The sequence below is a fragment of the Balaenoptera borealis genome (genome assembly GCF_965194805.1).
Source record: "Balaenoptera borealis genome assembly, chromosome: 12".
Lineage (NCBI taxonomy): Eukaryota > Metazoa > Chordata > Mammalia > Artiodactyla > Balaenopteridae > Balaenoptera > Balaenoptera borealis.
In genome coordinates, this window is record NC_138869.1 from 88207882 (window position 1) to 88314341 (window position 106460).

Sequence of the window (106460 nt, forward strand, 5' to 3'; positions counted from 1 at the left end):
GTCAGCCATTGCCAGTTAAGGAATGGGGAGGTGTAAAATCATTTATTCTCTTAATCATGCAACAAATATTATTAGTGGACCCCTCTAGGTGCAGTGATTCAAGAGTGAATAAAACCTCAAACTTTCCTCCCTTATAGAGCTACATCCCAGTTAAGAGGCGTGGGAGACACAGACAAGACGCAAATAAGAAAACTGCATAATAAGCTAGGTGAGGAGATGTCTGCCGTGGGGTAATCATTAGGCCGTAGTGGGGCTGGGAGAGTGGAGGTTCAGCTTTCAGGGAAGAGTCAGGAAAGTTGTCACCTTGAGATACGTTTTAGTCTCTTCTTCCTTCTTGCTTGCTGAAATCCTTGCGCCCCAATTTTTCTAACACTGTCAGTAGAGTCAGTTTTACCTGTCCAGGCAAGCGGGGGTTACAAGAGCTTTTTGCACATAAGGCAGGTGGGCTTCGCTGGATAAATAGTGGTACCCGATACATCCATCACATGTTTCTTCACATGGAAAATGAGACCTCCAGAATTCTCTAGGTGGTTCACAGCAACTGGTGCAGGGTCAGAACAATAGGAAATGATTAGCAAGCATTAGCTACTGCTTTTGCCTGTGGAGTGCTGCCCTTACTCACTGAGTTTGTACTATGGACGCCCATTAGAGGCTTGAAGAATGGATTTACAGATTGAGATTAGAACCCACTAGGGTTCTGTTCTTGGAAAGAACAGGCTAAGGTTTCCCTTAGTCCCTGGGTAAGGAAAGAGCCCTAAATGAGTTTGAAAAAATGAATGTTCCCTGGGAAAAGCAGGAAGCTCTTCAGTCTGATCACATACTGGGTCTCAGTATACTGGTGACTGCTCAGGATGTCAGGATGCTTAAGCAGCCAATCTGAGCAGAATGTCCAAGGTGGAGAGAATCAATCTTGGTTTCATATCCACAACTTGAAAGGCAAATGCAACAGAGTTGTTGTCTACTGACCTTAGGAATGAAACAAATAAAAGAAACTTTGTTTCTTTCATGATGAAAAAAAACAAAATCAAAACCCAAAATCTTTACCATTATATCTGACTAAAATTGTGACTAGAAAACTCAAAATATCTGACAGATATTTAGGATGAGAAGGGATTCTGACCTGTGGAGCATTAGTGTTTTTGTTGAACTTTTCTTGTTTGATCAGTTTTTTCTTGATTTTGTGTTGATATTTCCTGACCATTCCTTCATTTCTTTAAAATTAAAGACTCACTAAAAACCCTGATGTCCAGTTTCCAATGTTCTCTTGAAAGTTCTTCCTCTTCCCTCTGCTACCTCATCCTTGTCCAGGATCCCAGTGTCTTACTATGCCAATCCTATCTTTCTCTGGAAGACAGGAGGAGGGATGAAGCCCTACCCCGCAACCTGGGCCACGTTGGGAGGGCTTAACTGTGCAGGTGAGAGGGCTGCAGAAGCCGCCTCTCCTCCTCCTCCTCCTCCTCCTCCTCCTCCTCCTCCTCCCCCTCCCCCTCCCCTCCCCCTCCCCCTCCTCCTCCTCCTCCTCCTCCGCCATATTTCCAAAATCTCTAACAATCACAACTCTGTTTTATAGAGAAATACATGACATATGAGACAGCCCCCCGCAATTCCACCTGGGCACCCCACCCAGCTGGGACCTTTACTCGCTTTCTGGCAATTCAAAAGAGTGAAATGGTTTCAGAGCTAGATCATTCCCATGATGAAATACTATAGATCTCACTTCCCCCCGACTCCTTAATAGAAACAGTAGTTTTTCATTGTGCTTTTGCTGAAGTCATATTTCTGATGTTCTGCTCTCTCAGGTCCTCTTTGGTGGCAATGAAATAACCTTGTGGCACTGGGTTAGACCCATACAACTGATTAGGGCACATGTCTAGAATGACCCCAGGTCAAAAAGAGGGTTAGAGCATGGGAATTAGGTTGAAAGTTACAAAGCCTTCTTGGCACTGGGAGCTAGTGAGAAAGATATCTATTTTCCCCAGTTTTGCTCCTTCATTCCTTCTCCACAGGCACCTGAATCCTCAGAGCTTCTCTCCTGAACCCAATTCCAGGAAATATTGGATTGCCTTTAAAAATGACAATTTATACATTTATATTTCACACAGAAGACAGCACAGACTCAGTCTTTAGCCAATACTCTTTGTCATTGTACTACAACAAGGAAGGAAAACCTGCTGTGGAGGGAGTGAACATGATCTGTACTGGACTGTGCTGGCCTTTCCATCTCAACATTCATGGTTTTGGGCTAGTGGGAGGGTGGACCTCCCACCCCTGTTTTCCAAACAGAGAGATCCTGGTGAAAAGAAGGCCTTTCCACTATTTGTAATTGACCTTTATGGGGTCTATTGACCTGGGGGAAGAGGGAATGCTGTTGAGGGACACCTAGAGAGACAAGATGTACAACAGAATTTGTGGGTGTGAGGTCTGAGCTTCCTGGGTCTGGGAGGGGATGAAAAAGACCCAGATTGTCAAAAACAAAAAACAAAACAAAAAAGAAAATATGAAATTAGGGGAATTCTTAGAGAAAACTCATAAAGAAGAATAGGAGTAGGATCTTTGGGTAGTTCTTCCTTAAGGAGGTTCCTTACCCACCTATCTCAACCCAAACATCGTAGTACCTGCAATGACAGTTCAAATCAACATCTTCAGAAATATCTCTCAAATTATGAAACAATCAGGTGGTATTTACTTTCCACACATAGAATCCAAAATAGATTTTTCCTCTTTGCACAGGCAGCTGAAATATGATTTAAAATGGGGGTGGGGGGATCCCAGCAGGTAATGCAGGAAATATATTTATCAACATTAGTGATCAGAACCAGATGAGGTCCAAAGACAGGAAGGAAAGATAAAGAGGGTCATGATTCTGCCATGCTGAGCTGTGAACAGCCCTTGCACTTTGCTTTTCACTGAAAGACTTCCCTCACCTTCACCTTGATCTTAAACATCTTCAGGCACAAAGAATCCTATGGATGATGCTCTTGGAGACTCCGTGAATGGGTGCTCCTTCAGCACACCCAATATTTGCTTAGGCCAGAGTCACACAGTCTTCAAATGAGATGGAAAATTTCTCACATTTTGGCTCTGCTGTGGGTATTTGGTAACCGGGCTCTGTCTGGGCTAGTTTCCCAGTTGTCCACAGAGGGCCTTTCTTCACCTCTCAGCTCCTGACTAATACGTCTTCTCATTTTGAATCAGACCTGGTAAGGTGCATACTTCTTGGCATTCAGCCCCTAAATCAAATGTTACTTTGCTACTGAGACCACCCCCCCCCATAGCTAATGCCTCTTATCGTGATTTCAGTCTATCACATCAATTTATGTCACCTTCCTCACAAACACTCTCTGTTTCAGAAAGTGTCTTATGAAGTTTTTCTTTTTAAATTTCCTGTCTCTCCTCTAGAATATAAGGATCTTTAGGCTCAAATCACTGTTTTGCCCTCACCGTGTCTGAAGTTAAGGCATAAATACGGCTTCTGTCTTGAAATGAAAGTATTAGGTAAGGCTAAGGAATAGGCAGATCAAATATTGAACAGTTAATAATTTAATAAATGATTTCATTAACTTCCAAAATGTTAATATCTGCATCTGTCGATTTATTTTACTCTTTCTTTATGCCTCATTCGATGTTTTGAATTTTATTGATGAATGACAACTTATTTATAGTGTATAATTTAGAATTTTCCCAGACAGAATCTTCTACTTTCTAATTAGTGAATAACAAATAAAGATGTAATGGAACACAAATGTTTAGGACTCCCGTTATAAAACAGTCACAACTGATAACAGTTTAAAGTTGGGTGAAAACTAGAACAGAGTTAAAACCCTATTTCCTTTTGCATGTATTTTCTTCTAACCATTTTCTTCTACACAGGTTCTTAATTTCCAGTTTCTCTTCAACAGTGAAGTCCAAAAGTGTTCCCTCTGTCTCTTCTTCTTTATCCCACAGCCACTCTCTCCTCTCTTCCTTAGCAGAGGAATAGGAACCAATCATGCTCTTGCCTCAGGGCATCTTTGAGTAGATGTGCCCTGAGTCCAGTCCTGGTTTCACAATAAGGACCTTGAAATCTGAAGTTTGGGGCACCCGGAAGAGTGAATAATGAAGTGGAGACATTACTCTAAAACACTTGAGGAAAGGATCTAAAGGTGTAAGTGGGGGATTAGCTCAAGTGGTAGAGTGCTCGCTTAGCATGTGAGAGGTAGTGGGGTCGATGCCCACATTCTCCAACTTTTACCCTTTCAACCACGGAGCTCCAGCTGACAACTGCAAATCTTCCAACCTGTAGAAAAAAATGAGAAAATTAGACACTTTGGATCCTTCTCTGGGCAAGGACAAGACAGGACAGGGTTGGCTCTACTGGCCTTTTTTATGTACCTCTACTATCAACCTATAATTTATTTTCTGTTTCTTCAGAATAGCTGGTCATCTCAAGGGATATGCCCAATTCCTCTTTTTATTCCTGTTTCTTCCTGCTACTTGGCAGCAAGGCGGCAGAGTCCTGAGAAGCGCAGGGCAGAGCGGGGTCAATAAAGCCCCAGCTTTCCTGTCGCTGATTGAAACCAGGAACCTCAAGTAACCAGAAAATATCAGGAAAGACACTGTGGAAAGCAAACACATGAAGTTATTAGTGAACTTCTGGATGCACCTGTGAGTTGTGAATAAATGGCTCTGATCCTAAACAACATACCATAGACTTTGAGAACTAGCTAAGCAAGGTTTGGTTGGGGTCTGCAATGGTTACATAGTTACAAGGGGGAACCTTGAGACCAGAAAGTTGCATAAAGTTGGTTATGTTGTTCTCAACAGGGCAAATGGCATCCTTGGGTTTGGCAAAGTTCAAAGAAAATTCAAGTTCTCACTGATGTAAGGAGGTGTCTGAGACCAGATTCTCAATGGCAGACGTCTCCATTTTTATATGCCTGAACTATGATGACTCCATTCTCATCAGAACAATAGCAGAGAAGGAAATATCTGGGTGAATAGGATAGACTATTATGTTTCTCTTGAGTTCTTTGAAGTATGTTTAATGTTTGAAAGTGAAAAGTACAGCATTGTCTCATGGAGTTTTCATTGTATCTACATGTACTATATACATGACATAAAATGATTAAGGTAAAGGGACTAAATGGCAGTGAGTTTTCTAAATTCAACTTGAATAGTAATTTATTGATTCTAAATATACTGTGAAGTATTAAGGATGTATAGAGTAATCACTAGAGCACCTACGGACAATGTTTAAATAAGCTGAAAGAAGGTAGGAGAAGAAACAAAGAACAAAAAATAAGGGAACAAACCATTAATAAACTATTAAATAGTAAATCTATATGCAAATTTATCACTAATAACATTAAATATACATTATCTAGACACATCCATAAAAATCAGAGATTGTCAGAATATACTAAAAATAAATATGCTGACCTTAAGAAACTCTTTTCAAAGGTGTTAATATGCGAGATTAAATGTCATAAACAAGATTAAAGTTACACAGGAGATTGATAGTAAAGAACGGGAAAAGAGACACCACGCAAGCATTAATCAAAAAGAGCCAAAGTGGATATATTAATATCAGACAAAGTGGATTTCAAATTTCCAGTTATTAAGTGAGAAGTTACATAATGATAAGGTGTCAGCTCACCAACAAAATAAACTATCCTAAGTGTTTATGCCCCTGACCACCAAGCTTCAAAATTCATAAACCAAAGCTGATAAACTTGAAAAGAAAAATAGAGAACTCCACAGTTATCATTGTAGATGTCAACACTTCTCTCTCATTAATGTCAGATCTAGTAGTTAACTAAACAATACCATCCACCAATGGATCTAACTGACCTTATAGAGCAAAATCGCAATGTAGGTAGAAAGAAGGGCCAAAGAGTTGAGAGAAAAGCAAGATCATTTCAAAACTAAGAAATCAAGAATGGTCAGAGTGAAGCCGAGGGACGTTATGAACGTAAATATTTTTAAAAGCGTTATCTAGCTGTAAATGCCAGGGAGACTGAAAGTGTGAAACCGGAAGTGGATTGTCCCTTGTCTCTATATATCCTTCTAGCTCCAGATGTCTGGGTGGTCAGATTCCTTCTGAATCACCTGAGCCTACTGCCCTGCACAGAGCAGCTCCCCAGTGAATATGTACTGACTGAATGGAAAGGAAGGGATAGATTCAAGAGAGCTTCACGAAATAATGTTCAGATTTGTTAATAATGTTCAAGGGATGTGGGTTTTGAAGGAAGAGAATGGGCCAAAGTTGACTTGGAAGGCTAAGCCCAAAAGGCCAGCACAGTGGAGGCTGGGAATTAGATAGTTAGGGAATACATGAATGGGCTACTGTGGAGAAGAACAGGCAGAGAGATCATGAGATGGAGCAGAAAAATAAGATCACAATTTGGAATCTAATAATCTGTTTCTCAATTCAGGCTTTACTGCTTAGAAGAAATATTACTTAACTTCTCTGAGCTGCCAACATATCTGGAAAATGCAAATTATGATACATAGTTGTTGTCAAAATTCAACTGGAATACACAAAATAATCTCCATAAATCTCTTAGTCTAATTAATGGCACAAAAGGCTGGGAAAAAAAAAAAAAAAAAAAAAACGGAGGTTTTTTGTTAAGTTCAGTTTGTAATTTTTGTAAAGAGAATGTCTCCAGTTGTATCAATGCAAGCGGAGATGTAGAATGAGACAGAAGTATGAACTGTAGACAAATTTGAGGAGTATTCATTCACTCAGTCAGTGAACTAATATTAACTGGGTACCTCCTAAGTTTCTTTTTAACATAAGGTACCAAGGAAAGTGTTAAGAGGGGTTGGGATCTCTGAGTGAGGGAAGAGGCAGATCTCTGGAACACAAGAGGGGAAAAGAGCAGCAAAAGACAGGTATGATTGTTCCTGGTCTTGCTGTCCAGAGTGTCCAAGACCTCTGGGTCTACGCTGGAAAGGTGCGGACTCCTCCGTTTCAGAATGTAGAATCCATCAGGTGCTTAGGTGCTTATAAGGAATGATTTTCAAAGAACATTGATTACATTCTTTAAAAGCTGGAAACTGATAGACATGCCTGGAAAATGTTATTTCATATTTTAAGTAGAATGTGGGAATTTAAGCTTGTGTTCCTTCTTAGCACAGTTGGCAGTGCGTCAGTGTTATAATATGAAGGTCCGGAGTTCGAGCCTCCGAGAGGGCAAAGCAGTTCACCTGTCTTATGTTGCTAAAAAGAAAAGGTATGTAGACTGTACCAAAACAAACAAACAAAAAAACAAAGTAAAATGATCAAATGCTGCCAGCTAAGCTTTGATAAATTATCCAATTTTTGCTCAGGAGGGTGAAACCAGATTTCAGGTTTGTTGCACTTCCCCGTAACTTCTGTAAAATCATTGGTGAAGTAATTTAGATCACACCAGAAAATACAAGCTATATCATATTTTTGTGTTTTCTTCTCCCTCTGATGGAAGAAGCCAGGGAAATTTCTCTTCCAAATTGGTGCTGTGAAGGTCGCCTAACAGCAGTTAAGCAGTGAGGATGTGTAAAATTATTTATTCTTTTAATCATGCAACCAATAATTCTTGTTAGTGGACTCTTCTGGGTGCAGTGATTCAAGAGTGAATAAAACCCCCTAATTCCCTTCCTCATGGAGCTATACCCCTCCATCTTCTGCTTCTTCTAGAGTGGCAGGATCCAAGGAGCTTGAGGATTTGATTAATGAGGTTTGTGAGGGTTCTTACACTAGGTAAACTATAACTCTTTGACATTCTGTGAGCTTGGAAGCTGGAGGGAGAAAGCGGAGACAGTGGTCACATCTGGAATGCTGACAGTGTAGACAGTGTAGTAGCCTTTTCAGGATAATAAAATATCTTGAAACCACTTTATTCTTTGCGGAACCAGTGACAGTATGGTGACATATATGATTATGGGTTGTAGGATTCCAACTTTGCCCAGTTGATTTTCTTTTAAAATGTGAAAGAGAAGTGATGTTCTGTTTTACTTCTTATACACATGTTACCAAAATGATACCCAGAGATGGATTTCTGAAGGTTAGCTTGTCTAGAGCTTGCTTCCTAAAGATCAGACCGTGCTGTTTCTTCCCCTTAAGGGCTCAAGGAAGGGAGGCATCTTCAGGCTGGAGAAAGCACCGCAGTGGTTACGAGGGGATTACCTCTTTCCATCTGCTGCCTCTCTGAGCCTTTGAGAGAAGGATGACCACCACTGGGGACTTGGAATACAGGCTACGAAAGAATGAAAAAAAAATCCTTTTTCAGCACCATATGCTAAAAATTGTACTAAATGTTTATTAATTTTATGGAAGTTGTTTGATTTAGGCTTTGCAGTTCATCCAAATATCATTATTCCCATTTTACAGATAAAATTGAAGCTCAGAGTACTTGAACCATTTTTTTCTCAGTTCGAATGGCTGTATGGAGCAAAACCGGAAGTGGAAAACTGATTTTTTTTTTTCCTATATTAAAATGTAGGCTTTTCCTTTAGCCCTGTGCATAGTCTTATCACTTTTTCTCCAGACCAATTCATTCATTAATTCATTATTAAAACAAATACTTATAAATGAGTGGATTTAGTCTTCCACGCATCAGATATTAATTCAAAATCACTTGTGTCTACCACCCAGGTTCAAGTATTCTATACATGGCTTTGACACTTTCTTCTCCCTCAAAATCTCTACATCCAGTGTCTTGACACATACTCAAATACTGTAGATCCTTCCTGGATAACCTCTCCAGAATCTTTCTTTTTCCTCTCACGCATCTATGCCTTTATCCATTCTATGTTTATGGAGAATGTATTCTGTACCAGACAGTGTACTGGGCTGGAGATGCAGAAAGACTCATGCTACTGCTAATCTCAGGAGCTAAAAGAATAAACCTCGATTCTTTAATATCTTATAACTTCTTTTTCTCTCTCTCTAATTCTAGTTTCTCTGTTTCCTGCCTATTTGGCATTCAAAATAAAAGCGTTTCATAAAATGTTTTGATTTTAAAGCCATGTGCCTGGATTTTTTTTCAAAGGTTCTTAAGCCTCCACAATTTTCTCCCTAGTGTATCTTCATGTGTCCAGGCTTTTCAATCACTGTTTCCCTCCATGTCTATTTTACACACACACACGCACACACACACTCCACTCCACTCCAACTAAACAGGTAATTGCTGAACACAGGAATTCCTACCTCCATGCCTGTTCCTTCCACCCTGTTCACTCTTCATCTTCACCCCTCAATGTCCCTATTTTATATCTTCTCTCTGATATGATCTCGCTTCCTATTTCCGATGGGTCTTGCTTGTAATAGTTTGTAGTTTGGGGTTATTCTCTCACACGGTGTAGATGTGAAACCTTTCATGACCCACCTCAGCAAGAATTGAATAAATACGCCGGGAAAGAAGCGCAGCATGAGTTTCCGTAGTGTAGTGGTTATCACGCTCGCCTAACACGCGAGAGGTCCTCGGTTCGAAACCGAGCGGAAACAACTGGTGTTTCTTTTGCCTTCCACCATCTGGGAAAAAATCAGTGTACCACCTGCCCTAAAAGGGACAAGTGATCATCCAACTTCTTTTGGTTTGTTGTTTCGGTCTCGTTTTCAAGACACAGATAATCATCCTGAGATAGTCTTGTCGCATTAGCCAACTGTTCTGGGTGACTCCTCCCAAGTGAGACGTGTTCTCTTCCGTCCCAGAAAATCTGAAACGTGAACTTCTGGGGTATCAAACTTTTCCCATGGCTACTTTCTTTTCTTAGCGGAGGAATAGGTACCAACCGCGCTCTTGCTTTGGGGCATCTTTGAGAAGATGTGCCTTTAGTCTAAATTCTGGTTTCGCATTAATGGCCTTGACATTTCCTGAAGTTTGGGCCTACCAAAAGAGCGAATAATGAAGTACTCTGAAAAACTGAAGGAGGAAGGGGAGGGGGGGAGGGGGGGAAAAAAAAAAAAGAGAGTGAACTTGCTGTAGGGGAATTAGCTCAAGTGGTAGAGCGCTCGCTTAGCATGTGAGAGGTAGTGGGATCGATGCCTACATTCTCCAAATTTTACTCTTTCTACCGAGGAGTGCCAATCTTCCAGCCTGTAGTAAGAAATGAGAAAATTAGACACTTTGGACTCTTCCTTGGGCAAGTTCAAGGCAGGGCAGCGCTGGCTCTACTGGCCTTCGGTATTACAGATACTTTCAGCCTATAATTTGTTTTGTTTCTTCAGAATAGCTGGTCATCTAAAGGGATATGCCCAATTCGTCCTTTTATTCCTGTTTCTTCCTGCAACTTGGCCACAAGGAGGCACAGTCCTGAGAAGCTCAGGACAGAGCGGGGTTCAATAAAGCCGCAGCTTTCTTATCAGGGACTGAAACCGAGTGCCCCAAGTAACCAGAAGATATCGAGAAAGACACTGTGGAAAGCAAACACGTGAAGTTATTAGTGAATTTCTGGATGAACCCATGATCTATGTATAAGTGACTCAGGTCCTAAACAACATAAACTTTGAGAACTGAAGTGATAGCGCACTGCCCAAGTCCACACTGGTCACTGGATTGCACACACTCCAGAGATCTCCAAATAGCATCAGAAAGGCTTTGGAAATAGATTGGACTATGAAACCACAACACACAGAAGGCTGGTTGGTACTTGGAACTTGAACACAAGGCAGTCAACTGACTGCAAAAACAAAAGTAGCAATATTCTCCATAAAATCTGAACAAGACACAAAGTCTGATGCAAAAATGGCCAGGTTATAATCCAACATTATTCAGCAAATGAAGAATCAAGAAAATTGGTTAACTGACTTGGAAAAGAGAATCAACAGATATCAATACTGAGATGACACAGATGTTGAAATCTTCTAATAAATACTTTGAAGTAGTGATTATTCAGTGCTCTGAGAATTAGGGGTGAGAACTGTTTGAAATGAATTGAATGTTAGAAAGTCTTAGCAAAAAAATGGGACATATAAGTCCAAATTGAAACTTCAGAACTGAAAATGTATTAACCAAAATTATAAACAACAATGCCTCAATGGATTGTCCTAATAGCAGACAATGACTGAGAAAAAGTCAGTGAATGTGAAGATAGACAATAGTAACTATCCAGTCTAAATGACAGAGTGAAAAGTATATTTTAAAGGATGGCTGGTGCTTCAGGGACAAATTGGAAAATAACAAAGATCTTATATTCACATCATTGGAGACACAAAACAAGAGGAGAGAGAGGACCTTGACAAAAGGGGAAATTTTTTTTGAATTTCCAAATTTGAAAACTTTCCAAATTTGGCAAAAGACCTAAACCAGATTCAAAACGTTCAGTAAACTTGAAGCAGGATATACTCCTATAAATCCACACCCAGACATGTTACTATTAAACTGCTGAAAACCAAAGGAAAAAAATAAAAATTTCTTGAAAGCAACCTGAGGAAAACTAAAGGCAAACTGCGATCTGAATGGTTTTGGAGTTCTCATCAGAAACCACAGAGGCCATAAAGAAATGACATGACTTTCTTAAATGTTGAAAGAATAGACCAGAATGCTGATATAGCAAAAATATCATTCAGACAAAGAGCTGAAAAATACATTTTGATTTGAAGGTAAACTGAGATAATCCATTGCCAGCAGAAGTGCTAGAAAAAAGTAAAGTGTGAGACAAGAAAAATGATACCAGAAGGACACTTGGAACAGCATGATTGAACAATAGCAGAGCTAGGAAAGATCTGGGTAAAAATGACAGACTGTTATTCTCTTGAGTTCTTTAAAGTATGTTTGATGATTGAAAGTGAAAATTACAACACTGTCTCATAGAGTTTCATTATATCTACATGTACTTTATACATAACATAAAGGGCTTATGGCAAAGATACATAATTGTGGTATAGGTTTCTATACTCAACTTGAAAGGTAATTTATTGATTCTAAGTATGCTGTGAGATGTTAAGGATGTATAGGGTAATCACTAGACCACCTACTAACAATGCTTAAATAAGTCAAATGAAGGTAGGAAGGAAGAGGAACAAAGAAATATGAAAAACAAAGGGAACAAACCCTTAATAAATTATTAAATAGTAAATCTGTATTCAAACTTATTAGTAACTATATTACATGAGTTTCTTATAGTCAGTATATTTATTTTTTACTAGTTATCCATTTTATACATATTAGTGTATATATATCAGTCCCAATCTCCCAATTCATCCCACCACCACCCCCAGTATGTTTATTTTTTAATAATTCTGACAATCTAGACATGTCAGACTGTACTAAAAATAAATATGCTGACGGAATTGCTTCTCAGCATTTTCTGCTGTGAAGTTTTTGCATATCTCTGTCTATCTCCAGGAACCTCTAAAACAAAAGAGGAAAAACTATCCAAGTTTTGTGTGTAGCACATGAGAATGGCCTCTTTGTTTCCTTTTATGATTTTGAAGGGTTTCTAAAGTTATTGCTCAGGACCGGCATTACAGTTGAAATACAGAGGCAGGGACGGTAATCATGGGGTCCTAGTCAGATGGGTAAGCATCTCGTTAAGGACAGACTTCCCAACACTCTCTTTCTTCCCCCTCTTCCTGCGTGAATTCATTTTCTATAAATTCCACTGGGCGTCAGAACCTTCCTTTGCCCGACTCTCTGGCTCTTTGTCATCCCCTCCCCGACCGGCATCTACTAGGAGACCTTAGACCCGCAAGTCCCCTCGTAATCTAGCTTCTCTAGGTCCCCGTCATTGGCCATTTAATTAACTTTTCACCAGTAAAATTAACTTATCTCGGCTTCTATAACAAGGGGTTGAGGACCCACCCGACATACAGCACCGCGCATTGCTGTGATGGAAAATGACCAGCCCAGCCTTGCACAGACCTTCTTCCTCTTTGAGCATCTATCTCTGCCTGCTCCGAGATCCCCCATCTCTCTTCCACTGTTTTCCTCCACCGGCTACAAAGTTGGAGTGTCAGTTAAGACATCGCCAGCCCTGTCATGTGTGGAACCATACGAGGAAAAAAATCAGAAAGATTCGATTTATTACACTTCCAATATTTCAATGTCCAATATTTCCCTGTCTTCTACGGGCTCATAAAAAACTTTTTTAAGACACCCGCCCCCCCCCCAAAAAAGTCAATGTTTTCTATATCTGTATTGAGCTGTAGTCAACTAGGAAGTTGCTGTTACCGACCAAGAGGGCAAGGAGATGCACAGCCGAAGACCACGGGCGTAGACCCTGCAGGCACCAGCCAGAGAAGTTAGTGAAGTACAACTTCTGCCCTATTGGCTATTTTGAGCACGTGGTTATTTCGGCACTAGAAGTTTTATGCCCCGCGTGCTTTTTCAGGACTAGTCTGGAGTCCCAAGCGTCACCGCCCTCAAGGCAGAGCTTCTCCAGAACCCCTCGGGAAACAGCCGTTGTGCGGAGCGGCGAGCGCGTGTCTACTGGGGACCCTAACGGTTATTGTAGGAAAACTCTGGCTCCGATACCATCTCACTTCTTGATACTTAAGAGCAGAAGAAACTACGTCCCAGAGGTAAATAAGTGCAAAAACAAAGAAAACGAACAAGCCGAAGAAGAAAAAGCATGCCTTCTCTGAGGCTCGAACTCAGGACCTTCAGATTATGAGACTGACGCGCTGCCCACTGCGCTAAGAAGGCGCTGGGACATTTTATTTCGCGAGACTGTAAAGGAATTATCTAATTTCTTTCCCTCGAAACGGACTACTTTCTGGATTTTCAGTTTTCTTGGTCCAGAGTTACTGGCTATCCAAGATATTTCCAAATATCTAGATTCCTTTCTAGCCCCGCGCTCAAAAGAGCTTCATACCTGGAAACTAGTGTATCCACTGAACAATTGTGCCTGACCTCTGGTTGGTGCTGTCCTTATTTTCTAATCATCTGGATTGTCGTTCCCTCAGTTATCATTCGATTTTTTACCATCCATAGTCTCCTCTGTTGGAATAGTAGACTCTCACCAAATAGTAGTTGGATGAATGCATAACTCCCAAACATATCTGCAGTCTACACTTACGTGTCTTCATTTAAATCTACATTTCCACCTATGTTGCCTGAGATATTCCACTCAGTATATCACAAACTGATTTTGTAAGTCTGCATGTTTTCTTCACTTCTATGTACCAAAAATCCTATTAAAGATTCTATTCACTCAATTTCATTTAGTCCAATTTAATTTTTTGCCATAAATCTATATATCATTATCCACATTTTACTGATGAAACTGAGGCTCAGTAGAATCAGATTCATAGCTGCTAAATGGCAAAGCCAGATGTTGAAAGCAGATTTTGCTGATTACAAAAAGTGTGCTTTCTTCACTCTAGATTATGTTCTTTCCACCATTCTTCCCCACATCACCACATTCACTCGTTACACAAATATTTATAGAATTATGAGTTCTTCAGTCCATTCAACAGACATTAATTCACAACCTGCCATGTGCCTGGCACCTGAGTTCAAAACTTGCAAGACAGCCTTGACCTTTTGTCCCTCAAATCCTGACAAATACCTTAGACTATCAGTGCTCAAAGTGTGGTGTCCAGACCCATGGGGGTTCTGAGACACTTTCAGGGTATCTGTGAGGCCAACAATTTTTTCATAATTATCAAGGCTTTATTTGCTATGAAAAAAAAATCCGATGGTGCAAAAACGGCAGCGCATAAAGCTTCTGGTGCCTGCTATGGATCGAGGCAGTGACATCAAGCTGTGCTAGCCGCCACTGTGTCTATCTGCCACACACTCAGAAAAAACAAAACAAAACGTATTTTACTTAAGAATATCCTTGATGGAGCAGTAAAAAATATTTACTAACTCTCACCCTTAAGTACATGTCTTTTTAATAATTTGTGTGAATAAATGAGAAGTGCAGAAAAAGCCCTTCAGCTGTGCACCACAGTAGAATGATTATCTCTAAGAAAAGCATTTGGGTGACTTTTGCATTGTGAACTGTTCTAGTTATAGGTTTTGTTTTGTTTTTTTTTCATGAACACCACTTTTATTTGAAAGAAGTAACAGACAAAACTATGACATATTCAGGCATTTTCTCAAGAATAAAAAAATTCAGCCTGTCACTTCAAAGAAAATACCTGACAGAATTTGTTTGCAATGATAAAATATTAGCCTTCAAGTGAAAATTAGCATTTAGGAAACTTCATGAATTTACAGCTTTCCAATATTTAGAGATGTTTCTGATGAGATTGGTGATGGTATCAATGAATGTTCTTTTCTGTTTGTTTGATATTGTATACTGAAACGTTTCAACATTTGGAAGAACTATATATCTCAGTGGACCAATATAACCAAGTTGTTACCAAATCACACATGGGTAAAAGATCCATTCAAAGTTAGCAATAAGGCATCAGATTCTACTTTACAACCAACCATAAAGAAGGTACTGCCTGTCAAGTATTGGTGTAAAATCAAAGAAGGATGTCCACAATTACCTGAAAAGGCTATTAAAATACCCTTTCCTTTTCTAACAGCATATCTGTATGAAGCCAAACTTTCTTCATATGCTTGAAACAAAACATTATATATCAAGATTTTTTTGAATGTGGAAGCAGATATAAAAATCTGTCTTCTATTAAACCAGTCATTAAAGAGAGTTTAAAATTATATAGTTATTTTCCATAAAATTATATTACTTATGATAACATCTAGTAGGTTGATCATGTTATTTTAAAAATCAAATAAACATTTTAAATCTTAACATAATAAGTATTGACAGATAAAATTCACAAAGATCTTTGGGTTTCATTATAAAGTTTTTAAGAGCGTGATGAGTCCTGACACCAGAAAGCTTGAGAAGTACTACACTAGATTATTTTTTACAGAACCTCTCTTGAATCTCCCTCTTCCTTTTCATTCCATCATTCATTCTACTCATAATTATTGAGGACGTGTTCTGTGCCAGGCATGGGGAGTCAGAGGCAATTGGGCAACCCCGACCTCAGGAGCTGACAGGATAAACAAAGGCCCCGTTCCCATACGCTCAAACTTCCTCATTCTCTCAGCTAAAAACAGCCTCTTAAATATATCATTTTGATAATGTAAGCCTTCTGCTCTGTATTAATTTGCTAGAGATGCCATAACAAAATACCACAGACTGGGTGGCTTAAACAACAGAAATTTTTCTCACAGTTCGGGAGGCTACAAGTTCAAAATCAAGGTGTCGGCAGGTCTGGTTTCTTCTCAGGCCCCTTGACTTGCAGATGGCCACCTTCTTGCTGTGTCCTCATATGGTCTTTCCTCTGGGCACATGTCCGGTATCTCTCTCTTTGTGTCCTAATTGTCCCTTCTTTTAAGGACACCAGTCAGTTTGGATTAGGGCCCACTCTAATGACCTCATTGTAACCTAACCACCTCCTTAAAGGCCCTGTCTCCAAATACAGTCATGTTCTGAGATACCACGTGCTAGGCTTTCAACATATGAATTTGGAGGGACAAAATTCAGCCCATAACATGCTCAGATTTTTTATATTTTCAACTCCAAATTTTCACCCTTTGCTGTCACTACTTCCCTTCATGAGTATTTTAAAGCCCCCTCAATTAGAAAGGCCATACACTTTTTCTCATAGAGGAGTTCCCACTTCCATGCCTGGTTCACACATCCATGATTTCTCCTCATCTTCATTCTCTAAGGCCCATTCTTGACACTTCCATTCTTATATGATCTTGACTATTTTTTCTGGAATCCATGACTCCTTTTCAGTAACCATCTTACGGTTTTTGCTGTTACAGTATTCAGTATGGATGTGCCCCATCTTTCATTAATATCTTCCATCTAGCAGTCACTGTATCCATAAGGAAGTGCCGCCAGTGGAGCTACACTCCAAAACCTTACATATACATAGACTAATTATTGAGTTGGCCAAAAATTTCCTTCGGTCTTTAAGTAAAAATAAAAGACACATTTTTCATTTTCACCAAGAACTTTATTGAACAACGTATTCACCGTTTTGTTCCACTACCTTCTGCCATTTTCCAGGCAACTTCATAATTCCATCTTCCCAAAATGTTTTATCTTTTTGAGCAAAGAACTGTTCCAGGTGCCTTTTACAGTTGTCCAGGGAATTGAAATTTTTTCCCTTAAGAAAATTTTGTAAAGGAATAAATGGAAATCCAAAGGTGTAATGTCTGGTGAATATGAGGATGAATCAGAACTTCCCAGCCAAGCTGTAACAGTTTTTGCCTGGTCATCAAAGGAACATGCAGTCTTGTGTTATCCTGATGGAAGATTACGCATTTTCTGTTGACTAATACTGGATGCTTTTCATCAAATGCCTCTTTCAGTTGGTCTAACTGGGAGCAGTACTTGTTGGAATTAATCGTTTGGTTTTCCAGAAGGAGCTCATAATAGAGGACTCCCTTCCAATCCCACCATATACACAGCATTACCTTCTTTGGATGAAGACTGGCCTTCGGTGTGGTTGGTGGTGGTTCATTTCGCTTGCCCCACGATCTCTTCTGTTCCACATTATTGTACAGTATCCACTTTTCATCACCCGTGACAATTTGTTTTAAAAATGGAACGTTTTTGTTATGTTTAAGTAGAGACTTGCATGCGGAAATATGGTCAAGAAGGTTTTTTTTGCTTAACTTCTGTGGAACCCAAACATCAAAGCGATGGACATAACCAAGCTGGTGCAAATGATTTTCAGTGCTTGATTTGGATATTTTGAGTATGTCAGCTATCTCCTGCGTCGTATAACATTGATTGTTCTCAATTAATGTCTCAATTTGACTGCTATCAACTTCAACTGGTCTACCCGACTGTGGAGCAACATCCAGTGAGAAATCTCCAGCACGAAACTTCTCAAACCACTTTTGACATGCTCAATCAGTCACAGCACCTTCTCCATACACTGCACAAATCTTTTTTTTGTGTGTTTCAGTTGCGTTTTTACCTTTCTTGAAATAATAAAGCATAATATGTCAAAAATGTTCCTTTTTTCTTCCATCTTCAATATTAAAATGGCTACACAAAAATTCACCAGTTTTGATAAGTTTTTCTTTAAATGCACGCTGATAAGACAGCTGTCACAATACAATCTAACAAAATTGCTTCGAATGAAGTTAAAGGCAACTAAGCGCTACTAGAGACATCTTACAGAAAACCAAATGAACTTTTTGGCCAACCCAATATTTATATTGCCTAAAGAAATTCCTGACTCTGAGTCCTGATTCTGAAGGTAGCCATTTGTTATCTTCTTATTCACTCAGGTTCTTGCCAAGCTTACAGGATCCAATGCAGGTCCCAGGAAAAGAGGGAGGAAGGTAATGCAACCCTGCTTCTGTTTCTACCTACCTGGTTCCTTTAGCTGGAAGCTCTGTAGCATCCATGTCATGGGATGATTTATGCCATAGTCTCAGGAGTTTTTCTAATGTTAAGAGTATCTTTTCTAATGAACTCTTTCGTTGGTGAACTCTTGTCATTTGTCTTGGTCAATGCCAGTAACAGGTCTGCATGTCAAAATGTTTGTAGGTACTTGGGATGTTCTTCTCTTCCTCCATATTTGGGTGAATCATTTTCTCTTAATTAGGGAAGTTCTTTCACTCTTGTTTCAAAGTCTAGTCCAATATGCTTCTTTTACAAAACCTCTTCCTCCATGCTACATTTCTCTTCAGATTCTTTTCAGACCCTCTTAGATCTTTGGGGTGATGGCTGTGGGGATCCTGGCTATAACTACTTTCTACATTGCTACACATCTCTATTTAAATTTGAATAGGGACATAAAATGAGAAAAAAATACACATTCGTATCTCAAAATATATAGCACAAATGCAAATAGGGAACAGCTGACAATAGACCAGGAATTATCTACTTTCTGCTCTGGTTTTAAACAGTTTTTATGTTGTGGCATGTTAAAGACAAATAAATGGGAGTTATTGGCTAGAACAAGATATTATTCCAAAAGTGCAAGTAACTGGGACACATGAAATTCATGGCTTTTTATTTTATTTGCCATCTCTAAACAGAAATTATATTTACACCAATACTCAGAAATTGAAAATGTCAAGTAGATTTACATTATAAACATTGTTGTATCTGCCATGTGTTTGGAATAACCCAAATGGAGCACTGCCTCTTAGATATCTGAGATGTCATTTTTTGGTATGATAGTAATAATAACAAAACTGATTAACAGATAGCCATATAACTTTATCAATTGGACCTCTCCAAATTCTGTGACATGAAAATGACCAATCTCTGGGATAGAATAATACAGAAGATATATTTAGGTCTTCCATTATCATTTTATTTTTATTCACTGGATGCATTCTTTTCCTACCTCCATATGAAGTTTTATGACTTATCCTGACTCATACCATCTCAGTCTCAAAAATTAAAGTGCTAAGCTCCATGTAACACTCTAAAATGCAAACTTGACCTAAAGATAAAACTTCTCCCTTCACCCACTGGGGATTTTGAGTCATGGCTACTTGGATAACGGCTAGGGAAAATATTTCATCTCTCTTTGCTTCCCTGAACTCCTACACTTCCCCTGCCATCTTGTTAACTAAGGCTTTGACCCTTCCAAGTTTGAGTGTAGTGGAGGGATGAGTTAAGGCAGAGCGAGGTGAGATTAAGGGGACGGGGGTACAGTAAAATTCTTACTTAAATGGTGATGTCATTAGTGTGACCCTCTCTGGTTGTTCAGATTTTAAATTTGAATAATTCTTCTTTGAACAACACACAGGATTGTGGGTTCACTTTTGCATTTCCCCTGATGATGACGTATTCTCCTCCACTTCCTTCCCTGTGACTTCCTTTTCAGCAGCTGTGAAACTCAAAGTTTCCTCCTGCTTCTTTTTTCCTAAGCTGCTTTCTTTTCTCCACTCAGCCCACTTGAACTGGCTTTAAGTCGATCCCCTGCCATTGCTCCCTCTCTCCTGCTTCCCACACATGTTTTGTGGGAAATGCCCATGCCTGGTTGTCCCTGATAAGCTCTGGAACTACAGGCCAATCCCAAGAAAAGAGCAACTTCAGGCAGTCAAGCTGCCCATCTCTTGCCTTTATATTACCCATGCCCCTCTCCACCACGTCTCCCATATTTTGATGCCATTGACTGGCCTTGCTGACACCTCTCTTGTGCAGAATTATTAAAAGGGCAGAGACACCGCAATCTGCACCTTCATGTGTAGGGAATGTGCAGAAATAATAGCATACCAACAGCTCACTACAAAATCCTTTTCGTAAATTCTATTTCCATTGCCATCGTTTTGTACTATACGGATGCTCTCCTCACCCTGCTCAGGATCTGATGCCACTGGCTGGGCTCCTGCTTCCCACAGACACATCCCTCCTGCTGATTAGGCTTCAACACCTCATGCTGAGCTACCCTCTTCATCTCACTGGGGCTCCGACACTGTGCTTGGAGCCCCCTTCTTAATTAAGTGGATGCCTTCTGCACCAAGCTTGGGTTGAACAACCAGCAATAGGCAGTTCTCCTTGATACTTGTCTATGCATTTTCTCACCATGATTTGCATTGCAAGTCTGATAGAATGTAAATTCTTTGTCATTTTTGTTTACTGATTGGTCCAAAAAGTCTAGAACAGTGTCTCTGAAAATATTTGCTGAAGAATATATCTGTGAAAATTTCCTTCTTTCTATAGTATATTCTTGAGATTTCCTTTATTGAGGATCACTTGTGGGATAAACTCTCAAATTTTCTTTTGTCTTCTGGTATCTTTATGTCACTAATGTTATTCAAAAATAGATTCACTAAATAAAATTTTAGTTGAAGAGTAATTTTATTTCTTCAATTTGAAAATTCTAATAAGCTATTTTCTAGCTAACAGTGTCACCTTTGCAGGCAATCTCTTTTCTATTTTTTGAGGATTGTCATTAGTCTCTAGTGCCATTTTGATCCTTTTTTTCCCCTCCTCCCCCTCCCCCCTCCTCCTCCTCCTTCCCCTCCTCCTCCTTCTTTTTGCTCTCCTCTTTTTCTTTTACAGTTTCACTATGATGTAACTGGCTATGGATTTCTTTTTATATTTCCAGCTTTTGATGAATTGGACTTCTTGAATCTTTTCTCTCCTATAAATCCTGAAGTAATAGGTAAAAAATTCTCATGTATTATGTGTTCAGTTTTTCATTGTGGATCTCACACCCAGCCTCCTCTCCTGTAGATAGAAGTTATCACAATTGTCACTGAACATGCCAGTGTTCAGTCAGATGACCATCCCTGATAATCAGCAGAAAAGAACGGATGGAGGCATAGCCAAGAGTTAGAAATGTTTGAATACTAAAGAGCATTAACTTATTGCTTAAAATGAAATCCATATAGAAGAAAGTAACAAAACCTCCCCAGATTATATTACCATCAGAAGCAGCCTCCTCAAATGAATAGCAAATATAAATTCTAGAGCTTTAAATGATAATGCTGGCAAGGGGTGACATCAGCAAGATGGCAAAATAGAAAGCCTTGTTCCCTGACAGAGACACCAACTTAACATCAATATATGGTCCAAAAAGCTTTTATGAGAGCTCCAGAAACCAGTTGAGAAGTTGCAGTACCCCAAGTACTGCAAAGCCAAGAATGGCTACATTGAAATGAATAAATAAAACCATTGCATTCTACCCACTGTAGACTTTCCTCCAAGCTGACAGAGCCCAGCAAGATCAGGAGAAAATGCCCAACTTATTGTTTCCCTCTTGGGAAGGAAAGGAAAGAATGGAACATATGTCCAACATTTTGGTTTTCGGGGGGGTGCAGGGGAGGCTGCCCAAGGGACTAGTTTCTGTCTCACGTGATTACGAGCACTGACACGGAACCATCATACTTCGGAGGCCTGGGGCCACAGAGAACACCAGAGAGTTTGGCAGCTTGTGGCAGCTCCACAGAACCTGCAGCACCACAGATAAACACCAGAGGGAGCAAGAGACTATGAGCTCCAGAAAAAGAATCTGCTGTGGAATGCCTCTAGTGTATTTTTCGGTTCAGTTATTGTATTCTTCAGCTCTATGACTTCTGTTTGGTACTTTCTTATATTTTCTATGTCTTTGTTGAGGTTTTCATTGCGTTCATCCATTCTTCTCCCAAGCTTGCTGATCATCTTTATGACTATTACTTTAAACTCTTTATCAGGTAAATTACTTATTCCTTTTTACTGGGTCTGCCCCCCGCCCCCAGAGGTTTTATCTTGTTTTCTCCTTTAGAACATATTCCTCTGTTTTCTCATTTTGCTACTCGGTGTTTTTTCTATATATTACATAAAACAGCCCTTTCCTAGTCTTGAAGGAGTGACCTCACGTGGATGAACCTTATCTTCAACCTTGCCCTAGCTGTTTTTTTCACACATAAAGACATTTATTTCTTGGAATTATTCTTGTGGTTGCGTGGACTGGCAGGTTTGAATTCTGTTGGGTTTACTTTTGCTTTTTTTTTTTTTTTTGCTCGTGTTTTAGATGTCATACCTAGACTCATTCTTTGACCTCTTCAGCTGGCTCAGCCCTGGCATTTGGGGTTCCTAGCTGAGCACCAGGCTCCAGGGAGGACTGGTCATACTCCTGGGTGTAGTTCTCTTAGTGAACCTGGTAAAGTGCTCTCTCAAAAGGACAGAAAGTCTCTGCCAGTGAGCTGCATCTGCACAGGTTGTTCAGGGAACCCACTGGACCCAGTTATGCTTCCAAATTTGAGGTAGACTAGGGTCCTACCAGATCTGACATGCTTTATCTATTGTTTCAGTAGATTTGGGGTGGATTCTTGAGAAAGGCAGTCTCGTGTGCACAGTCTTTCAGCCCCTGCTTGGTCAGATAAGAATGGGCCTTGTGCCTGGAACACATCCTTACCAAGAGATAAAGAGCCCACACAGTCTGTGCCAGGCTTATTGCCTTATGTGGGAATCTATTTCCCTGTTTCATAATGTGTACTCCTTTGTTCTGCTTAAGCACATGCATCAGTGACCCTCAGGCATGCTCCCAGCTTCCAGTATTTCAGACCCCACGGGAAAGGGGTTGTGGTCCTCCTACTGTGGCATGAGAGGGGTGTGCATAGCTGCTGTGGGGACCTGCTAGACATGGGGGACGGACACACATATTAAAGCTGACCTTGCTCTGTCTCTTCGCTGTGTAAGTAAAGTGTTGTTCCATCCTGTGCTTGACTGTGTTGTGTTTTCCCTGGTGACTCTGATAGCAAGATGCAGTGAGCAGACTTGTTTGGACTTCTATTTCTGGTGGTTGGCAATAATGATGAACTTTGTTACCCTCCAAGTCGTTAGAGTCCTCCCCTGACATGAGCAATCAGTACAGGAGGAACCTGTGAATATATTACCATGATGGCAAAAAGGACTTTGCGGATGTGATCAAGTTTACAACCTTGAGATGGGGAGATCATCCGGGTGAGCCCAATCTAATCACATGAGTCCTTAAGAGTGGAGAAAGTTTCCTGGCTGTAGTCAGAGAGTTTTGCAATGACAGAAGGCTTGGAGAGATGTGACATAGAAGAAATTGGTCCTTCATTGCAGGCTTTGGAGATGGAAGAAGAAGGCTATGAGCCAAAAGCTGCAGGAAACCTAGAAGCTGGAAAGAGCGAGGAAGCAGATTCTCCAGAAAGGAATGCAGCACTGCAAACACCTTGATTTTAACCCAGTGTGCCCTGAATTAGACTTCTGAACTACAGAACTGTAAGATAAGAAATTTGTATTGTTTAATCCACTAAGTACATGGTAATTTGTTAAAGGAGCCATAAAGAACTGACTCACACCCCTTTCAGGGAATACAAAGGATTCTACAATCATGTCTCTCTTGAGAACTGCCACTTCTTTCATTCAGAGCAATTTTGGGGCATGATGTCTGTCACATGCATAGCCCCTCAGTTAGTGTCTGATACATATTAGCTGAATGAGTAAATTAAAACTGTTTGCCCCAATTGTGTTTAGGCTGTGTACCTAGATCATTGGCTAGGCTGATGTTGAGTTAATACATAATTGTTCTCTAAAAAGAAGAGCCCATGTATCAGCTTACAAAACAATCTGTTGAGCCCTAACTTATTTCTCTACTATGTTTTACCTGATTTTTCTTTTTCTTTTTTCTTCCTTATCCCCCAAATTCCAAAGGTTCTTCTTTGTTTTGAAGGTTTCTGTTGTCTTAAACACATCAGCAAACATCAATATCAACAACACATCAACAAAAGCACAAAAGTTTTTATTAACCTAAGAATATTGTTCCTCAGCCTGCAGAAGGGGAAGGATTCTTCAGTTATGTTCACATGTTTTGTGAATTAATATTGCAGAATTTCTTTGGAAGAGTTTGAGATGCTCTATAAAAACATTTGGGGCAAGGAAGCAGAGCAGACAGCTCTAAGTTCCTGTCCCTTGACAAAAACATTTAAAAACAAGCAGAAAATGTGAAAGCTAATTTCATGAGAATTCTGGAAGGTAGTCCAAACTTTACAGCAACCAATGAAAGCTGAATCAAGAAAAAGTCAACTAAAATATGGTAGGAATCTTTGTGGCATGTTTACTTGCTCTTGCCCCACTCCCCCTCTGGCTCAGCAGCAGACTTAAAGACAGAAGTGTGTGTTCCCAGTGTGGGAGCCTGCTGCCTGATTCCAAAGAAAGCAGAACAGTCCTTGGTCTCAAATTATCATATAGGTCTGTTCTAACCTGTCTGGGGGCTACCTGGAGGACTGATGCAACGTGCTCATCTCGGTTTGGTTTGGTTTGGTTTGGTTTAACTCAAAACTCATGCCAAAAAAAAAAGTGGCAACCATTTGTTGAAAAAATTTTAAGTTAGGAAAACAACCTGAAGACACTTGAGGCAGAAGATTATACTTGAGATTTATGATAGACCTCCTCAAGTATAGGAGGAGAACTTTTTTTGAAAATTAGGGCAATCAAAGCATCTGTGTATATAGGCTTGAGTCAGTAATACCCACCTAATAAAGACCTAGCCTGCAACAAAGTAACCACTCTCTCTATAGCCGTCCCCGGTTGCAAAGGGTAAGTGATCTTGCTTACCCTTTGCACCAGGGGAAAGCCAAAGATGATGTTCAAAACAGATGTCCCAGACACTGCTAAATGTCAGTGTCTAAGAACAAGATTTGTACTCAGTAAGGGGAGATAGAAGTCTATTTCAGCAAGAGGGGAGCCACGAGGTTGAGGGCCAAGACAGAAACTCAACTTAGTTCCTTGAGTTCTCCTTGGGAGAGAAACAAGTTCTGGCAAGGAAGGAATGGAGCCACTAACAGGATAAAACAAGACACACTCAGAAATTTCCCTCTGCTGTTTCTCCCCTCCAGACTTGAGCTAGCTCCCTCCACTTGAGCTCTTTTAAAAGGAGACTTCAGATATGGCCAAATCCCTGGTGGCTTTTCATCAGATTTCCCAAAGGAAGTTCTGCCCTCTTCACATAATTCACTCCCTCTTTATCTACTGGACCCTGCATACTACCAACTTCATTTTTTGCTTCTTCAAGCTGATTCTCTCCAGATTTCCTTACCTTTGTTACCCTTCTTATTTAGTGACTATCATTGTCTCATTATGCTCTGTAACTGCAAGGGAGTTAATTTTTATTCTGCTGTCCATATGCTTTCCAAAAATATTGGGTTCTATTCCTATGGAAGAAGATGAACATGCATATTATGGGGGGGTTATAGCTACAAGAGTCATGCAGAAAATGAAAAATAGACCACTTGATTTAATCCAGTATTTAACAAAGCAACTTCCCTTCTTCCTTCCCCCCATCCCAGATTCCCATGTAATATCCATATTCACCTTCATCCATAGGATTAGTACTTGCTACTCCATGTGACAGTGTGACTGAGGTCTGGCCAATGAGATGCAGGTGGAATGATTGTGTGGCAGCTTCTTGGAAACTTCCTTTACTAAAAGCTGGTACATGCCCTTTGCCTTTTCTTCTTTGTCTCTTCCTCCATCTTTCTGTCTCAAATGTGAATGTGATGGTTAGAATTCTACCTACCAGATAAAGGCAACATTCCAAGGAATAGGGGACAATGAACTGGAAGAAGCCTGGCTCTCTGAAGAGTTGTGGAACAAAGCAATCATAACAGCCATAGACTGCCTATCTCTTTTTGTAAAGTCTCCTCTGATCCCTCCAGACAGAATAACCCACTTCCTTCAACATTCTTATGGTACTTTGTACAGATCTTTCCTCTAGTTCGTATGCTATTGAATTAAACTTCTCTCATGCACAGGGGTAGCAAAGCAAAATCCATCCTGATTGACTGACAGTGGATATTGTATTGAGAAGGTACCTGAGCTTAAGTTTTTGTAAAGTGGAAAAGAGAATTCACAACTGATTGGTGTTAGTGACATGGATATGGGGGAGGAAACTAGTAATTTACCCCATAGATTTGCCACCTCTGAACTAGGCAAATATCTATTTCATTTTTCAACTATGATTTATTAATGATAGGAACGAATTTTTTTTAATTTTCTATTTCCAGTGCCAACTAGATCACAGGGTAGAATGCAAATTGCATGAGTTTTAAAGATAAAATGAGACACCCAAATTAACTTTCCAACTGTGAGAAGCCACTTTGAGGTACTTGGTCATTCTCCTCTTGCTTGGTTATCCTTCAGTGGGAAAATCTGAGATACCCTGGGAAATCAGGAGCTGAAGAACAGCAATATTATCCTACTGGAATTGTTGAAACATGAACATGGTGATTTATTTTCTAAAAATATATCACTGATTTTTATCTTTGGATTCAATCAGACCGAAGATTATTTCTTATGAGAAAAATCCTCTGAATCAGGGTTCTGGCAAATGACTAATAGAATAGATGGGAGCCTGATGGATACAGTATCTATGGCTAGTTGGGGTTCCTCCCTCCAAATTCTAAAAGTAAGGGTTTCTGAACAAGACCAAAGCAACACAGATATATTTTCCTGCTCTGATCTCAGATTCCTTCTCCCATTCAAGGCTAGTTCTTCTTCGTACTGCAGACCTCAGCCTCTCCTGTCTCCTAAGTGGCCTCTCTACATCATATACCCCTTTCCTGAATCCTCATCCTTTCTATGAACTTGTTTCCTTTAGCAACATATTAAAATCTCCCCCACCCTGAAGCCCTAGGCCCTGCTCACTGTTTAAGTCCTGTGTTCCATGCTGGAGATGGTCTTTCTTTGTTCTTCTTCATAGCCAAGCTTCTGAAAGAAAAGATGATGCTACCTGCATTCTCTACTTCCCTTTCCACCACATTCCGCAGAAGCTGCCCTTACTAAAGAAAAAAACCTCTTTTTTTTCTGAACTCCGCAGAGCCTCTTTAGAGAGGCAGGATAGGGTAGTGGTAACAAGCACAGACTCAGAAGCCAGACTCCCAGTGTTTAAATCCCCATTCTGCCTCTTATCAGCTGCATGATTTTGCCCAGATTACTTATCCTCCTTGTACCTCATCTTCCTCATCTATAATATGGGATTATTGTGAGAATTAAAGCACACAGGGTTGTTGGATGATTAAGTGAGCTAATACTATAAAGTGCCTATAACAGCACTTAGAACATAGTAATGCTCATGTAAACTTTATCCAATGTTCTTTGGTGACATCTCATCTGATCTCTTTGACATTGCTCTCAATAACCTTTTAATTGAACCTCTCCTCCCTTGGTTGCCATGACCCATTTTTTTCATTTTCCTAATTTTCAGGCTACTCTACCTTATTCTTTATCCTTGTCTCCAGGCTTCCTGTTTTGCTTCTCTCTATATGTAAAACTAAAATAAAATCATCCTTCTAAAGATTTTAAGATTGGGGATAATTGAGCTACTCCATGAATGGATTCCCATTTCTTACAAGATAAAGTCCATTAACTGTAATCACATTAAAACATCTCTGACCTATTTCCCATCTTCCATTCCAGTCCCATCTTCAACTCCTTGCTGCCATTCCTTCAAGCCTCACCTCATGCCCCACGTTCTACAGAGTCATTTCTGACCCTTTCTCAAACAAGTGCTCCTTCTCTCTGCTCCCACACTACCTTATGTAACTTCTACCTCTATCACACCACTTGCTCTCTCCATAGTAGGCTGTGAACCGTTAGAGGAATGGGACTGATTCTTTCCTGCCTTTAAATTCCTAATACTCAGCATCGTGTCAGGTGAATTGGAAGTGCTCAATAAACATGTGTTGAGTGAATGAAACAATGAATAAAATGAGCTCTTTGCTTGGGTCAATGTATCTTTAAAGAAAAAGCTGAAGAGTTCAATTCAACAATTATTGAGACCTTCCTATACACAGTGCAGGAATCAGAACTCAGTACTTTTCCACTATACAGTCACCACTATTGATACAGCCCTATAAGTACAATGATGGCAAGCACAGGCTCTGGTATGAATATTCATATTTCAGCTTCACTAGTTACTAAATGTGTGATCTTGGGCAAGGTACTCAATCTCTTCCTGCACCAGTTTTCTCCTAAGATAAAAATAATAATAAACATCTCATAGAATTTTTTTTGAATTTTATTTTATTTATTTTTTTATATATCAGGTTCTTATTAGTTATCCATTTTATACATAGTGTATATATGTCAATCCCAGTCTCCCAATTCATCACTCATAGAATTTTTGTTACAAGTTAAAGGGATAATACGTGTAAAATGATGAGAACAATGTCTGGAACATATCACATACTCTAAAGTTATTAAAAATTATTTCAAATATTAAGAAGGCTCTGGATAGAATATTTGGGACTTATTTGGAAGTTTTGATTAAAAACAAACATGAAACTAAGCTGCAACTACTCTGGGGAAGAATTCCAGAATTAGGAACATGATTAGTTAATCTTGAATAAATGACTGTTATGACCCTGATGATACTCTCACCACTCCCTAAACTGAGTATTTTTCTCCCAATCCAAGTTCTTGGTCTCATTACCCAGTTTTTTGTCCTCTATATTCCTAGTACTAATCCTTCCCCTTTGATGTCTGAGGGATTTTAGGAAACTTTTTTTTCATTGAACAACTGAGCAAGGGGAAATGTAGATATAGGTATATTTACTTCTCTCTGAAGGAAATCTCATTTCTGCTCCAACCCAAACATAGGTGATTACTTAAGTTGATTCCAGCCCATAAACAATCAGGAAGGACTGGGAAACCTACAATCAGAGCAGTCCTATCCTCCTCTGCAGTTTTCTCTACCCACACAAAGCCAACACTATCCCCCCTTTAAAGCATTTCATTCATCTCTCTGGCCACATCTTGGGTGACGGAGCTCTTCCACTGTGTTTTGGGATCCTCCATTTCTTCCAGATCCTTCGGGGTGTTTTCCACTGGGTCGGTGGCATCCATGTCTTCTGAGGCTCCTCCTGCCTCGAGTCCTCTTTTAACAGCCTTCAGGAAAGAGAACATAAGTCGGAAACTGTAATATAAACAGGGTTGCTTCTTCTTAGACAAGGTGGCAGTGGGGTCCTCTCGTCACCCCCAGACGTCCGTAGCATCAGAAAGGATCCCTAAATAAAGTCCTCCACTGCTCCGCCCCGAAACACCAAGGGCCCCGGAGCGCAGGCGCCCCAGGGCCCCGCCCCCTGTCCAGAGGCTCGGCCCCTATTGGCCCAGAGGCCGGGGGTGGAGCGCCCTAGTGGCTGAACAGGGGGTGATCATGTGATTCGAGGGGGCGGGGCTGCTCCGGCTGCTTCCCAGCTAGGCTGAAAGGGCTCGGGTAGCCGGCCTTGTCGGCCCTTAAAGCGCCCCCTGGATGGCCTGGCCCCAACTGCCCTCGCCGAGCCACGCAAAGGGGGCTGCTTCTGGCTCTCGTCGGCCTCCCAGGTTGGCTTTCCTTCTTTTCCCGAAGGTGGGCCCTTAGGTTTACCGCCCGGAGCCTGCGGCCGCCGGGAAACCCAAAGCCGAGTGTCCGGAGAGTAACCGGAAGTGCCGTCCCAGGCGGAGAGGCGGCGCCGGCTGCTGCCGTGGTAAGCGCGGCCCGCGGGGCCTGGGAGGGGCATGGACTGCGGGGCCCAGGGATCGGGGGAGGGGTTCTGCGGGACCGGAGACCCCCTCGGCCTCCGCCTGGTAGGAGCAGCCTCTGGTCCTCGCAACAGAGCAGGGTCTGGGACCCCCCCTGACGGCGACTGAAAGGAGGTCAATGAAAAGTTGAAGGAAGAGAAGCTTAGTACTATCGTTCCTGGAGATAATAGTAAACACTGCCAGGCACTTTTCTAAGTGATCTAAGTGTATCTTTCACTTTGGGGGGAAAAATCAAAACAAGGACGTTGAATGTTCTCCACCCACCGCCCACCCCTATCTTTAAGGCAGAGATTGGTCATGTTGCATCGAATCTGTATGCACAAAAATCTGGTTTGTTTAATCATTCCATAACCATTTTTGGAAACAGGCATTATATATAGCTTTGTATCATATGCCCTTATCAACTGCATCTTGAGGTTTATAGTGGTAGAAGAATGGGTCATTGGTCTCAGAAGTTGAGGTAAAAATTGAAACAAGTAGAACAGGACTCAGGGCTTTATTATGAAGTTAAGGTTAGTCATTACCCAGAGGGATTCTCGATGTTTTGTCTAGAGCTGTTGGGAAGGAACTAACTGATGGCTACCAGTGGCAGGTGCTTCTCGCAGGAGAAAACAGAATGTAAGGAAAGGTGGGAAGATGTAAGTTACGGTTGAAAGATACTGACCAGACTGGGGAGTAAATGGAACCAATTTTTTGATGTCCAAGCCTCAGAAAAGTTATAAATTTCACAAAAATTATAAATTTCTACATTATTGATTTTTTTTCCTTTAGGAGAGGGAAGAATTGAGTGTTGTGAATAGTTATGGACTAGAGACCTTTTGGAGCCAAAAGGAAGATAGTCTTGAGTCTTTGTTGTTATGGTAAGTAACATACCAGGCTGTATGTTTCTATATAAACGGTGGATTTTTGAGGGCGGAGGAGAGGGAAACTGGGGGAGACAAGGAGGAATGGGAGAAGATACATGGAAAGAAGATACATGACCCTTTCTTAGCTCCTGAGATAGCAGAGTGCTAAAACCGAGTCCTGTCCTACGAATTTAAGTGTATTTTCTACTCCTTTTCAACAGGTTTATTCACAATAGGCTTTTAGTAATTCCTTTGTGATTGATTTGCAGCCCCCAAAAGGCAGTATGCCCTATGCTTAAGCAGGCCCTGGAGTCAGAAGATGGAGATTTAGATACTGGCTCTGCTACTTACTAGCTGTGAGTTCTTACGTAGTTATTTAACTGCCCTGAGCATCAGGTTTTCTATCTGTAAGGCGAAAACATTGGTATTCATACCTATTTTACAATCTTGGGAAGATTAAATGAGATAATCCATGTAATCAATGAAAAATAAATGAGGTAATCCCTAGCCTGGGACCTGATACAGTAATCATTATCTAGTTTTTTAGATAACACTTTATCGACTTTATCTGCTTGTCACGTACATCCTTTAACTGTAAGGATAGCCTTGGGCTTTGAAGTTCTGTACTCAACCTGTCTGCCTATTCTGTGCACTCTGATCCTAGCCATGGAAGAGAGAACCAGTCTTTTCCTAGGAAGAGGTAAGAGAAACCTCTTAGCGAAGGGTACCCTGAAGCTAAGACTTGAAGTATATATTTGGGTTTGCCAGATGGACCAGCCAGGGCTACTAGCCTAGCCTGTTATATTGCTACTGAGGCTTAGAGGATGATGATGGCTCTATTTTGGTTCTGATATTCATTCATATTTTTCATTCATTCTACAAATGTATTCTAGACGCTAGGACTATTGCAGTGAACAAAAGACTAAGTCCTAACCCTAATGGAAGTTATATTCTAGTAGGAGAGAGACAAGTTAACAAATATAAGATATATACCACAAAGTTGGATGATGATAGGTGCTATGAAGAGAAATATTGTAAAACAGGCTAAGGGGACGTAGCTATTTTAGATGAAGTAGTCAGGGTGTGCCTCTTTTTGAGGAAATAATTTTCAGTCAGAGACTTGATCAAATAAAGGAGCAAGCTACTTGGGGGGAGAGCATTCTAGGCAGAAGGAGCAAGTGTAAAGATTCTGATGTGTTGTGTGAGGCTGAAGGTAGGGAGAGGTACCACATTATGCAGCGCAGTGAAAACTTTAGGTTTTATTCTTAGAGTGGTAGGAAGCAGTTATAGTATTTTGAACTAGGGAAGTGTCATGGATTACTTTAAATTTTGACAGCCAGACTGTATTTTATTTTCTAGGTGCTGACCTCTAAAAGACTTCCTTATTTTTAATTTTTTCCTTATTTTTAATTTTTTTCCTTGGTGCCCTACAATTGATTGGCTATTTAGGGCAAATATGATACCCTGGGCTGATAAAATTAGGGAATATTGTAATTCATTTACCAGGCTATGACCATGCTCAGAATCGTTTATTTCCACTCTACTCTCCTTTTGACCTTAACAGTAATACACCTTTTAAAAGACAAGACTCCCATACAGCCAGCATCTTAGAGTAGCTATTTGTCTGTATGGATGCATATCTTTACTTAGTTGTGATTCTAAAGTCTTCCTTTTCCTCCTAGCATTCTCCATAAATGTTTTTCTGGTTTTTGCTTAATCTTCATATTAATCATTAACTGATTATTATTTATTATTTAGTTAACTATTTTAAATGGATTTTGAACAAGGCTTTGCATAAGAGACAGGCACAGAGGATGAGCTCAAGAAATGTTAGTGTTTTTGTGACTGTGAAGATGGAATTAAGAAAATAATAGAACCTACCATTTATTGAGCATCTGTTGAGACCCAGGCATTGAGCCACGTCCTTTATTGACAGTGTCTCGGTTCCCATGGCAACTCCTTAAGATATGTAATGGTATCTTAGTTATTTTATCGAAATTGAAGTTTGAAGCTGAAGGAAGTAACTTACCCAAGTTCTCATAGCTACAAAAGAGCACAGTGGGAAGTTGAGCCAAAATCTGATTCCAGAGTTTGAACATTCGGCTTTAACTATCACAATATACTAACTCTCAGCTCCCATGTTCTTTTTTTTTTTTTAATTTATATATATATATATATATTTTTTTTTAAATTTATTTATTTTTGGCTGCATTGGGTCTTCCTTGCTGCACGCTGGCCCTCTCCAGCTGCAGCGAGTGGGGTCTACTCTTCATTGTGGTGCGCAGGCTTCTCACTGCGGTGGCTTCTCCTGTTGCGGAGCACAGGCTCTAGGCGTGCAGGCTTCAGTGGTTGTGGCAGTGGGCTCAGTAGTTGTGGCTTGGGGGCTGTAGAGCACAGGCTCAGTAGTTGTGGCGCACGGGCTTAGCCGCTCCACGGCATGTGGGATCCTCCTGGACCAGGGCTCGAACCCGTGTCCCATGCATTGGCAGGCGGACTCTTAACCACTGCGCCACCAGGGAAGCCCTCAGCTCCCATGTTCTTAAAAAACAAAATAAGATACATTTAAATTTTGAAGTAATTTCAGATTTACAAAAAAGTTATAAAATAATATAAAGAATACCCATACACCCTTCACCCACAGTCCCTAAATGTTTACATTTTACTATGTTTGTTTTATGAGTCTGTCTATACTAATTTCTCTATACATACATGTACCTATATGTACATTTTTTCTGAACCTTTTGAGAGTAAGTTATAGACATAATACCTCATCTCAAACTACGAGAGAATTAGGCCCTAAAGTCCTAAGACATGCTAAGCCCTGAAGTAATAGGTATGCAATGAATTAACTTCTCTCCCATGTGTGTTCAGTGCTACTAGCTACATGCCATCCTTGGAAGAATTGAAAAAACAGTTACTCAAGTCATTTTCTGTAGGGCTTCGTTCTTTGCCAGAACTCTAGTTGAGAAAGCCTGTCCTAAATACTCAATTGTTTATTCCCTGAAGACAAGGCTATTCTCTTATATTATCATTACAGTTATCACAGTCAAAAAATTAACATTCATATAATACTATTATCTGATCGCCAGACATTATTGGAGTTTAGCCAATTGTTCCACTAACGTCCTTTGTAGGAAAAGAAAAATAAGTTTTTTTTGTTGTCCAGGATCCATTCCACCATCACCCATTTCATTTAATTTTCATGTCTTTATTGTGGAACATATCCTCAGACTTTGTCTTTAGACTTCTTCTCTTTTAAGTTTAGGCCATTTATTTGGCAGAATTTTCCTCAGTTTGGGTTTGTCTGATGTTTCCTCATGATTAGATTCAGGTTATACATTTTTGGCAAGATAGCACAGAAGTGATGTTCTGTTCTTCTCTTTGCATCATATTAGGAGGCAACTATATATCTTGTTACTGGTGATGTTAACTCTGATCATTTGGTTAAGGTGGTGTCTTCCAGGTTTCTATACTGTGAAGTTACTTTTTTTGTCTTTGTAATTATTAAATATCTAGTGGGGAGATATATTCAGATTGTGTAAATATCATGATTCTCATAAAACTTTCATCCACTATATTTTTGCCTGAAACAGTTGTTACTCTTCATTGGACATGTGATGTCTTTAATTCCATCATTTATTCTACATTTAATTGTTGGCTTTTTTAATATAAGAAAAAACTTTCCCTTCTCGCTCACTATTTATTCACTTTTTTTGGGGGGGGGGGATAAATAAAACCAAACGTTTATTTACACCAAAGAATTCCAGCACTGGATCTTTCACATATGAAGGACAAAGTATTATGTATATACAGACAGCAAGGGGTGGCAGGGCTGTAACAAGAGAGTTTAGTTTTCCCACAATTACAGGTCTACCATTTCAGTTTTACTGGAAATAGTGGCTCTGCTCCTACCTCTCAGGTACATTTACAAGACTGACGGGCAGGTCTTCTCAATGGATGGCATCTGAGGGAAGGGGAAGGTAGGAGGAAAAGAAGGTAGAAAGCTTAAAATAAAATGCAGTGGCCACGTCTCTCATTAGCTCTTCAAGAGTTGCTAGCATGAAACCAACATAGACAGTGTTTTTTTCTTTTGTAAAAAGCAGTAATTATACACAGTAACTAACTGAATTCAAAAGGGCCAAGTCAAAGAAAACTGAAAAAGATTTTGCCTTCCCCCTCCTACCAGCTGTAGAGCATGTTGGGAGATGAAAGGGGAGAGGACCAAGGTAAGGATCCTGGGAGGGACGGTATTAAAGTTTTAAACTGAACTGAAACTAAATTATAAGTGAGTTGCATTTAGGTTAGGTCAATAAGACATGATTCATACTGAACAGTCGTTTTCAGGACCTGTCTGCACTTTGGGTAGATTTTCAGCATCTCAGTGTAACTACGACATATTTCCACTAGATTCACCAGTATAACCCCACTGAAGCACTTTCGGAGTAGAGTGATATAAGTGACTAGCAGTACACTGCTCTTGTAGGTTGGGTCCTTTCTTCCTCCTTCCTTCCCACCTCCCTTCAAGAAGCTACATTTTTGTAATCTCTGGAGGAGAGCATGAAATACAAACCCCTCAAGGTGTGGGATGGTAGGGGAGCAATGGTGGGCATGGGAAGAAATCTCCACCCAAACACAACAGCCAGAATTGAGACTGGTTTATTTTTGTTCTTTAGGGATGAGGAACTGAATTTGGAAGGGGAGAAAAAAAATTTGTCCGTGAAATATTCCACCTGCAGATAATTTTTCAGGGACTCCCCTGAGTTATGAAAAGTTCGAGTTAAAAAAAAGAAAGAAAGAAAAAAAAAGAAAAAAAAGAATATCAGCCTATTATAATTTTTTTTTTAATAACTGAACTACTATAAATCCACAAGCAACGGTTCAGACACGGTGCTTCTGAAGTGTTTCACTCCTCCCCGCCAGGCGCCAGCTGCATCAAGGGAGTGAGTGGACTCCCCAGCCTCTGCTCAGGCATCAGGAGACAGAAGGGGCCGTTACTGCTGAGCGCCAGCGGCAGCTGGAACAGGCACCCCGAGGGGGTTGGCAGCAGCAATCACTGGTGTAGCCTGCCCAAGGTCCAAGGGCTGAAGGGGTTGGCACTGAAGAAATCCCTGACATCATATTGGCGCTGCTGACAGGCATACTGCCCCCTGGCATGCTAGATGAGCCCATTCAAGCCTGGTCCTTCACAACAGTGTAGAAATAGGGGTGCTCCATGGCCTCTCTTGCGGTGAGCCATGAGTGGTGGTCATACCGCAGCAGCTTGTCCAGGAAATCCAAGGCCTCAGGGCTGACCAGGTGCTGGTTTTCACTGTGGACAAAGCGTTGCCGTCGCTTACAGGAATGTCTGCCCAAGATATCGTTAAAACGTGGATCTAATTCAATGTTGTATTTGTCAATATAGTCATGTAAATCTTCTGTCCCCAGAACCTTGGCTGTCCTCACCAACTGATCATAATTGTCATGTCCATGGAAAAATGGCTCCTTTCGGAAGATCACACTTGCCAGCATACAACCCAAGCTCCACATACCCAAACTATAATCATACATCTGATAGTCTGCAAGTAGCTCAGGACTTTTGAAATATCGGGAAGCAACTTGGACGTTATGTTCTTGGCCAGGATGGTAAAACTCAGCCAAAGCCCGGTCTATTAGCCGTAGCTTTCTGTGCTCATGATCAATCATAACATTATAGGGCTTTACATCTCTGTGCATAATCCCCATCCTGTGACAATAATCCAGGGCCTTCAGAATCATACATGTAAAATCGAATATCATAGTCTGTTAACGTCTGGTACAATTGCTTGAAGTCTGTGTTGTTTACGTGTTCAAAAACCAAGGCGGGAGTTCGTGACACAGGGTCTTTTACAATGTCTGCCAGTGTGATGATGTTGGGACCGCCTCGCAAATTCTCCAAAATCTTTATTTCACGCTTGATTTTCTTCTTCTTTACTGGCTTGAGAATTTTAACACAACTTTTTCATTATTTGTGATGTTGATGGCTTCAAATACTTCACTGTATTTACCCGGGCCTAATTTTCTAACCAGCTGGTAGTCATCTTGATTTCCCCATTCCACCACATGTGACTTGTAATCCCAGTACTCTCGGGGTCTGTGCGTATTAACATCTGTGTAAACTCTGGCCCTGCTTGGCTTGGGTCCCGACATGTCAGACAGGTTGGCGGACAAAGCTGGACTTGACGTTTGGAGAGATGGCAGTCACTGTGTTGAGAGGCAGCTGGGGGTAAGACCTTGTTTCAGAACTGTTTCCTTCAAACTGTGGTGGAAGCTGCAGTGGCAGCGGCCACTCTCCCCTCTCTTCACACAGACAATATGGCGGCGGCAGACTATTTATTCACTTTTTAAATGAGTATGGATTCATGGATTCTTATTGTGTTACTAATTTATGACTACCATTATTTATTTTGATGTTGTTTGTTCCAGATTTGTATAGTGGCAGCCCCTTCAGCCTGGCTCCTGGGTCCACTTGGCATATTGTCACCACTTTTTGAGCACTTCCTTATTTTCTGACACAACAAGATGTTCCAGGTTCATCTTGTACTTTCTAAACCCTGGAATTAGCCATTTCTCCAGTGAGCCTTGATTCCTTTCAATGGGAAACGGTGTTTAGAAACCACGCTCTAAGTGCTTGGTGTGCTCATTACTACTGGGATTTCATCGTTTCTGTGACCTCTCAGCTAGACATTAGTAGAAAAAAAGTACACACTTTCACATATACACACATTTCTATTTTTTCTGTATATACTTAGAAACCTTGACCTCATACTGATACTTCTAATTCCAGTTAAACACTACAGATGCAGAGTTCATTCTAGCCTTTCCCTTTTCTGTGTTTGTAACCCCCTTCGCTGACAGTGAAGCATCTGGGTGCCGTTATATTTATTTATTTGTTCATTCCTAGGCTATACATTAAGTAGTGAACCTTTTCCACTCTAGGGGAAAACTCCTACTAATTAGAGTTCAGTAATTGTTTATAGTCCTTTTTATCTTTAGTTTGAGTTTATATAATCCTAATACTGTATTATAAAATTATTTGAGTTATTTTTCCCCCTCCTGGGTGGTTTTGTTATTAATTTGAAATACAGACTTGTTTGTTTTATTTGTATTCCATTTTAATTTTTTTCTCCCCCAGCTTTTCTATTTATTTATGTATTTATGTATTTGTTGAATATGTGAAATGTAACAGTTTAAAAGGTAAAAATGTGTGTTTTACAAAAATGTATATACTAACAGAAGTATGACTCTCTTTCCATCCACCCTTTGGTACCAGTTTCATTTTCCTGTCCTTTTGATCCCATTTACACCTACCTTGTGATGATAACCAAACTCATTAGTTTCTTCTTTTCTGAGTTTCTTTTTGGCCAAATGAATAGATACATGTGTAGTTTCTCATTTCTACTTCATCCTTACACAAAATGTAGCATACTTTTTTACACCGTTGCTTTCTAAAATTTACGGTTTATCCTAGAAATTGCTCCACATCAATTCATCCTGTTTTACAGCTACAAAGTACCTCATTATATGTGAACATACCTCCTCTGTGCCAGGCACTGTCCCAGGTGCTAGGGAAACAGCAGCAAATGAAATGAACTAAAATCCTTGTCCTTTAGGGGCTTACATTCTATGGAGAAAAATAAAACAGGAAAGGAGAGAAGGAGTGTTGTATGTGTGGGTCAGCTGGGGTGGAGGTGTGTCATAATTTAAAATAGGATGGTCAGTCAGGCCTTACTGAGACTATGACAGTTTACCAAAGATTTGAGTGAGGTGAGAGAGGGAGCCTTGAAGATCTAAAGGAAGAGCACTTTAGCAGGGAGAGACTCCAAGCACAAAGACCTTGAAATGGGAATGGACCTGGCTTGTTTGAACAATAGCAAGGAAGCCAAGGTGACTAGCGTGCAGTACACACGAGAAGAGCAGGGAAGTGTGTCGGAGTGGTAACTAGGAGTCAGATTTCCTAGGGACTGGTAGGTTCTAATAGGAGCACTTTTGGTGGAGTAGTGAGGGTATTTGATTGGAGTATGTTCCAGAAACCTTGGAAAATAAGAATTAAAGACAATAAACAGGTTGATTTCTTTTGAGGAATTTTGCTGTAAAGAGAAACAGAAGTGAGACTATAGATCGAGCGTGAGGTGGTTGAGAGAAGTTTCTTGTTAGTGCTTTTGTTTTAGGAGAGAGGTAACAGCTAGTTTGCTGATTAGTGTGATCCAATAGGAAAGAACAAATTGATATTGCAGGAGAGAGAGGATAGAATTGCAGGAGTGATGTCTTTGTGGCAAAAAGGGGTGGAATCCAGTACACCAATGGACAGGCTGTCCTTAGATTGAGCAGGGGCAGTTTGTTATCCGTGGTAACAGAAGGAAAGATGGAGAGTGCATGACCACACTTGGAAGAGGTTGGTTGATGTGGTGGGAGCATGTGGAAGTGTTTTTTTTATGTTTTTGGTTTTTGGCTTCCTTAGATTTTCTCAGTAAAATAGGAAGCAAAGTCATCCTATTTTTTTTTTATCAGCAGTAAGTTGGGATTTTTCTTTTTGAGCAAGCTTTGTGCTCATACGACCATATCAAAGCAGAATCTTAGGCCCCTTTATCATAATAATAGTTATTATAATAGCTAACACAGAGTGCTTACCATGAGATAGATCGTGATTAATTTATTATTCACCTCAATGATGTGAGATAATTTCCATCATTAATCCATTTTATAGATGAGGAAACTACATACAGAGTGATTAAGTAACTTACCTGACATCACACAGCTAGGATGATAGTCATAGAAACTTACTTTCTCTCTCTTTGCACTGGGAATTCTAATGATCATTAACCATTTTCTTCCAAACCTCACTATAGAAAGGACTGCACACATACTCATAGCCCCTTTTGGACTGTTTTCTTCATGAGCAGGCGTACTAATTATTAGGCGTCTTGATTATTCAGTTGAACCAAAGGAAGAGGAGGAATCCTGGTTTTGAGATCACCTGAGTTCATTAAAGAAACAATTCTTCCTGGTACTTGCCCTGTATGTGTTGCTGATTGGTTTTATACTAGCAAAGAGGAAAACTAACTGCTTTCAACCCCTGTAAAACCTAGAGCACTTGTGGACTTTGATGCAGAAATTCTGTCTTTTCTGCAGCAATTTTAATTTTGAGCATTTTTTTCTTAGTTAAAGGAATATAAATAATACTTCTTCTTTGTCTCACAGGGTTGGAAATACCAAGTAAAGAATTAGTATATATGATGCTGGAAACTTGCAGAGAGGAGCTGCTCATGACTGAAAGGTCTAAAACAGATGTATCTTTCAAGTTCTCATTGAGAAAATGACTGTGAAGAAAATGATGGGTCAGGAAGACCAGTGGAAAACTCCCTAGGAGAGAGCCATAGAAAATGTACACTTCAGAAGAGAGGTATAATCAGAGAACTCAAAAAAGGAAAATATATCATGTGTGCCCTCAGAAGGGTAAAAAGATTTTTATTCATGTGCATGAGATTGCTCAAATAGATGATCAGATATACCAGTGCCTTGAACGTGAGCAAAACTTCTGTGAAAACTTAGCTCTTATTATGTGTGAGAGAACCCATACTGGGGAGAAACCTTATAGATGTGATATGTGTGAGAAAACCTTCATCCAAAGCTCAGATCTTATTTCACACCAGAGGATCCACAATTATGAGAAACCTTATAAATGTAGCAAATGTGAGAAGAGCTTTTGGCACCACTTAGCCCTTTCAGGACACCAGAGAACACATGCAGGTAAAAAATTCTATACATGTGATATTTGTGGCAAGAATTTTGGTCAGAGCTCTGATCTGCTTGTCCACCAGCGAAGCCATACAGGCGAGAAACCATATCTATGTAGTGAGTGTGACAAATGCTTCAGCCGAAGTACAAACCTCATAAGACACCGAAGAACTCACACAGGTGAGAAACCATTTAAGTGTCTGGAGTGTGAAAAAGCTTTTAGTGGGAAATCAGATCTTATTAGCCACCAGAGAACTCATACTGGTGAAAGGCCCTACAAATGTAATAAGTGTGAGAAAAGTTACCGACACCGTTCAGCCTTCATTGTTCATAAAAGAGTTCATACTGGGGAGAAGCCCTATAAGTGTGGTGCCTGTGAGAAATGCTTTGGCCAGAAATCAGACCTTATTGTACACCAGAGAGTCCACACAGGTGAGAAGCCGTATAAATGCTTAGAATGTATGCGAAGTTTTACTCGGAGCGCCAACCTAATCAGGCACCAGGCAACTCACACTCACACTTTTAAATGCCTGGAATATGAGAAGAGTTTCAGCTGTAGTTCAGACCTTATTGTGCATCAAAGAATTCACATGGAAGAGAAACCACATCAGTGGTCTGCATGTGAGAGTGGCTTCCTCCTGGGCATGGACTTTGTTGCCCAACAGAAAATGAGAACTCAGACAGAGGAGCTGCATTATAAATACGGTGTCTGTGATAAAAGCTTTCACCAGAGCTCAGCCCTTCTTCAACATCAGACAATCCACATCGGTGAAAAACCATATATCTGTGATGTGGGTGAAAAAGGTCTTGAGCTCAGCCCTCCCCATGCATCAGAAGCCTCACAAATGTCTTGACCAGACAAGAAGTTATAATGCCATAAAAAATGTATTTACAATGTAAGAGAACTCCTTAAGATGAAGAACTCTAAGCAAATCTCAGACTTTCCTCAGAGCTCAGATTTCACTGCGGACCAGAGAATCTGCAGTTGTAGGAAGTTGAGAAATGGTTTGCCCAGAGAGCTGTCCTTACAGAACCTTATCAACCACTCCAATGAGAAACCTTACAAATGCTCTGAGTTTGGGAAAACCTTTAGTCCAAGCTTGTATCTGATCACCCACAAGAGGATTCATACAGGTGGGAAACCTTACAAATTTGGTGAATGTGAGAAAGCTTTCTAGCAATGGTCACCTCTTCTCATTCCAAGAGAATTCACATTGGTGGACAGCATTTTTAATACCCTGTGTCAACAGTGCTTCAGAGAGTGTGCACATTTCGTTGGATGTCAGAACACCCCACTGGGGAGAGACCCCCACAAGTGTGAAGAAAGCTTCTAACAGAACTATGACTTTCTTACCAATCAGAGAAGCCATACAGGTGAAAATTTCTATATTTACCTTGAAGGTGGCAGAAGCATTAGGTGGAGAGCCTTCTTGGGTTTGCACCCCCCCAAAAAAAAAAAAAAACACTCTGAGGGAAGACCTTATGAATTCTCTGAATGAGGAAAGCTTCTGTCAGTGATTGGTTTTTGTGGTATACTGGGGAACTCACATAAGTGAAAAACCCTATAAATAACCTTGAGTCTAAAAAAAGCCTTGCAGGAAATCCCTACCTTATTGTGCCCCAAAGAACCTACTCTGCAGATAATTTTGTTCTAGTAAGAGATCTAACTGTGGACTCTGTACATTTAATAGGTATGAGAAGAACTGTTCTCATAGTTAGTTGACCCATATAGTAGAGATGACTTTTAATGAGTCAATATGTAAACTTTTTTTTAGATACCCAGAAACTTTTTCTGGGAGGAGGTAGGGCAGGTCAGAGTAGGCCTGATGGGAAACTCAGGTAAAGATGCTTTTCTTTTATCTGAACCACTTAATGATTGCTTTACTTACAGTTTTTAAAATTTGGAACTCCAATAAAGAAAAGGACTGTAACCTTGAGATAGATGGTGTGGCATGTGTTACTGTTGGGGGAAAGAAGTACATTTACTTTGCCTCTGTCGATTTTGTAAGTCTTGGCTGGAATGGGGACTAGTGTGTTGATAGCAGCATGGGAACCTTTCGCTGGTTGTGAAAAGAACTAAGCAGCTAGGGAGTAGTTATCGTAGATCAAAACTCTTCCCAAGGCTTCCCCTTTGGAGGGCCAACCTCATAACGAGGTAGAATACTCAGCTTTTTACTTGTGAGTTGAGGCATACCCTCACAAGTTTCCTTTCCCTAAAATCTTTCAAATTATTACTGGTATTTGCAGTTTCAGCTTTAGAGATTCATTTCTTCTCAACTCAGAGATGCACATTCCAGGATAATAGTTATGATTTTTGCTAGTACCCATACTTTTGTGACTTCATTTATCATGTTTCTTTCAATGGTAAGATATCCTCATCAGCTCCTTGCAAAATAATTAAGAGAAAGCTGAAAGAAAGGTTTAAGCCTGAGTAGGCTTTAAACTTTACAGAGTAAAACACATAATGATGCATTATTAATGGAGAAGCTAGACTCTGATTTTGAGAATCGTGACTCAAAAGCTGGTGTTTTGTTTTTTTTTTTTCCACTCCATTATCCTGCTGTTTATAGCAAATCAAGCCGCATAATGACATGCCTTTCATTTACTTCGGTTCTGCCAAGGAAAGAGAATACTTTTTATTCCCAGGGAAAAGACTGCAATCACCACAATATAAGGTATATATTTCGCTTGTAATGTAGGATTCTAAATGCTAGAAGGGAAAAGTAGTTGGCAGATTCATCAGAGGTTTAAGGATAAGCACTTATCTCCAACTTAACAGAATAATTATGATTACCTTTAATATTCTCCAGAAATACTCTAATTAATCTAGGGATCTGTAAGTGGACACTTCTGAGGTTTTTTTCTTCCCTCAGATTAAAAGACATTTAATATAAATACTTAAAACTTCTACAGTATTTGGGACTGTAGGCTTGGTGAATAAGTATTTTGAGTCCTCTGGTTTATCTTAGCAAATCCTGAACTCCAGAGAGCGTTGGTGTTCGGACTCATGGCGGTGGCCAACTGTTGCACTGCCACCTTGTGTATGGCTCTAAGCTTTGATCCTGATGACTGGTTGATGACCTTGATAATCTTAGGGTCAGAGGATATAGCTCATAGTGATAATAAGGAATCTGATTCTAGGGTGTTTTTTTCTTTCTTCTTTTAGAAAACAGGTCCTAGAAGTTTATTTGATCTGATGTATTTTAGTAATTTTCATAAATAGCTCTTATACCATAAATAGTTGCTCGGTGTGATAAAACACACAAGATGTATTTGTTTCTCTTTGGTGAAAACCATGCCTATCACTAGTATATGTTTGACAATTGTAATTCTTAAAATAGTATTGGGTGTATGGCTTGGTGGTGATGAAAATTAGTCCTTATGGCTACTTGTTAGTCATTAGAGAGAACTTGGAGAAGGGAACAGAGTTTGTATCTTTGGCAGGGCAATGACTTGCCCCTTCTTTCAACTAATCTTCCTGGTAATTGTCTCTAGTCTTTAAGTAAATTAAGAATGGACCATCCCTCAGACAGAGAACTTTGGGGGTATGAAACAGGTCTGAGGGCTTTTAACCATGGGGGGAAAAAGGTGTTGGTATTACTCATATAGAATAACCTGAGGTTGGAAAGGACCACTTGGGAGCCTGTAACCAAAACTAGGAGGTAACTTCTGGGATGGATGGAGGTTCTCTTGAAACAGTGCCAACCTAAATCTACCTCAGGTAAGTAGTCAGAGTGACTTTTTCACGATTTCAGACCAAACGAGACACTTGTATTCAGTCAATGTATTCCTATGCTTTAATGTTTTTGTTTTCCCTTAATTCTTAAATAAAAGCATTGTTCTGAAAACTCCATTTTTGCCTCCACTGTACTAAGAAAAAGCATTTCCCCTACACTTGCGTTAGAATAAAGCAGATGTTCAGGAGTCCTTTCACAGTGTATACATATATCAAACTGTCATAGTGTACACTTTAAATACCTTACAATTTTATTTGTCAGTTATATCTCAGTAAAGCTGGGGGGAAAAAGAATAAAGTGGATATTCATGTGACCCTTTGGCCTGGTGGTGATGATAGCCATTGGACCATCTCTAGAATTCCAAGATTTTTTTTTTTTTTTTTAAGAATTCCAGGAATTTTTGATGCTAAGGCAAATAATGAATGGAAACCTGGAAGGAGTTATTGTCTTTGCTCTGCTGTAGGCATTGGATCCTTTTGGAGCCTCCCCATTGCATTACATACAGAGCACAGGGAGGAGTAATAGCTTAAACTGACCGTATTTGGGACTAAAATTCAGAAACAACAAAACTTCTGTCTATACCCTCAAAATAAAGGACAATTTTGAATTTTCAATTCCCAGTGGAATTCATGTATGACTCCAGTTCTACCTCTTATCACCTCATCTTATCATGTGTTGGAGTGAGGCAAAGGAGATGGTGTAAAAATGGTGGCACTGATTTACCTCCCATTATGAAGTTTGCCCCAGTTTACATCTGTTTGCTCTGCCACAGAATAGGTCCCAGCATTTTAAGTGGCTCTCATTGTGGGAAAAGAAAAGTTAAGACAATTTGGATGGATGAAAAGGGGAAGGGAAAATGGTACAATTTCAAGTTTTGTTTTTTCTTTTGACATAAAGTGGTGTGGCTAAAACAAGGCCTGTGGCCTTTATGCTTATCCCCCCACTTAAAGTGATGCTACATCCCAACGTTTAGCTGGGCTGTGGCGAGAAATATTTCTGGGAAAAACACTAGTCATAGCCCTTACAAGTAATTAGAGGAGAAATGGTGCCACACTCGGGTAGAAGAAGGGAAAGGTGCCTCCCAGTACACGTGTATGCCCCAAGAGTTTCTTGAAAGAGTTCTTCACATTGCTTCCTGACGGGCTGGGGAGGACTTGTATGTGACTGAAGCTTTGTTGTTTCATGCCCAAAATATTAGCTTGTGTCATTACCCAAGCAGAGATTTGGACTTTAAAGTGAGGGAGGCTGAAGGCAGTTAACCCTTGCAGAGAGAATCCTTTTTCCATCTGGCACAGGACACTTTAAAAATAGGGGTATAGGAATCCAACTCTCAGTAGTAACTGATAACATCAAATAATTGGTAATTAGTGAAGAAAGGAGAAGTCTCTTGGAGTAACTCCTGTTGTTTATCTTTTATACCCACTTTCAAATTCTCTGCAACCCTCTTGTATCCAGGAATCTTGGTCTTAATTGCCTGGCTCAGCAATTTGCATTAATGTATCTGAAAATGAGAAGTCTTTTATATGGAATTCGAAGTGAACATCCTCACTATTGAATCCAGCACCTCGTCTAGATGAGGAGCCTCAGTCTTGCAGATGAAGTTGGAGCTGCTTTGGGAGAAATGAGGGCAATTGGTTCGGGGGCAGTAGGGCCATGATTTACCAACAGGCAGTTTAAAACACATCAGTTGTTTCTGACTGAGCAGGCGACTGATAAGGAGTTGTTTGGAACAGTCACAGTTGTTTGGAACAGGGCTGCAGTGACCTGTCTTCTCTCCTCTGTCAATGTCATAAGCCCACACTCTCAGCCCTCATTCTCCAGCCCTATTCAGCCACCACCACCCCTGCATAGGATCATCTACTCCAACGAGAAAAATCTCTAGTAGAGGCCTCCTGACCACTTCAAAACAAATCTCTTTATCCTGCCTTTCTTCTCCCAAAGGAATAAACGTCCTGACTCCTTTAACATGCCAAGCACATTCTCTTCAACAACCTCTGAAACCTTCCTCATTTATCTCTCTCTAGATTTTTTCATTTATTTCCTTCATTGAGATTTTCCCTCATGTCTTCAAATATGTATAGATGCCGTTTCATTCCCTGTCTTTTTTTTTTTTTTTTAAACTTTAGGTTGCCCTTAATAGGCTAGTGTTTCTCTTAATTTTCCCCTTTCCAGAATTCACCAGCTTAAAATCTATACTGCCTCCGTTTCTAAGTGTTCATTTCCTATCATGCTATAATCTGGCTTTACACAGTTTCCTACCTAGCTATTCTCTCAAAGATCATGAGCGACCTTTGAAACAAAGTGGATGATGTGCTCTCCAACACGGCACATCAGTTGCCTGCCTCTTTTTTTGTCCTTAGCAATACAGTATAGTACTGATTCTCACCCTGTCTTTCTGACATTTCTTTCTGTTGACGCCTATGTTGGCTCCTTTTTTCCTAATCTCATAAAGCATAGGGGCTGATTACCTGCTTTTTCTTAGAAAATGTATTCATCTGTATTGTATGTCTTTTACTCAGATGTAAGTAACCTCCAAATTCTCATTCCCATAAGAGCTAATTTTAGTTTTCCAGCATCCTGAGTCATTTCTCTTAAAGGCTCAAACCATGTAAAATCCAACTCATTTCCATTTCCAACCACTGACCCATGTCCCAATTTTTCCATTAGGATTGATGGCACCACCTTTGCTGAGCCAGGGTATCATCTTTGACTCTTTCTTTTCTCTCCCCTGTCACCAGATCCTGTTATACTTTCTTCATGTCTCTCACCCTTATTCCTTCATTTGCATTCTTATTATAACCACTCTAGTCCGGAAACTTATTAGTTTTGATTTTTACAATAATCTCTCTTATCTCTCCTCTTTCTCTCCATCCTACTCAGTTCAGTAGGTTTACCTGCTTTTTACACTGTCTTATGCAACCTTAAATAGATTACTTTCCATTACTTATAGCATCAACTGTACGTTTTCTAACCTAGCTTTTACGGAGCCTAAAATTTGATCCCTTTTTAGATATATTTTCTGAAATTAATCTAGAGCTGACATTTCACCCTCATCTGTTGTGCGGCAGGAGTGTGGTTTGATGAATCGAGGGCAACTTCAAGCATGAAATACCATTTCCTTTGGTTTGTGAGCCCAAGTTTAAGCTAATTTAGCACCTAGCATTATCCTGATTAGCATTATGGGTCTAAGGTGGGCACATAAACTATGTTGGCCCAATTAGACTAAAGGAAAAATCTTATATAAACTCCTCCCCACTCAGTCCACAGGCATGGTTGATCTGGCTCTGGGGAGTGACAGAAAGCAGAGCTGAGAAAATTGCCAAGAGATGGGTCAAGAACCATGGCTGAAAAAAAGATGAGAAAAAAAGTCCTTTTTGATTACGTCTTATTGAGTTGGGTTTCTATTACTTATAACTGAAAACATTTTCCTATATTCCATAAACTCTTACCTAGTTAGGCAGTTTTCCTTGCTATCCACTGAACATACTTGTTTTTTGTTTACTGTGCTTTCTGTACTTGGACTGTGTTTCATATTGCTTTCTAGCTACTCAAATCTAAATATCTGAATATAAATATCTGTACAAAATATGAATTTATATGGAACTCATACATCCTTGGAAGGCTCTCTGGTATCTGTTCTCTGATGACCGGAAGTGACTATGGAAGATATCCATGGATGAAGGACTCTACTGGGCTTGCACAATTTTATGGATTATGCGTCAGATGATACTCAATATCTAAAAGGAAGCTCAGGTCACATGGCCATCCTTTGTATCCCATTGTGCAGCATTAAGTCTCTACAAAGCCCAGTAAAGAGTGAGGAGCTTTTTCTCAGTTATTCTTTTCCTGTGAATTGACAGAGGCTTCATAGAGCATCTCTATTTAACACGGACCCTTGATGCACCATTGGATCTGGTATCATGAAGCCCAGTTACACAGAAACTTGCTCAATACTCTAAATCAGCTACAAAGTAGCTTAATGGATTTGGGGACTGAGATGAAATAAGGTAGGTAGAGTTTTGGTAAGGCTCCATCTATCCCTCATTTGGCACTTATAGGGAGGAGCTCTCCAACTATTCTTACTCATAGTGTTACTGGGGCTTCTGAGTGTTTACTGGACTTCTCCTCCCATGGGTCCTTCTCATGGAAATGATAGGACTCCACATTTCCCGGTGATCAGAAGAACTAACACATATCCCCAAACTGTCCAACTGATGATAAGTATCAGGCATTTGAATCTGAGCTTTTAAAGATTTCTAATTTGGGTCAGGCAGGAAGTTTTAGTGGGAGCCATACAAAGAACTAAGAATGTAATGACTGTTGAGTGAAGGCCCAGTATTTGAATCACTCCTGTCATAAGGAAAAAGAGGCCAATAGTGACTGGTGATGTCTATTTTAAGACAATGTGTGGCCATTATTGAACATTTGAAATATTCCCCAAAAAGTAATAATTAAAAAAGTGGTACAGAAGGGAATATCCCTCATCAACTCAGCAATCATCTCAGACTCTGAATTAGCAAATAATTCTGCTCTTTTTCTTAACCATAGTAAAGTAAAATATCACTGGCAGCAAGCCTATGCATTATATGAAAGCTGTTTAATGAAGAACAAGCATGTTTGAGGCTTATTAGTAGCTTAATCTAAAAGTGTCAACTGACAAAGAAAATAGGGTGAACGAAAAAAGCTTATTGAACAAGTTTTTCCATGGGATAGAGAACAATGAAATCCAGGGACCAAGATGTCATTGTTAACTTTGGAAGAAGAGAGCCTGCACAATAGAATCAACTGGGAAGATTTTTAACATAGCAATGCCTGGTTTCTTCCGAAGAGATTCTGATTCAATGAGTCCAGAAAGGTCAGGTACTAGAAAACATTTTTGAATCATCTCCTCAAAAGATTCTAGTAAGTATCTAAGTTTGAGAACCACTCAAAGGCAGGAGAAATTGTGAAGATGTTTAAAGCCAGACATTAGGTGACTATTTCAAGCAGTCTGTATTATTAATGATGAAAGAAACAGATCATTCTCTACTACCTGGTATCAAAAACAAAGCTTATGCTGGAAACAGAAGCAATTACCTTGATGACCTTGGAAAAAATTGAAGATAACTTCACCAGTGGAATTAAAGGCAAGAGACTAAATCCCTATGGACTAAGAAATTTAACTAGGGGAAAAAATCCTAGGAATTTAAGCCTTTTTATTTACTCAGTGCTATTGTTTCTTCTTGGGAAACACCAGAAGGTAAGATTGGAAAAAGAAGTTTAAATTTCAAAATTTCTAGCACCTTCATGGTTTCAATGAGGCAGAAATGGATGACAACCTATACTATTTTAGATACTTCCAAAGCAGTAGATATATTTTCATCTTAACTTGGCCTACCTTAATTCATCTCATATTTAAAAGTTGAGAAATATTAGTCTTGTCTAGGTCTTGGGTTCTTTTTAAAGAATATTATGTGAATATAAGACATTATGATTTGACTGTACTATAATGTACACAACTTTAAAACTCATTCAGAGAATCTCTTCATGGATCTATTTCATTAAATCTACACTTTTTTTCCCCTAAGAAGCACATATTGAACTCTTTGTAAAGCAAAGTTCTATTTGATTAAAATAGTACTTTTTAAAATGACATTATCTTTTAGTGGCCTATACTCTAGTTTAGAGAATAAGTCATTATACAAAATAATAGGATAAAAATAAAGATGGAAGTTAATATATGTTTTATGGATTGAATTGTGTCCCTCAAAATTTATATGTTGAAGTCCCAGTACCTCAGAATGTGACCTTATTTGGAGATTTGGTCCTTACAGAGGTAATCAAGTTAAAATAAGGTCAATAGGGTGAGTGTTAATCCAGATGACTAGTGGCCTTATAAAAAGAGGAAATTTGGAAACAGACACAAAACAGCAAGATTGCCATGCGAAGATGGAGGACACATCAGGGTTATTTTCTACTAGCCAGGGAATGCCAAAGGTTGCCAGCAACCACCAGAAGCTAGGTGAGAGGCATGGAACTGATTCTTCCTTGCAGCACTCAGAAGGAACCAGTCTTGCTGACACCTTGATTTGACACTTCTGGCCTTCAGAACTGTGAGACAGGAAGGTTTGATTGTTTAGTCCTCCTGGTTTTTGGTACCTTGTTATGGCAGTCTAGCAAACTAATACAATATGATTAAATACCAAAAGTATGGTAATGGTAATAAGATGGTTGAAGCTTATATTTTCTGAGTTCGTATGTTTTGGATTAAGCTTTATGCTGAGTTATCTTTTATTATCTTTGCAACAACACTGAGGGATGATATTGGTCTCACTATAGAATTTTTTTTTAAAGAGGATTCTTGAGAATATCACTGTTGGCAGTAGAGCAATGATTCAATCACAGACCCATCTGATCTCAAAATCCCAGTTCAGCACTCTGGTCCAAGAGCAGTAGAAGAGACCATATGACTGAATTTAGTGAATGGGGAGCATATGATCTATTAAAATGAAATAGAGTTCATGAGGGTGATGTGGTTGTTCTAGAGCTGGAGTGAAGGAACGAACTGAAAATGTTGGGGTGAGTTGGAGAACAAAGCTGCTTCTTCATGAGGGAACTAACCTGAGCCAAGACCTCATATTAGAAAATATTTGGGGATGAAAGAGTAGAATTCTCAGGGTTTGTGTCAAAAAACAATGAGGAGAAACCTCCTGAGATGGTGGGAGTAACCTCTTGTGCAGTATCCTGACCCCCAAAAGAAATAGTTGTCATTCGATTTTCTGACAGTTTGGAGCCTGTGTAGGTCTCTGACAAGGAGAGTGACATAACTCAATGGTACTAAAAACAAAAAGCAATCAGAGACTATTGTATCCACGGGAGGGGAAGTAAAGGATTTACTTTATTGAAAATTTAACAATGTTACTGGGAGAGGCAGAGGAAATTTTCAGAAGTAGCCCTGTGTTTCCAATAGGTACTAGCTTTTCTCTATATGGAATGCCATGAGAGGGTCCTCTTCGAAAGCAGGAAGATGGACTACAGCAGTGGTTCTCAAACAGTAGCCAGCATCCAAATCACCTGGAGGCTTGTTAAAACATATTTCTGATTCAGTAGGGCAGAGGTGGGGCCTGGAAATGTGCATTTCCTGCAAGTTCCCAGGGAATGTTGATGCTACTTTGTTGGGGGATTGCACTGTGAGAATCACGGCACTAAGTGAGTACTTTCCATCTGTCCTGCGGCAGGCTTTTTACTGTGTTCTGCAGGAGGAGGATGTTGCTGTGTTATAACTAAGAGAAAATACAAGTTAGTCCGGCATCCACAGAGGAACTGACCTCTTCATACTTGGTATGCCCTGACCATGTCCAAATTTTTATCTGTCCTCTCCATGTGGTTTCTCCTCAGTTTCTTATTCCTTCCAAGTGTCATTTTTGCTCAAAATTTAAACTAATTCAGTCGTCTTCCTCAGCAGAGGTTTTTCTCTGTTTCTCCTCTCTCCAGTTTTCCTTTTACATATATATGTATTTAATTTATACTTGGAAGGTCCTGCTCTTGGAACTAGGAATACAGGTAAACTCAATCTCATTCTGTACTCTAATGAAGTAATTAGGCATAGCCATATAGTGTTTAATGATACATTGTTTGTAATGATCAATGACACGTGGGCCCTTAATTCAGGATTATATAGCAGAAAGCATTTTGCGAGCATTTGGATGGGGATTTTCTTTTGTGCGAAAGAAAGTAAAATACAAAAGATTGAACTAACACGGTTTAAGATTTTAGGTGTATTACTATATAAAACCCTTTGTATTACTATTTGTATAACTAAAGACAGTCTAAGATGTTCTTGAAAATCATTGAACCACAATTTTTTTGACCACTAGTGTTGCTGCAAGATATAGTTTTGCAGGTGTGACAATACAGAGAAGTTTTAATCAGCTGTTACTTTAAGCTCTCTAGCAAATTTTAAAGATTAGTTTTTGATCAGAAATTCTTATCGTTGGAAGGAATGAAGAAACACTACATGTTCCCATGAATAGTGACACACACACACACACATAAACACAGAGACAAACACAGGTACATTCCCTGTATTAAATAATTCTTGGGAGAGTCTGTTAAACAATGCCTTTGTATGATATTGAAAAGCAATGCCAACTGCCCTTTTGCCTTATTTCAACGTTTCGATACTGTTACTTAACACGTGTCAAGAATAGGAAATATGCCAACTGAGTGAGGTACAATATTCCTATGGAAAATTAAACTCTATTTAGTAAGTTGATTACATCCTTGAACACGCTGAATGTTAGGTTGAAGTTTCTGGAGTTTTTTGAAGTACAGTAATGGCCACTAATATATATGTAAAGGATGAGCTGGAAACTTAAGGATCTTCAGAAGTAAGGGTTAATTAGCTTGTATAGTAACTATCAACATATGAGGATTAGGATTGTGGATTTTGGGTATAAAAACAGATGCACTTGTATGAATGAGAGAGTTAGTTTTAATAACAAATTCGTATGACTGTGTGACTGAGTCTTTGGGAATAAAAAGGAGTGAAGAAACCAAAATTATGGTTTATGATTATTGAGATTTACAGTTAAAGAATTAAGGGACACTATGGTTATAAATATTTTCAGAAGACAGAATAAAGAAATGGCTAAGGACACTGGTAACAAAGTATTTATGTTTCATGGAGGTGAGAACATATATGTGCATATACCTTTGGGTATCTGTACATATATAATAATTATTACAATACAATTTGAAAAGTGCTGTTGTAGAGGTGTGTTTAGAAAGTGTTGGGAGGGTTTCCAACTCAAGAGTGCTGAAGAGTATGTGTAGCAATAAACAAGGACAATGATTTAGGGGGAAGAGAGGATCAGCAAAATAAATATTACAAGGGATACATGGAAGGATCAAAGCACAGGGGTATCTGATGAACAAAACAAACCAGAGTTGATGCAGTCGTGAGTTACACACAAAGGTCCCACGTGAAAAGGCATTAACTGAAGATCTGCTCAAAGAATGCTGTTCCAGTCAGCCCCACCACCATTCTCTCTCCAACCCTCATTCCTCATGCAGAGCAGTTGGCAGCCAAGTGCATACCTGGAAGCAAAACAAATGAAACCGGTACTGCTCTGTAAGACAATAATGACATTGGCTCAGAACATTAAGAGTTCTCCTAGGGTGTTGGCACCCCTACATAAAGTTCTCCTTATTTAGGTATTTGGCCATTTTAAGTGTTAGCTCTCCTCTTACAATGCCCACATCTAATTTTCTCATTTGCAGGCTCCCCTTAAGTAACCAGTGTTCACAATTCAGTTACCCGTTCAGGGTAGAAACCTGTAGTTAATCAGAGAGTAATCCGTGCTCCTACTGTTTGCATTGTTTTAATATCACAAAGTTTCAATTGGCTCAAGTTTTAAATCAATAAACAATCATCATAAGATCTTTCAAAAAGACATTCTAATAAATGTTGTCAATAGGAACAATAGTTAGTGAAGTAACACAGTGAGAGATATAGGTACTCATCTTTCTCTCTAATGAATCCAGTAAAAAGAGAAATAGACTTTTAATAATGTTTTACAAAATTAGAAAGAGAGATAATAGAAGAAACAGATATAAAAAATACCATAATTATCAAAATGTATGATGAAAATGGGAAAGGAGAAGAAAGGCTGTTTAAGAGAATATTTTATTATTGAAATATAGTTGATATACAATATTGTTAGTTTCAGGTGTACTACATAGTGATTTGACATTTGCATACATTATGAAACGATCACCAAGATGTCTAGTAACCATCTGTCCACATACAGAGTTATTACAATATTACTGTCCATATTCCTTATGCTGTATATTGTATCCCCATGGCTTATTTATTTCGTAAATGGAGGTTTTTACCTCTTATTCCCCTTCACCTATTTCACCCAGTCCCCACGTCCTCCCATCTGGCAACCATCCATTTTTTTTCTCTGTATCTGTGAGTTTGTTTTCAATTTGTTTTGTTTTCTAGATTCTATATGTAAGTGAGAGTATGCAATGTTTGTCTTTCACTTTTAATTTCACTTAGCATACTACCCTCAAGATCCATCCATGTTGTTGCAAATGGCAAGGTTTCGGGGTTTTTTTAAGGCTGAGTAACACTCCATTGCATATGTATGCCACATCTTCTTTATCCAGTCATCTATGGATGGACATTTCAGTTGCTTCCATATCTTTGGTATGTAAATAATGCTGCAGTGAACATCTGGGTCATATAACTTTGGGGATTAGATTCAAATCAATAGAATCAAATGCAATAGAATATGACTGATCATATCGCAGTTCTATTTATAATTTGAGGAACTTCCATACTGCTATCTATAGTGCCTGCACCAATTTACAATCCCACCAACAGTGCACGAGAGTTCCCTTTTCTCCACATCCTGGCCAACAACTGTTACTTGTTGTAAAAGACATAAATTTGTGACTTTCGTGTCAAGTCTGACATGAGGAAAAGTGTATTATTATGGCTGTAACCAGCGGGTGAAATAAATTATTAAAAACTGTATACCTGTGGGGAACAAGATATGAGAATTTCCATTTTAATATGCACATTTTATTTTAATTACAACCTTTTTAAAAATTAAAGTTAAAACCAATAATATGGGAGAATAGCAGAAAACTCTAGAGATAGTTGAAATACCCTGATTAATAAAAACCAAGAATTTGAAATTTGTTATCTTCATTGATTGTATTAAGATGAGAACTCCATATTTTTGGTAACACTTGTTTTGTAAACTTGTCTATTTTTCTAATAACTTATTTAGAAAATAATTTTGCATAGATATCTGAAAAGTAAAACTCTTGTTAGTTAATGCTATCATTAGTAAATAGGGATATTGATTATTTGATGTTTACAAAATAATTTTCTGAACATGGTAAAAGTTTTAAGTATTAGCTGAGTGAATACTGATTGAATTAATTTAATCAAGACATTAATTTGTGTATTTTTATTGAAATAATCTGCACAGTTGATTTCATTTGAATTTTATTCAGCATAAAATACTACAGTAAAATTGAAGTGTTATTAGGTTAAAAGTAAATATACCATTACGTTATTATCATGAAGGCTCTGGATCTAAATCCTAGTGTATTCCAGAAAAAGCAAAAGGCTAAATATGGATTTGATCAGTGTTCTTAATTAGTACTAGCGTCTAAGTAGACTAGATCAAAGCGCATTATAGCCCTCATAGTCTCCTCCCACAAACCACACACACAGATGCTAATTTCACCACAAAATTTGGAGGAAGGGCAGTCTAGAGTGGACATGAATCTCCAGAGCAGGGAGGATGAGAGTAGGAGAAAACAGGAAAGATACCGTTTGCAAACGATACCCACAGTGCAATGATGGGTCACTTGCCACAGTCCAACATCAAGGCAGGAGATGCAGACAGTCTCTGGATGATAGAATCGCATAGGCCTTCTACCAATGAAGGGATGAGAGCAAGGACAGGCCAATTCTGGCTGGGCTTGAAACTTCTAAAACACTGAGGGGCCCTCTTTAAGAAAAAAAGAATATACAATGGTGAATAAAAAACTGCTAGGTCCTTCTAATGGACTTAAGCTTCAGTTAAATCCTCCTCTGGGTAGGGAAATCTCAAGAACTGCCCTTTCAGACTGAAACATAAATCATAATTTTGATTTTTTTACTTCCTCATCCACAATTAAATCATCTATTCATGATGTATAAATTACTTGCAGTTATTTACCAATTATTCTGAACTGGAAGTTCATCATTTATGTAATTGTATAAGTAGTAGTCCTGTTTAGTCTCTAAATTTGGTGCACAAATAAGATTACATAAATGCAAAAGTTAATATCTCTTGGAAACAACAGAATATTAGTCGTTATTTTACTTTACTATATAGGCAATGACATTCAAAATGCTCTCATCCTCTGTTACAGAATTCACTACATACTGACATATGATAAATTTATGGATATAATCCTGTCTAATGTTTCTAATGCTTATATGTTTCTTGAGAAGTCAGATGCCCTGTCCAGATGCTGTGGTTTGCATTGATATCTTGTTTAATAATCACAACTTAATTAAAAAGTTATCTCTACTATGTAAAGGAAGTAAAATGAAGCACGTAGAAATAACTTGTCAGAGGACATGCACGTTGGTAGTGGTGGAGCTTGAGTGTGATTAACGCCACCTGACTGCAAAGTCTCTGCTCATCCTTTTCCAGTCCTGACCGTATCATGTATGTTGGTTTACCAGGGTACCACACATAGAGTGGACAGTGAATAAGTAACTGTCCCAGATATTTAACATTTATAACTTCTTGTGGTTCTAGATAAAGAAAATATTCATCATGGAATGGGTGGATCAGACATTTAGCTCTGACTTCACCTTGATGGGAATTTTTAGTCACACGCCACTCATATCTTTCTGTTCTCTCTGGTCCTGGGCCTCTTCACAGTGGCGCTCTTGGCAAACGCTGTCATGGTTCTCCTCATCTACCTGGACACCCGGCTCCACACCCCCATGTACTTCCTCCTCAGCCAGCTCTCCCTCATGGACCTCATGCTCATCTGCACCACTGTACCCAAGATGGCCTGCACCTACCTCTCTGGCAGGAAGTCCATTTCTGTAGCAGGATGTGAAGCCCAGGTATTCTTCTATGTGTCCCTATTTGGCGCTGAGGGCTTCTTGTTTGCTCTCATGGCCTATGACCACTATGTTGCCATCTGCTACCCTCTTCAGTACCCTAATCTCGTGAAGTGGAAAGTCTGTGGACTCATGGCTGCCTCCTCATGGATCCTTGGTGTCTCTGATGGGATTGTTGATGTAGCTGCTACTTTGTCCTTTTTGTATTGTTCCCAAGAAATATCCCAGTTCTTCTGTGAAGTCCCAGCACCCTACGTCTCTCATACACAGATGCTTCCACATTTGAAACACATTTAGCTGTTGTGCACTAATGCTCGTCTTCCCTTTGGCACGCATCATCATCTCCTACACACAGGTAATTATAACTGTTGTTTGCATGAGTTCTGGGGAGGGTCGGCACAAGGCTTTCACCACCTGTGCTTCACACCTTATTGTTGTGGGGATGTATTATGGAGCAGCTATATTCATATATATGAGGCCCACTTCTAATCTTTCCCCAACCCAGGACAAGATGGTGTCAGCCTTTTACACCATTCTCACTGCCATGCTGAATCCCCTTATATACAGCCTCCAGAACAAAGACTAGGGAGGTACTAGGGAAGGGGAAATCTAGAGAATAAATTGAATAATGGTTTACAGGGATTATTTTTCTCTCATAACTACTCTCTCTTGCACATTTATTTATGAAAAAAAGGCCCCGTATAATTTAACAACAAATACACAAACATATATATTTTATATATACATATTAGTATATGTGTGTGTGTGTGTGTGTGTGTGTGTATACAAAACAAACAAACAAGCCACCCTCCCATATATTCCTTACTGAAATGTTCTCAGGTGTTCCCTGGGGTACATTCTCACTTGCCTCAGAAAGCTAAGGAAATCTAACTTTTTTTTTTTTAATAAATTTATTCATTTATTTATTTATTTTGGCTGTGTTGGGTCTTCATTTCTGTGCGAGGGCTTTCTCTAGTTGCGGCGAGCGGGGGCCACTCTTCATCGCGGTGCGCGGGCCTCTCACTATCGCGGCCTCTCTTGTTGCGGAGCACAGGCCCCAGACGTGCAGGCTCAGTAGTTGCGGCTCACGGACCCAGTTGCTCCGCGGCATGTGGGATCTTCCCAGACCAGGGCTCGAACCCGTGTCCCTTGTATTGGCAGGCGGATTCTCAACCACTGCACCACCAGGGAAGCCCTAAATCTAACTTTCTTTAACTATAGGTGTGTTCCTGCTGGCCTTTGCTGGTGGGTTTTTGTATTGGGTGTTATCCAATAAGAAGAATTATGAAATGACTGAAAAAAAATAGAACATATTTGGGACCTAGGTCTAGGCTAAGAGTTCTTCAACTTGACAACAAAAGCACGATTCATAAAAGTAAAAAAGAAAAAAATGATAAATTTATGCCCCCTCCTGGCAACCACTCATCTTTTTACTGTCTCCATAGTTTTGCCTTTTCCCAAATGTCATACAGTTTGAATCATAGAGAAGCCTTTTCCGATTGGCTTATTTCACTTAGTAGTGTGCATTTAAGATTCCTCCATGTCTTTTCAGGACTTGATAGCTTATTTCCTTTTAGTGCTGAATAATATTCTATTGTCTGGACACACCACAGTTTGTCATTCCTTTCACCTAATGAAGGACATTTTTGTTGCTCCCAAGTTGTGGCAATTATGAATAAAGCTGCTACAAACATTCATGTGCAGGTTTTTGTGTGAACACAAGTTTTTAAGTCATGGCTGCATCATATATTAACACTATTTTAGCTTTGTAAGAAACTGTCAAATTGTCTTCCAAAGTGGTTGCACCATTTTGCATTCCCATCAACAAAGAATGAGAATTCTTATTGCTCCGCATTCTTGCCAGCGTTTGGTGTTGTCAGTGTTTTGAATTTTAGCCATTCTGATAAGTATGAAGTGGTATCTCATTTTTGTTTTAATTTTCAATTCCCTAATGACATATAAGGTGGAGTGTCTTTTCATAAGCTAATTTTCCATCTACAGATCCTTTTTTGGTGAGGTGTTTATTTAGATCTTTGGCCCTTTTTAAAACTGGGCTGTTAGGATTTCCCTTTGGTGACATCATCAGCTTCACAACGACATAGAACATCTCTCCTTTCTGTCCTTTTTTTTTCAAACTACTAATGCATTGTAATATTTCAATTAAAAAAAATTTTTTTTTTTTGGCCATGCTGCACGGTCTATGGGATCTTAGTTCTCCGACCAGGGATCGAACCCAGGATCTTGGCAGTGAAAGCACCAGGTCCTAATCACTGGACTGCCAGGGACTTCCTGATTTTTTTAATTAATGTTTTTATTTTTCACAGATTGTAGATTCATAGACAATTATAAGAAATAATACAGAGACATCCCAGTTTCTCACAGTGGTAAGTTACATCTTGTAAAACTAGAGTACAGTAATACAACCAGAATGTTGACATTGATACAGTCAAGAAACAGAACATCTTTGAAACCACCAAGATCCCTCATGTGGCCTTAAATCACACCCACCTCCCTACCTCATCCTTACCCATCGAAAACACTAAGCTGTTCTCTTATTTGTATAATTTTGTAATTTTAAGAATGCCATTTATGTGGAATTATACAGTTGTTTGTAACCTTTGGGATTGGCTTTTTTCACCTAGAGAGGTTCTTTCAATATTTTTTATTATTAAGTAGATTATTTTTCTACTTGTGCTCTTAAAATTTATTTTTCTAAAGGCAAGACAATGTGGAAGCACTATCAACTTTCATTGTTTATTAACTGGATAATTATAATTTGTTTTTGAATAAATTGACAGTATCTCCTCATTGCATGGCATTTATTCCTATGTAGTATCATTATGACTACTGAACTTCACTTTTTTAGTCATCAATTTCTACTTTTCTTAAAAACAGATGACCAAAATCTGTGGAGTTGGTTGTCATTGCTGAGAAGTATCACAGGGCTTAATAAGGTAAAACTCACCCCGATGAACTTCTTAGCATTCAAAGACACAGGTTAAGTTTTTGAAAAATAACCTAGACTGAAGGAAAAAATTATATCAAGCTTATAGACAGAGATGAAACACAGAGTCAAATTGATTATCTTTTTAGTTGCTCTCATCTCAGGGCTCATTTTGAAATGAGTGCTTGACCTGTGAAGGTGCTGTATTTGCTTACGATGTCTGTAGAGGCGAAGCATCATATATCCACTAGTCCAGCACATAGAACCCAGGAAGGAGGCATCTCGAAGGACCATGAATGTGAGAAAGAATCACCTAGTTAGGTCATCCATTTCCAAAATGAAGCAAGATTTGACAATGACTCTGGATAGAGACCCATTCCTTAAGACTGTAACTGAGATTATTAAGTTAGAAGATATGAGTAGATTAAGCATCCAGATGAATAAAAAGGAGTAAAAGATGTACAATGGGTTTCTGGCTTTGAGTGCTGCCCAGTAAGACCTACCAGGACCCATGGTGATAGCTTGAAGAATGCTTAAAAGACTTGTCAAACAGATGGAAAGGCCATGTGACACTCTGTGTAGGTAAGTATTTGTCTTACATATAATATTATCCATGAGAGTTCTGAAGCCCAAAGCTGCTCCTGCCTCAGGGATACCTGAGTATCCCTGAGTATATTACAAACTAGTAACATATGAACCAAGGATAAGTGGGTTATTGTGAGGCATATGGTCCTCTGTTTGATACTCAACAGTGAAAATATGAGCACAGCACACAAAGAGAATGGCATTCCCAAAGACACCAAGTCCAGTTTGAAAGAGAAAAGCAATTCCCAGGGTGCCATCCATTGAAATCATTCTGACATTTCATGGACTGCAGAATTTTCAGGATGAACTTCTGTAACCTGTTTTTTAAAATTCCTCATTTTAGTAATTATTACCTGTGACCTCAAGAGACATTAAACTGGTGGAGAGTAAAAGGAGATGGAAGTATACAAAGAAGTACCGTGTGGGCATTAGAAGAAAAATAGTAAGTATGGGAAAAAGAGAAAGAGATACAAACTATGTGTATAAGAAGAAAGTGAAAAGGAAAGCATCCACAGAAGAAAGAGGGAAAGGGTGAGGAGGGAAAGTGGGGAACTCAGGAGAAACAGTAAAAGGAAAATGACAAAAAGGAAAGTTGTGGAGGGGAGGTTACCGTTGAAAAACATATCAATAAGGGAAATTAAAACCCATCAAAATATAGTGGGAAAGGAAGAAAGGAAAGAAAAAGTGCGAGCACTGGAGACGGGGGTGAGAGAACCAGCCACTTGGCATGCTCTTCCTTTCTCCTGCAATCATGACCCTCAGGGATTTTCTGCTCCTTCTTCTGCCACCAGGTTACTGGTAAAAGCACAGTGATTTATTTAGGAGGATAAATAAAGTGCTGTTTTGTGAGCAGTAAATTTAAGGCAGTGCACTTACAGTTTTCGGGCTCTGCGTTTGAAGCAACAAATTTCCCACATCTGAACATCTTCTTACTGAATGAACTGGTATGCAGAAAGCTTGAAAATTTAAATGTGTGTGGATCTATTACTTTAGATTGAGAAAGAAACACACACACACACACACACACACACACACACACAGTCTCACATTCTGATAATGCATATGCTGTCTATACATATGCTCATTACCATTTCTGTAAGTGCTTTGCCCCTTATCAAAGCAAATATGAATTTAAAATTATTCCACCTCTAGCCTGCAATGCAATGAAAATGCTCTGCATGCGTACTTCCTGTGCGTGCATGTGTGGGTGTGGTTGTATGAGGAATGGGGGTGTAGATGGTCACGCGTTTCTTTAAAGAGCAGTAACAAATCAATTATTGAGCCCTCACAGGGGTGATAGCGCATATCTTCATGCATTGTTACTCTGATTCTTCTTTTAATACCATCTTCTCTGTCCTTTACTCCCTGTCCTGTACTAATGTGATAATTTCAAAGTACAACTCCTGGGCATATTTCAGATACTTCAATCAGCTCTCTCTGGATACCACATTATTTAAGAGACAAAATATGCAGAGATATGCTGCCAGGATTACACAATTTATTTCCATGGAAAGCTGTATTTTCATTTCTTGGAACTAGTGTTGAGGATTTACTTTGGTTAGAATCATCACTTACATTTTGTTGTGGACCTATATTGTGACACTCTTGGAATGAAGAGTATTGCTAAGTATTGCTCAGTCCCAGTAAAGAATACTGGTTAATCTCTAAGAGGATGGATTAGAAGTGTGTGTGTGTCTGTGTGGGGTTTTTTTGTTTTTTGTTTGTTTTGGCTGCATTAGGCCTTCATTGCTGCATGCAGGCTTTCTCTAGTTGCGGCGAGCCGGGGCTACTCTACTGCGGTGCGTGAGCTTCTCACAGCGATAGCTTCTCTTGTTGTGGCGCCCGGGCTCTAGGCTCACGGGCTTCAGTAGCTGTGGCACACAGGCTCAGTAGTTGTGGCTCGAGGGCTCTAGCGCACAGGCTCTTTAGTTGTGGTGCACAGGCTTATTTGCTCCACGTCATGTGGAATCTTCCCGGACCAGGGCTCGAATCCATGTCCCTGCATTGGCAGGAGGATTCTTAACCACTGCGCCACCAGGGAAGTCCTGTCTATGTGTTTTAAAAACATACTTTTTAAGAGTTTGAAAATATATTTAGGTATTTATATAAATTTAGAATAAATATGTAAATTGTTCTCAAGTTGTTTTAAATCAGCAAAATTCTTTATCAAGAATGACAAGAAGAAAATTCACCAAAATGTTATTAATGGGTGATCATATTCTTTGTTCAAGTATGAGTGCTTTTTTTTCTATTCATTCATTCATTCATTCACTTCGCATTTGACAAATTTAAGAACAAGCATTGGTTTTTCCATTGAGAAATAAGTAAAACTGAAATTTAAAAAATAAATGTAAAAGATAGTTTAAAAAGGGAAATTGGTAGTAGCCTGCTAGGAAATTACAAGTGTGATTTTGAGGATATTTTAAAATTTTGAGCCATTTTTTCAAATATAAACCTCACATTTTCCCACTCACTAGGGAGGTAGCCTCCCACTTAATCTTTTAAGATCTTCCAAAGAGTAATATGTGTTTACTGTCCAATTCTTGATCCACTTTGTATGATACTGATATATCAAGTAAAAAAAGAAGATAAGAAAAGACTTATATGTTTAAGACAAACAGGAAAAAAATCCCACTGAAGTCATCAGAACTGTAATGAGACTATAGGAAAATTGAATAATAAATATTCAATAATAAACAACACTATGAGGTGAGTATAATGATTATTTAAATGTTATAGAAGAAGAAACTGAGATACAGTGAGGTTAATATATTGCCTAAATTCATAAAACTAGTAGATGACAGAATCAGGATGTAAACCCTGGCAGTCTGTCTGCAGATACATGCTGTTAATACCTACTCATACATGTGATCTTACATATTTAAAGACTCATTCCCAGCAGATCCTAATAGAGTAAGGCATTATTGGACAGCACTAAAATAGTACCAAATGGAATAAAAAACTTTTTTTTTTTAATTTTTATTTATTTATTTATTTTTAATTTATGGCTATGTTGGGTCTTCGTTTCTGTGCGAGGGCTTTCACTAGTTGTGGCCACTCTTCATCGCTGTGCGCGGGCCTCTCACTATCGCGGCCTCTCTTGTTGCGGAGCACAGGCTCCAGACGCGCAGGCTCAGTAGTTGTGGCTCACGGGCCTAGTTGCTCCGCGGCATGTGGGATCCTCCCAGACCAGGCCTCGAACCCGTGTTCCCTGCATTAGCAGGCAGATTCTCAACCACTGCGCCACCAGGGAAGCCCAAAAAGAAAACTTTTGCAGTCGCACTCAAGGAAACTTAGTCTCCTTTTCAGCCATCAAGTTTATATTATATGAGGATTATATTCAAGTTTTCATTCTCACTCGAGCTCTGATACTTCCTGACTTACTTGCCTCCAATGCTCAAATAACACTTTCTATTCTTGACCCACCATTATTACTGCTTTAATTAATTTTTATTTTTGGCCTCTTTTTTTTTCAAATCCTAAATTTTCATTTTACTCACCCAAGAGAGTGAAGGCTCCCATTTGCTGTGAATCTTGGCTCTGGTTTAGTTTGTATTTGTCATATAAGGTACAATTATACCTTTTGAACTCGCTGAGTACATATGTTTGCTGCAACCTCCTCACGCAACTGTCATGAGCTCAACTGTGAGATTCAGAGGTAAGATTTCTCTGGAGAGGCTCCCATCCATGGAAAATAAGAATTATAATTGTACTAGCTAACATACACTTAACAACAGTGATTAGGATGCTGTCAAAAGACAAGGAATTGCAGCCAATGTAGCTGCCTTGTTGGTTAGACTTGAGTGAAATTTTTCTTGTTTTTAATTTGGGTACTTGTCAAAAATTTCATGAATGCACAATATGTTTTATGATGCAAAAGTTACATGTAGATTATTGTTACATGGTCAAGGTTGTAGAAGTGAGAAACATTGTCTCTATTTGGGAAACCTCTGGTTAAAATTAAAAGAGAAGTTAAATGGTCCACATGTTTTCCAGGTTTCCAAGGTAGGTGAAACCCCGGTTTCTATTTCTATCAGTTCATAGTTTCTGAGTTAAAAAATGGTTTACATGAATGCAACCTCTATATAAGATTTTAGAAATTGGATTTCTCCCCAAAACTAAATATATGCTGTAAAGAAAAAAATTAGGAAAGCAAGGACCATATAGACCATATAGAGCCCCTTAATTCTTCAGAATAGTGTCACAGTGTCAATGACATAGGAATACAATAGGTTATTTAGCTGTTATCATCTGATTAGAGTACGTTGATTCAAGAGTTTTGTTGTACATTTTTTAGGAATCAGACTTACTATGAAATGTTATGAATATATCTTTAAATTGTTATGCTAGTGATTTTATTCAAAAGAATCCTAAACTTTGTTGGATCATAAAAGTTTTTTAATGTTAAATACTATCTAATAGTACTCCAATAGTATTGACTCAATTTACACAATCTTACCAATAGGTTAAAATGTCCATCCCTCCACTGCCTCTCTATAACAACAGTGAATATAAACAGTCACTTTTTACATTTTTGTCAAGTTGGTGATCAACTAGTTATTTTAAATTATACTTCATAAATCAGAAGGGAGAGAAGCCCATATTTTTATATGTTTACATGAAATTTGTTGTCCTAAAAAATTGGGAGATTGCTTCTTAATAAGTGCCGCATAGTTTCTTTGGGGATGTTTTTTATTGATTGAAGGACCTCTTGTCAGATTATTAATATTTCACTTTTGTTATATATTTGCAGATATTTCCTCTAATTAATTATTTGTCCTGCCTCCTCTTTTATGGATCCTTTGACTCTATAGAAATTCTAAACTGTCACGTAGTCAAGTCAGACAATTTATAATGGCTTCTGGGTTTGGGAAAGTCCTTAGATTAATTTACCCGAGAACAAGTTTATAATATTCTTAATATATTTCTCTATTAGTATCTTAAAGTTATATTATATTTAAGCCATGACTTACTTTGAGATATAGTGTAGGATGTAATATATGGATCTAACTTTGTTTTCTTCCAAAAGACAGTAATTTGCCTCAAAACCACTAATCCAAAATTTCTCTCTATCTTCTTTTTTTTAAAAAAATTGAAATATATGTGACAAAAGCATAGAACACTTCGTGGCTTGCATGTCATCCTCGCTAAGGGGTATGTAATCTTCTCTGTATCCTTCTAATTTAAGTGTATGTGCTTCCCAAGCAAGCACCAAGATTTCTCCAAACCTATGCCATATTTTATGTTAAACACCGTTTGTTTATATTTTTTCTGAATTGTGACCTCTATTCTATTAACCTATCATAATTATGTTTTTCATCAAAGCTATACTTGAACATATTCAAAAATACAAATAGTTCCAAACGCTTTGTTCCATTCAATCTTTCAACATAGTATCACGTCAGCTGTAAGAATTTTTGTAGGTGCTTTTTATCCAGTTGAGGAAGTTCACAGCTATTTCTAGTTTGCTGAGAATTTTGTTTGTTTGTTTGTTTTTGATCATGAATGAGTGTTGAATTTTGTCAAATGTTTTTTTTCTACATCAATTGATATAATCATGTGATTTTTCTTTAGCCAGTTGTGATATAACTGACTACTTCTTGATTATTGAAACTGTCCGTAAATTTCTGAAAAAAATTCCACCTGACAGTGGTATATAATTCTCTTAATTTATCTGGGGTTTGATTTGCTAACAAATTGTTGAGGATGTTTGAATGTTTGTTCGTGTGGGTGTGAATTTTCTTTTTTTACTGTGTTTGTGTACTCTTGGGAATAGGGTAATATTAACCTCCTAAAATGGGTTAGAAAGTGATCTCTCCTTTTTTATTTTCTTGAAGACTTTGTGTAAAATAGGTGCTATTCTCATTTAAAGTTAGGAGTAATTAATAATTGTGGTAAAATTGAACAATATGCAAAGTTTTACAAAAGCTCAAAATTTAATCAAAGAGAAGCAATAAGGCAAACCTAGCTAAATATATTCCTTAATGATGTCAACTTTGTATTATTTGAATTACAACTTGAGGACTTTCATGAAAAATGAGCATTTTTTTATTGGAACAAAATACATACATAATAGAACAAAGCACAATACCCAATATCTTCTTTAATACTAAGAATTATGGTCTCCTCTTACTGTGGAATGCTTGAATGTAGAATTACCATTCCTTAACCTTGAAAGTGTTAAATATGTTTTTGTTGACAAAACAAATAAGTAAATGATAGAGAAATAGAACATGCCAGGAGAGCTGTCAGTATCTAATCAATCAATTGTCAGTTTTTGTTACAAGAGGAGCGAAGTCAGTTGGGATGGACTATATTTTGATGGAGGAAGTCGGGGTACAAATATTGATCCCAAATCAGAGGAAGGCAAAAATGTAAATGTCTTGAAAGAAAGTCATGGAAAAACTAACAGATAAATGTATTACTTTACAATTGTTCCAGAGGCAAATAATTAATAGAATACAGATACCATTATCTTACACATGCACTTAAGGTCAAAGTTCCTTCCTGACTCTTTCGGGCCTTGATTGTTTTCAGCTTGAAATAATGTGCATAGTCTAAAATAATCAAGATATCAAAGTTGGACAAATATATCATAGAAACAAAAGTATAGAACTTTATATTATATATAATTTTAAAAATCCTAAATAAATTAACTAGCAAATTCACTGTAGTAATATCCACATATTTCCAATGTCATAATTGAATGGGTTTATCTCATAAAGAGGAGAATACCAATAAATACATTAGCCTGTATTATCAAATTCAATGGAAAAAAACACAATCATCACAATACTTGCAAAAAAAAGTTCAACTAAATTTAACACTCTATAATGATAGAAACCTTTAGCAATCCAATAAAAAAAATACCTCTTAATCTTATGAGGGGCATCCAGGAAGATCTTACTTAAAACCTCAAAATTAATCGTGAAACATTTTAAATATTCTAATTAAAATCAGGAATAAGCAAAGACACTCACTATTACCACTACTATTCATACATTGTCCTAGAAATCCTGGTGATTCAAAGAGATAAAAAATTAAAATTAAAAATTAAAATAATTTAAAAGAATGACATAAAATTGACATCATTAGCAGGTTGTATGATTTCAAGATTAAAAATCTCCAGAAAGTCAGTTTTGTTGTTGGATTTGAGCATAATACTGTACATGAAAGTAAATAGCATTCTGATACACCATATAAAGATGCCACACATATAAAAGACAGTGCGCTGAAATAGATACACAAGTGGGTAATGAACTTATAAAAGATGTTCAACCTCACTACTAAGACAACAGTCAGTTATATAGAGCTGTGGCGAAAAGGAAATCCTATACACTGTTAGTGGGAATGTAAATTGGTGCAGCCAATTACAATGCAGTATGGCGGTTCCTCAAAAACCTAAAAATAGAACTACCACATGAAAAGAGCTCTCACCAGACACCAAATCTGCCCATGCCTTGACCTTTGACTTCCCAGCCTCCAGAACTGTGAGAAATAAACTTCTGCTGCTATAAAAAAAAAAAAAAAAAAAAAAAGAACTACCACATGATCCAGAAATTCCACTTCTGGATATATATCTGAAGAAAATGAAAACACTAATTCGAAAAGGTATATGCACCCCAATGTTCACAGCAGCATTATTCACAATAGCTAAGATATGGAAGCAACCTAAGTGTCCATCAACAGACAAATGAATAAAGAAAATGTGGTATATATATATATATATATATATATATATATGTATATATATTTATATATACACACACACACACACACACACATATACACACACACACAATGGAATACTAGTCAGCCATAAAAAAGAATGAAATTTTGCCATTTCCAACAACATGGAGGGACCTGAAGGATATTACGCTTAGTGAAATAAGTTAGAGAGAAAGACAAACACTATATGCAATCAGTTATATGTGGAATCTAAAAAATTAAACAAACTAGTGAATATAACAAAAAAGAAACAGACTCACAGATATAGAGAACAAACTGGTAGTGCTTACCAGTGGGGAGGGGCAAGATAAGGGTAGGGGCTTAACAGTACAAACTACTATGTATAAAATAAATAAGCCAGAAGGATATATTGTACAGCACAGGGAATATAGCCAATATTTTATAATAACTATAAGTGGAATATAATATACAAAGATTTTGAATCACTTTCACTATATTGTACAAATGAAACTAATATAATATTGCAAATTGTTATACCTCAATAAAAACTAGATAGAATATAGGATAATGCTACTGTAGTAACTGCCAAAACTCTGGAATATAAGTGGTTCCACCATAACATAATCTTCAATTACAGAAATGCTCAGTGCATCAGGGAAGTCAAAAACTAAGCAAGAGAGCGAGAGAGAGAGGGAATAAAGAAAAAAAATTTTTTTCCTCTGCCAAAATAAGTAACATTCATTATAGGACAAGCTTTTTGGTAAATAAAAAATATCCATGACTTACTTGCTGGTTAGACTATTTATTTAAAATGAACTAATAACAAAATGAATTAGACAAGTGTGGTATTCAACTTATTACATAAGTCATAATATAAGCACTTCAACAAGACACTGGGTTTTAAAAATAAGGAAAAGCATATAATGCAGTTTATTTACTATTTAGTTCAATAAACAGAAGTATATCTGTTTATTAACATAATTTTTCAGTTTTCAAGAACTTTAATTGATTTATGCTTAAAACCAAGATGAATATACAGTGAATGCAAAATATACCAATTAACTGAATGTGTACCCAGAGTCCATCAACTCTGATGGCTGTAAATAACTTAGGAAAATGGTCTGTATATTTGTTGCTAAATCATGTGTTTGTTTTTCATAAATGAATGTGCAAGAGAGAGAGTAGTTATGAGAGAAAAGAAGTCCTTGTAAACCATTATTCAAGTTATTCTCTAGATTTCCCCTTCCTTAGTACCTTTGGCCACATCTTTGTTCCAGAGGCTATATATAAGGGGATTCAGCATGGGAGTGAGAATGGTGTAGAAGGTTGACACCATCCTGTCCTGGGTTGGGGAATGCTTAGAAGTGGGCCACATATACATGAACGTAGCTGCTCCATAATATATCCCCACAACAATAAGGTGTGAAGCACAGGTGGTGAAAGCCTTGTGCCGACCCTCCCCAGAACTCGTGCGACCCACACGTTATAATTACCTGTGTGTAGGAGATGATGATGCGTGCCAAAGGGAAGACGAGCATTAGTGCACAACAGCTAAAAATAGGTGTTTCAAATGTGGAAGTATCTGTGCATGAGAGACGTAGGAGTGCCGGGATATCACAGAAGAACAGGGATATTTCTCGGGAGCTGCAACTGGAGAAGGACAAAGTAGCAACCACATCAACAATCCCATCAGAGACACCAAGGATCCATGAGGAGGCAGCCATGAGTCCACAGACTTTCCACTTCATGAGATTAGGGTACTGAAGAGGGTAGCAGATGGCAACATAGTGGTCATAGGCCATGAGAGCAAACAAGAAGCCCTCAGCGCCAAATAGGGACACATAGAAGAATACCTGGGCTTCACATCCTGCTACAGAAATGGACTTCCTGCCAGAGAGGTAGGTGCAGGCCATCTTGGGTACAGTGGTGCAGATGAGCATGAGGTCCATGAGGGAGAGCTGGCTGAGGAGGAAGTACATGGGGGTGTGGAGCCGGGTGTCCAGGTAGATGAGGAGAACCATGACAGCGTTTGCCAAGAGCGCCACTGTGAAGAGGCCCAGGACCAGAGAGAACAGAAAGATATGAGTGGCGTGTGACTAAAAATTCCCATCAAGGTGAAGTCAGAGCTAAATGTCTGATCCACCCATTCCATGATGAATATTTTCTTTATCTAGAACCACAAGAAGTTATAAATGTTAAATATCTGGGACAGTTACTTATTCACTGTCCACTCTATGTGTGGTACCCTGGTAAACCAACATACACGATACGGTCAGGACTGGAAAAGGATGAGCAGAGACTTTGCAGTCAGGTGGTGTTAATCACACTCAAGCTCCACCACTACCAACGTGCATGTCCTCTGACAAGTTATTTCTACGTGCTTCATTTTATTTCCTTTACATAGTAGAAATAACTTTTTAATTAAGTTGTGATTATTAAACAAGATATCAGTGCAAGCCACAGCATCTGGACAGGGCATCTGACTTCTCAAGAAACATATAAGCTATTATTAGACAGGATTATATCCATAAATTTATCATATGTCAGTATGTAGTGAATTCTGTAACAGAGGATTAGAACATTTTGAATGTCATTGCCTACATAGTAAAGTAAAATAACAAATAATCTGCTATTTCCAAGAAATACTGACATATACATTTACATATTTGCACACCCAACTTAGAGATCAAACGGGACTACTAGTTATAAAAGTATATTAATGATGAACTTCCAGTGCGGAATAATTGGTGAATGATTGCAAGCAATTTATACATCATGAATAGATTTAATTATAGATGAGGAAGTAGAAAACCAAAATTATCATTTATGTTTCAGTAGGAGAAAGGCACTATCTGGGGATTTCTTTTCATATTCACCAAAATGAAGAAACTTTAAGAAGGTATAGGAAAGTACCCAAATTCCATACCCTGTGGTTCTGCTGAATTCCCTAAATCGGCATCTAATATGGGAAAAATAAATAAATGTCTTGGTATATCTCTATCAGTGTAGGAGTGAGCTAAGACCAGCTTGTTGTGGTTAGGGAAAATATGGAATTATACTGCAAAAGATTAGACTAAAAGAAACTGAAGAGAGACAGCTTTTATGTTGTTGAAACATCAAGGAAGAGGAACCCAGCCAACCTCATGACATGATTTATTTTGTCATTAAAGGAAAGGTGTTCTCTCATGCTACCTACCACTGCCTCAACCTAACTGTGCTTAAAGATTGGACAGGTTTCATGCCTTTACTCCAGAATGCTGTTAAAGCCAGCTTTCACTGGCCCTGGTCTAAATGTCTCTGGCTTCTACAGTATGGCCCCATTCCAAGAAATTTTTCAGGCAAAGAGTTAGCACATTTTAAAATTTCCTTATTCTCAAATCTCTTTATGTTTTGTCATCCTTACCCAGAGGAGAAATGATTTAATTGAAGCTTAAATCCATTACAAGAACCTAACAGTTCTGTATTCATCATTTTATATTCTTTTTTTTCTTAAGGAGGGCCGTCAAAGTTGTATAAGTTTTTACTTACGATAGTATTAGCTGACAAGAATTTTACTTCTCACATATTTATACAAAATTATTTTTCTAAATAAATGGTTAGAGAAATAGGGAAGTTTACATAGGAAGAGTGTTGCCAAAAATATAAAGACTTCTTAATCAGTGAGAATACAAATTTCAAATTCTTGGTTTTCATTAATCAGGTTATTTCAATTATCTGTAGTATTTTCTACTATTCTCCCATATTATCTGTCTTAACTTTAATGTTAAAATGTTTGTAATTAAGATAAAATACCCATGTAAATGTGAAATCCTCAGTCATATCTTGTTCCCTAGAGGCAGTTTTTTTTTTTAATTTATTATTTCACTCACTGGTTACAGTCATAATAATATGCTTTTTCCTCTATTTTATAATTCACCATACCTGACATGAAAGTTAAGAATTTATGTATTTTACAACAAATAACAAGTGTTGGTGAAGATGTAGGGGAAATGGAACTCAAGTGCAGGTGGAATGGTACATTGGTACAGCCACTATGAAAAGCGGCGTGGAGGTTCATCAAAAAATTAAAAGCAGCACTGCCATATGAGCCAGCAATTTCACTTCTGGATGTTTACCCAAAGAAAACAAAAACACTGATTCAAAAAGGTATATGCATCCCAACATTCATTGCAGCATTATTTGCAATATCAAAGATGGAAGCAACTGAAACGTCTACCAATAGATAAATGGATAAAGATGTGGTATATATACACAATGGAATATTACTCAGCCATTTAAAAAAATGAAATCTTGCCATTTGCCATCTATTCCTTTACTATTAGGAACGTAGTTAATAATAATTTATTAACTTTATATGGGGACAGACAGTTACAAGACTTACCATGGTGATCATTTCATACTGTATGCAAATGTCAAATCACTATGGAGTCAACCTGAAACTAACATAATATTGTACCTCAACTATATTTCAATAATTTAAAAAAAGAATTTGTCTTTCAACATCCTTTCATCTCTTTTGACATTTTCTTCATACAGTTTGATAATTATAGTATTTTTCATATCTGTTTCTTCTATTATCTCTCTTTCTACATTTGTAAAACATTATTAAAACTCTATTTCTATTTTTATTGGATTCATAAGAAATGTGAATACCTAATATCTCTGACTGTGTTACTTCACCATCCCTTCCATAACCAGTATTGTCCCTGTTGACAACATTTACTAGAATATCTTTTCGGGAGATTGTATTATGATTGTCTATCAATTTAAATATTGTTTAACTCCAATGCAACTTTTATAATTTTAGACCATAATTATAATTTTAGGAGCACAAATTCCTCTGCTTTTGTAAAGACAGGACTGATTTTTTACAGACCCGATATTTTACCTTGGAGGGGTAGCTGAATTGTGAAAGCTGGTTACTTAAGTGGAGCCTGAAAATGAGAAAATTAGATGTGAGCATTGTAAGTGGAGTTAACCCTTAAGATGGGACTTGCTGAATACCTAAATGAGGAGAGCTTTATGTAGGGGTGCCAACCCCTATGAGAACTCTTAATGTCCCGAGTCAATTTGATTGTTGTCCTACAGGGCAGTACCGGTTTCATTTGTTTTGCTTCCAGGTATGCACTTGGCTGCCAACTGCTCTGCATGAGGAGCGAGGGTGGGAGAGAATGGTGGTGGGGCTGACTGGAACAGCATTCTTTGAGCAGATCTTCAGTTAATGTCTTTTCACGTGGGACCTTTGTGTTTAACTCACGACTGCATCAATCTCTGGTTTGTTTTGTTCATCAAATAGCCATGTGTTTTGATCCTTCCATCTATCCCTTGTAATATTTAGTTTGCTGATCATCTCTTCATAATCATTGTCCTTGTTTACTGCTACATATACTCCTCAGTACTATTGAGCTGGAAACCCTCCCACTACTTTCTAAACACACCTCTAAAGAGCACCTATCAAATTGTATTGTTATAATTATTGTATATGTACAGGTACCCAAAGGTATATGCACGTATATGTTCTCACTTCCATGAGACATCAATACATTGTTGCCAGTGTCCTTACCCATTTCTATATTCTGTCTTCTCCAAATATTTATAACCATAGTCTTCCTTAATTCTTCAACTGTATATCTCAGTATTCATAAATCGCAACTTTGAATTCTTCACTCCTTTTCTTATTTCCAATGACTCAGTCACACAGTCATACAAATTTGTTATTAAAACTCTCTCATTCATACAAATGCATCTGTTCTTATATTCATAATCCACAACCCTAATCCTTATATGTTGATAGTTACTATACAAGCTAATTAACCTTTATTTCTGAAGACCCTTACGTTTCCAGCTCATCCTGCACATATATATTTGTGGCCATTAGAAACTTCAGCTTAACATTCAGAGTGTTCAAGGATGTACTCGATTTACTAAATAAAGTTTAATTTTCCATAGGAAACTTGTATCTCACTCAAACTAACTGTTTTTGATATATGTTAAGTTACAATATTGACAACATTGAAATAAGGCAAAAAGGCAGTTGGCATCTCTTTTCAATATCATACAAGGGCATTGTTTAACAGACTCTCCCAAGGGTGATTTAATTTGGGGAATGTACCTGTGTTTGTGTATGTGCTTGTGTGTGTGTCACTATCCCTGGGAATACCTAGTATTTACAATGATAAGAATTTCTAATCAGAAACTGATCTTTTAAATTTGCTAGAAGGTTTAAAGAAATAATTGATTTTAAAAATCTCAGTATTGTCACACCTGCAAAGCTATATCATGCATAATATTAGTGGCCAAAAAATTGTGATTTAGTAATTTTCAAAAATACCTTTGACTGTCTTTAGTTATACAAATAGTAATACAAAGGACTTTACAGAGTAATACACCCAAAATCTTAAAGTGTGCTAGTTCAATCTTTGGTGAAGTAGTTTGCTTTTTTCTCACAAAAGAAAATCCATATCCAAGTGCTCACAAAATGCTTCATGCTATACAATCTTAAATTAAGGGCTCTAGTGCCACTGGTCATTACAAACACAGCATCATAAAACACTATATGGCTATACCTGATTTATTCTTTTGAATACAGAATGAAATTGAGCTTACATTTATTCCTACTTACTAAATGAGGATTGTTCATATACATATATATATGTAAAAGGAAACCTGGAGAAAAGAGGAAAAGAAGAAAACCTGTGTTGAGGAAGATGACTGAATTCGTATAAATTTTGAGGAAAAATGTACTCTTGAGAGGAATAAGAAATAGAGAAGAGACCATATAGAGAGGACAGATAAAAATTTGAACACGGTCAGGGCATATCACGCCTGAAGAGGTCAATTTATCTGTGGATGCCAGAGTCCCTCCTAACTTGCATTTTCCCTTATAAGCCAGCAAAACCATCCTCCTGCAGAACACAGTAAAAGCCTGCAGGAAGTCAGTTGAATTTTCATATCACACAAGCATGACCTAAGATGGTCATCTAGTGCAGTGGTTCTCACAGTGTGATTCCCCCAAACAAGCAGCATCAACATCACCTGGGAGCTTGTGGGAAATGCACATTCCCAGGCACCACCCCAGACCTACTGAATCAGAAATATGTTTTAACAAGCCTCCAGTGATTTGGATGCTGGCTACTGTTTGAGAACCACTGCTGTAGTCCATCTTCCTGCCTTCGAAGAGGACTCTCTCATGGTATTCCATATAGAGAAAAGCTAGTACCTATTGGAAACACGGGCTACTTCTGAAAATTTCCTCTGCCTCTCCCAGTAACATTGTTAAATTTCCAATAAAGTAAATCCTTTACTTCCCATCCCGCGGATACAATAGTCTCAATTCAATTCAATATTCTCAAATATTCAATTTTTTTTTTTTTTTAGTACCATTGAGTTATGTTACTTTCCTCCTCAAAAGCCTCCCCAGTTCCAAACTGTCAGAGAAGCAAATGGCAACTATTTCTTGGGGGGGTTCAGGATATTGCACAAGAGGTTACTTCCACCATCTCATGAAGTTTCTCCTCATTTTTTTCCAACACAAACCCTACTTTTCATCCCAAACACTCCACCACATTTTCTGACGTAAGGTCTTGGCTCAGATTACTTCCCTCATGAAGAATAAGTTTTGTTCTCCAAGCCACCCTAACATTTTCAGTTCATGACTTCATTCCAGCTCTAGAACAACTTCATTATCCCATGAACTCTACTTCATTTTAATAGATACTATGCTCCCCACTCACTAAATTCAGTCATGTGGCCTCTTCGACTGCTCTTTACCAAAATTGTTGCAGAGTGCTGCACAGGGACATCAGTTTTGAGATCAGACATATCTGGGTTTGAGTCACTGCTCTACTGCCAACAGTGATACTATCAGGCTTCCTCTATTTTTTTTTTTAAGTTCTATAACGAGACTAATATCTATCTCTCAGGATTGTTGCAAAGATTACAAAAGATAACTTTTATAAATTACACAGCATAAAGCTTAATCCAAAATATTAACTCAGAAAAGATAAGCTTCAACAATCTTAATCATTATTATTATCATCACACTTTTGGTATTTAATCATATTGTATTAGTTTGTTAGACTGCCATAACAAGGTACTAAAAATCAGGTAGACTAAACAATAGGAACTTATTGTCTCACAATTCTGGAGGCTAGAAGTGTCAGCAAGATTGGTTCCTTCTGAGGGCTACAAGGAAGAATCAGTTCCATGCCTCTCACCTAACTTCTAGTGGTTGCTAGCAATCTCTGATATTCCCTGGCTTGTGGAAACATAACCTTGATCTCTTCCTTCATCTTCACATAGCATTCTTGCCGTGTTCATGTCTGTCTCCAAATTTCCTCTTTTTATAAGTACACCAGTCATTTGGATTAATGCCAGCCCTAGTGATCTCTTTTTAATTTTATTACCTTTGTAAAGACTGTATCTCTGAAGAAGGTCACATTCTGAGGTACTGGGGTTTAGGACTTCAACATATACATTTTAAGGAAACACAGTTCAATCCATAACACATACATTGATTTGCATCTTTACTTTCACCTATTATTTTATGTAATGACTTATTCTCTAAACTAGAGTATAGGCCACTAAAAAGTAAAGTAATGGCTTACCTTTTTAAGATACTATCTTAATCAAACAGAACTGTGCTTTACACACATTTGGACATGTGCTTCTTAGGGGAAAACAAACTGTCTTGAGCTTATAAATGAGATCCATGAAGAAATTATCTGAATGAATTTAAGGTAGTGTACATTGTATTGATGGAATAACCAAATCATAATAATGTCTTACATTCACATAGTATCCTTTTAAAAACTCCAAGATCTAGTCAACACTAATATTACTCAAGTTTTAAATATGGGATGAATTAATGTATCTCAAATTAAGAAGAAAATATATTTATTGCTAAAATAGTATAGGTTTTCATCCATTTCTGCCTCATTGAAACCAGGAAGGTGCTAGAAATTTTGTAATTTAAACTTCATTTTCCAATCTTACCTTGTGGTGTTTCCCAAGAAGATACAATAGCACTGACCGAGTAAATAAAAGGGCCCAAGTTCTTAGCGCCTTTTTTTTCCTTGTTAAATTTCTTAGTCCACAGGGATTTAGTCCTTTGTCTTTAATTACAGTAGTGAAATTATCTTCCAATTTTTTCCTAGGTCACCAAGCTAATTGTTCCTGTTTCCAGTATAAGCTTTATTTTTTATACCAGGTAGTAAAGAATGATCTGTTTCTTTCATCATTAATAATATAGACTGCTTGAAATATTCACCTAATGTCTGGCTTTTAAAATCTTAACAATTTATCACACCTCTATCCCAATGGTTCTCAAACGTAAACACTTATTAGAATCTTTTGAGGAGATTCAAAAATATTTTCTAGGACCAGACCCTTCTGAGTCCAATTGAAACAGCATCTCTTGGGAAGAGGCCAGGCATTGCTAATTTCAAAATCTTCCCAGTTGATTCTATTGTGCAGGCTCTATTCTTTCCAAAGTTAACAATGCCATCTTGGTCCTTGGAGTCTACTGTTCTCTATTTCATGGCAAAGCTTTTTCAATAAGCTTTTTTAGTCCTTCATATTTTCTTTGTCAGTTGACACTTTTAGATTGAGCTACTAATAAGCCAAAAACATGCTTGTTCTTCATTAAATAACTTCCATACAATGGATAGTTTGCTACCAGAGACATTTTACTTTACTATGGCTGAGAAAAGGAGCAGAATTATATGCTAATTCATCAGTATAGAGCCTGAGATGATTACTGAGTTGATGAGGGATTTTCCTTTTTGTACCACTTTATTATTATTATTATTTTGGAGGAATATTTCAATGTACAATAATGGTCATACATTGTCTTAAAATAGATGCCACTACTCACTATTGGTCTCTTTTTTCTTATGACGCTAGCGATTCAAATATTGGGGCTTCACTCAACAGTCTTTACATTCTTAGTTCTCTCTCTGCATGGCTCCCCCTAAAACTTCCTGCCCAATCCAATTAATATTGTTTAAATGGCCATACTACCCAAGGTGATCTACATTATGCAATCCCTATCAAAATCTCAATGACATTTTCCACAGAAAGAGGACAAACAAGCCTAAAATTTGTTTGGAATCACAAAAAACCATGAATGGCCAAAGCAATTCTTGAGAAAGAAAACAAAGCTAGAGGCATCACACTTCCTGATTTCAACTATATTACAAAGCTATAGTAATCAAAACAGTATGACACTGGCATAAAAACAGACACACAAATCAATGGAACAGAACAGACAGCCCAGAAATAAACCCATGCCTATACGGTCAATTAATTTATGACAAAGGAGCCAAGAATACACAGTAGAGATAGGATGGTCTCTTCAATAAATGTTTTGGGAAAATTTGACAGTCACATGCAAAGAATGAAACTGGACCCCTATCTTATACCATACACAAAAATCAACTCAAAATGGATTAGGGACTAAAATGTAAAACCAGAAACCATAAATCTCCTAGTAGAAAACATTGGAGGTAAGCTCCTTGACATTGGTCTTAGCAATGATTTTTTGGATTTGACACCAAAATAAAGGCAACAAAGGCAAAGATAAACAATTGAGACTACATCAAACTAAGAAGCTTCTGTAGAGCTAAGGAAACCATCAAGAAAATGAAAAGGCAACCTACCAAATGGGAGAAAATATTTGCAAATCATATTCTAATAGGGGTTAATATCTAAAATATATAAAGAACTCATATAACTCAATAGAAAAAAAACAATCTGATTATAAAATGGGTACAGGACCTGAATAGATGTTTTTCCAAAGAAGCCGTACAACATGGAGTATGTTCATCTCCATGTTAAGCAATGAATTCTTTCTAGATCAAATATTCTCTGGAATTGCATTTCATTTTCTTGAATGCCACTAACTTTCTCCTGAAGACTTTGAAACTCACTTTCAAATGGAGCATTCTGTCTGCATAGGTTCTTCCCAAGCTTGTATATATATAGTACGACCTGAAAGTGCTTCTTTTGTATTCTTTTTCAGCCAATTTAGTACATTTGATTTCTTTCTCCTTTAAGAGTTTTTCAAGAAGTATTTGATTTAGAAGCATAAACAAGTTTCTTCAATGATTCTTTTAAAGCAACACAGAAGAATATCTATTTTCTGACTTAATTTTTGTTTTATTCTTTATTTTTCTGACAATTCCATCAATTTACAACATCCATGTTATCTTCTCCAAGTACAGCAGCCAGATCTGTCAACTTTAAGTTACTCTTGAGAGAACTGATCTGACATTCCTTATCAGTAAGACTTTATACGTATTACAGGGTTTCAAACATTTTGTTTTTCCTTCTGTTCTTCTGCTTCTTATGAAAGCAGATTGAGATTTTTCTGAAAGTGGGTCTTTCTATCCAAACCAGTGTTTTTTTAAACTATCAGAAGGTGTTCTTCCTATTTCTGATATATGTTGAAGGCTTCAGCCGCTTGGTATTGAAAGCTGTCAATTCATCTTCTAGTTCTCTGTCCTTGTGAAAGTTGACATCAAATCACCTTGTTTGGGATATTGAGATTTCTCATCTTCCATTTTTTAAATTTCAGTTTTGGTAAAGAGCTGAATATGTTCAATTTTTCCTTAATTGGTCCCAGACTTAGTGATCATGAAAGCTTGTTCTCAAGGCTTCCTCCCTTAAAAATGACTCTACACCTTCATACTCCCTTCTAATAAGACTAAATCCTTAAGATTTTTACAATTTTTGGTCATCTAAAGCAGAAAATATTACAGAAAGCTGATTTTTCAAACTTACTTAAATAGACTTTTAACTGTTTTTAAAAATTACAGCTACACAAACCACCAATTCCCACTGACCCCACATCCTTAAGTAATGCTGTCACAGCCTCCCATGGCTTCTTCAGAACTTGATCAAAGTAAAGCTGCTCACCAATCCACAGGCTCTCCATGTTTACCACAGCACTACTGGGCAACAGCAGACCACACGACACAAAGGTGAGCATTGTCTTTGGGATCGGAGCAGTGCTGGCAACCAGAACAGACCACCTGTGAGGCCAACGGAGGGGGCTTAACATGTTTAGTAAAGTAACACTTGTCAATCTCTTTCTGTAGGTGTCACACACAGTTATCATTGCTCCATTGTCAGCACATGGCACACACTTCAAACTATTTTCTTGCAGAATCAGTGAATAGGGTGCCCTGGTTAACCAAATATTCTGGTCAGTGGTGTTTTTGCTTGCCCAGCATTTGTCCTTTAGAGAAATAATGCATTCTCCACTAGATGTGATTCTGATTGTTTTTAAATGGTAGAACATGAGTACCCTAACCACAACTGTCAGTTTGTAACACAATATAGATGAAGCAGATTGCTCTTTACAGGACCTGAGTGGAAATGACACAGAGAAGGACGCACACTAGTAGCCAAGGGGAGGCCATTGGGGCTGGAAGGTGCGAAAGGGGGATCCTGCTATTAATCAAGCATTAAACAGGTTGCTAGGACCATATTGCTGCAGGGGGTTTGTAATCAGGGGATGGAACCTATTCCTAGGGCAGTGTTTTAAGGAGGGAGGCTCTGCCTCTCTCAGTTTCAAATTAAATTGTATCTGTCTTCATTGACCCCAGGCTTTTTTTTTTTTTTTTTTTTTGCCTCTGGGTTTCTGCTCCTATATCTCTGAATCTCTGTCTCTCCACATCTCTGAAGGTCTCTCAATATCTCTCCATGACTCTCTTTCGCCTGTCTCTCTGCCTCCCTCTCTCTCCTTGTCTGTCATTTGTACTATGTCCTTCTGTCTCTCTCCATCTCTAGACCACCTCACTGAGGTCCCCATAAATCCTACACCTGTCTCTGTATAAGGAGCAGAGGGATATGAAAATATTTGTGCCTCCAAATTGGTTCCTCATGCACCCACAGATGCCCTTAAATTGGTGACTTCCTGAGACCTCCCTCCCAGTTTTTACTTTTAAGATCTTAATTACTGATTTCTGCAGACAACTCTACCCTGACTGTAAAGACTCCTGTTCTCTGACCGCAGAGAGCTCCCAATTATTAAACCCTACAAAACTTCAGTCATTGACCGCAAAGCCAATCCCTGAATTCTGCGGATCATTCTCCCCAACTCTACCCCTCAGTTATCACACAAGCCTGTGTGATATTCGATGAACCTCTCCCAAAGACAACTCGAGGAAACATGTTCGTTAGATTTTCATTTACAGTAATTTGTGAAAATTATCAGAATCTGATATCGTCAGACACAAATTTGAAAGTAAAACGCACGCAGAAAGTTCTTAAGGAAGCTCTCTATAGCCAAGAAACCGTCCCTGGGTGGGCTTGAACCACCAACCTTTCAGTTAACAGCCGAACGCGCTAACCAATTGCGCCACAGGGACAGTGATGCTAGCATGCGTTTTCTCCAACAATATTATTTTATTGTTTTCAGTCTAAATTGTATGACATATTTTAGAAATGCACCCTTTGCTGAGTACATATATTGGAAAAATGTTCTTTCACTTCTTGATTTTCACTGTTCTTATGTTAATGGTGTGTTTTAAAAACAGAAGTTATAATAATATAGATATTATTCTTAGAGAGGAAAATCAGAGTATTGACTGGGTGGGAGCAGGACGCGGGACTGTTGTTTACCCGAATAAGTGTGAGCATAGTCTAAGGAAAGGCACGCGGACAGAATTTACTCTCAGTTCAATGAGAGAGTTTTCGCTAATAATTCACCTGATGGAGAAGCCCCTGGAAGGATTCCGTATACATGAAGATACATTAAATGGGAAAGACACCAGTAAGAGCAAAGAAGAGGTGGAAATCATTTAGGGGAAAATCTGTTGCAAGGTTTCCAACAGAAAGTTGGAAAAGGAGTTGAGAGGAAGCAAATGACCATCACGAAAGCCAAGCCAAGCAAGTTGTTCCTTGTAAAGGACTCGGGCGAGGGCTTGTTTTCTTTCTATTTTGTATTCCTTTAGGTGAATAAAGTTCTATCTTTGGGCACTTTCACGTTTAATTAAGTGAAAACCATAGCTCTGGACTCCGTTGTCGTTTTCTTTATTCCACGGTAACTAGTGCTTCATTTTAAAGTTCTTCCCAGAATGTTCAAATGGTGCCATAGTAAAGTGTACCCAGAAGTGCAAGACATTTTTCATTAGGTTATTTTCTCTTTATATAAAAAACTATACCATAAATGTCGTGTTCTATTGATTTCCAAGAAAAAGCCCATTTCTTCTGAAGAATTAGTATTTAATTTCTATCTTATCCTAATATCTTTATTTTCCTTGCCCTTTTGCATATAACAAAATGCATTTCTGTTTCTATATGATTATCATACAATTTTTTGCCTCCCCTTCATTTTTTATTTACTGGCTCTATCAGAAAGCAATACTTATTGAACTATGTTACCCTTCATATTTACTTCATGTACATGTTTACTCTTCATGTACCCTTAGTTCATAAGTGAACTAATACTTACTGCTCAATTAATGTATTTGGACTCTGAACAACCTCTTTCTAAATAGGTTTGGATCCCCCTTACCCCTGCTCCCATGTATTTTTAAAGGTTTGTAGCTGACTTCTCAACAGCAACTGTGGAAGTATATTTACAATTTGCTAAAGTAGTTACCAACCAACATCAGAATGTCTGCTTCAGTTTCCTGTGACTGCTGTAACCAATTACCACAAACTTGGTAGCTTAAAACAACACATTTATTCTCTTAGAGTTCCAGAGGTCAAACGTTTCACTGGGCCAAAATCAAGATGTTCGCAGGGCCACTCTCCTTCCAGAGGCTTTAAACGAGAATCCCTTTCCTTGCCTTTTCCAGTTTCTAGAGCTCATTCCTATGTTCTTTGGCTCAGAGGCCATTCCTCCATCTTAAACTGAAGTAACATCTTCTGTCTCTGACTCTGTTTTCCTCTCCTTCCATTATTATATGGACTTCTCTTCTGTGTCAAATCTCTGCTGCCTCCTTCTTATAAAAACACTTGTAATTAAATTTAGGGCCCATCCAGATAATCCAGGATGATCTTCCTATCTCAATATCCTTAACTCATCACATACAGTAGCCCATCGGCGGAGGAGAGTGGGCAGGAACAGACGCGAGTGCAGGTTATTCTCAGGCCCACCTTAGGACCAGTCCTGGGGCATGGCAGCCGCGTCCTTGTGCTGGAAGCGGCCACCCATTGAAGGCCCTCTAAACTGGTTAGAAGACGTGCTTCTCAAATACATTTTCCTGTCCCTCCCTCTCCTTTTGTCCTTTCCCTGTGGTTTTCACGCTAACCCCAGCCCGCCTTCCCTGACCCTGCTGTGAAGGCTTTGGGACACAACTGTTTGGTGTTCCTGCCTGCATCAGGCTCCTTTGTAAGTTCTTCTGCATTCTCCTGAGTGTCTTCACGCCTGAGAGGGGAGGCTGAGGACAGGGAAAACCGAAAAACTACATTGCTGTTCACAGAAGCTTAGTTCAAGTCTCAGGGGTATTCAGGATTTTGATATATATATTTTTAAATTAGAGCCCAGAAAAGCACACAATTTAACCCATTTCTTTCCATTTCATTCTTCTGGCTGAGTTATTAGTCAGCATCTCAGATAATTTTGTGTGGCCATTGAGAGTGATGGATGCATTTACCAAAAAGGAGATTACCGCTTTTGCTGGGAATTGCAACTCCCTCTTAAAGGTTGGGAAATCAAATACAGATCTTCCTCTACTGAGGATGGGGTTACACTGGATAAACCCATCGAAGTTGAAAATATCTGTAATTCAAAAATGCATTTAATACACCTAACCTACTGAACAGCATAGCTTAGTCTAGCCTACCCTAAATGTGCTCAGAACACTTCCATTAGCCTACTGTTGGGCAAAATCATCTAACACAAAGCCTATTTCATAACGGTGTTGAATATGTCATGTAATTTATTGAATACTATACTGAAAGAGAAAAACAGAATGGTTTATCCTTATGATTGGCTTCCCAGCACCGGGAGAGAGTATCACACCACTTATCACTAGCCATGGAAAAGATCAAAATTCAAAATTGGAAGTACAGTTTCTACTGAATGTGTACAGCCTTCACACTACCCTAAAGTTGAAAAATTATACATTTAACCATTGTAAGTCAGGGACCACAAACAATCTGCTAAAACATTAACTCTCCTGTGGGAACAGGGCACATCCCTGAGGCTTACACAAAGGGTTTTTCCCTTCAACTCTACTGTAATAACAGCAAGACAACTTGCAGAGATATGAGGAACCTTGGAAAAGTAAACTGAGGAAGAGTGCTCTAATTGTGACTTTTGGACATTTTCAGGAATAATTTCACATGCCTAGACACACCCTATTAAAAGCCCTCTTACTCTCTTAAGGCAGATCCCTTCCTTCATTTTACTAATTTACTCTTTGTGGCAAATGCAGAGTCCCAGCTTCTTGGATGGTGTGGAACTAAGCTGATTTAGAGTATTCATTGCAACAATAGGTTCATAACTTAATCTAATCGTATAGGGGATGATTGAGAGTTAAATCACCCAGTTTGCAGCACTTGGTATTACATAAATCCATTCATATTTGCTGTAACTCTTCCCTCTATAAGTTTATGTCACATGAGATTCATGCAAAAAGCATTTACCATATACACACTGGGAAAGCAACTGGGGAAGATGTTGGTCATGAAAAATATTAAGTGGCAAATTACATCACTTCTGAGGCTAGTTTTAACGATGGAAATGTGGGGATAATATGATTTTGTATGGTTGTGCATTAAATATTAATTCACATAAAAGGCTAAGTGCTGTTCAAATGGGAACAAAATTCTAAGTGTAAAAGGTATTTTCCTGCTTTCAAAGGGCTTAGAATTGAGGAAATCAAGATTATAGCTCCTGGAAAACTGATTACCTTCCACCTAGTCTTATTGTCATTCCTCACTCCAACCGTGACTTACCCAGCTTTTCTGGCTGCAGGTGTGAGCTCTTTGTGCAGAACTGTTTAAACTTGAGCCTGAAATGCTGACCTTGAATATATTGGTATCTAAGGCCAACCTGGGAACACAGTTTCATTCATTCAAGAAATTAAGCCCTAATGTGTTTTACTTTCTAAGCTGTTAGAACTTAAGAATTTTCTTCTTCTTGGTATTCACTTTATCTAGCAAAGGTGACAATGGGCACTCAGAACTTTGAATAAATGAATATGACAGCTTGTCAAATTCTGAAACTCAATCTTCCTGGTTCGCTTGGAAGACATCATGACCTTAGGAATCCACATAGAACAAACTCACAAGAAATGAACACAAACAAGAATACCAAGTTCCTAAGATGAGGGTATAACATTACACAGATGTGTTTGTGTGCTGGGTGTGAGGAGTATGGCTTGTGAGAAATGTTACACCAAGCAGACCATAATTTTTTATTGTTTGGTCATTTTTATTCTCCCAAATATACTGCACCTCTCAAACTGAGATCTTAACATGGCTAAGTTATTTTAGAGCCAAAGTGGATGAATCCACTTCATCCAAAGAACACATGGATAATTATACTGATGACAGTGAAGGGAAAAACAAAAAAACAAACACAGCACAAGCAAAACTCAAATTATTTATTATTATCACTCTAACACCTCCTGTAAGTTTAAAAGCCTGGTACTGACCAAAGTTTTAATCTATTATGAGGCTGTGTGTAGATTTTTCTCAGTTTATTGTAACACCTCAGTTTTCAGTTCCCCTTAGTGGCTTACACGGATTCTTTGTCACCTCCAGAGCTGCTTTGCACGTTGCTTATGAACTTTCTCGTCTAAGCGTAGACAACATGTATAAGTGCACCAGAGGGACATCATGTGTACACCTCCTAGGCTTTGCCTAACTTTACAATGGTTTGAACCCAACACTCCATCCGTGGAGCTTTGTTTGCAGTTATAGGAATACACTAGGCTCTTTCAGACTTCTGTTCACTTTTCAAGAATGATCTGAAAAACTTGGTGAAAACTGACCCATGTCAGAAGCCTCGGATCAGAAATCAGCTCCACATTGAGAGCATTGCTTCCCTTCCCAGATAGAGTCACCCATGCCTTCCCATGGCCCCACTCTACCCCTTATACACATCTATGATGATGCCTGTAGTACTTCTGTGCATTTATTTCTTAAACATTTATCTTTTTTTAAGTGGTCTGTAACAGCGGTCCCCAACCTTTTTGGCACCAGGGACCGGTTCCGTGAAAGAATTTTTCTACGGACAGGGGCGGGGTGGGGTGCGGGAATGGTTCAGGCGGCAATGCGAGTGATGGGGAGCGGCAGATGAAGCTTCGCTCGCTTGCCCACCGCTCACCTTCTGCTGTGCTGCCAATACCGGTCCGAGGCGCAAGGGCTGGGGACCCCTGGTCTATAAGACTTACAGCAAGGGCCATGTGAACCACTGTCACTCTATGTCCTCATACAGCGACTTAGTAAATGCTGAATTAGATAACTATTAATAACATGGCCTAAGAAATTGATTAGATACATAGAAAAGGGTGCAGATTGAATTCGGGGGGCGTGGGGGGGGGTCTGAGATCAGGAGATGGAGTGAAGGTGAGTGAATGGGACACAGACAGAAGTTGGAACTTATCCAATGACCATCCCCACCCCCCATAAACTACAAAGGCATATAAAAAATATACATATTTTTTCTTTTCTATAAATACATTTGGAAGGTGGCTCCCAAGCCACTCTAACCCATTAACCCCTGTCCCTATTAATCTTTTCTAAACAAAAAGGATGTTGCTGATGCCCAGTAATGTGGTGGGTAAACAGCTGTCTGGACTAGCCATTATCAGTCTCGTTCAAAGTAAAGGCTCTTCCTGGGGCCAGAAAGCAGGATTTTTAGAGGGCCCCAGTGGGCAGGAGGCAGGTAGCCAAGAATCAAACAAGGCAAAACAGATATGTGCAGTAGTCATAATCATGCTAGTAAGAACTAAGTGCCTCAACGAGGCATGTATAGGAATTGGAGGGGGAAGGAGAGGCCTTCAAAACTTTTATGTCTGAGCACTCACCAGAGACTCCTGGTTCGAGAAACACAACAAAATGTCTGCCTGGGTATTCATTATCAGGTAGATAGGACGCTGGGCTGGGCTAGGAGGTGGAAGGGGCCTCCCTGCCCCTCAAGAGTTCTTGACTAGTGAGGAGTCCTCCATGCTCTCTGAGGGGGTAGGGGATCCAAAGATCTTGGCCAGAAGCCCTCTGTTGGAGCGGGCCTGGTCCTGAGCGTTAGCCAGGCGAGCCCGTTCACGTCCTCCTGGCCGAGCTGCCTTCCGGGCCCTCAGCTCCTGCTCAGTAGGACGCTGGGCAAAGGCCCAGGAGCCGTTCGGGCGGGTAGAGTCCCCATCAGCGGCAAGGAAACGCTGTCCGCGCTCCACGCTTCGAAGATAGAAGTCAGTCTCACGCTTGGCCTGGGCAACCTCAGCCCTCAGGCGCTGCCTGCGTACCTGGCGCTCAAAAGCAAGATGCTCGCTGAGGTGGGACCAGGTAAAACGGTGCAGGTACTGCGGAAGGGAAAACAAGAAAAGATCTGAGTAGGGCAGATCTGGGATGGAGAGGAGATGGGAGGGGCGGGGCCAACAAGAGGTGAAGGGGTGCGCCGGCTGGGGCTGGGAAGATGGAAGGCTGAGCGGTGCGGCAGACAAGCCGATCCCCTCACCCTGAGGTTCCACAGGTCATAACGGAAGGGGCTGCGCCTGCGGGAGCCCATGGGCGTGTTGTGAAGACTGGCCGCCACACGCTTGGCTACTCGCTTGTCCCGGAACTCCACCCAGCCCTCGGTGTAGTCCTTGCTGTACTTGGACCGCTTTTTTCCTCCCGCAGCGGGGGCTGCCGCTGCCTTCTTCTTGCGTCTCACGAACCCGTCTGCGAAGCAAAGACAGAGCAGTGGTCAAGGAGGCCAATACAGCACCCACTCAACTGCACCTCCCATTCGCCGAATTCTCCAAACCTTCCCTCAGGCCAGAGTCCCACCTCAAGGTCTTTGCCCGGAGGATAACTGCGAAGTCCACCCTTTTCCCCTTGTCTAACTCAATCCTTTTCTCAAATGTTAACTCCTTTATCAGGTCTGCCCTAAACGCTCTCTTTAAAACCCGCACAGGCCCCCAACCCCAATTCCAATTAGTGTCTGTATGCGAGCTGGGGGCGGCCGATCATAAACCTTCTCTTGACCTGGGCCGCGATGACAAAGAGATACGTTCAGTTTTGTGGAAAAACCACTGACATTTTAATTCAGGCTGTACCCATTTAACAAACTGGTAAATTCGGCTCAGGAAAGAAGGGTGGGCGGAGCCGAAATTAAAATCCAGAAATTAGCTATCGGAGAACTAAGGCTCAGCGAGGTATACTGCGCTATCCACATCCCATCGCCGCCTCCTAAGAGACATGCGCGCTACCGATTTACCAAAGAAGCCGGACGCCGGTCCCCGGCTCCGTCAGCGCCTCGGACCAGGGCAGCTGAGGCAACAGAACACGCATTGAGTGCTCACTGCCAGCGAGCATCACCCTCCTACCCTCACCGCCAAGGCCTGAGCACTTACCTTCCGGCTGGAAAAAAACGCGCCCGACCTCGCCGTAGGCGCTGAGAAGGTTCCGTACGTGCAAAGGCCTAAAGCGGGGCGGTATGTGGCCCAGGTACACAATCCCTGGCACTACCCGTTTCTTGCTGCCGCCAGCCGCCTCTTCGGATTCCTCCTGTTCCTCCCCTGCCTCTGATTTCTGGTCACTCCCTTCCAGAGGTTCCAGCTCAGCGGCTCCCTTCTCGGATTCCTCTGCCTCCATGCTTGCGGGTAGGTAAAGCAAGGCAGCCGTAAAACGCCGCGCCTCTGACGCGCACTGTGTGCGACGGCCTGTGTCGAGGGGGCGGGGTCGGTCCGGGTGACGACAAAGGAAAGGACAAGATTGGGCGGTGCCCGAGAGTCTAGGCCTAGAGGAGAGGGCGGAAGTGGGCCCCGGGTCTGCCGGGAGATTCAAAGCGTGAGAGAACTTGAGCTGAAGAGGCAGAACCGGAGAGGTAGAGCCCCAAGTAGAACTTACCCTATAGCACTCCTCGGTGAGATGCAAAAGGACGGATGAGGCAGGCTCTTCCGGAAATTTTGTAGAACTGTTTTGGGAGTGAGGGGAGGTTTCTTTGTGTTCTAGCGGTCAAAATAGCATTTTACCCAAGGGACTCGGGTGAGACTCAGGTTGGGGGATGACTCAACTTTTAAAGGTTACTTAAATTTCAATTTTTTAATTAATTAAGTTTGAAGTTTTAATTATTTTTCAAAATTTAACTTAGAGATTTGAATATTTTAAATTTAAGTTTTGAAAATGTAATTTAACTTTGCAAATATAAGTTTTGGAAATTTAGTTGAGATTTAATTTTTGAAAATTTCATCTGTGACCTTTTCATTTAGTTAAAAAAAATTTAGTTTAAGATATTAATTTAAAATTTGATTTTGTGAATAAAATGTCTAAAAAATTTTAATGTTTGACAATTATTTCTTTCAGAAACTTATTTGGCACCTGTTTTACATTTGTGTTGATGCATGATTCGTATTTATACTTATGTTACGAATACCTATTGTCAAATGTATACATGGCCCTGATTTAGGCGACTGCCTGTACCGCGAGCTTTATTCTCTCCAGGACTTGTTTTCAGTGTTGGGGTCCAGGGTAGGCCACCCAAAAATATGCCTCAGTGGCGTACTCATTATTTTGAATTAAAGGTACCGAAGAAATGGTCACCACAAGAGGACACTCTGACTCACCTTCTGTCTCGCTGAAGCAACCTTTGTTGACAGGCTCCTGGGCGTACCTGAGGATCGCTTGTTTGTTTATACACTCATTCCTACAAGAGCTGAACACAAATCACTGTTCAGTTTTTCTATCATGTTCAGGCCTGCAGTGTCAGTGACAACCTTTCAAAAAGGGGAGTCCTTCGAGCCGGATTCGAACCAGCGACCTAAGGATGACCGATGATCAAACATCTACAGTCCTCCGCTCTACCAACTGAGCTATCGAAGGATCCTTAAAGGGATGGTCTTAGAATACTTTAAATAATCTTTACCTCAATCCTGTAGTTTTATTTTGACTATAAGTTTATTTCAAAACTAGAAGCAAACATGAAGGGTGCTAGAAATATTCTAAAACTGATATGGGTAGTGATTATAGGAGTATATTAAAAAATTAATGCCCTTGAACACTAAAGAGTTGTGCTTTAATTCATTATCCTGCTCCCTTGGGTACAATACAGATAGGACCATCACCCTTGACACTCCTGCTGTCTCATCAGCTTAGCGCCTTCTCTCTCAATCAGAAGTGAGGCATAAATGAAAGGGTTTTCCTAAATGGGTTGAAGAGGGAGCTATTATCTTGAAGCGGAGTTACTATCCAGTTTATTCTTTTGGACCGGAAAGAGTTCATTCGCTTTATGTGTATGTTTGATTTGTTTCGGTCTACAATTTTCAAAATTCTTGTCCTTCGAGCCGGATTCGAACCAGCGACCTAAAGATATCCAACATGTTGTACCTACAGTCCTCCGCTCTACCAACTGAGCTATCGAAGGGCCACTTATGATCATTATTTTAGAGTCCCTCTCCTAATGTCTATCCAGATGGTTTCCGCTTTGATAATATTCATATTCACTTTTGAAAGTATAATCAAATTTAAGCAGTCTTTTAAGACACTGAATGGGTTCTATGTCATAATCTGGGTAGTTGGTTTCCTGGGTTTAATAAACATGTAAAATCCATTGAGTTGTACATTTAAGACGTTAGGATATTGTTCTATGTATATCTCAAAACAAAAACCCTACGGGTATCCCATGTCCTCCTCCCTAAGTATTATATACCTAGGGTGAATTCCCTGGATTACGCCCGATTTCCTGCTGTCCCCTCTAATTACTTTCTCCTTTTTCTCTCAAAAGTGTCTAGGTTGGCTCGATAAATGATATAATTACGTAAACACAGACATCTGGGTTGCAGAGGATCCCAAAGTTGTGAACAGAGCAATATCCAGTGCATTTTGGTATCATTGTGATTCTTCTTTCTGAAAATCTCATGGGAAATTGTGTGTATTCATAGCTCTAATGATGAAATATGTGGAGTGTGTGTGTGTGTGTGTGTGTGAATTTTCTTACTTGGATAAATAATTTGGGTGGTTCATATATTGCATAATTATTGTGGAGCAATTAAGGTGAAACAAAAAACCCTAAAAAATTTAAATGCAAATATATTCTTTTTTCAAAGAAAATCATCAAACATCGAGGTTCAACAGAGATTGCCTTACACTTGTGCCTAAAGCAGAAATAGACACAAATGGAGAATACACTAAATTATCTGGAGAGAAAAGGCTTTCTTTGGAAATATGCTTAAGGAAAAGATTAAGTGTATTTCTCTATAAAATATCTGTGCTTATTTCTACAAATTTATACAAGACTATTATTTCTACAAAATGATATTATTTTAAAAATTCCACATTTTTTTTTTTCAAATGGCAATCGCCAATTCATTCTATTAGGGGTACTGAGAGGACGTAGTCGATACTGAACTCAGTAATTAAATCCCTTTCCATGACAAACTAAGAAAATATCATCTAGCAACTTTCAGTGTTCCTGACCTAATAGAGAAGTAGCAGCGGGAGAAGAGAGATTGTAGGACGTGGAGTTTCTCTTTTATTGTCAAGTGTCCTCCTATCTGTGCCTTGAATACAAGGTGGAAAATAGCGGAGATGCCAACAAGTATAAAATTTCAGCATGGTGCTGGATTCAATTGCTGCTACAGAATTGTCGTCTCTTGGGATGCAGAAGTCTTCCTGGGATGATACTTAGAGGAACAGGAAGCTCTCTGAAAGGAAACAGAAAAGACAAGTCCACCTTTCCTCTTCCTCCTCCAGCCTTGCATTCTCCCTCTAGCTTCCTTTTTGGCAAAGCCTAATATGGAGCCAAGTAGTAAATCAGCAGTGTGGTTTACAGAGTCCTACCTCCTTTATCACAAGGCAGATTAAAGAAGGATGAGTGTCTTAGTCTGCTCTGGCTGCTATGACAAAATACCACAGACTGGGTGGCTTAAATAACAGAAATTTATTTTCTCACAGTTCTGGAGACTGGGATGACCAAGATCAAGATGACAGCCATTTAATTCCCAGTGAGAGCTCTCTTCCTGACTTGAGAGAACTCTCTGGTGTTTCCCATTATGAGAATAGTAATATTATGGGATCAGGACCCCACCCTAAGGACTGCATTAACCTTAATTACTTTCCAGTTTTGAATACAGTCACATTTGGATTTTGGAAGAACACAGTTCAGTCCAGAACAGTGAGCCTAAAGTTGAGTCAGTAGTTTAACAACTGGGAAAACTTCCATGTGAATTTTAAGATATTATTTTTGATCTTCATTTTACCTCTGTGCAAGCTAAGCTGTTGAAATTTTAATACCTAATCCAATGTTATTGGAAACAAGAACTCCCAGCTCATGGTTGAAAGCCCCCAGTTGCTCCCAGTTCACAGTCAGTCATCCCAAAGCTTTATCCATGGATCTGAGCTATGGAATTAGTCCACTTTCTTTCACTCCAGTTCCACACTTGCACCCCTAATAGAATCATGGAAAATAAATGGAGAAAAAAAAATGAGTGGAGGCCAAATTGACTTCTGTAGCTGGGTAAATTCTGTCCAAGGAGAAGGAGAGAACACCCAGATGGTGGAGAGAATCAAGGCAAGGCTGACCTTGAGCCAAGTTTTGAGATGAATGGTGGGTTTCTACACACCCACTTAGAACACCTGAGTTTTGAACTCTTTTGTCTCAAATGGAGGGGGTGCAGGAAGGTGGAGGATTTCTTCCCACAGAAGGTTATTCACTTTTTTGTCAGCCCTGACTGCAATGAAAAAGAAAAGAGAAGAGCAAGCATTAAGGGCATTAAAAGGGTCCTGGAGAGGCCTGCGCAGCGTGCCTGCACAGCATAGGGACATAGAGTCACTTTCTTAAGTAAAATGTTTTATCTTCTCCATTTCATCACCTTGTCCCAATTTCATTGGGACTAGAAAATAACATTAAACCAAAAAAAAAAGTTTCTAATGATGGAATTTCAGACAAAGAAGCAGTTGACGGGAAGGGTCTTCACATGGCTTTCTTGCAAGTGATGGGTCTCTGGCAATGCTCAAGAGTTCTCTTCAGAACTAGCTCTGTGAAGTACCAGCACCTAGCACAGTACCTGGTACCTAGTACTCCACAGGCCCAGAAGAAAAAGAGGCAACTACTACTTTCGGTTTTTTGCAAGGAATCCAGATCTAAGCCTGCAGCCATGATTATATTCACTTCTATTAGTGCTTACCTTAGAAAAATAACTTGTACACCCTTGATCGAAATCGGGACTACGAAGCCAGAATGAAGGGAGAAATTAACTGGGACGCACACCCCCTCGTGACCTTGTGTCCACCGACGGTGGTTTTTATCGATAAAAAAAAGCCAGACAGAAAGCAGATCTTAGGGGACATTCGTAGGAACTCTGGAGCATCTGTTTCTGGTGCTAGCAGAATCAATTGGTGGAAAATTTAGGAGTGCGGGGATTGGCAGGAACTATTGGGATGGCCAAAAGCCGAGTCTCATTGCCTGAGAAACTTGATTTGCCCTCCTGGATGTACCTACAATTTCCTTCCGGTCCCCGGTGTCCGTAGATATGATTCCAGTGTTAAACTCTTGCCCAATTTCGAAGACAGGTGTTTCTATGGATTCCACGCCCTGGTCCACCTGCACTCTGCAGTCTTCTCTCAACAGGATCCAGCACCGTAGAACAGATTATAGGTGGCGCCCCAGGGGCTGTTTGATAACCCGTACTTTGTCCTATTGTCTAACGACTAGAAACCAAGGTGGCCACGAGTTCTGAATTACATTCGGATATTGAAGTATGGGAGGCAGAAGTGTCTAGGAGGCAGGGGAATTAGCTCAAGTGGTAGAGCGCTCGCTTAGCATGCGAGAGGTAGCGGGATCGATGCCCGCATTCTCCAGCTTTATGTTCCGCATACCCTTCGGCCTTTATTTCTCTACTTCTGTAAATAAACACATTGCTACAACGTTACTACGTAAGGGCCCAATTCCTAATTGATGGCCTCTCCCTTGTCTCCAGTGACAGGATAGGGAAGGTTGGATTCTTTAAGATTTCTCTCGCCTTTGGAAGATTTGAATATTGGTCTTTGCCAGGTGGATTTACAAATCTACACTTAATTTATTTATGCATTAATATTACATTTTTATTCTCAGAATCTATTTCCCATATGTATGACCTATTGAGGGCCACCTCAAGTTCTTACAACTGGAACAAATAATTTCCACTTCTTAATGAAATTTTGAAGAGCCAAAAATATGTAGGTATGTTTGAGGTTTGTTTTTTTTACATTCACTCGTCCTCTTCTGGAGTCATCTGGCTGTTTCTACGGGGGTCGTGGGGCCGCTACTGCCAATTGATACTGGAATATTGCAGAATATGGCCCAATTATGGGAGGGAAATTGCAGTGGAGAACTTGTTTGGGTTGGAATCTATGGTGCGTTGGTGAGAAGCTCAGTCCAGGACTATCTAATAAAATTTGCAACCAAGGCCCATGTTATCTTTGAAAATTGGACAATTTTTCTTGTTTACTCTTTTGCCCTCGAGTCGCTTTCAAAGAGCAAGGGAGCTACCAGTTTAGACCAAAGTGGGTAGAAAATTCTATCAATTTTCCCCTTGTCTATTATTTTTAATTCTAAAATTTTTCGCTTCTGCAGTGGTTCTCAAACCTTGCAACACATTAAAATCACCTGGGAGCTTTTAAAACTACCAATGCCTGGGTCCCACCTTCAAAGTGGCGCAACTATAGGCGCTTTGTAAAATAGTCCCAGGTGCTTCTGACATCCACCCACTTTTCTGCGCCAGGGTTGAGAATCACCTTTACATAATTAAACGGAGAAGGGGGAGTAGTGCCCCAGGGTCTGTGGTTGAGCATCCACCTGGGAAAAAAACAAATAAAACCTTCGGAGAGACTCAGGACTCTAATACCACGAGGGGGCGCCCGTGCCCAACCAGTTACTAACCTTTGGTCAGCTACGTTCCTAGCAGGCCGCCCCTCCCCTAGTCTTGGGATGCCGGGTAGGGTGGCGGAGACTTGTCACAGGATCCCTTGCTTAGTGGGCCCACCTCTGATCCGCCTGGTCGGGGCTCGGGACTTCTTTGCGGCACGGGCCCTTTATGAACTATGGACCTGAAGTTTGATCGCGTATTAGTAATTATTACGGAGAATAATAATTTAAAAAATTAGATTCGTTGCACATTGAGATTAGTCTTAAATAGATGCTAAAGAGATGAACAGCAAGGATATATATAGCTGAGTTACACCTTTTTAAGGGTGAGGGTGAAAAAACCACACACAAAACGTGAACTCCTTCGAGCCGGATTCGAACCAGCGACCTAAGGATGCCTGGTTGTGGGTCCACTCACTACAGTCCTCCGCTCTACCAACTGAGCTATCGAAGGAATCACGACGATGTTTTCCCCCGCAGAGCATGCCATCTCTGCACGAGGTTGGAGAGCCGTTGGCGCTTATTCTTTTATTCACCAGTGCTGTTGGTTAGGTCTGCCCTAGTGGCCTCCACATTTTTTTTGTAACCCAGCACTCCTTCACAGGACCACTGCCCTGGACCAAGGAGAAAACGGTAGCACCCACTGGTTTGCAAAAAGAAAATAAAATAATGATGTATGAGGAACTGACAAAAATTTAGCAATGAGTGTCTTTTACTGTGATGAATGAATTTAAATAACCAATCTTAGATAGAATTTGAAGTACTTTAATCTGCAATTTTAACAGATAATTAACAGAAGGAGGAGGAGGAAGAAAACAAGCACAGGGTTAAACTCTTCAAAACCATACTAAGACGTTCTTAATTGACATTTAGTCCCTGTAGATAAACCAGACGAACACACTAATTCTAAACTCAGAAAAAACCTGTCGATGGGAAGCTAAAATATTTTTTAAATTATCTTAACAAGGTAGAAAGTAATGTCATTCAAACACTAATTTTACAAAGTGTGAGTCTAGTCTAATTTTCTGTGACAGTCTGAAGCTCAGAATGGCTATTACGCTCATGTAAGTGAAATCCACTTGAGGTGGCAACCGACATCAGGAATCTTTGTTCTTCACGTTCCACCAAAAATCATTACATTGTCATACAGTGGAGCCATACACATAGGACAAACGATCCCCCTTGTGCAAGTAGAACATTGAGACCAGTGTTCACTCCTCTACGGCACAAGATTTTTTTTTTTTCTGAATTGAAATTAAAAGCAAGTTGCTAATCACTTAATTTAGCCATTTAGCTCCTCAAGTCTTCATGAAACATCTGTTTTGAGGGGGCTAGTCTGAATAAATTAAATATAAAATTTTATCTCCTCCCCAACCCCAATTGACTGAATAAGTTGTCCTATTTTATAAATGTATTTAGTACTATCCATTTTGTAAAACTACGCTTTTACAAAAAGGATCCATTCCTTCCTTCCTTATCTCCCACTCCACATTATAGAAGATTCAGACAGAGAGAAAGCTAGACAGGCCTTAAGGAGCCTTGAGAAAAGAACAAGCAGCAGATTTGAGGGATTCTGAGGTGTGTGTGTGTATGTGAATAACTTGAATTCTCGTAGGTCAAGAATCACGTCTGGTTCTTCCATATATATCTAGCCTTCTTTTCCATATATTTACACAATAAAATATAACAGTGTGAAAATATAAGAAGCAGGAAAGTTTTGGTGTTCATTTCTTTTTCCCCTTCCTCAGTACTCTTAGATGCAGGTGGGAGATGAATTTCGAATCCTACCACAATAGGGAAGAACAAATATGACTCCATACTGGATATGTTTCTTTTTCTTTAACTTTTGCATTCTATTAGTTTTGCTATAAATTAATCACTAGAGGGACGTTGCCTAAGGCTTAAAGTATACATAATGGCCCGTCTCCTGGAACCCTGCCTCCCATGCCTGAGGGGTTAAGCTAAAACTACCTTTGCTTAGCTCCCAGGGAAACATCCTGACCCAGCCTCCCTGTGAATGGCTGCAGGAAAGAAGAAATTAACATATCCCCTCCTGAGTCTGGCCAGAATCAGGAAATATTTGCAACAACTTATCGCCTTTTTTACTTTATCTCCTCACCTCCCCTTCTTTTTTCCATAAAAGAAACTAGCATCCAAACCCCGGCAAGATGGTTCTTGAGGACTTTTGTCTTCCATCTTCTCGGTCCGCCGGCCTTGCCCCAATACTGTAACAGGGAAGAGCAAAATCTGACTGCAATGTTGGATCTGTTTCTTTTACTTTGACCTTTGCTTTCCATTGCTTTTATTCGGTCTATAGCTATAGGCATACATAATGGCCCGCCTCGGGGAACCCTGCCCCTCTGCCTGAATGTTAAATTAAAGTGCCTTTGTTCACCCCACAGGGAAACACCCTGACCCTGCCCACCTGTGAATGGCTGCAGAAAAGCAGAAATTAACGCATCCCCTCCCCGAGGATGGCCAAAACCGGGAGATATTTTGCAAGACTTAAGGCCTTTTTACTTTACTTCCTCATCCCCTCCCCCTCTCTGTTCTATAAAAGAAACCAGCGTCCAGCCCCTGATAAGATGGTACTCCGGGACGGTAGGTCATCATCTTATCTGACGCCTGGCTTTCCGAATAAAGTCACTATTCCGAGCCCCCAAAACTTGTCTCTCAATTTATTGACCTGTCATGCGGCAAGCAGTGGGAACTTGAACTCGGTAACATATACACAACAGTGACCTTTAATATTCACAGACATGCATTGAGCACTGACTATTCCAGGCACCATGCTAAGTGCTGGGAACACACAGAGGCAAATAAGATAAACTCTGTCCCCAAAAGGTGTCAAATTGAAAAGCTCAAAGAGTAAGTTTGAGTCATGGAGGTAAAGATTTTCAGCTTTGAAGGCTCTGACTCAAAACGCTTGGTATTTAAGTTAATGGGACCTCTCTTGTTGGTAGTTTAGACCATACTATATATTAAAAGTGTATTCTGCTAATGTAAACATTTATCTTTTAGAAAAAGTCCTAGTACTCTGAACTCTGGAATCCAGCTGAATATGAAAATATGTTCTGGCATACATATATTTTCCTCTTTATTCCATGTTCAAAAAATAATACTGGCTTGTTTCTGGAATGCCTGAGCTATTGTCACCTTGGGCTGCTGGTGCAGATAATACTCTTGAGTAGAATACTTCCTTTTTCCTTTACCTATGACCCCAGCTTTCCAAGTCTGCTCTCGAACAGGGTTAAACCCCTGACTTCTGTGTCTTGTTTACTCTTCTCAACTACCAAGACTTCCTGAAGCACACCTGACTATACAATTTGCTGTTGGTAACCTTCTCTGAACAGACCTGTGTATTCACAAAATTGTGGTTGTGTCTGTCTTTGCTTTTCTTCCAGAGACTGTCCTCCCAAGTTCAGACCTAACTGTAGGCTAACATGTTCTTGTAGGCAGCCTCCAAATTACTGACCTCTGGCTTTTCTTTCATATCTGGCTCAGTCCAGTATCAGTCAAGCTCTAGTTATGAATAGAGAGTCTGTGGACTCCGCTTTCAGATTATCTGTCCCAAGGGAAAGCCACTAAGTTTTTTTTTTTTTTTAGTTAATTTGATAAGATTTATTAAACAATGTTATCTATATAAAAGATTGTTAAGTATCCTAAAGGCAATGCAACTAAGTTATTCTTTCAACAAATATGTGAGAGCTTACTGTGTGTCAAATTCCTGAATTCCGAAATGTCGTAGTGTGTTTTGCTTTTTTTGTCCCCCCTACTGTAGACTGAATATTGTCCCCCCCAAACTTATATGTTGAAACCTTAACACCCACCCGACAGTGTGGCAGTATTTGGAGTAAGGAAGTAATTAAGGTTGGATTGGTGTTCTTTAAAGAAGAGACATCTGGAAGCTCACTCCCTCTTTCTTCCACTGAGGACATGGCAAGAAGGCAGCCCTCTACAAGCCAAGAAGAGAGCTCTCACCAGAAATGGAATCAGCTAGTGCCTTAATCATGGATTCTTCAGCCTCTAGAACTGCAAGAAAATAAAATTTTTCAGTTAAGCCACCCAGTCTCTGGTATTTTGTTCTGGTAGCCCAAGCAGACTAAGACACCAGCCCCCAACCTGTGCCCTTTTAAACCACCTTTAATCAAGGACTCCTTTGCAGTTGCAATGTTATGTCTAAGGAGTTAGGTTAGCTTGTGCTCAGGACCAAGCTCAGGATGGCCTTGGCCTTGGAGATGTTGGCACAGGTCTTGAGTTCAGAAATGCAATCTTTAAGTATGTCAACTCAATTTTAACAATATAGCCAAAGGGCCATACGAATGGGAAAAAGCAGTCTGTTCCAAGCAACTCAAAAAATGTTTATAAACCAGAAATCCATTAAGTTAATTGACAACAGGACATGTGGCTTATTAACACCAGCAATACTTGTTCCTCTATCTAGGACATCCCTTTATAGTTTTCATCATACCAGGAAACCAAAACATTAAGCTGAGGCTGCTGGGTGATCAAGAGTTCAGGCTTTACAGTAAGACTTAGGGCTTAATACCCACAACATGTAGTCTGTATATCTTCAATGATTGTTCTCTCTAGTAAGTAGAATATTCATATGAGTCAGATACAGGGTCTCTGTTCCCTTGATTTTACTGGATAAACACTGGTAATTTCTTAACTCCGTTTCTGTCACCATCACCTATTTTTTAAAACAGTCACTCCAAGCAGCTTCATTTCCTAATGCCAGACACTTAAAATACCACTGAGAATTTAATTTTCACTTGAGTCAGTTACATTCACCCAGTAAGTAAATGACAGCCTTCTTGAAGGCACGGCCCATGTTATATGGATGTTTTCATTTTAAGTATCCAACAGGGAAAAGGCGCTTAATAAAAATATGTTCATCAATTAATTTGAAAGATGTCTTGAGACCTGGAAAACAGTTAAGGCTCAGTGTACTCTTCTAGGAAAGTTGTTTCTTGTCCATCCATTTTAAGTTGACCCATGATTCTCGGTTTCATCGTGTATATACTGACAATACTCCCAAATTGTAGGGAGTCTACCTAGTTTAAAACATGTGATTCCATGTGCCCAACCATAGGTGCTATTGATCTAAATAGGTAAAATACGGAACAGTTTTAAAACTGAATATAACATCACATGGAGCAAGGGATATATTAACAATATTCAGCTTCCTGAGTAAAGAATAAAGGAAAGTTTAGATGGGGGAGGATGGAGAGTGGTAAATTGTCCTGTCTCCAGCATGCTCAGAAGTGGGCATTCTTTCAATACAATATTGATAGTTCTGGGGCTCTTGGTCTCAATGGGTGCAGACAGCATTATCAGATTTTCAAAGCGACATAAATATTGTTAACATCTAACTCGTTTTGCTCTGATTATACACTAGGCAACCTTTCATATGAATTTTGCCTTCCCAAATTTGAGGGCAAATAAAAACACACTGCGCCACTTAGTTTTTTTTCTTAGTATAAACTTATAAAGCTGGTATTCTGACTTTAAAGTTATTCTTGACTATCCTTCACACTCCCATTCAAGAGAGAATGGCAGAAATGCAATTTGGACTATAAAAACCAGGCTTAAGTCTTTAGATATTATTTTGTAGGCAGTTGCAACCTGTTGTGGGTTGGTTGGTTCTTTTACTTGCCGAAGGAAGGGAAGAAAGGTTGGAAACAGCATTATCTATAAGGAGGTCCATTGTGTTGTTTAGGTGTGGTTGATCAGGAGCTGAAAGGGTGTATGAGGTAGTGGTAATAGAAAATCTGTCTCCCGTTATTACATAATGACACTTGCTTGGGCCAGAAAGTAGTCACCATTCTCAAAACTCTCCATGGACATTGCTGCTTCTGAGCCTCTGCCCATCAAACTGTTTCCTTTGTTTGGATCGTCTCCACCTTCACACTACCTTTTCCAACATCCCTGCATCCTAAACCTTTTTCGGTGGGGATAGTGCTTCAGAATCACCCCCGGAGCCTAAATGCCCTACCAGAGACCATGTATCTCTAGTTATCCAAACAAAAGCTCTAAGCCAGAGAAGTGCGTTGCCGCCAGGGGGCGATGAGGCTTAACGCTGCAGGAGTCATAGAGCTGGCCGGAATAATTCAACAGAGCCAGTAAACCACAGCTGGTCACAGGGATTCCACAATTCAATACTTTCTAAAATTCCTCGTTTGACAACGGTGAGGCACTTTGTTTTGGAGATTAGAGGAAGGTGCCGAAATGTAGCTGACAGCAAAAGGTTTGGAGAGTACTCGCCCAACGTGGGGCTCGAACCCACGACCCTGAGATTAAGAGTCTCATGCTCTACCGACTGAGCTAGCCGGGCACCCTGGAAACAGTCTTCCCTCAGCGAATTAAGAGACCATAAAATTCTTCCTGGACCGACAGGGATGAATAGGACTCTAGATTTTTTGACTGTTTCTGTTATATAAGATGACATGAAACGCAAAGAATGTAAGCATTATCTGAAATTATTGGCATGCATTCCATTCGCTTTCACTACATCTTCCCTCTTACCCTCATTCTCACCAACATGTCTTGATAGACCACAAAATGCTTCCGGAATCCAAGAGTCGGAATCTCTGAACGCGCTGAGGGTGAGCCCAACTCTGGCACTCCCAGAGCTCCAGGCCTGGTTGCCAATGTGGCTCCAAGCTCAGTCCCAAAGGTACCAGGTCCTCGAACCAAAACACTGCCCTGGGCCGTCTCCGTAACCCACTGAGACATTCCTCTCCTGTTTCTATCACCTGTCAACTCTGGCCCCTCTTACCACGCTGTGTAAATGTGGTCCTAAAGGAATTCCCTGCGGTTTTCTCCCTCCTTTTCAGGCCGCTTGTTCTTGTTCATTTGTTGTCCTTCTCCACAATCAAGGCTTGCACACACAAAAAAGGGAGGCGGGAAGGGGTGTTGCAACTGCATTATAATATAAAATACTTGACAACCACTGGAATATAGGATCCAGTGATTTTTGTGTATTTTGTTTACCACAGACTGCAAGAGCTCACTTATTATAGTAGATGCTAAACAAATATCTGTTTAAAGAGTGTACCAACAGTACGCTCCGGGAAGAGAGAAAAAGTGCCCCTTCTCAATAATGAAGCAGAGCCCCTATTCCTGAATGATGGAGGAATACGCAACGAGGAAAGCCGAAATAACTTGTATAAAGGTTTCCAGCACCCCAACTCTATAGGTCAATATTTGATTTTTCCATTTGAACCCATTTCTTTGATGTGATGAATGAATGATGGATGACATTGAATTGAGATATGACCATCGTCTTCCTATACTTTCTTTTAATTTTAAAAATATAATGTTTATTACCTGGATTTTTAAAAATTAACTTTTATTGGAGTATAGTTGCTTTACAATGTTGTTTCGTATACATTTCATATGACCACAACCGTGGAGTCGAACTTCTAGAATAACCAGAAACCTTTGCTTTTGCAAGAGTCAATTTAGAGCTGATGGAAAACTGAGTAAGAGCCAAAACTGAAAAGTACTTGTCTCTCTTAATTAGAAGAGTTATCTAGTCACTTATTGGAATCAAGTGCATATACAGCCTACATATTTCTGCATGAAAATATAGCAGTTTAATTTAACAGCAGATGTACCAATTTCTTTTGAGTGAGTTTAATAAAAATTCAATAGCGGGGGTAGGCCGCAAAACCTGGGCTCGTCCGGGATTTGAACCCGGGACCTCTCGCACCCTAAGCGAGAATCATACCCCTAGACCAACGAGCCATCTGTTGGAAAAAAAAAAAGTTCTTCGAAACAGATTAAATATTTACTTCTCCGTTTTTCTTTCGTACTTGAACATGTAACATTTTTTTCCGCCTCTGTTTCTCTCTATTTCTGTCTCCCCGCTACCCTCCCTTCCTAGTTTTAAAACCAGATCGACTTGGCTCAGAAGTTCCCTGGATCTCCCCGCAACCGAATCCTTCGAAGACTGGTCTGTATAAAGCCTTATTTCTCAGAGATCGCTGATCCACCCTTTGTAAGAAACAACTGTGGCGTTTATTTAAAATGCAGAGACCTGTAGTCTTCCTCAAATCTACTGAGTCAAAGTCCCTGGGGGTGAGGCCCAATAAGCTGCATTTTTGACAAGCTCCCTAACTCCTCTTGGCTTGATCTCAGTATTTTCCACGGAAAATAGTGAAAATTCACTCAATGGGATATAAAGTTCTGAGGTCGTGAATGAATAAAGAAAATTCGTTGTACAAGGAACAAGGGGATACATAATTAGTGTTCAGAAAGTCGGTTTTGGTGGAAAATGAGACTGATTCAAGAGGCATAACATCGAGAAGTGGACGAAACAGAGGGTCTGCTGGTGTCGGTCAACGTGGACCAACTGGTTGGTGACAGACGGCAAAGTAGATTCTGGAAAAGGGCTTAGTCCTTTCTTACCTAAAAAAATCAAAGTAACAAGAAAACACTTTTCCCAATAAGGGAGTTCTCCCTTCATGTGAGGGATGATCTAACCGAATAGAAATCCTCAACTGAGCAATCGGAGATCATGAACACTGCCTTTTCACTCTTGCCCCGCATCTCAGTATGTTTTCAGACTATTTCGAGGGCAGTATTTGGCCACTAAACAAACTGGTGACAGTGTTTCCTTCTAATGAACTTAATAACTCCTAAGGTGTCTTGCTGCTTTTCTGCTTCTCTTGGACAAAATTTTGAGCAATCTGTCTTGCTCAAAGACATGAGCTCTGGACTCCCTAGGATGGTTTGGACTTGTGGCAAAATGTCTTTTGTGTAGATACCGCGGGTTGTCTCGTAGGACAGTCCTTGGACAGTTTGGTCTTCTGGCTGGAAAGTAATCAAAACTATTTCTGAGTTATGCTTAAAAAGCGACAACTGGCCCGTACGGGGATCGAACCCGCGACCTTGGCGTTATTAGCACCACGCTCTAACCGACTGAGCTAACCGGCCACCTGCTTAGGGCTTTCTTTGGAAGCTTTTACAAGAAACTTTTCTCGTTTTGATGTTTTGATAATAGGAACACTATGGTGCATCTGAGCTGCTGGATTCGCCTACACCAAACAAGGCTTCGTCCTTTTTCCAACATTTGTCCTACTTTTCAGTGCCATGACTCAGCAACAACACCCCCTCCTCCCCTTTGAGTGTTTTCAGACCAGTTACCTCAGCTAGCCGTTCATTAATGGATCCTGGACAAGTTTCCAGGTTGCTCCTCTTCGGCCATCTGTCCATTGGGTGTGTTTTTCTATGTTTTCGATTTCATTCATTACAGATATCCTAAAAAACCTCAAGGGTATCCTGCTTCTCTCTCTACGTATACAGTTCTATACGCCGTGGCTAAAAGAGTACCGAGAAAATTAGAGGAGTATACAAAGTAGGCATTAATGTTTTTAAAGTGCGATTTCTGGTTATGTAGGTAAAAGGACCTGGAGATGCCGGGGATCGAACCCGGGGCCTCATACATGCGAAGCATGCGCTCTACCACTGAGCTACATCCCCGTCCTGCGTAAGCGGTGTCTGTAGCCTTTCCCAATTCTTTGAGTCTGAATTTCTTTTTCTCCCTTCTGCAACTCTTAAGATTTTCTGAATGCTTAAATTAAATTCTCCTTTGCTTATTCAGCAAAATCTTGAAATGGTTAATGGGACAACGTTCATGGGCATTCCGAGTGGAGAAAGCCTTCCAGTCATTGGACCCTTGTCAAGCACTTAACTTAGAGACGGAACGAAATCTGACGAGAAAAAAGAGAGTGGGACTCTCCTTTAAAAGCTTCTTTCCTTTTTTCTTTTTCCTTTTTTTCCCCTCTCCAAAGACAGCTGAGACCCAGCACGAAATCGAATCGCTCCCTCAGTCCCTAGACCCATATTTAGGTATCCAAAGCGCGGCCGAAAGGTGATTTAATTATCCCTTAAAAGCATCAGCATTGGATTGGCTTCCTTTTGAAAGTGTTTGGGCCCAAATGTAGAATATTTGACTTGTTTCTCTGGGAAGCCTAGGAACTAAAGGCCAACCTTCTGCAGTTTTTGACTGCACTGAATTCTATATGGTACTATAGAATATATCTCTATATGCTACATAGAGATATAGTGTTTATACATATAGCATATATCTAAACTAGAGAGAGAAAGAAAGATACAATTTGGGGAGACATTATAATTAATGTAATATGGTTTTATCGCGGCCTTAAAGGCCTTCACTGTGGCTGAGTTTCTATGCCAAGCATTTTCTGAATAACCAGCTCTGAACCGGCATCACAGGCGAAATGCCCAAAATCGTTCTTCTGAATGTATGCATAAATTGACTATAGTTGATGTGGAACGGTTTTCCTCCTGTGAGCCCGGATAGCTCAGTCGGCAGAGCATCAGACTTTTAATCTGAGGGTCCAGGGTTCAAGTCCCTGTTCGGGCGTTGTCATTTTCGTTTTCTTTTTCTATTCCTATATATTCATCACAAAAAAATAGTGACAGAAAGGAAGATAAACTCAAATCACAAGCTGATTTACCTAAAAAAAAAAAAAAGAGGGGACCCTGAGCATGGCATAGTTATCACAACCTAGGACCTGTTCAGAAAATAGAAGGGCCTTTTAGCCAGAAGCCACAGCACAAAACATTTCATCTAGAGCACGAGTAAAAGTTTCATTAACAATGGTCACAAATTAGCAAAGGCCAAACTCTTTCTTGAAAAGCAACCAATGTGCAGAACTGCTCGCTCTTCTCTACATTGGTGTGCTCCTCTCGGAGCTCAGCTCTGGGGATGCCCAGGTAAACTGTATAGAGGAGGTGGTGCCATACTCAGAATTCATGGCCTAGGGGCAGTGCTTTCCAAACATTTTTGGCCATGACCAGTTTGTAGTTTAGTTTACATCTGGACCCATACACACACGTGTAACAGGAACAAAGGTTGCCTGAATTACCACTTACCACATGCATTGCATTCTATTTCAGATTCCATGTTATTCTCAAAAATGCTGGGTGATACCCATGCTTAAATTCATTTTATATCTCCCTCATTGAGAAACACTGGGCTGTAGGGTGATCATAAAGATGAAACGTAACATATAGTACAAAACAATGGGTACTGTGCTTGTTGCCGAGTCCAAGCTCAGACCGCTAGCAGAATCACAGGCCAATAAATTGAGAAACGAGTTGTTGGGGCAAGGAATAGCGACATTATTCAGAAAGCCAGCAGACGGAGAAGATGGTGGACTAGTGGCCCAAAGAACCATCTTCCCTGAGTTAGAATTCAGGCTTCTTTTACACTAAAAGGGGAGGGGACAAAGTCCTGGTTCTAGGATGTGTTAATTTCTTCCTTCCTGCTGCCATTCACAGGTGGGCCTGGTCAGGAGGTTTCCTGTGAGCTCAACAAAGGTATTTTAGCTTAACGCTCATCACATGG

The 106460-nt window shown here is 39.4% G+C and overlaps 4 protein-coding genes, 1 long non-coding RNA gene and 1 pseudogene across 6 annotated transcripts; 3 read left to right on the forward strand and 3 right to left on the reverse strand.

Moving 5' to 3' along the window:
• Positions 1–29431: 29431 nt before the first annotated feature.
• LOC309607342 (olfactory receptor 2M2-like) lies at positions 29432–63345 on the forward strand. Its single transcript, XM_082345802.1, is given in 6 exon segments — positions 29432–29834; positions 30661–30749; positions 39951–56623; positions 56626–57093; positions 57096–57140; positions 57143–63345. Coding segments are annotated over 4 exon segments (876 nt in total). The 5' UTR covers positions 29432–29834; positions 30661–30749; positions 39951–56559; the 3' UTR covers positions 57442–63345.
• Positions 30757–39941, reverse strand: LOC309607341 (casein kinase II subunit alpha pseudogene; annotated as a pseudogene). The gene has a single exon. The product of its transcript is annotated as a casein kinase II subunit alpha pseudogene (transcript).
• On the forward strand, positions 40133–41341 carry ZNF322 (zinc finger protein 322; the record flags this gene model as incomplete). The annotated part of the gene is made up of 1 exon (XM_082347271.1): positions 40133–41341. The coding sequence occupies one exon, from the start codon at positions 40133–40135 to the stop codon at positions 41339–41341; it is 1209 nt and encodes a 402-aa protein (XP_082203397.1).
• Positions 63346–63646: 301 nt separating the features above from the next.
• LOC309607822 (olfactory receptor 2M2-like) lies at positions 63647–85489 on the reverse strand. Its single transcript, XM_082346815.1, is given in 3 exon segments — positions 63647–69553; positions 69555–70159; positions 70162–85489. Coding segments are annotated over 3 exon segments (918 nt in total). The 5' UTR covers positions 70226–85489; the 3' UTR covers positions 63647–69304.
• Positions 85490–85622: 133 nt separating this feature from the next.
• On the reverse strand, positions 85623–88886 carry ABT1 (activator of basal transcription 1). Its single transcript, XM_082346816.1, has 3 exons — positions 88590–88886; positions 87710–87915; positions 85623–87554 (listed from the first exon to the last, which is right to left on the reverse strand). Exons 1-3 carry the CDS (start codon positions 88828–88830, stop codon positions 87174–87176), a joined length of 828 nt encoding a protein of 275 aa, XP_082202942.1. The 5' UTR covers positions 88831–88886; the 3' UTR covers positions 85623–87173.
• Positions 88865–94197, forward strand: LOC309607825. The gene is made up of 2 exons (XR_014232567.1): positions 88865–89062; positions 89542–94197. It is a non-coding gene; the product is annotated as an uncharacterized lncRNA (long non-coding RNA).
• Positions 94198–106460: the final 12263 nt, after the last annotated feature.

Excerpts from the sequence above, each read along its gene's own strand:
- ABT1 (XM_082346816.1), bottom strand. The coding sequence starts at position 88,830 with ATGGAGGCAGAGGAATCCGAGAAGGGAGCCGCTGAGCTGGAACCTCTG. Across the intron at positions 87,916-88,589 it reads CGTTTTTTTCCAGCCGGAAG|ACGGGTTCGTGAGACGCAAG; the intron begins GTAAGTGCTCAG and ends TTTGCTTCGCAG. Across the intron at positions 87,555-87,709 it reads ATGACCTGTGGAACCTCAGG|TACCTGCACCGTTTTACCTG; the intron begins GTGAGGGGATCG and ends TCCCTTCCGCAG.